Genomic DNA, 137,511 nt, shown 5'->3' with positions numbered 1-137,511 from the left:
AAGATGAAATGCACAAAATAAAGAAACGAGTTTCCTTTTCTTTGCACTGTTAGAACGGTGTTTAAAATATCACTGTTTAAAAGAATGTTGTTTAAAAAAGTAAACAACGTTGTTCAAAATCGAAAAATCAGTGCTCGATTGACTTAAACAACTATGTATTAAAAGACAAAAATATTTAATTAAACAGAGTTGTTTAAAAAGTCCCGGGGGCGTCGTTGATATTTTCTCAATACGCGATTGCTATTTGCTCACACACATGCGATATGCACAAAGTACGTACATAATACATGCATGCAAGCATGCAGTGCTAGTGTGTGCAGTGCAAGTGCTAGTGCAGTGCAGTGCAGACGAAAATGGCGGAACAAGGGCAAGGCGACGACTTGGTTCTTTTCGGCTTCGCCGATGGGGTTTAGGTGAAGTTATAGAGACAAATAATAATGTTGTCTGTCACTGCCATGAATATGATGAACAAATGTTGAAGTAAATTGGCAACAAGCTCTGCATGTTGCAGTGTATACATCGTTGTGATTATTGCAGGAGTGGTTCCAGTAGGTCATTTCACAAATTCAAACAACCAGATAATAACCATTAAACAGTTCTGTTTAAAATTTAAGCAACTCCTTTTAAACAACCCAGTTGTGCAGTAATACTGAATAAACAACAGTTGCTTAGTAATTTAAACATTATTGTTTAAAATTTAAACAACTTGCTTTAAACAACCGAGTTGTGCAATTTTATTACTAAACAACTGTTGTTTAAAAGGTTTCCTAATTTTTAAACAACTAAGTGTTCAAAATGTAAACAACCTTAATTTGTTTAATTTTTAAACAACGTTGAGCGATTCACCAGTTAACTCGGGGTTGTTTAAAATTTTAAACAACTTGTTTAATTTTTTTCTAACAGTGTGTGATGCAAAAAATAACTAACCCATTTATCATTTTCTCAGGGTACTGCCACACAATCGGAGCTGGATCAATTAATGTGAAATTCATGGTCGGAGACTGCTCCGGGTATGGAAACTACGATGCATGCACGGGATGGAATAGTGCTTCTCGTATCATCATTAAAGAGGTCCCTAAATCATCGTATGGTTACTAGGATGGCAAAACAAATGCTTAACTTTTACTTCGAAAGTTTAGTTCCAGGAAAGGTGAAAAATAACTTTGTCATTCTTTTTATGTTAGTGTGAAAGAAAATCATAATATTCAAAATGTTTCCTTGAAAAGGAGGGATATTCAAATATCCTTATATTTGAAGTATAACAAGAAAAAGCTCAAGTGTTTGGAATAAACTTTCATGCCACATCATATTGTCGTATAAATTAATTTGTATGTGCTGCATAATCAAAACCTTTTCCGACTGCTTCCAGACAGTTACTTTAACAATTCAATCGTGATGACCAGAACTCGACTTTTCTTCTAAAGAGGGATTGTCATAACATCAGATGGGTCTTTTAACGTTAATACTGCACGACTTACCTGTTCCTTCGGCAATCTTCCATATAAGAATGTTCGACGTATCACCCTTAGATCCGCAACAGGAAACAGCCTACGAGAGCAACAGCCCTCGAGGCCCTCGAGACCGACGAAACCGACGACCCACGAGACCACCAATTGGGATCTCGCAGGCATTCTGAAAACCGTTACCCGAGGGTTCACGCGTCGCGACGGCCCAAGCGACCGACATGTCGGTTTAGCGGGTCTTCTGACGCAATTACTCATAGAAGAAAATGTTCATTTGTTAGTCTAAATTTGTTAATGTTACAACATTATCAGTTATTAATCTGTCAAGCAATTCACATTACCCTCTCAGTTTTTAGGACCGTCTTATCAATTGACATAGCATTTTGTTCATCATTAATCGGATACATAAAAACTTTTCAAATTACTGTAACCGCAAACAAAGTTATGGTTCAGCATTGTATAAGAAAATAAGACGTTATAAAACTTTACAGTTATGAGACTAGTTTTTAGCAATATTACTTAGTACTTGTGATTACTAATACAAATATATTATTGGTATAGAGTATTATGTCAACAACTGCGATCAGGCATTTTCTACGTGTTTCACCTAAAATCGAATATGTATAAATGTGTCACAAATGGATGTTGGAAAAATTGTCGCTATAATTGACGAAGAGTTTCATTTCAAGAACTCTGATTATTTTGTTTAGATGATGTTCAAAATTATGTTGTAAATTTCTTTCCAAAAAATTATGAGACATGTATATATATGTGCACCATGTATTCTGTTATATTTACAAATAGACATAGTTACGCACGGTCAAACAACACACCCAATTGAATTGAATTGAATACCTAACTATTCAATCACGTGACCTTCTCCGCATCGATTTAAGGATTAACTATTTGACGTCTTTTTACCAGTAGACGTAGGATACTTGTTCTTCCAAGTTTTTAATCGATTGGTAGACAAAAATAAACGATGAGTAGCCTTCCAACTTCAACAATTGTTATTGCGCTTCGGACAGACATGCACTTATCTTGAATGTACGATGATAAAACTTACATTTCACCAAGTTCGTATGTACTGTCCATGTAAAGCAATGGACATGCTATTTTCAATGTACGAACTGCATAGCATTGAACAAACATGATTTATTGACGGAATTAACTAGAGAGATATTATTATTGGTGATGTAATCTTGTGGTTGACATTATTACATCATGAAATACTTTATTCAACTATGGCTTCAATATGCTAAATGAGATACTGAAACATATACATGAAGCGATGTTTATGAATATACATGAGGCGACGTTTAAGGTTAGTCTTTCATCAAAACAGACTTCTGTTTAAGTAATATGCATATTTCTGTATGGAATATTTTGTGAATAAAAAGATTCGAATTTTTATTTTGCGTGAAAGTGTCTACATGGTGCATGTCACTTGTAAAGTACAACATTGTGAGAGAAGTCGCACATTATGTAATAAGAAACGAGACAATAGAAAGATGAAAGGGAGAGATAGAGAATTGTGTTGATAGATGATAATTTTTCTGTTTAAATTGATTGTTTTTACTTTTAGATATTTTAATTCTCTTTCATGCATGATATACAAAAAAGACATTTTCTACGTTAACATAGTAAACATAATTATAGACAAAGATTTACCACGATTCTCTGTTTTCATGATTTACACATTTACCAAACACATTATTTTCTTGATCCAATCTTAACTTTAATTTTATTTTGATTGTAATATTTCAAGCACACTGCTTACAGAATTAAAGCGATTAGTATTTTCTGTAAATGAATAAGTCTAGCCTATACTCCCTACTTCTCACCCCACCCTCCCTCTCTACATGAAATTCAAGGTTGAACTCATTCGTTCTTGAACCCCCCCCCCCCCTTTTTTTTTCATTATACATCGGATATAGGGAATAAAGTGTGGGAAAGGTTTTTCTTTCGAAATGATTATAATATCGCCTAGGCTCTACCTTTTGCGATATATGTTTTAAAGTAGTAATGGATCATACGAGTCTGGAGTGTACATGGGCGATTCCGTGCAATGTGTTCGGTTCGACATACGTCTTTTCCCCAAATATTTCATTAACAAAATGAAGATTATTGTGATATAGCCATTGAACGATGATGCTTTCTGGTATCTCTACCATAATTCATGGTCATATAAAGATTTTTGTATTCATTGATGAAAAAGATGGATAAATTAAATAGGTCGTACGGGGCACATTGCACGGAATTTCCTAACATTTCTATTATTATCTTCTTTTGGTCCCCAAGACATTTCTCATCTTCTCAACAGTGGCGGATCCATGGGGGGGGGGGGGGTGAGGCCCTCCCCAGGGAAAAACAGGTAAAAACACGTTAATTTTACCTTTATTTGGAAACGGGCCCCCTCCCCTGGTGATCAAGAGGGGGGGGGTGCGATTTTCAGATTTTCGGGGGCAAAACAAATAAAGTGCTCACTACCTCCCCTCCCCCTCCCACTTAGCGAATAATTGACCAAGCTCTCTTTAAGAAGATCTGATTCTCGACCTTTTACTCCTCCTCTTCTAATGACTACGTGACTCCATGTCACACTGCACCATATCAACCTGTGTCGGTAAGACAGTTCTACAGATAGTGAAAATGCAGAAAATATAATAAAACAAAATATTTTTCTACGGGGCTTCTGGAGTTAGTAAAAAGGTGGTAGGTCCTATTCTCAAGAGATTCTGAGTCCCTAAAAAAGGGTTACCACATTTTCTTATCACCCGAAAATCTCTGACAATAATATCAATAATATATAGTACAAATAGTAATAATATTAATGATAATAATAATAACACTAATAATTTGTTTTAAGAAGGAGACCAAAGAAAGGCTAAGAGGCAAGAAGAAATAGTAAGATTCTTACGAAAAAATTAGCTACCACATCCACTCTAGTCACAACTGACTTTTCTAAGGCTTTTGATAAAGTTGATCATACAGTAGTTATCTCTAAGCTTATCCACCTTGTGTGTTGTCCCTCACTTGTACCTTGGATTTCTAACTTTCTGACTGGTCGCACCCATTGTGGTCGCTACCTCATGTCTACCTGGGCTCCAGTGAACGCGGGCGTCCCACAGGGGACACGCTTAGGCCCGATCTTGTTCCTAGTCCTAATCAACGACGCATTGGCATCCTCAAATTAGGAGCATTGGAAATACGTTGATGACATAACAATAGCGAAAGCGAGACCACGGGGTGCGGCTGCAGAAATCCACAATACCCTATCTGAACTCAACACATGGTGCAATAACAACGCCATGCAGCTTAATGCCAGTAAATGTCATGTAATGAGAGTAAACCCAACTCCCTCCAATTAATGTAAGTCTTGGGGACCAGATCCTTGATGAGGTGCAATCAATCAAAGCCCTGGGGGTACTTCTACAAACAGATCTGAAATGGAACAGCCATGTCGATAACATTATGGTGCGTAACGCAAATAGGCGCATGTATATGCTAATAACCCTGAAACCATTCCAATTACCATGGAAAGACTTACTATGTGTGTACATAGGCTATGTCAGGCCCCTTGTTGAATATGCTGCTCCAGTGTGGCATCCTTAACAAACCAACAAAATGCCCAGATTGAAAGGATTCAGAAACGTGCACTCAAAATTGTACTGGGATCATTGTACGTGACCTACGAAAATCTCCAAACCCTTGACAATAGAAGGCGAGAACTTTGCAAAAGATTTGCTAAATCACTAATAAATTCACCTCAGTTCAGGGACTGGTTGCCACTCCCACGCAAGAATAGATATTATCAGTCTCTGAGAAGGGTTGCTCCTTATCCCGCAATCAGATGCAGAACTAATAGATACAAAAGAAGCCCAATTCCATTCTTGGTCGACCTATTGAATGATATGTAACTATAATCATCAAACATAGCTTCACTTTTCGCTTTTCATCCCTTATTATATTTGAATTTTTTCCAGTTTGTTACATGATATTAATTTTAATGAATTCTATCCAGTTAATTGACAAATCATTGCTGTATCAATCGTAACTGCTAAACTTATTTTCCTCTTCCATTCTCTCCCCTGTTTCTAGCACTCTTTCTCTCCCCCCCCCCCCCTCCCCCTCTCTCCAGTTAATTGACAAATCATTACTGTATCAATCGTAACTGCTAAACTTATTTTCCTCTTCCATTCTCTCCCCTGTTTCTAGCACTCTTTCTCTCTCCCCCCCCCCCCCTCTCTCTCTCTCCCCCCTCTCTCTCTCTCTCTCTCTCCCCTGTCTCTCTCCCTCTCTCTCCTATTCTCTCTCTTTCTTCTCTCCTTTTCATTTCCCCCTTCTCTCCTATTGTATCCGTCACCCTGTATGTGTCTCTATTGTAACGAATTGGAATAGCTGGCCCCGTTTACAAACCGATCAGCACATGATACGCATTGAACCTATGAATATTAAAAGTATATCTATTTTTTGCCTTTGTAAATCTTAACTTATTTTCTGTCAAATGTAAATTTCCAAAGTATCAATGTATTTTACTGAGCTTTTTAATCTGTTAAAATCACGCAATTATTCACTTTTAAAATCTATTGCAACTATTGTATAAGCCTGTCTGGTAACAAACAAACACGACCCGTTTAAAATCAATGAATATCGGAGAGGAAATATTATTGCATGTTCACATTTCTATATATCTTTATATTTTATATTTTTACTATGAACTTGAACGAATTTTGAATTTATATCTTGTAATTTCTGATTTCACACGTATTTATTGTAATGTAATTTTTTTTAATCAATTTGTAAAAAGTCACACAATTCAGCCTTCGGGCTGCGAGATGATTTTCAATAAAACAAACCATTGATATATATATATATATATATATATAAACCATAAAAAGACCCCATGACCATCACCCCCACCTACTCACCCCCCCCCCCCCGATCCACCTTAGATTTCATAAACTTGTCCTGGTCACAATATTTCCACGAGAGAAAAAAAATAACATGATGTATATAAACGGGAATAGATAGCAAGGAATACTACGTGGGAGGGTATAATTCATGAATACAATACGATATGGTTATGGCATTGTTTTCGCCTGGATACATCACGAAGCAAAGTCATAATGTTTATGCTGTAACTATCCTGAATTTGTGAAACTTCCCGCAACATGCCCCCATCCCTTATTGTTCCGAATAGCGTAGTAAAGAATGCCTTTTTAACCCGTGTCAGGTGAATTTGAAAAGGAAACAAAATCAGCTTTCTGAATTATCGAATTATCATCTGACAGCTTTCCACACTACAGTGAGTGAGTCAGAATCAGTATATTATGCCTAGTATACTGTCATGTTAGATAAGATTATGATATGAAGTGTCATGCATTTCAACATGTACATGTACTTAGGAGTTGGTCTTTGGTCTTTAATTACTTAGTTCACTTTTCCTCCCAATAACTTGTTTAACCTTTTCTAAAATGCCATGTACTTTCTCCCTCTTTCCTTTCTCTCCTAAAGCTCTCTTATCTTCCCCTAATTCATTTTCTTCTCTCCCTCTCTCTCTCTCCTTTTCTTTATGTTACTTTCCCTTCTTTCTCCTTCTTCTTTCCATTTCTCTTCCTCTATTATTCTTCTCTATTTCTTCCTTTTTGTCTTCTTCCTTTTATCCTTATGTTCTTTGTAATTTGTATATGTATTATTTATTTAGTCATACTTTTTATGCATTTTATATTTTGATGTGATTGTATTATAGCAAGACATTAATCTACATTTGCCGCACTCGACCCAGGAGAAGTAAATGGGTATCCCCCCGAGGACAATTACCCCCCGGAAATTTCTCCCCTAGGACAATAACCTTTAATGAACAGGGGGGGGTATTTTTTCAATTTTTCGGGGTATGGGTAACTGTCCTCGGGGGGGGGGGGGGTGGTTGTAATTGAGGGTATTATTCAGGAGGGTAATTTTCCGTAGTGTATTGTCTTTGGGGTAGTTTTCCGGGGGGGGGGGGTGATTGTCCAGCGGATAATTGTCCTGATACGACCGTAACGGCTAAAGCCGGGATAATAATGGAACGCAATTTGCACAAATTTACGATGTCTCATTCGATGTTGCAAGACATCATTATTTTTAAGATTCATTCGTCAAATATAATTAAAACATGACATAATTACAGTTAAAAAAAGAGAAACACCTTCGCAGGATCAATCATGAAAGCTGAATAGTAATTCATTATGTGTACTGAAAAGATACTGACACAAAGGAACCTGACCTGTTCGACGCTTTAAGGTCAGTATTTACAAGATTATTATAGAAATGATTGTAGGTGCGAAACAGTTACTAAGTTAGCTATTTTTATCTAGTGAGGGACTTTCCCATTCGACCCCCTTATCCATGCATGATTGGTACATGCAGGCATATAATGTATAGGTTTGCTTCAAGTTGTTTCTGTGTCATTTTTTGTTAGCGATAAAGAGCCATGATAAAGAGTGTCGCAGAAACTGTATATCGGTTGAAATAAACAGAGCTTGGCCTTTAATGAGCTGCACAAAACAAGGCGAAAACAAGCGCTCGACCATAAACAATAAGCATGCACAATACCAACAAAATTAATAAAAGTAAGGAAATTATCGCCTCCATGTTTGGTCTCGTACAAACAGAGTTTAAAAACTTTTACTTTTTAAAAAATGAGATAAGTTTGACGGGTGTAATCGATGAACCATTTATTATTTTCTCTCTCGATTTGAACTACCTTTTCCCAATTAGTTTCGAACTGAGAGAATATGGCCAAAATTAGGAGGTAAAGAGGGTTGATTCACGGTTGAATCATTAATCAATATCATTTTAGAGAATTAAACTTCTTGCTAAGCCATGAACATACAATATCAGTGTCTGGAAACTGGACTATAAAGTTACCCCACGTGACGATAGGAACCGTTACTGTGACACCGTATTGCGTATAGAAACCTATAGCAACCGGCATCGCTGCCAAACAGAAGGCGGTAATAGTGAAAAATCATGAATGAGATCGTGTAAACTCTAACAATTTCTTCCAAATCGATTTCCAGATGATATTTGATTGATATAATTAAGTACAGATCTTCTACTACTCTACTTCTCGGTTCACTACACGACGCCGGTGCATGTGGTACAGGACGCAAATCTAGAGGTTGAAACAGCTCGTCCATAACTTCGAACACAAGCCTTGATTTTTCCTTGACGTTTTCTTCAGTGAGTATATTATATTTTCACTTGATTTTCCAAATGTATTTGTTTTTGTATTGTTCACGAAATTATATTGGCATGTTACAAACAAGAGAGGGGGAGGAGGAAGAAAAACAAAAGAGGAATGAAAGGTGAGGAGATCGAGAGAGGAAAAGCAATAGGACGAAACAAAAAGTAAGGAAAAAAGAAGAAATGGAAACAAAAGGAAAAAAGAAAAGAAGAAGCATGAGCTGATGATCCCATCCCCTTTTTGTTTTGGTTGTCGGAGAATTTTGAGACCAAAACGGCAAACTAAAACATTAGCTGCTTTCTTTTTGAAGGGGGGGGGGTATGGATTTTCGGACTTGTTGTGCACCCCCCCCCCCCCCTTTCCTGGATTCGCCACTGTGTAGCTCTGTTGAAATTTCAACACGTCATTAGTAGTCATAGTAATAATGGGTAACTACAGTGTGTACATAGCGATATTAATCAAGAAAATCTTGTCAATATCAAAGATCAATCTTTATAATGTTAGCATATATTTACATAAACTCCCAGTGAAACAAAGGAATGATTATTATCTCTACCTCCCGCTAAGTACGTTAAACTACAATAAACCGAAATGAATAACTCAGATCTGAAATTATTTCAGAATTTTTGAAACAAAAACTGTATTCCTAACCTGTTTCAAATAGCTTACAACAATGATTAATTTCTTTAGTGCACTACATAAATCTTTGTTAGAATTTCTGATGTATTTCTGTAATTTCCTGCCATGTCCTTCCGATAAATGGTATTTATTTAATCCTGCTCTCTGTTTAGACGTAAACGTTACTTCAACAAACATGTAGAACTTCTTATCTCTTATATTCCATACATAATAGTTGATCTGATCTACGTTTGTGCAATATTCTTATGTACTGTATATTACTTTTGCGTGTAAAGCGCTTCGAGTCATTCTGGGTTGAACTTCGCATATAACAAGCATACTATTATTACTTGTATTTACAGTATCTGATTTGATTTGATTTGATTTATTTTTCCACTCAAATATCCAGAAATTAAAATGACATACCAACCATACAGTTTTACAATATATAATAGAACAAATTTGATTCAATTCAATTCAAATTCAAGAACATTTATTTCTTCCATTGAATTATACAAGTAACGAAATACTGATGAGTATGTACGTAATGAAACAAGTTTACAGAGTACATTTAAGTTTGAGAATAAGACCAAAAAAAGTATTGCGCATTTCGATTAATTTGTAAGAATTCTATAATATAAGCAATATGTATATGTCAATGACTATAATATCGCAGTAAAAGTAACGAAATATCATGCTTCCTGTGTAAAATATCAGGACTTACTAGTGATAAAGGTTATGTGGGCCATTGGATAAGTCCCCGGACTGTGAACCACAAGTTACGGGGTTCGAATATCTGTCATTTGGCAAGACATTAATCTACATTAGCCTCAATCCATTCAGGTGAGGTAAATGGATGTCTGGCAGGAATTAATTCCTTAAAATGCTCGGACGCCATAATGGCACCCGTGCTAAAGTCGGGGCGCGTAATTTTTTCCCCACTTAAGCTCGGGACCCCCAGTATGAACTCATTTGCATACAGCCAATCAGAGCTCATTTTGTCATTAACAAGCTTTACGCGTGCTAAAGATGCGCGGCGAAATTCAAAGCTGTGCCTTTACCAAATTATCTACAAATATCAGCTTATCAAATTGCTGTGAAGAACTGTTATTTAGCACTAAGTTACAATTACTCTATCAATCAAGGATATTTCTTATCGTCACGGTCATCGAAGCCACTATATATAGGGACTAATTTCTAAAGATTTTATGGTTGAAACATTTATTATAGATCTACACCTCTAAAAGACTCTAATAATATCAGCTTAAGAAATTGCTGTGATGTTCTCAGGTAAGAATTCCTGCAATAAAAGAAGTAACAAAATAAAGCTGATATTATTAGAGCCTTTTAGAGGTGTTTTAGTCTAGATCTATAATAAACTCTCAACCGTAAAATCTTTAGAAATGAGTCCCTATAATATATATTGGCTTCGATGACGAGAAAGACCTATCCTTGAATGCTAAAGTAATTTAAATCTAGATCAAGCGCTAAGTAAAAACTTTAAACGGCAATTTCATAAGCTGATATTATATTAGAGCTTTTTAGAGGTGTTATGTCGCCAGACCTGTTCAATATGTATAGTGAAATCATTCTAAGAGAATTGGAAGATGAAAATGGGACACAAGTGGGTGGTCATTCAATCACAAATATTAGATATGCCGATGACACTGTTTTATTTTCTGAATCAGAGAAAGATCTCCAGAGACTCCTGAATGTAGTTGTAACAGAAAGTGAGAGAATGGGACTAGAGATCAACTATACCAAGACAAAGTGCCTGGTGGTATCCAACAAGAGCAGTCCAAAATGTAACTTGAAACTGAAAGAACAGACTATTAAACAAGTCTCCTCATTTAACTACCTCGGCAGCATGATTACCGAGGATGCCAGATGCGAGACAGAGATCAAGAGAAGGATAGCTCTCGCTAAATCTGCATTTTCAAAGTTAGGCAAAATTCTGACAAATCGAACAATGTGTATGAGGACCAGAATAAGGGTATTGAATTGTTACATCTACCCAGTACTTATGTATGGTAGTGAAACATGGACTTTAGCCTCTGATACTAAAAAGCGTTCGGAAAGTTGCGAAATGTGGTTTCTAAGAAGAATGATGAAAATCCCCTGGACTGACAAAGTTAGTAATGAGGAAGTTCTTACACGAGCTGGAGTGCAAAGGAAAATGATACGTGAGATGTTGATGAAGCAGTTGAAGTTCATGGGTCACATTACACGTAAAGAAGGCCTAGAGAATCTTGCTTTGACAGGGAAAATTGTGGGAAGAAGGAGTAGGGGAAGAAGGAGGATACTTTGGATGGACAGTCTGCAGAAATTGTTGGAAGAGAGAGGAGTGAAAGAACTGGGAGTGGTACTAATACAGAAGGCTAGGAGCCGAGGGTTGTGGAACAGCATGATCGCCAAAGTCAAACGATATGGCACTTAGAGAGAGAGAGAGATAGAGGTTTAAAGATCTATGATAAATTCTCAACCGTAAAATCTTTAGAAATGAGTCCTTATAATATATAGTGGCTTCGATGACGAGAAAGGCCTATCCTTGATTGATAGAGTAATTGTAACTTAGTGCTCAATAACAGTTTTTCACAGCAATTTGATAAGCTGATATTTGTAGATAAATTTGCTAAAGGTAGAGATGTTAGAGCTGAAATGAAACATTTGCAAGCCTATGCCTATGCACGCACACCATGCATGCTGATATAGGCAAGGCGTTGTGTGTACGTGTCTGAAGCCCAGAGCTTCGCACAGTTATGAATTTCGCCGCGCATCTTTAGCACGCGTATGGCTTGTTAATGACAAGATGAGCTCTGATTGGCTGTATTCAAATTAATTCGTACTGGGGGTCCCGAGTTCAAGTGGGGAAAAAATACGCACCGGGGCTCTAATGATAGAACTCCAAGAGTGGCAATGTGTTAGACATGAAAGTTACACAACATTCCTCTATCACTAGTAATATTATGATAAACCCATCATTGCATGTTCCTTGAAAATGAAAAGTAGCAGTGGGTTAATTATTGAACAATTAAACAATTAAAATAGTTAATTGCAGTTTCGTTTTTCCTAAGAAGAACAGATAAATGTGAAGACATATCAATTACAAAAAAGTTTCTATTCTTTTTATAAAACCAACTTTTGTTTGTTCACAGATGTTCTTTCAACCATTGCAACTCCTTTTTGATTGCACATTTATTATTTCGTCAAATCGAAACAAATTGCTTGTACAGGAAATGAATTTCCAAGGACAAATATTATAGATCTTTCTCTGTATTTCTTTAAATCAGGACACGATGCAGAGAGCGAAGTTCCTAGTGAAAGCGGCTGGGTACCGCCCGTTGGATTCACCATCATCTCAAATACAGAGTATACGCCAATGGAATGAAGTTATGCTAAAACCAATTAAGAAGGAGATACAGTATGCATTGAGGCGAGCAACAGTGGACCACGAGAAGGCAGTCAACACCGTCAAAGAAGTCAAAGAAAAGGCATTTGATACGATAAGGACATTGTTCAAACCAATAGAAGACGAAATCTCAGGTAACTATGAGAAGACTCGCGAGAGTCTGAACAAAAAGGAGCAAAAGATCGAGGAGCGGCAAAATCATTTGAAAACCTTTATCCAGCAAGAAAAAGAAAAATGCAAGAGACAGTCTTCTAGCTATGACAAAGAAGCTTTTGGGAAAGAAGTCGATAGGTTGAAGTTGGTGACCAGCACGCTAGCCATAAGAGAATCGGATATCTGTTTTAAAGGGCTTGAGATCAGCAAAGTGCAGACAGAGGTCGACAAGTTTCACGGGCAGATCCAAAAGGCCATACAGACATTCAAGCCAGATGATTTGTTTGGAAAAGCAGAGAGGAAGCACGAGTTCAAAGCTCGGATTACCACTCCTCCAGAGTCCTGCCCCTCTGCCTTTCAGTCACAACCAACTCAATCGACTAGCCAGTCGACACTTACGCCACATCCACCTCGTCCTGGAAGATCTAAGAGCGCATGTTTTAACAGTCGAAGAGCATCATCGCCACCGTCATCAAAAACATCTCATTCAATGGAGATCACGAAACAAACAAATCTCAAAAGATGTAATGTGCCCATGTCACAAATATATCGGCCTTCTGGAGCGGCAGTCGAAAAGGTTGGTAAAGGAAAAGCTAAACCCACCATTTCTGTTTCTCCTCGGAAATCAACGGTCGATGATCAGGAAACGGGAAAGGAACTGGACCAACCCTACAGTATAGGTGTACTCAGTAACGGTAACAAGGTCGTTGTCGAAACAAATGCATTGAAGATCATTGGCGGAGATACGGATGAGATTGTTCAGTGCATTAATCTGTACAACCGTGACGAGGCCAAAGCCACCGGATGTTGTGACCTAACCGTTTTAAGGAATGACCAGGTCATCGTGTGCGATTCTCAAAGAAGGAACCTGCTACTTATAACACCGGGCAAGGATCAGTTTGAGATTTTCATGACATTTGACAAAGGCACGGTTCCCAGAGCAATTGCAAATGATGGGAAGACCCTTTGCATTTGCTTGGGTAGAGAGTCAGGGGGTGGTGTCTTAGAGAAGGTCGACATTGAGACAAAGCGTATCGTTGGTCCAATTATATCTCTTCAGAGCCCAATGGATTCTTCCCGTCAAATGGGGGCGTCAGTGTGTACAAATTCTGCACCAAAGTACATGGCAGTCAATAGCCGTAATGAGCTTCTTGTCAGTGACGCACTCAACGGAATCGTGTGGTTTATCGACGGAGAAGAAAATGTTCACAGCCTTACCAAAGCGTCTATCCCTGGACTCTCTAGGCCCACTGGGATTTGCTGGTTGAGTTCATCTCGATTTGTTGTTGCCGTTCAGGAATCTAATCGTCATCAGCTCCTCGTCGTTGACATCACTGACATTAACAACATTAATGTCATCAATAGCCTTGAACGCAAAGGCGATCGGCCCGATGAATTCAGTTCTCCTGAAGGAATGACATTGTATCAAGGCCATCAACTCCTTATCTGTTACTTGATGAATTCTCGACTTAACCGGATTCCACTTTCTTTCTTGGAAGACTCATCAAGCGTTTGATTGCTAAAGAAATTCTCGGGATTGAGTTCCCATGTTGAGTGTGTCCCAGTTTGCTTACATCGGAATCAATAGAATAGGACACTTCGAGGATAGTACATGTATACACTGTCGCTCATATAGTTGGAATATTTTGTTTACATCCCAATTTATGGAATTATTTTGACAATGATTTATTCCTATTAGATCTAGATAATAGTATACACCCCTAGCCCCCGCTGCGTACAATCATGGTTCAGTGGCAAAGCAATGGCCTCGTAACTGTGAGGGCCCAGGATCAAAACCGTGTCGATGTGCTATATTAGTGCCCTTTTATGGGGCATTAATCCTCATTACTGTCATTTATGACTTAAGGGCGTAGGTCCCCTATTTGATAAGCATAGTAGCATACACATGCTTTAGCAGTCACGCAAACAAACACTGGCAAATTATTATTCAATACAAATCTGACAACGTATACTATTATCTAGATCTATTAGGAATAAATCATTGTCAAAATAATTCCATAAATTGGGGGTAAAAAAAAAATATTCCAACTATATGAGCGACAGTGTACAATGACCGTAAAATTTCCACAGATCTTTCAAAATGGCTGCCAATAGAAAAGTACTGGTTTAAGTGGTATTCGTCGTAAAACAAATCATATGTAATAGGTTATTCGGAAGCAATATGATAAATGTGATTAGAATGTTTATATACGCAGAAAATGTCATGAAAAGTGCATGGTTTAGGCCTACTTCAAGAAAACTGACATGTGGATTATTATATGTATGTATTTCGTGTCTGTTTATCCCCATTTCATGATGTATAACGCATTGAGCAATTTTGATTGGATTTTGCGCTGTATGAAAAACATATGTAAGTACATATATAATTTGTTTGGGCCTTTTTTATACAATGTTCGGTAAAGCATGTTTTAGTGAACACCTGTTTATTAAGAACACATTTTCTGTTTCCCAGGAATAGAGTTTCTCATTTGAAACATAAACTAAATGAACCTGTGTATATAGATCATCTGCCCGTGAAGATCGCTTTCTTTGTCTTCGGTTGAGTGGTTTTTATATACAGTGTATATATTTTACGTGTGTAAATTGTGTGACAAACTGATATGCATACAGAGAGAGAGAGAGAGAGAGAGAGTTATAACACAGACAATGGAATTAAAGATGAACATTTCTTGTAAATTACAAAATGAACAAAGCTATGCGAAGCTTATTCAAAGTTCGTAATTATCCTTAATAGAAAATTATATTTCACACTCTTTCTTAAATAATATGATTATTTCTTTAAAAATAGCACAAGAATGATAGTAAGTCTGATTGATCGGTGTTATTGGTGATAGTCTATTTGCTGTTCATTACAAGGGCATATCGTTGGTATGACACCATTTTGAAGCAATGCTCATAAGCGAAATATAACGTTTCATCATTTTTAACCCCATACACTTTTGCGGTAAATTTCATGCCATGCTTTATATCGATTTTCTATCAAAAAGAAGTCGAAATATGTATAGTCTTGCGATATATACTTTAGGTATCATGGGACTTGTTTGTACCTTCGAAATGTGTGCGTCTTTTGAAATGCTGTTTCGACTGGCCTATGTTATAGGGCCTATCTTTGTGTGACGTGGTCTATATATATAAAGCTGTGTTAGAAGATGATTTGATCCAAATATACAAAGAGATAAACAACATGATTACACAAATGTTTACAAAAAAAAATAATAATAATATCATTGATAATTATTTTAACAATTTGAACAATAAAGAAAGATTTGTAAAGATAATGAAACTAGAAGTTTATAAAGTTATTCGTGATATCATTGGATATAATTATAAGATGTGTAATATCTGTTTGTGGAGACATGTTAAAACTTTGTACATGTGAAGAAAAAACAAGATATGCTATGATTACTTTTTGTTTGTTAATTTTCTGTAACGAAATGTCATTATACCTTGTGACGATGTTGTTTCAATAAATTCAAAATCACACATTACAATGAGGTGTTCGTGTACGTGTGTGTGGGAGGGTGTGTGTGTTGGTGCGAATGTGTATGTGTGTTTGTGCAACAGACAGAGACAGACTGACATAGAGTGTGAGAGAGAGAGAGAGAGAGAGATAAGAAGACAGGGCGAACCAAAAAATAGAGAGAGAGAGAGAGAGGGCTGTGAAGATATATTCGAAAACTGGATAGATAGATATAGACAGATGGGAGAGAGAGAGGGAGAAAAGGGAGGGGAAAAGAAAGAGAAATAAAAAACAGAAAAAGAAAGACAAACAGATAGATAGATAGATAGAGACAAAAAGAGAGAGAAAAGAGAGAGAGAGAGAGAGAGAGAGAGAGAGAGAGAGAGGCGGTGGGCCCACATGCTTCTTATAAGCGAGATTTTTTTTCTCAAACGTGAAGTAAATGGTCTACTTAAATCAGTTAAGACTGTATGAAAACGAATGAAAACGGTTCCCAAATAACCAAGTGGATTTTTTTTCTATAAAGTCTTTGAAAGAGAGAGAAAGTTTTTTACAGGGGGGGGGGGGGGGGGGGGGGGCAGGGAATGGTCAGGGATGGCTCACGTGATAAATGGATGATACATACCCACTAGACAACACGCACCCGGCGAACTACGATGAGCCTTGGCCTATTATTCGCTAATGTGACTGAGCAATAAGATCATTGAAGTTAGCCCAAATTTTTTTCTAGAAAATATCATGTATTTCTTGTCATTACAGTTTAAACAAAACTGGTGATTTTATGATATTTCCAGCTTTATAGATAATTTACCCCTTCAGTGTTCTTTAAACAAAATGAAGGATATAAATATACCACGCACTACTTCCAATGCACCAGTAAAACTATAGATTCTCTTCGGTAACAAGCATTATAGTGCTATACTATTCAGCTCAGATTCAGAGAGTTCATAATTTCATTCTGAGCCTCTCAGTGCATGATATACTTGCTTGATATTTTCTTAAAGCACGAGGAACACAAAAACGCAAAAACTCAGGTACACCCTGCAACAATTATTACGAATATTTATTTATTTATTTGTTTCTTCCCTTTCTTTGCTTGTATGTTTCTCTGTCCTTTTCATTATTCTTTTTTCAACTTTTCCATTTTCTTTTCCCACTTTTTTGGAGGTGCGTATGTTGTTGTTGTTGTTGTTGTTGTTTTTTGTTGTTGGTTTTTTTTTTTTGGGGGGGGGGGGGTTGTCAAGGGACCCGTAAACCCTGCATTTATCATGCTGAACCATCCGTCTCCCAAGATGCTACCCAAACTTAATGACAGAGCATTCACAACTGCTGCTCTCAAAATGTGGCATAACCTACCCAGATTTATTGGCAACCAACAGTCTCTTAATACAACATTATCTTCAACAATTATCTAAAACTCACCTCTTTTGATAATAACACTATTGAAAACATTCGAACATGACTTGTATGGAGAATGCACTTTATAAATACATTATTATTATTATTATCATTGATATTATTATCATTATCATCATTATTATTATTATTATCATTATTGCTATTATTATTATCATTAATATCATTAGAAACTCAGCAATGTTCATTTATTTCATTTGGGTCCGAATTTTACTGTTATTTCATTAAAACCTACCTGTGTATATATATATTGTTACATAAGTAATTTGAATACTATTGCCTCCCAATATCAAGAAATCCCAAGTGACAACAAAATAAAATGATAATGATAAAAATGTACAAGTAAGCCAAGAACATAATTATACGACTTTAAGTACAATGGCTTTAATATGAATGAATATAAAAAAATATGTATTTATTTGTACTTATTGAAGACGTATATCTTGTGAGCCGCATATTTGTGTATATTTAACTTAATACCCAGCTTCGGCCAATAATACAACCAAGGTTCCATTAATTTCTAATATGTACCAAAATGGAATCATGTCAAGAACTGTTGCTATAGTTTCTTTGACTGACCTACATCGAAACCGTAAAAGATAATTCCTTTTTAAAACCCTACTTCCTCAACGATTAGAATATCCTACGTACATACATTAGAAGACCTCCTAGTTAACATGATATATTGGATATTGTATGCATGATAAGTCTGACCTCATGTCTTGGTCATCAACAATTGTCTCCAACTGAATTTGTTATTAAAGAACTGATTTTCAGTTCTGTGTTTGTTAAGGTGGATTGAGTTTGTACCTTGATTTGGTCGTAGATGGCAGTATACTAAATAATTTGCAAGGGATGAATCTTTTTGATTTGGGCATCGAATGGGGCTATTTATTCATTCAAATACTGACGTTTTACTTTTCGCATGCTTCAAGCGACAGCGAGAAATAACAAATTCAATCAATCAATCAACAAGACCATCAATTAAACATCGTCAGTCTTGTACGTGATCAGTACAACAATAATTAATATATTGGAGTAAAACATCATTCAGTCGATCTACGATCAGTCAGTCAATCAATCAATCAATCAATCGGTCAGTTCCATAAGAAGGCGGCAACTTATATTTTGTATAAGGGTCCCCAAATATCGAATGGCCATCCAAATATATTTAAAGATAATTTTTTTTCTTCTAAATTATTTAGGTTGTAAGTGGAAATAGAAATATACTCGGGGAATAGAATCGTTCTCATAAAAAAGATCATAAAATACACTCTAGAAATGTGGATGTCAATAAATCACAATCAAAACAATCACAAAGTATGCATATCTAGAACTTCTCGGGTTTTATCCACAAAAGTAATAAATGTTAATTTCAAAGCTGCATTTACAAATGATTTTTATATACAGACAATTATTGCGGTGCAAAAATATATATTTAAATATTTACAAGTGCATGTAGGTTATTTTATAAATCTAAAGGCCTATTTTTTGTAAGACACTAACATATATTCTCTTAACCTTCTACGCAATGATTGGTGAATACAAAAATCTTTAGTATTTCTTTAATTGTAAAATTGTACGTTTCTTCGAGGTATGCTTTCGGAGAGCTCCAAGATATATTGCCCCATACGTTACAGAACAATATTTATGTTGATCTGCCAGGGCACTGTTTCACGAAACCGTCATAAGTACAAGTTCGCCGACAATCCACTGAAATACGTGTACTGAATTTAACAAGTTTTTCGATGGGATGTCGGTAAACTTGTACGTACGACGGTTTCGTGAAACGATGCCCTGATCATTGCATCAGGTTGATATTCATACTAGAGCTCATATAAAATCCAATATGAAATGAAATGACACATTTGATGTCAAGTTGTCAACTTATATTAAAAAACTCCCCAACAGTTTAGAAAAGGGCGAGGCCAAAATGAATACTGCACACAGGAATGACAGTACGCTATGGGTACGAGCATAGTAAGATGATTTTTAGGTAGTCGCAGCAGATTGGTCAATCATTTCATGGAGCCACAATCATGTATTTCCCTCCAAAAGATTGTACGTGGAAAGGAATCATCATGGATCTCCTTGATGACCACACTCATGTACGCGTGTACGCGCTTGTCGCATATTGTGTATATATATATATATATATATATATATATATATATATATATATATATTTCTCAATACTATACATCTAGAACTGTGTGTTGAGCTATATTTTCATTCCAGAGTTGAATTTGCTTATAGACACTAATGTACACAGTCTATCATACAAATTGACTGAATTCAGAGACAAGAAGAAAATAATTTTGATATAAACATCGTGAGTATCTATGACGTAACAGTAGTGCGGCGCAGTGGCCGGCTACTCTACAACTATTTTAAAATGCTATGAATATGTTACATGTACACATAAAAAGTAATAGCAATTAACTTTAAAGTAATTAAGAAAAATGATGAGTGAATGGATCTTTGGATTATACCTATTTACAGAATGTTCAGTAATGTCCACGCAATTTTAGGAATGTTGTGATATAAATTTCCATAAAATAATGAATTATTTGATTCAAATTCAATATCGTTTGCTCCTATAATGCAGTGCTTACTTAAAGCCACGACAGTTTGTGCTAAACACAATCACTAAAATACAAGAAGATTTTATTAAAAACGAGTAACCTTATACGAAAAGTCTTAATATTGCAAATCTTAATTGCTCTACGGGACTGAATAGACATCCCCAAAGTTTAACAATGATATCAATTTGTATTATTTTGACAGTGTTTCATCAAATAGGTTTTTCATTATTAACATTGTATTAAAGTACTTTCTAATTCAAAATTCAAGAATATTGGTTAGTGATTGTCGATTCACATCATTATAACGCTAGTAAGTAAAGTATAGTGAATGTTTGAATTAAAAAAAAAAACTAACGAAACAAAAAAAGCCTAATGATTGTGTTCATTATGTTAAGTTGCGAAGCAAATGGAATATTGGAATAACTGCTATGAACAATGATATTATAATCTGAAAGTCTGGAGGAAAATACTGTGACGCGCTTTCAGCTTGTTGAAATCTTCTGTGATCTATTTTTTCTAACAAATTAACATCATTTTCGAAGTAATGTTGAGTACAATAGTTGCCGTGAAAATATGATAAATGATGTGGGTAACTTTCCAATCGCTTCCTCTTTCAAATTTGTAATTATAGATGCAGAGCTAAATGATAGCCTTAATTAACATGAATGATGAGACCGAATGTAAATTCCTTTTCAAGGCGGAAATAAATTATAGCCATTACACAAGATCACAAGATCACGATGACATATCAAATATAACACGATTGCAAAGACATTCGAGAAATCAACTATGGGCAATTTCAATAGCCTTATCCATCTTCTTTTGAAATGTGTCAACATTGCAATTACGTATTACATAATCTGAACATAATTTCTAAGGGATATACATTAGAGAACTGGAACTGCGATTGTGTTGGTTTTTTGAAAGTCTATGATATATCTGCGATCATGTTCTAAATTTAGATTAACTCACACTAATGTACCCTGAGCATGAAGAGTATCCTCTCTTGTCAGACTCCTTGAGCGCCGTGTGGGTTGTGCATGGTGTCCCGGCCCACGCGAAGAGACGTCTGACTTGGTAATCACGTGGATTCGGTTGTTCTCGATGTCCGTGATGAGGACTTGTCCTGACGAATCAAGTACCATACCCTGAAGAGAGATGAACTCCAGTCGTCGTATCACGCGGAGCAATTCCATAGATAGGACATTGACGAAGAGGACTTCCTGGCTGTTGTCTTCTACGATGAGCGCGTGGTGGTCGTCGAGCCAGCAGACGCCACGAGGGACGGCCTCGTTGGGGGACGTCGAGCAGCGAAGACCATTTCGTGTGGTGAACTTCATGGACAGCCTGCTGATCTCGCCGGTGCGCAGAACTAGGTACAGACATCGATTGATGATGTCACTCACCAGGATGTTTCCATTAGGACTGACTGTAATGGACTGAGGACACACCTCGGAGATGGCAGGTGACCGATCCGTTGTGAGATTGTCTAGTTCAATGCTGCTACAGTGCTTCCCTGTATGGGTGTACACTTGAATGCAGCCGTTGCCAGCATCACAGACATACATGCAAGCGTTGTCGCTGGTGATACCGCGAGGAACCATGTCGTGCGGCATCCAGATCTGTTGAGGTGCTCCGTAGTTGTTTAACTTCTGCAGGAAGATTATCTTTTTGAGGCTTGAGTCTGTGACAGCGACATCTCCATTAGGGAGCACGGTGAGGTCAAAGAGTGCGTGTGTTTTGGCTTCATCGATGTGACCTCTGAACGGTTTGACATTCCTTTGCGTCCGCAGACATCGAGGATGGGTGAGTCTGATTATACCCGTGAGGCGCTCTGCTATCATTAATTCATCATCGGCAGTGATAGCAATTCCGCATGGCGAATGCAATTTAGAATCAATGGCAGCTCTAGGTGGTTTCTGAGGCCCTTGCTGTCCTTGAATGGAGGGTGTTCCTGAACTATGGCTGTTACCCGAAGCTGTAGATTGAGTACTATTAGACCGTCTAGGTGCTGATTCAGTTGCTTGGGATCTAGGAACGACTAGCGGCTCCTCATCTGACTTCGATCTACGCAAATAGGGAGGCGGATCAAACAAGCTTCTCTTTGCTGGGGGCGTAGGAATAACAAGTGGTCTTTTCGGAGTGGCATTTCTGGTCGAGTTAGAGTCACTTTTCTTCTCGCCATATACACGATGGTTGTCTCTCCGTATCATCTGCAGGACAGAATCGACGACATTACGAACAGGGTCACTTAACTTCTTCCTATCTACCTTGGGCAGACAAGCTGCTTCTATTGCATCTGGGTGTGGTTCACTCTTACTTCTGTTCGATCGACGGGAAGGTCTACCGTTCTTGCCATTCTCCATGGTCCCGATCCGGGGACGGTGAGAACGTTTGTTTCCATGAACCCGAACGATGTCTCCAAGACTGGAATGAATCTGTCGCATCTGATCTTTATCCTCGGAGATATCAACATCACTCCACATGAGATGGGAGTGTTCCGTTGCTATTCTTCTACCACCTCGGTTGTGCTCTGCTGCATCTCGCAAGAAGTCCTTTAGATCCATCTCCTCCATGTCCGTGTACGATTTGCGCGAAGCTGTTGTGTAGAAGGATTCGATCTTCATTTTTTCCTTCAAAATCACACTCTGAGCGTCGTCGAAGTATTTCATGGCGACGCTGCTACTTTTCTCCACCCCGCTGATGTGCCTCTCCCGCTCCTTTTCGGCATGAGCGATGATGCTGTCGTACAACTCATTCACCAACTTGACCTTCTCCTTCTTTTGCTGGACGGCACCCCTTTTCAATGATGTGATGCTTTGCAGAAGCGGTGTGTGGACAACCTCAACCAAGTGCTTGAGATTCTTTCCTTCCCTTTTGACAATGTCCTGCACTTCTTCGACTTTATTCTTCCTGTTCATGACCTCCTTGAATTTCGGTGATTTGAGGTCCACCATGACGTCAGCCAGTGCGTAGTTGGTGCTAAATCCATCAACCCCATTGGTTGGGAGTTGATGAACTGTGCTGCAGATAGGGCAGGTTATGGTCATGTATCCATCAGCAATCTGCTGAAGACATCTACTGCAGAATGTGTGGAGACACGGAAGTGCCTTGGGGATACCATAGTGCTCGTAGCAAATCGGGCAGGAGAGGGTGTTGTCCAAGTCGTTGTCCATCTCTCTAGCAGGGAGACCATTTAATCTGAGGGGACAAAAAGGAGAAATGATTTTATGTCCTCATTGTGAAAATAAAGTGGGGTAATTCCACACCAATTTTTTAGACAGCTTATGCCCGATGTACACGAGAAATCATTTGCATGACGTACATATAGGACTATCTCAGTGACGAGAGCGGAATTGTACATGGGTACCTGGTAGGAATTTATTCCTTGTAACACAGCTGCACTGCTAAAGCCAGGGTAATTTGTAGAGCGCTTAGAGACTTCTGACAAAGTAAGTGTTAGGCGCTATATAAGTAAGGATAATTATTTATTATTAATGCAAACGTTTTGAATACTTGCCTTCATAGTTTGATTAGCGCAGGTAATTATGCAATCGAAATGACGCCACGTGTGCAACGGGGATTAAAACGCGAATCTTCAGGACAAGATTGTAGACCTTTGGCCCTTCTCACCGTTTCTAATTCTTCGTTTTAATTGTTGAACAAGAATACCTTACAGATAAACATGTTCATTAACATTTTAATTAAATAGCTGTTTGCTCCATTTTAGCAATGTTCTCAATTAGACCTTCAAATTATTGAGCCCATCCAAGCGTGAAAATTTAAAACTCGATATCAATTTATGTTTGTAGAGTATCAAAGGTAATACAAGTTTTGGTATGGGGTCATGAATTTGGTTCAAATGAACATATTGGAAGCATGTATGCGATTTTACAATATTCAATGATCGTTGTCGCATTTGAAATCGAGACTATAGCGATGAAATTGTAAATAATAAACTCTTTATATTGTATAGCTCCCTCTCAAGACTGATATTACTTTAGCTTTAAAACAGTGTTCCATGACTAAATCGACCGATTTGATATTCCCGTTTGGAAACTTTATATCAGAACTGCATATTCTGAGATTTCCATGGTCGCAGCTACCATGGAATGGCCTTAGGCGCTATTTGAAATATTTGAAATTTACCGGGAGCACCGGTAAATTTTTGATAATTCAATTTTCTAATGATTATAATACATCCGCAGGGGCATCCAAATATATCAACATTTTAAAGAATGACTATCCAATTTTCAAAATTTCCCCAAATTTTGCATTAACTTCCATTAATCTGATATTATATTGACGGTTTATAGTTATACATGAGCATTTAAGAATGTCCTATTTTTCCTTTTGTGCTGGGTGTAATTGAAATAATGATCTACCATTCTAATGATTGTCACTGTGATGAGTGAAATACAAAAAGCTTTATTATGTTATCGTTCAATGGTGTGCTTCGATTCATGGTGATATCGTTATTAATGATAATTATACAATGCTGATGTTATACAAGAAAACATACATAAGATTTAATACAGGAAAACATTATTCATTAAACAGCAGATGTGAGATGATACCAGTGTCCTAACCTAACATCTTTCTCTCCGACTGTTTTATCTGAAACTTCCCAAACGTACAAAATCGCTCTACCGTTTTCATTATTACTTCATAATCAGAAAACTTCTGGTGCACAATGATTTGGGAGAAGGTAAAAAATATATGAATTTTCCCCTTTAAAATGCGCTTCTTGCTTTACACACACAGCGATAAAAAATAAGAATTCTGGGCCCCATCTTATAAAAAGTCCTGAAATCAATCGCAAGTTTGCAGTCTCCTATCTCTTATGTACATACTTCCGATTGATATCAACTCTTTGTAATACGGATGTAAACAAAATGAATAGACTTCATTATATTACAGTTTCCATCTCAAAGAAAATGATTCAACACAATTACTGTTTACTATAAATCGCGGATAATGAAAGTGTTTTCAATAGATTCAGTCATGAATCAATGACTCATTGAGAGAAATATTATCCAAAACAAACAAAGAAACATAGTTACACCTCAGCGAACGACATTGTGACATTTATACCTCTGAACGCGGTTTAACGATCCAATCTTCCTCTCAAACAAATGTTCTGGACTATCAACAGATGCCTCCCCATTCAGGTGTGCAACACTGTGACTTGCACGTGAGACCATAGCAAATCTAGACTTCCAAATCCACTGGCGTGTAATAGGCATATAGTTACACAATATACCAAACGTTTTAATGACATTAATCATTAATCCATGACCCAAATAATGATATCGCAGCAGGAGACAAACAGATCTGAAGATTTATGAAGGAATCTGTATGATTTTGTTTATGATGGGGAGTCGGGGACGATCGATCAGGAGAAAACCCTGCAGCATCACGTACTGTATTATTATTGGTTAACGCCCACGCCCATAACCCATTGTCGATAGTAATAATGTTACAGTCGCGCGACGCTGCAGTATGGTTGATGACTCATTGGTGTGTGCCACGACGCTTACCGCCAATACAGACAAGAAACCTTTCAAGTGAAGTATCATAATACACAACTTTCCTCACGTAGCCTACGGTATAGAATAGAGGTGTTCTATAATCATATAACCCTTCTCCTGTTTTCAAATAATCGCATATCAAATGATATAAAAGAAGGGCGTTGCCCACATCGGAATATGTTGTCATTAGCATAATGTGCAAGGACGGCGTCAGGTTTTAACCTCGTTGTCCTTGCTCTTGGTTTCCTTGGATTATCGGCATGTTTTTCTTCTGGAAAGCTGAGTGTGTGGAATGGTATTAATATTTTGAATAAGAAAGCGGATTGTATAATGAAGCATGAAGGATGGAAGGGGACACGACCATCAACGCGAGATTGAGGAAGGGAAGGAAAAGGATGGAGGCACGGAGTTATAGAGAGAGACAGAGAGAGGGGGAAAGAGATATGGAGGCAAAGATCGAAAAGAGGGAGACTAGAATGAGAGATATATATATATATATATTATATATACTGAAAGGGAGAGAGGGGAGATGGGAAGATGAGGGTGAACATAGATGGTTAAAATGAGCAAATTATGATATAAATATTGTGGTCCAATGCACAACAGAGAAAAGGGCGTGTATTTTCTTCAGCACTTCCACACGTTTTCTCCACTTTTTTTTTACAATGTCAAAATATGAAAAATATTGACTGTAGACAATTCCACAAAATTGCAATTTAAAATATACAATTTCAACAGTTACCACGGCCTGTTGACTAATGCTTAGAACATGATTTCAAGCGGCAGCATCGTGTAGAGCAAATATTGAATTAATTTCCCCGGAGAAAGACTCTGTTTGCCATAATAGGATTCATTGTGAATAACCCACGGGAGGGGTCACGGTGCCCCCGACGTCCAAGTTTACATTTTGTCGATTCAATAGACTTCTCTCTGGCACGGAGCATAAAAATACGCAGGAAAACAGAGCCTGAATTACGCAAGTCATAATCGTTTCTGGAATACCAAGTGTGTCAGAACTTCACAATAACCAAACAAATTTTATAACAAGTTTACTGTTAAATTTCATCTGTTTCCCCATTCCGCTTTAAGAATAATAACCAGGTATAGAAAAATAAAGACCAATGTAGGAATTGTGATGATAACGATCAAAAATATTAATGTAAAGTGCCTTTGTATTCGAGCACTAAGTTTCCTTGATGACAACAAAATAATTTCAAAGAAGCTTTGAAAATATAAGTTCAAAGGGTCACCGGAAGCAAGATAGCGGTTAAGTTTCCTTTACTTTGACATCATTGTGATGAAATTTACAATTCTAGCGAAAAGAAAACCAGAATCATTCTCAATGAAAATAACATTGACTTGTTTTTGTCTCTTATCCAGGGAACGGATATATGGAGATCAATACAAAGACAAAACACCCTGTCGTTAAAAAAGGAAAGGAAAGCAAAGAAGAAAACGAAAGTAGATGACAAAATTTGAAACGAAATACATGAAGCGTCCACAAGAGTTTGAAGCATGATTAGGCAACATGATATAGGAAGAAAACAAACTGATTTCGAAAACTGTACACAGGGTAAAATATTTGAAAACTAAACGGAAAACAATCTTCTGACATTTTCATAACCCTTATTTCATTATCACCATTAACCTACCTATTGCGGTTTTGATTCAGCATCCGCAAACTGTTATCCACATTTAAAAACCTGGAGTCGTGGAGAATGAAATGTTTATCTTTAGCTTCTTCTATTCATGTAGGCATGGTTGAGCAACAAATAGAATTGAGAAAGATTGAGGGACGCTGGGTGAGTCATGATCCACACAAAAGATTGCGGTTTTCATAGAAAGGGGTCAATACTACCATAATAAGGACTATCGGTAATTATGATGTCTAAACATAATTTTGTCATGATAAATAAATTAAGTTAGAACTGCTACTGTGAACAGTTACAGAGCGATATGAAGGTAAAGGAGAATAAAATTTTAAAAAATAGTGGAATAAAGAGAGGAAGGAGAGAGAGAGAGAGAGAGAGAGAGAGAATGGGAGAGGGGAAAGACGAATGGGAGTGAGATAGAGAGAGAGGGAGGGAGGAGGGAGGGAAGGGGGGGGGGGTAGTATCAACCTAGTATAGTTGGAACTTCGCTTTGGTTGGTTTTGATAACTTGGCACGATTTATTGTTTGGTTTTACTTCCTTAAAAAGAATAAGGATCCAACTCTCCTTTTATTTGTTGAATTTATTGATTTCTTACTTTTCAACGCAGTATAATCCAATCCGGTCCCTAATTAGGCCTATGATAATGGTAATTAGACTATTTGGCCACCATGAAGCCAATCTCAAGATTTCCTAAATATGCTCATAATAAATCCCCGTCATAATCGTCATTTTTATATCGCAAAGTAATATACATGACAAACTCAATCATTATTTTGCGTCCCTGAACTGATTTACTCTAAACTATTAAAGTACAGTAGTATCAAACTGGTCACTCATCTCCTCCTCTTTTGTTTAAAATCATAACACCCGTTAAATGTAGTGGATTGTAAAACCACAGACTTATAAATAGACCTCTGATAAAACAGTCCATATAGCTACGTTTGGGCTTTCCTCTCTTTTGATTAAAAAAAATCAGTCTAAATGTTCTGAGAACCAAACTACATTGTTTAAGATCATAACACCCGTTAAATGTAGTGGACTGTAAAACCAGACTTATAAATCGACCTCTGATAATACCGTAAGTAATAGGTTTGAGCTTTCCTCTCTTTTGATTTAAAAATCAGTCTTAATATGTTTATGAAAACCAAGCTACATAAAGTACATATAAAATGACAACTCCAAGGTTGTTTTTTCTTCTTTGAAATTTGTATCTTTTAATACGTTTCTTGGTTCTTATGTAAGGAGTGTGTATACAATTCTCACTGAAATTAAACATTGTTTATATTTTTCCAGTACCATACGTTATCATCGCTATCCCAAATCGTTACTAAAAACTATATTACTTAGAGAACTGTAAAAAAAAATGTCAAAGACACCATCCATATTAGTCAAAGTCAAATTTGACTAATAGCCATTATAATACCAAACGAACAACAACAACAACCCCCCCCCCAAAAAAAAAGCAATACATTAATGAACGCGCGTGAAGAAAATTGGTACAAGACATAAATAGAATGCTTCAGTGTTATTTATGGCAACCAGTGGCGTACGCAGGATTTTTTCAAGGGGGGGGGGGGGGGTTTAAAATCGCGCCGGCCAAAAAGTCGCTCAGTGGGGGGGAGGGGGGGGGGGGGGGGGGTAAGCGGACACTTTTTTTTTTGGTAGTCCAAAAAAAATCGCAACGACTCAGCCAGCCGAAAAGTCGCTCAGTGGGGGGGGGGGGGGGGGGGGGGGGGGGGGGGGGGGGGGGGGGGTAAGAGGACACTTTTTTTTTTTTTGGTCTCGAAATTTGAAAATTTGACATTTTGTTCCTTTGGGGGGGGGGGTAAGGTCACCTTTCTTAGGTCAGTCGTGGGGGTAATTTTTTTTTTTTTTTTTAATAATTAAAAAAAAAAAAAAAAAAAAAAAAAAAAATCCAAAGGGGGGGGGGGGGGGGGTTTTAGGGATTTTTTAGGGGGGTTTATACACATAAAAATACCAAAGGGGGGGGGTTAACCCCCACAAACACCCCCCCCCTGCGTACGCGCCTGATGGCAACCATGCTCGGAGTTCTGGAGTGTTATATACAATTATGATATCTCATTTGTATGATTGAAACGATACTTTATTAGAGTATCCACTACTAGAATACATTGTAACCCTATAGGTTACGGTCAAGTTGCGGGTCAAGGGGGTTTAAGAGGGGGCACGTGCCCAAAAGCCAACCCAATCTGGCATTGAAACAGCCCTGAGTATTTATTTGTGCCCCTGACAACTTAATATAATCCCAATAATTAAGACACCTGCTAACATGAAACATACATTCTTTCTCTCTTCCTCTACCCTCTTTTCTCGTTTAATTTTGTTTGACAGAAATGTTTAGACTGCCTCCCCCCTCCCCACAGAATCGTGGATAGTGGATGACTAATCGACAGAGCTCATCGGCCCGAAGAATAGAGATTTAATAGTGACCACTGTCGGTGTCAGATCATGATGTTTACGTTTAGGGAGTGAGAGGGAAAATAATGGAATAATACTCCATATCATATTATATTCAAGAGAAACGTTAGTGATAAAATATTGACACACAATATGCATATAAGACGGGAGGACAAACATCATCTCGAATGGAAAGGGAAAGGGAATTCAAAAAGGGCAAGGCAGTATACGCTAACAAGGTCTAGAAATTACGAAGGGTGTCAATAATGATAGGATACGAGTATAGTATTACTCAACAGCGTCAAAGAGAAACGAGATTGACAACTTTGATAGAAATTGTATGACTAATTTACCAAGCTAATAACATGAACCATTGTAACACAATCACTCTGTCAAACTTGAACCCAGGCATCAAGTCAGCTGTCATGTATTGTCAAATACATGCCAAAATATGTGGAGAGCACTCACAACCACTAACACCAGAACGCTTGCATACCATCACCGCACCCACCTGTGGTAAATGGCTCTCGTTCCCCTGTATACCACTGCGCGTGCTGAAAAGCCAATGGATTTACACCAAAGCGTGTACCAATTACCTTCCCAGCGTATAATAATAGACTGGAATGTGTAAACGTACGACACGAACACGACGAAAGAATGCAATGTTACATTGTATAATGTACCTTACAAGATTGTTTACCTTGGTATGATAATTAGGGTTGAAACTTACCTGGTTTATATGATTGCTGGAATGTACTGGTAGGAAATACAGTGGCTGCTACTAGTGAGTACTACAACTTCAAGTACAAGAAGACAAATGCAATATAGCTCCGAAAGAAGGGGTTTATCTTGAAGGGTTGAAGCGTGTAGCGTTTCTTGTTTTCAGAGGTATTTACCTTCATAATAGCAGGGGATTGAAGAAAGAGCTGTGATTTTGTAATTCAATAACGCATCTCGCGCTTCGTTGAACATGAAAAGGTTCTCGCATACCGCAGACGAAAATGATAGTAGGCAAGGAATAGTAAATAGAATTCTGAGCCCAAACCAAAGTCTACGATACGCTGGCTTCGCTGTCAAAGGTCATAAATATCCCTGCAAGGCAAAGTCGAGCTGTGATTGGTTGAACATTAGCTCATTCCGTGGAATGCGATGACAGCATTGCCCGTTGACATGAACTTTGAAGCTAAAACACGTGGATGTTGATCAACCCTCATCGACTGGGGAACATAAATGTTCTATGATATGAGTCAAAGTGTTCGCTTCTCCATGGCTTTGTAATTCGAGCCATGATTGAAATGTTAAATGCTTTTAATGCATGGAATATTTGTACAAACTGTGGTCTTTCTTCAAAATCTAGTCGTCATTTTTCTGTTTTCAGTGGTTTTGTTCTTCACAACTATGTTTGGTTTGATGTTTGTAGGTTTGCATGGTGGTATGAGCAATCGCGGAAGAGGTTTACGGTACACCATGTGTAAAGTCCTAGAAGGACTAAGGAAAGTGGATAGAAATAGAAGTGAAATGGAAAGGCGAGAAAGTGGAGGTTGGAAGGAAGAGTATTTTTCGGAAGTGAGTATAGTCCTGAAAAGGACTGTAAACCAGAAAGTTGTAGACAGGATGAGAGGTTTGAGTAGAAGACTGGATTGAGTTGGAGAGTTGAGTAGATGAGAGAAGCTGGCTTGAGTCGGCGAGTAGCTAGTTGCAGAGCAGGAGCAGGAGAGTAGACTCGACGTTTCGGACAGGTTGACTGTCCGTCTTCGGGAGTGTTTGGTTTACAATAAAAACCATTAGGCGCATATCAAAATGATCGAGCGCAACCCAGTGGCGGATCCAGGGGGGGGGGGGCCGAAACGGCCGCGGCCCCCCCCTATTGGCGGCGCAAAAAAAAAGGAAGAAAAAAAAGAGGAAGAAAAGAAGAGAAAAAAAGAAAGGAGAAGAGGAGAAAAAAAAGGAGAAGAGAAAAGAAAGGAGAAGAGAAAGGAAAAAAGAAGAGAAAAGAAAATAGAAGAGAAAAGATAAATAAAAAGCCCCCCCCCCCCCCTCCCTCTAACTCCGGGGTAGGAGGGACCGAATTTGTGTTCCCTAAATTTCCGATAAAGAGTTACTTTTCACGAAACAAAGTCCGGCCCGCAATACACAAAAATCCGGCCCGTACTGACTTTACACACCGGAGACAGAGGGGTGCTTTCAAAGAGAGGGAACATACATGTGCGTACCCTAGATAACACTGAGAGGGTGAGGGGGGGGGGGGGGTGGGGAAAAGAAAAGTCGGTGAGAAAGGGGGAAAGGCAAGGAAATGGCGCTAAGTGACAGTAACGACAAATATGGGAAAACTGTAATCGGGAGATTAGGGGACATTCCAGAAGGTTCATTGGCAAACGTTATTGAATAGAGGGGGGCCGGGCCGGCCGCATAAAATCTCGAGCCGCGGATTCAAAGTTAAACGTTAAGAACAGCCCATGCGGTCATCACTCTTTAGTGAGAAATTTGAAAAGGGCACAACATTTTGGATGTCTTTTAAATAGAAGTTATATACTCAACAGTCAAATTTTAAATTAACGGTAGGGCCGCTTGACAACTCTTATTTTGCCCTTCATTTGGATTCAGCTCGTATCGACTCGCTTGTGATTGTATTAGAACTCATGTTGGTAGTAATCATGGACAGCTAGGGGCGGCGATCCTGGGCCCGATATGGGGACAAGTCTCCCAGGAAATTTAGAAATATAGCTAGAAATAAATATAGCGGAAAGAACGTACATATCGGGCTTAGGGATTTTTTTAGAATGCATAATTTCAGCATTCAACATTGCAAAATCTCGTTTGGTCGCTACGCCCCGGCCCCGGCCCTCGCCCGATAACACAAAATTATGACGCTCCCGGCCGTGATTTATCCATGGTAGCTGTAATATAGAACGGTACAACGAATCGTCTTCTTTCTCCAATAATTTAATGAAATGTCAAAGCTTCCGCGCATCGCTCGGGAGGGGGGGCAACTGAATTCAGACAAGGATTGGGAGTCGAGAATGGTAAAACGAATCATCTTCTTTCTCTAATAATTTAATGAAACGTCAACGTTTCCGCGCTTCGCTCGGGAGGGGGGGGGCGGGAACTCAATTCAGACAAGGATTAAGAGTCGAGAACGGTACAACGAATCGTCTTCTTTCTCTAATAATCTAATGAAACGTCAAAGCTTCCGCGCTTCGCGCGAGAATGGGGGGGGGGGGAGGGAACTCAATTCAGACAAGGATAAAGAGTCGATGACGGTACAACGAATCATCTTCTTTCTCTAATACTTTAATGAAACGTCAACGTTTCCGCGCTTCGCGCGGGAGGAGGGGGGGGGGGGGCGGGAACTCAATTCAGACAATGATTAAGAGTCGAGAATGGTACAAAGAATCGTCTCCTTTCCCTTATAATTTAATGTAACGTCAAAGCTTCCGCGCTTCGCGCAGGAGGGGGAGGGGGCGGGAACTCAATTCAGACAAGGATTAAGAGTCGAGAACGGTACAACGAATCGTCTTCTTTCTCTAATAATTTAATGAAACGTCAACGTTTTCACGCTTCGCGTGGGAGGGGGGGAAAACTGAATTCAAAGAAGGATTAAGAGACGAGAATGGTAAAACGATTCGTCTTCTTCCTCTAATAATTTAATGAACCGCCAAAGCTTACGCGCATCACACGGGCAAGGGAAAACTTCATTCAGACAAGGAAGAGTCGAGAATGGTACAAAGAATCGTCCCCTTTTCCTTATGATTTAATTAAACGTGAAAGCTTCCGCGCTACGCGCGGGAAGGGGGGGGGGGGCGGGAACTCAATTCAGACAAGGATTAAGAGTCGAGAACGGTACAACGAATCGTCTTCTCTCTAATAATTTAATGAAACGTCAAGGTTTTCGAGCTTCGCGTGGGAGGGGGAAAACTGAATTCAAAGAAGGATTAAGAGACGAGAATGGTAAAACGATTCGTCTTCTTCCTCTAATAATTTAATGAACCGTCAAAGCTTACGCGCATCACACGGGCAAGGGAAAACTTAATTCAGACAAGGAAGAGTCGAGAATGGTACAAAGAATCGTCCCCTTTTCCTTATGATTTAATTAAACGTGAAAGCTTCCGCGCTACGCGGGGAAGGGGGGGGGGCGGGAACTCAATTCAGACAAGGATTAAGAGTCGAGAACGGTACAACGAATCGTCTTCTTTCTCTAATAATTTAATGAAACGTCAACGTTTTCACGCTTCGCGTGGGAGGGGGAAAACTGAATTCAAAGAAGGATTAAGAGACGAGAATGGTAAAACGATTCGTCTTCTTCCTCTAATAATTTAATGAACCGCCAAAGCTTACGCGCATCACACGGGCAAGGGAAAACTTCATTCAGACAAGGAAGAGTCGAGAATGGTACAAAGAATCGTCCCCTTTTCCTTATGATTTAATTAAACGTGAAAGCTTCCGCGCTACGCGCGGGAAGGGGGGGGGGGGCGGGAACTCAATTCAGACAAGGATTAAGAGTCGAGAACGGTACAACGAATCGTCTTCTCTCTCTAATAATTTAATGAAACGTCAAGGTTTTCGAGCTTCGCGTGGGAGGGGGAAAACTGAATTCAAAGAAGGATTAAGAGACGAGAATGGTTAAAACGATTCGTCTTCTTCCTCTAATAATTTAATGAACCGTCAAAGCTTACGCGCATCACACGGGCAAGGGAAAACTTAATTCAGACAAGGAAGAGTCGAGAATGGTACAAAGAATCGTCCCCTTTTCCTTATGATTTAATTAAACGTGAAAGCTTCCGCGCTACGCGCGGGAAGGGGGGGGGGGGGGGGGGCGGGAACTTAATTCAGACAAGGATTAAGAGTCGAGAACGGTACAACGAATCGTCTTCTCTCTCTAATAATTTAATGAAACGTCAAGGTTTTCGCGCTTCGCGTGGGAGGGGGAAAAACTGAATTCAAAGAAGGATTAAGAGACGAGAATGGTAAAACGATTCGTCTTCTTCCTCTAATAATTTAATGAACCGTCAAAGCTTACGCGCATCACACGTGCAAGTGAAAACTTAATTCAGACAAGGAAGAGTCGAGAATGGTACAAAGAATCGTCCCCTTTTCCTTATAATTTAATTAAACGTGAAAGCTTCCGCGCTACGCGCGGGAAGGGGGGGGGGGGACGGGAACTCAATTCAGACAAGGATTAAGAGTCGAGAATGGTACAAAGAATCGTCCCCTTTCCTTATAATTTAATTAAACGTCAAAGCTTCCGCGCTACGCGCGGGAGGGGGGGGGGGGACGGGAACTCAATTCAGACAAGGATTAAGAGTCGAGAATGGTACAAAGAATCGTCTCCTTTTCCTTATAATTAATTGAACGTCAAAGCTTCAGCGCTACGCGTGGGAAGGGGGGGGAACGGGAACTTAATTCAGACAAGGATTAAGAGTCGATGACGGTACAACGAATCATCTTCTTTCTCTAATAATTTCATTAAACTATGAAAGGCTAAAGCTTCCGTGCTTCGCGCGGGAGGGGTGGGGGTGAATTCAGTCAAGTAATAAGAGTCGAGAATGGTGCAACAAATCTTCTTTCTATAATAATTAATGAAAGGGCAAAGCTTCCGCGCTTTGCGCGGGCAGGAGGAAACTGAATACACCCAAGGATTAAGAGTCGAGAATGGTACAACGAATCGTCTTCTTTCTCTAATAATTTAATGAAACGTCTAAGATTCCGCGCTTCGCGCGGGAGGGGGGGGGGGAGGGGAACTGAATTCAGACAAGGATTAAGAGTCGAGAATGGAACAACGAATCATCTCCTTTCTCTAATAAATTCATTAAACTATGAAAGGCCAAAGCTTATGTGCTTCGCGCGGGAGGGGGGGGGGGTGAATTCAGTCAAGTAATAAGAGTCGAGAATGGTACAACAAATCGTCTTCTTTCTCTAATAATTTAATGAAACGTTAAGCTTCTGCGCTTTGCGCGGGAGGGGGTAAACTGAATTCAGAGAAGGATTAAGAGTCGAGAATGGAACAACGAATCATATTTTTCTCTAATAATTTCATTAAACTATAACATGTCAAAGCTTCCGCGCTTTGCGCGGGAGGGGGAAAACTGAATTCAGAGAAGGATTAAGAGTCGAGAATGGTACAACAAATCGTCTTCTTTCTCTAATTATTAATGAAAGGTCAAAGCTTCCGCGCTTCGCGCGTCATTGGGGGGGGGGGGGAGGGGGGTTAGCGAGCTACCCGCATATGATTTTTTGACATCTTTTCTCGTTTATTTTGGTTATAAATAACACTTTCACAAAATACATATTTTGCTCAAATTGTTGCTCGCTCGCTTCGCTCACTAGCCGAATTGTGAAACCAGAAAGTTACTTTTTGGATAAGAGGCTATAGCCCCCCCCCCCCCGATGAAAATGTCAAAAATTGTAATGGTATGGTGCTTCTAATATGACCTTGAAAAAAAGGTCGGCGCAATTTTCAAACTTCCCCCCCCCCCCCCCCCCCCCCCCCCCCCCCCCCCCCCCCCCCCCCCCCCCCCCCCCCCCCCCCCCCCCCCCCCCCCCCCCCCCCCCCCCCCCCCCCCCCCCCCCACCCCCCCCCCCCCCCCCCCCCCCCCCCCCCCCCCCCCCCCCCCCCCCCCCCCCCCCCCCCCCCCCCCCCCCCCCCCCCCCCCCCCCCCCCCCCCTATAGGAAAATCCTGGATCCGCGCCTGCAACCTATATTGTATTTAGCCTAAGGCGCCAAGCGGCAGTGCTGTATCTTTATTATATATAATTTGACAAAATTTGACGATCACCTTGAGTAATTTTCTTCTTTGAAAAGTCACTCAGTAGCGAAGTGTATGGGTGTGCAGCCGGGGTGTGCAGACGGGGCACGTGTCCAGTGTGGCACTTGGGGCGTGAACAATGCAACAGAATTAAAGAAAGAGGAAGAGAAATTAATAAAGAATATAATACCGTGCTTCACAAAGGATCATTATACCCCGAGCCAGGGCTGTATGTCCATCTGAATGTTTTAGGATTTGTTTACTTTTTATATAAGCTCGATCGCTTATAGCTCCCTCAAATATTGATTATAAGCAGGCACGTAGCCATGCAGAGTTTGATGTTTGGGGGGCACATACATGACTTGTAATCGATCGAGGTAAAAAAAAAAAAGAGTCTAAAATATTTCAACCGATCTTGGAAAAAAAATGGGGGGTAGTGAGCACATTTTTTTTTTGGCCCTCAAAAATGTGAAAATTGCCACCCCCCCCCCCCCCCTTGAGCGCCAGGGGGGGGGGAGGGTGGGGGGAGGCCGGGCCCCCGCCCCCTGGATCCGCCACTGTTACAGAGAATGTTTGTACCACACCATCACTTGTAATAAACTATGGTTACTTTGGAACGGGGGGGGGGGAGGAGGAGACAATACCATGGGAACATAACATTCACTGGGGAACGCAGAGAAACGGGAAAGATCCAACTTTGCATTCTACAGACGCATTTTGAAAGAATACATTTCTTTTTGAAAGGGAGCGCAGCAACCGTCGAGCAAAAAAAAAAATCAAAATCCGTTGTTTGAACACTTTTGACCACACATCCTCTCAATTTTGTTAAACAGCTTTAAATTGTTTATTAAGATACTCTTTGGCTTTTTCTAACTGATTTCGGAGGGGATGAAGACGTCCCTTTTACAGATTTTACTGTGAGAGACATCCATCATTCCCTTGGAATCACAGACCGTCTAAGAGATACCATTGGAAAATGCATTCTCTTGAACATAATACGAAATAGTAATTATTATGATAATGATAAATTATAATAATCATGATTATGATAATGATAATCATATTAATTATGATAATAAAAAGAAGAGAAATAATGATAACAGTAATAACAAAATAATTTTCTACAATTAATAACAAGTTACGAACTACAAGTTGCCTTCTTTGATTCGGCATCTTAACACTAATATGATTGATTATAATGAATAGGCTTTTTTGTAGGTGTTGTTTGTTTTGTTTTTATTAATTTTAAAAGTCATCAATATTATCTAATAAGAAGCATTATCACGATATAAGAAATTCAACAATTAATGAATGCACTATTTATTTATTTGAAGTACCTTGATTCGATCTTTCTTTTAATTGTTTTCTAGAATGATCATAAAATGTTTATTCTTATCAATATGTTTGCAAATACAAATACCATATTTTTCTTTTCTCTATAATCAAAAAACATTCTCATTTTATATAATGACAATTAATGATTTAGTTTCATACTTTTAACTGAAATTACAAATCAGCCGAGATGTTTAAAACAGTATTTGAATATTTATGTGAAGGTAGTGTAATCTATTTTATCATGATAAATAATTGCATTCATTTTTTTGTGTTCCGCTACTCTTCTCCCCCTCTTTTTCCCTCTATGCCGTCCTCCTTTTCCCCTCTATACCATCCTCCTTTTTAAAAATTTCCTTTCATCATTATTTCTCTACCCTCTCTGTCCATGTATTCCTACATCCCAGTTGCAGTTTCCCCACCCCCCCCCCTCTCTCTCTCTCTCTCTCTCTCTCTCTCTCTCCCTCTCTCTCTCTCTCTTCTCTCTTTCTCTCTCTCTTTCTCTCTCTCTCTCTCTCTCTTCCTTTCTCTCTCTCTCTCTCTCTCTCTCTTTCTCTTTCCAATTTCTTTTCTGTTCCATCCATCCTGATTGTACTTTTTATCAATGAATAATAGTTTGGTTGTAATGTTACCATGTTCTACATTATGCATTATATCAATTGTCATTGAGTTATTGTAAATTTTCGCAATTCGGCTTTGCCGCGCAATGAAAGTATTTTAATAAACCATTTTGAATTGAATTGAAAAAAAGATTTTCAATTTTAAAATTCTGAAAATATGCATTCTACAGCACCCTACAACTAAATGTTCGTAGATGAATATGTGGTACACATATGTACTGAAAAAATTGGGGGCCTTCAAGTCATGAACACGATTTCTTTCGATATAGGTCTAATAGGGGTAAACCATTTCTGGTGGTATGCAGACCTTGGCCAGACGTAGTCTCAGAGGAACAGCCGTATGTTAGCTTCCGATATGTTATAATGGAATTCTGCCATAATGTCGACTTCTACAGGAACAATGCCTAGACCGAGGTAAATCATTGTTTTACATTTTTCCATCGAATTTAGTATATTAGTGATGGGCTGTGTTTCATGAAATATTGGACATGTCGTATAAACTGAAGATTATGTGTGAAAGTGATATCATTTGTAGTTTTTAGAGAGTGTTTTGCACTTCGCAGTCGACAGTCAGACATCGGAAAATTGAATTTGTTTAGTTCAGTCCCGCGTGCGTTCTTTCGTGTAACAATGAAAGCACATTAACGCATATATTTGTAAAGCCTGCTGCATGATACTTTCAAATGGGTTTAAAAACAATTTAATGAATCAATGATGATAAAAAAATAAGTATTGAATGGAAATTACAAGTTTCTTTGATGAAAATTTCCTTGGTTTTGCAGATATTTGAGCCTACTTTTAATCGATTCTTCCGCCATTTTATGACGTTTTTTCAAAATGAAGGGATCTAGACCTCAACGCCCGATTACATCGCATTTGTTTATTGTTGCGATTGGTTGTTAACACAGTTCAGCGGCAGGAGACATGAACGAACAAAGTGAATGAACAAACAACCGAGCGGCAGGCTATCTGTGCATCTGCGCATGCGAGATAGATAGACAGTCAACCGTCGGAAATATTGCGCAACTGCTTTTAAAATAGAGTGTCTTCAAAACACACTTTTTAATTTTTTTTATATCAAAGAGGAGGAAACTAAGCAAGCTGTTGTTTCTCAAAAAGGAGGGGAAGATAAAAGCTTTAAAAGTTAAATTACAAAATTTCTTTAGAATCATGTACCAATATAATACATGTATATGATTCAAATTTCAAGTAATGTAGATCTATAACATAGTATTTTACCGGTATAAAAGTTTAAAAAATGGATACTAAGGTTTGCACGTTAAAGCTAGAATAATAATAATAATATTTAATTTTTATATAGCGCTTAATACAAATGTCTCTAAGCGCTTTACAAATATATATACAGTATGAGGTCCATCCCGTTTAGACTTCCATCCCGTTAGATTTCATGCATTGCAGGAGTGCATGTTTTCTTTTGTTTAGGAACTACAGTTAGGACGACCTCTATTGATTCTCAATATTTTCAAACACCACTGTAGTCTGTACAAAAATCACCAGAATTCACTCAAAGCCTGCACTTTAGTGACAATTAATGACACCTAAAATGGCTAAAAAGTAGTAAAAAATTATCAATTCAACCTACATCATACATGTACTGATGTTGGAAAAAAGACTGAAAATTTAAATCGGAAGTCTATTGTCAATCCTGGCAAATAGCTGCTTTGTATTCATTATGTTCATTACTTGGTAGCCGTACACGCTGAATCGTAGGGACCAAGATTTTGGCGGTCGATTTAGTTTTGGTCTATCAATAGCTGAAAATTAGATACTAGCAAAACAGGACGTGGCGGAGGTGATTTCTTCAGTTTTTCTACATGATTTTGAGCTGTGAATCAGCTGGATATTAAAAAACTGATTTATTACGGTCATTTACAGCAACAGTATGAATTCGGAGCATTGTATTCGAAAGTAAGTTTGTACTTTTTAGCACCGATGAGTGTATGAGGTCGATACCATTCACGGTTAGACCTCATGCAGGAGTGAATTTTAAATACATGTATGACACTCCAAAATGTTATGTAACCTTAAATGACTGTTCACTTTTGTAATAAGGTCAATTCTGTAATTTCCAGGTGATTCAAAGCTCAAAATCATGTATGAAAACCTAAGAAATTACCGCTGATATTCCTCCTTCACATCCGGTTTCGCTAGCATTCGTGAATCTTCTAGTTTGCTCATAAAATCGACTGCAACTGCACCTTTGCACAGCAGTGTTCAGTTGGCATATTATAAACATGGAAACTACATGTATAATGTAGAATAATGAATCAAACAAAAGCTCTGAAATATTATTGTTTCTTCTTTAAGCTATCTGAATATGGATTCTGATACACCCATAATTTGCAGAACTTAAAAAAAAAAAAAATAACTTTGAAAGAACCCTTAAAAAATGTACTGGTAACTTGTGCAAACGTGCAAGGTTTACTATAAAATAAAATAAAAATCTGTTTTTTTCTTTCTATACTTAATCATCAATGGAATTATGGTGTAAAGAATGTAATATCCATGAATGGTGTTATAATTCTTGTATTTCAAGGATATAATGCATGAAATTATGATTAGATTTTCAATTGTAAAAAATTGTTTTAATCTTTTACAAGAAAATTGATGATGGATTCCTTACTTTATGCAATCCTGAGGTTTGAGCACGATTCAAAAAGAGGAGCTAAATATAGCTCAGTACAGTAAGTTAAATTGTATCAATGGGAATGCTGATATAAATAGCGACTAATATAAAGGGGTCCACTGGACCTTTTTCTGTATATATTTTGATTCTTTCAGAGAATGGAAATTAATAAATTAGGAGTCAATAAGGATAATGGAGATAGACAGAATTTCTTCTTATTTCTATTGGTTTTGTTTTGTTTTGTTTTGTTCTTGTATAGTATTAAGATTGGGGCAGGAGCAGTGGTGTGTGTGGAAGCAGAGCTGAGAGGAGATATTACCATTGGTGAGCATCAAACATCCTTCTTACAATAAGCTCTATAATTTCAACATGCAGTAGTAGTATAATTATTGTCAAGTACTATTATGCTACAGATCATTCAAAACATTGAAAATAATCAGTATTTTTTTAATTTACATTTGTATTTAGGCAAGTCCAAGCTATTTTGACCTATAGTTCACCAATAACAACATTTTAGTGGACATGTATGTGACAACTATATTAGATTTCAACTTTCAATTAGGCATTACTTCAGCCTGGATCATAGGCAGTAATGACAATTGGCAAGACATTAATCTACATTTGCCACTCTCCACCTAGTTGTTAAATGGGTACCCAGTAGGATGCAGTAGATCATGGATTCATACATTTAAATGCTCTCCATTGTCTCCTCATCCCACTGTTTATGTGCATTCTGCAAAGGATATCACTGTCCACTGTTTGATATCATCTGTCCATTTCCTTCTCTGCCTTCCTCTTGAGTCTTGAGTTTTGAGTCTTGACCTTATCCCAGAGATTTGACCCTCATGGATGTGGGTACAGAGATTTTGGGCCCTGATTACCTGTCCAAAATACTGCAGTTTATGCTGTCTTACCAACCCAAAACACTTATTTCGAGCTGAAATTTGCTGGAACCTTATCCACCTCATTCAGTAGCCTCTGAAGATTTACAGGAGATGTAGTAATCAGAAGTATGTCATCTGCATAGCGCAGGTTATTCATTTCTCTCCCTCCAATAGAAACTCCTACCGCATCACTTCCTCTGATTAGAAATTGAAGGACATGGGTGTCATGAGACATCCCTGATGTACTCCACTGTTGATGGAGAAACACTCTGATAGTTCGCTTTCCACTATTACAGCTGCTTGTTGTCCATCGTACAGGCTTTCAATTTACCTAAAAAATCCTATTATTTATGTAACAGTCAAGAGCATAGAGAATTGTAGTATTAGGAAAGTTGTTCCCTAACTTCATACTTTATTTTCCTTGTTTGTTAACAATCCAGGCCCAAGAACTGTAATCCACCCCAGAGCCAGGATCATAGCAGAAGCAGGACCTATTGTGATAGGAGAGAGCAACTTGGTGGAGGACCAAGTAGTTATCATTAACAGGTGATGTATCTTTCAGAAGAGAATAATAGATGTATCTTTCAGAAAGAAATGGTAGAAGTATCATCAGAAAGGAATGATAGAAGTATCTTTCAGAAAGGAATGATAAAAGTGTCTTTTAGAAAGGAATGATAAAAGTATTTTTCCAGAAAGGAATGATAGAATTATCTTTCAGAAAGGAATCATAGAAATATCTTTCAAAAGGCCTGATGAAAGTCATCTTGAGCCTGTTCAAGTTTCCATTTCATCTAGATCCATCCCTGGTATCCTAATCACACCAACAAGACCGACACCAGCTCGATATCAGATTTAGTAAAAAGAAATTACCTTACTTTCAATGGCCAAAAACCAATCGGTTTGGAGTCGATGTGGAGTCGGTTTAGTCTTGTGACTGAGGTAGAAAAATATGTTGTAGAAATAACAAGAACATAATAACAAGAGTAGACATTATCTATTGAAGCAGAAGCAATACAAGATACAAGATACAAGATATTTTATTTGGTCTTTGCAAACAAGTTACATAGAAAATTGTTTTCCACTGGCGTCACAGTCATATTCAACAAAATACATAATTACAAGAAATAAATACATCACGTTTATAGAATGAAATAGATGAAATAAGGAACAAATACATGCAAAAAGATAATGAAGTGACAAAAATGGTCATTGGTATATTTCAAATCATATAACTAATTTCTGACGCAGAAGTTTAATGTTTAACCTGTGAGTTGAATTTATGAACAGAGTCGGGTACAAATGAATATCTGAATCGTGAAAGGCGGGTCGGGGTGGGGCGAAGTCAGATACCAGAACGATTAAATGAATAAAATAAATGAAATGGATGGGTGTTGTCTTTCATGATTGCACAGACCTTATCAACAATATGCTCAGTACAATGAGACTTGACAGAAGCTAATTCTACCCCAGTTATGCATTGTGCTATTTTACGTGGCCATTCTAATTTCTTCTTGTCCTGTTTTGAGAGATTGACAAATGAACATATAATATTGAAAAGCAGGACACTCTTTATTATTGAATTGTAGAACAGGGTCAGGATTGTTGCATCTAATATGGAAACTTTTTAACTTACACAGAAAAAACAACCTCTTGTTAGCCTTCTTATACACCGATTGTGTGTTATCCCTCCATGATAATTTGTCATTTAAGACAGTTCCAACATGCTTATAGTTTCCAACCTGTTCAATCGCCTCATTATGAATGATCACATTCTCGTGGTCTGTATCTTTTCGACGGAAGTTGATTACAATTTCTTTGGTTTTGGTTGTGTTTAATGTTAAGTAATGATTGTTGCATCAGCGAATGAATTCGTCTAACTGTGAGAAATAATCATTCGCCTGATCAGACAAAAGAGCAACAATTACGGTGTCATTAGCATATTTGAGTATGCTACAGCAGCAAGTTGAGCTTACACAATCACTTGTATACAGTGAAAACAAAACCGGGGATAGGACACACCCCTGAGGGGCACCTAGTGTAGTCACCGTAGATGACTGATGACCACCCACCTTTACGTACTGTGTTCGACCTATCAAGAAGTTGTGAATGCAGCTAATCAATCTAAGGTCTACATTCATTCTTATCAGCTTACGAGCCAGACAGTGAGGTGCTAGTATTAAAAGCACTACTAAAGTCCAAGAAAAGCGACCGAGCATAGTTCTTTGGTTTATCCAAATGCTCATATATTTTATGCAAATACACAAGAACGGCATCCTCCACACTCCTGTTCGGTCTGTACGCAAATTGAAAAGGATCCATAAATTCTTTAGTTTGTTTCAACAAATATGTCAACATCAATCTCTCAAAACACTTCATAATATTTGATGTCAAAGCTACAGGGCGAAAAATCATTAAGTTCGTTTGCCTTCGTAATTTTTGGAACTGGAACGATTGAAGACTTTTTCCAAGTATTGGGTACCAAACCAGCATAAAAAATTATCAAAAACACTTGCCGTAGAACTGGAGCCAATTGCTGGCTACACACCTTTAATGTCCTTTTTGATACACCATCGGACCCTGTAGCTTTGTTGATTTTCACTCAATTAAGTACTTCCCTGACATTTAATCCAGAGAAGTATACTGTACCATCAACAACATTTGACAAAGTATCTTGTGATAATTGTTGTTCAAAGAATTGACTCAGGGAACTATTGTCATCACTAAAGTCCATTGTCTCATATCTAGCATAAAAACGATTTAGTTCATCAGCAAAGTCCACGGATAGTTTATTACCCCTACTTTTGTTCTTGTAACCGGTAATCATTTCCATTGCACGCCAGGATGCTTGGAAGTTATCTTGTGCAAAGTTTTGCTCAAGTTTTCTTTTGTAGGATTTTTTGCTACGTTTAACTTCCTCGTCAATCTTCTTCTGCACAGTCTTTCCAAGCGCATTGTCGCCCTTCGCGAATGCATCTCTCTTTTCCAATAGCAACGCTTTAATTTTTCGCGAAGTCCAAGGCTTGTCGTTCGGATAGAATTCCACCTCCTTCGTAAGAATAGTAGAATCCTCACAGAATCTTACGTAATCCGTTATTGTTTCCGCTAACTCGTCCGGTGAGTTCGCTGCTTCAAAGAAAAGGTCCCAATCTGTTCCTTCCAGGCGTGTGCGAAGCATCTCAATGGAGTCGCTGGACAAAATCTTGCGAATGCTTTTCATTGGTTTACTGCGCTTGAGCAACTGCCGATAGGTCGGAATGAGCAAACTGTTGTTATGGTCTGATCTCCCTAGTTGCGGGCAGGCCTTTGACTTGTACGCCTCTGAAATGTTCCCATAGCAACGATCAAGCGTCGCGTCCCCTCGAGTATGATTGTTAACATACTGCTCATACGTAGGTAAAACATCATCTAAAGTACATTGGTTAAAATTACCTATGACAAATTTAGGACTGTCCGGTGATTTAGATTCCAGGCGATTGATCCTATCTGCTATCGCTCTACTGGCAACAGCCACATCAGCCCCTGGGTGGATGTAAACCACCATCACAAACAACTGATTAAACTCTCGCGGAAGATAAAATGGGCGTAATCCAACAATCACAAGTTCAATATCAGGAGTACACAATTCTTCCTTTATTGACCAATTAGTGCTCCACTGTTCATTGATGTGCATACAGAGCCCTTCCCCTCTTGATTTACCGGATTCTTGTGTACGATCTGAGCTTAACAAATGAAAATTCCTTAGTCCAAGTTCGTTATCGGGAATGTTGTCATGCAACCAGGTCTCTGAAAAACACATAACGCATGACTCTCTGTATTCAAACATGTAACGAACACTAGAACAAAGTTCATCCATCTTATTTGAGTTAAGAAGTCCAAAAAAACACAAAAGCGAAATATAGAAAGAAAAATCAATCAAAACTGGAGAGGAAAATACCAGTGGTGGTCGCAGCTGAGCCGCGCCCTCTAATATGCATGATACAGGTCAATACTATTTTCCTTATCAATATTGTTGTTATCAATCATTATTATTTACAATACTGTACTGTTACTAATGCTAGTGTTGTTTTTATTGGTGTTATTGTAATATTTGTTACTATTACTCTTTCATCATTTTTTCTCTCCAGAAAGCAGCTCGGACAAGAGGGGCCAATCACCATGACGATAGGAGCAAACAATGTCTTTGAAGTTGGTTCACGTATCCTTATCAGTTCCCAAGAATCTCTAGATCTCTGCTCTTGAATCTCATCTAAATTGAAACTTTCAACTGCGTACAGTGGAACGTCATTATAACAAATTCCTCGGGATAGGCTTCTTGGGACCAATCAAATTTTGTCCATATATAGAAACCTTGTTATATCAGGTCTGAAAACAGTCAAATACATAGTAGTCAGATTGGCAAAATTGCCTTGTTATGATGAGAGTTTGTTGTTAATATAACAGTGCTTTTTAGAAAGATTTTCCTCTGTATATGTATCTGCAACTATCAAGGCAGTTACTAAGGCAATATGTTATTTAAAAACACCATTTTGAATTTTGAATTCCTATTTTATTATTCTTTGGAATGGAATACCCCTGTGTACAATTAAGCTGAATCAAGGTAAACTTCAGCAGGGTTACCAATTCACAAAGGTGAAGATGTATGTTTGCGTCTATAAGAAAATCTTCAGTTCTTTACCCTTACAAATTATTCTTAAGCCACACTGTACTACCTGTAGCTACTTGCTCCCTCCTTATAGAAAACAAAGCCTAATCGGTGACCATTGGTCCCTCGTGATCCTCTTTTTCTTATGTTAATTGAAAGCTGAGTTGATGAGATAACCACCTGTCCAGTGACCTTGCAGGGTGGTATAATCCCTCCTATAAACTAGTACAGATAAGCTTTAAAGTAGAGGTGCATTGATTTTAAATATTGACTTTTGTATCATTGCATAAGGGAAGGTTAGATCAAAGTTTATCAAAATTGCTGTGTGGAAACATTCAAAGAAACAATTATTATCAATTTTATAACGGTAAAATAGTGTCCCACTTTGGCACTTGAAGAGCTCTCTGAACACTGCCGAGATTTGTGACGTCACTCAAGCAGACGATGTCCCATAATAATGCTCATTTTCAGTGCTTGTTTCGTCCTCTCCTGTTAACTTCTTTCTCTTACTTCACTAGTGTTGTAATGGTTTGATCTGTTACTATCACTCTTAATTCCGGACATGGTTTTATTTGATGAAAAAAATACAGCATTATACAAAAATTATGAAATCAGCTGTAGCTTCACTATGGCTTGTAAGAAAGACACTGTTGTAGATTCACCTATATACACCAACGCATGTGCAGCGTTTTGTTTGGAAACTAACACTGTCCATTCTATTGTTTGGTAGGCTTTCCAATTTGAAAGTGGGCTGATATTTCAGTAGTTGTTTACCGGTAATTGATCATGTATCCTTGCACTGAATCCTTGCACTGTATGAAATACCAATCAAAATCTTATAATTGAGAAATAATTATGCAGGATTAGTCCCGATGTGGTTTCATCAAAATATTGCTTGGTTTTCTGGCAAAGCACTAGAATATCCCCAATTCTAAGAAGTGCTTTAATGTGTGTTACTGTTAGTTTTGATATTGTCCGATATGCAGTTGACCTTAAACTTATACGATTGTTATCTGCAAGCTTCCAGATTTGTAGTAATCAATTTTTGGCCATAATTTGTCAATGAATGTCTACTTAAAATCCTATTTTCCCCCCTCATTTTGGACATTTGTGAAAATGCAATAATACTAATACACTTGAATTCGACCAAAACAATGTGTTACAAATGGGGTGCACTATGTACAGTATGTAGCTATAAAGATAGAATTGAGTCCAAATTTTGAAAGGGGTACAAGGAGCTTTGTATTTTCTAAGTTATGTTACATATTGCATTTTTCCGAGATATATTTCTTGACTCTAGCTTTTAATCCTATCAGGATGTGAGGCAGTACGTGTTGGTAACAATAATGTTGTGGAATCAAAAGGTAAGTTTGTTCATATTAAACCTTTTTTTGTATTTGAAGGATATAAAACAGGAGGACTTATAGGAGCTGCTGTTTAGATTAAAGTACGGTAGTGTAGACAATTACAAAAGTTGTAGAGCAGAAACCTGCAGTTGAAATGAAGAAAAAATGTACCGAGATTGGAGGGGTATTCTCTTTTTCAATAACGTGTAGATGATGTATGAATTATTGAATGCTTTAGTTTTATGTTACAGTTATATTATGCAGCTTTAATTTGGCAACCCCTGCTGCGCTGTTTAGTGGCGAGAATATCATGACAGACCCATGTCTCCTGTTACACTTTACAGCTTTTATTGGCCTCTCACACTAATTTCGAGATAAACTACATAAAAATTGTGCTGCAGCAACAAAAAAAAGATATTTGGTAACTGATTACAACAGAGGGGGGGGGGGGGGGAGGAGGGGAAGGGGGAGGAGGAGGGGAAGGGGGAGTAAACAGCTGTTTGCACCAAAGGCCCCTACATTGTACTCTTATTTTTGTGTAATTAATATACACATTTTGATACGCACAACACCTTTCCATTTTAATTTGCCATGGTGGGTTTTCCAGGCGGTGTATCCTGTCAAGTATGAATGAGGCTAAACCATTAATTCTTGGAACTGTTCATGCAGCTTGTAGTTTTTGTTGTCGTTGGTTGTTTACTTTGTCAAGTATGAATAAGGCTGAGCCTATACTTTGTGTCCTGTACTAATAGATTTTGGTGTTTCTAGGCTGTTTACCTTGAATGAGACCAAGCCTATACTTCATTTCCTATACATTCAGTTTTTGTCATTTTTTCAGGCAGTTTACCTTGTCAAGTATGAAAGAGGCTCAGGCTATACTTAATGTCCTGTATCTGTAACTTTTATGAGAAACCACACCACCGCTCTTGTTGTCTTTTATAGCTTTCATCGGGAGAGACACAGAAATGAGTAATGGCTGCGTGATTGGAGCCTTCTGCAATATCACCAGCCATGAAAGGCTTCCAGAGCACACCGTTATCTTTGGGGATGAGTGCAGAAGGAGATTACAAGCCGATAAACCCCAGGTATGATGAGTTAGTATGGTGGATGGATGGAAAGTGGGTTGATATATTTAATCAGTTTAAAAGGAATGGGATTTGGGAAGGCTGGAGGAAATGAGAGCTCTAAAAAAGCAAACTGCAAATCCTTTTCTCCAGCCTAGAAATTGGGTCTCATGCATATTTCCATCAAATGTATTTATTTTTCAAAAACAGAATACGTCTATGAACACACATTGATTATATTTCTATCATACAATATTTCTTTTGTCTCTAGGTGTATAAACATTTCGAAACCTATTCAATTACCCAAGCCCACTTTCTGGATATTGATTCATGTAATACTTTTACGGGATTACTTCAAAAACATGTTTTTGTTTTCTTTTATGGATCACCGTTATGGAAAGACGAAGGACAAACTGCGTTATTGGTCCTATAGTTATATTAATATGAGATGTGTAGTTTCACAGGATAGAAGGACAGCATTTAGGATCTAATGACCATACTAACATTATTGATGAAAAAGTCCTTTTGGCCATTAGATGTGTCAGAAAGAACTGGTAATCAGTGGTCATATCGAGTGATAGTTACCTGTATTTCATTTAGATTAAGTTTCTCGCTAGATCTGGAAGGCCTGTTTTAGAACAGCAATGGTATCTGGCTAAGAAACATGTAATGTGAATACAGTAGAAGAAGGCATCTTGAGAAGAATCGAAAGACCCATGGTACAGAAGATGTGTGGTGTGAAACTATCTGATAGATAGAACGCAAGTGAGCTCATGGAAAGGTTGGGTGTGGTAAAGAGAAGTAGATTGAGATGGATGGGTCAGAAGGGACGATGATGAAACTGTAAAAAGAGTGAGAGATCTGGGAGGGGATGGCATTGAGGGAAAGGAAGACGGAAGATTTCATGGAAAGATATGGTGAAGAAAGAAAGCAGTTACGTTGGTGTAAATGAGCTGATACTTGAGACAAGAAGAGGTGGAGGAATGGAGTGTGATCAAGGTGCAGAGCCGGTAATCCCTCATGAGAGGGAAAATACTGCATATAATAATGATGATAATGTATGTATGGGACGTCTGTAATGGCATCGCCGATCTTTATTTTAGTATTTATGCTCGATATTAGTAACAATCATAAAAATGAAGTTTGTAGATATTTATTGATATTTCCGCCTGGCATGAATATAGAATCTTGGCTGCTTATTCTTGAATGAACATAATGTTCTTTGAGGTTTGAGACTTAGAAATACCCCAGTGCTAAATATCTATATATATATATATATATATATATTTTTTTTTTTTTTTGGGGGGGGGGGGGGTCCCTCGTACTGCGAAAATGGCCCTCAAGAGAGCCCCAGTACTTTTCATTTAGGACATCTTACTTTTAATGCATTTATATTTTTAAACATTGGTATCGTATGTCATATCAAATAGAGCCCGAGAGAGAGAGAAAGAAAGGGAAAATGAGGACTGGAAGAAATATAATTTAAAGGAATGTATTGGGTTAATAAAGGTTTGGGCCTATGAGTGAGTGTGAAAGTCATCATGATTTACGTAGAATAGTACAATTTTGTAACACAAGTCAGAAAATATGCAATCATTTAATTTCATTTCATAATCGAGATTCTTATGTCGTAGCACATCTATGTATAGACTTGAAGTCAAGTTTTCTAGAGGATCATGGTCATTGGTAACGGATAGGTCTGTATTCTACTAATACAAATAGACCCAACCTGGGGTCTAAGGTCACATTTAACAAAGGAAAACTTAGACATAAGACTAGCTTCATTTGTTAAACTTGAGTTTGAACAAAATTCTAAACCCGCCATCTGGGTCAAATTTAAGTAGAATACAGGCCATAGTGACTGTCTACTGTTCTGATTCTTGTTCATTTTCTTACTCTCTTCATCCTTCCCCTGGGCCCGTATTCAATTCCATACTTATCAGTAAGTTTTTTACTTACATTTTGTCTTAAGTATGGAAAAGTCTAAAATGCAATTTGCATATGAGATAAGTAAAGTTTTTAGCTTAGCAATTTACTTAGTAATTGTTTTACTTATTCTAAGTATTGAATTAAATACAGACCATGTAGCTTTAGTCTGTTCAAAATTGTCTTTGGTCTTCTTTATTCCTGTAATTGTACAGGCATCAAAAGGACTAATTCCTAAAATGTTTCCTTGTCTCTAATTTTGATTGGATTTTCATGAAAAGTAAGTCTCAATTAATGGGGCTTTACATGTACTTGATGAGGTACCCTTCAGATTTCCCGGACACTATTTACATTAAAATTCCTAAGCAATGATAATGATATTAAAGGGGATCAGTTTTCCAAATTTGTGCAATTACTTGAGGCTTAGTATGAATACCCAAACCCAGTTATACTTTAAAAGACTGGATATGTTCTAATAGTTTCGATGGTTACAAATTGTTTTAAAACATTGGCTACTTATGAATATAGCATTTATCGAAATTGGCAATTTATACCAAAACCCAGTTATACTTTGAAAGACTGGATATGTTCTAATAGTTTAGGTTGTTACAAATTGTTTTAAAACATCTTCTATTTATTAATATGGCATTTATTGAATTTGGCAATTTATATATAGTCACTGATATTTACATAAACTTGTATACCGCAATGATTATGTACCTTTGATGTTTTGCTAACAGTAACAGTACACAATATAAATCCTCCTTTCACTGAACATGTATAATCTATCCATTAAAAAAGCTATTTCCCCTAAAAAGTAGGATTTAGAACAACTCTTGAGAATTATTCAGACAATGATGAATAAGTGAATTTCTCTTTTTAAGAAGTAGAAAAGGTTTTGCTGACATTTAGGCACTGGAAAATAAAACATCATTTTTTTGTATATAGAAATGACTAGATTTTAGATATTGGTAGAATCACCTGTAAAACTAGGTAGAGTTTTAGAGACAATTTGACAATTTTAAGCTTGTCAGCCTGAGGAATCTACTTTTGATTAATCACTTCTCAAACCCTGGGATCAGATTTTAAAATAAACATCAAACTCTTTCTACCCAACCTTCTACAAGCACCTTGAATGTAATATTTGAAAAAGAAAATTTAATGTCATCTGAATTATTTACATCTTGAGTCAGGCACTTGATACCGGCACCAGGGCTAAACATATTGTTTGTTTCTCTAGATTCCTAGCATAGTGAATGTTCAGTCCTGAAATAAATGTAGATGCTGGCCAGGTGCAAACTTTTTTGTTTGTGATTAGGCATTCATTCACTAATATATTGTTAACTTTTTTATTAATTTGTATGATGAAATTGCAGAGCATGCTCTTCCCAATTTAAAAACAAGACATTTAAACATATATATTTAATTTGTATAAATATTTTGGGAGATCTTAGACAAGCTCCTTGGAAGTTAGAATTTACTGTACAATGTTATGTACTGCCCTCTTGTGGCATTGTTATGCACATTACATTTGAAGCACGGGTAAAGGACTTGACTATGGAATATGGTTGGATTTACCTTGCGTAGCACAGAAGACATTATTTTGTGAGAGCTGTCTCTTGCCCCTGTAGCATAAAATCTGATAATTTATTGAGTCATCAGAAGGAGTCTAGTTCCTTTTTATGTTCAAACATATACAAATTATGTGTAAGAGTCCCAAAATTATTTCTTGTTTCTTGGATTTCAGAAGATGATATCAGTAGCCACATTTTTCGATGATTTCATGATGAAAACAGATTATAGCCACTAATGAAACCTGATTATTCAGTCCATGTTATTATGAAATCCACTTAATTATTATGAAGTGCATCAGAATTATTAAAAGGAAACATCAAGTGAAAAATTTCTTTCAAAAAAACAGACTTGTAGCATAATTATTGCATTACAGTTACCGGTAGTTCGCCTATAATGTATACAAACTGTCAATTCATGTTTTAAAAGAAACTCATTATTAGCATGCTTTAGAAACCAAAAACCAAATATTTCTTGAACACTTTCAAAATAATTTGAATTTTGTATACATCATTCAATTACTTAAAAAAACTATAAAGAAATCTTACATACAGTGTAATTTAATTCTTTAGTTCTTCTATATTAAGCCAATTTCTTTTCAATTCATTAGCATACTAGCCCCAAACTGAAAGTAGATGTGAAGGATTTATTTGCTCATCACAAATTAATTATAAATCCATTTTGTTATAATTTAGTTTCATAAATAATGATTTGCTTATCACAGATTAATTGTAAAGCCAATTTATTTATAATGTGGTTGTGTCAACGTTTCATAATGTTTGGTATTTTCTGTACATGTTTATTAAGCTGTATCTGATATGATTTTATGTTACAGAGGGTAAAAAATCACATACCATTGGAAAAAAGCTCCAAGAAGTTATGAAAAGAAGATTGGATAAACATACATGAAGAATTTGTAAAATTCATAATACCAGCATTACCATAGAGAGCTTTGCAAACTGGTTTAAAATGCTTTCAGATGTTTATCTTATATTTCAGAACTTCTTCCTATACCTTAGTATAGCATTTTATCAGAAACCAGTAGACAAATGTCTAGAGAAATAGCAATACTATTTATATGTATGGTTTGGAATGGCGAGTCTCTCATTTGATTCCTATTATGCAGTGGAATGGAAAGTGAAGTTGTGAAATTCAACTATGCATCAATAATTTGAGTTGATTGTGGTGTAGCAACCTGATGTTATGAAAGATTTTCTTTTAAAGTGCGCCCAATGTAAATGAACGTCAAAGCAATCAAAATGGTTGGATTTAAAATACACTTGACTGCAGTGACAAAATCTCTATTTCTTCCCCCAGAATGTGCATGAGTGATCAAGCATAATAGAGAGTTAGGTGTACGTGTTTTTCAGCATTTTATCCTGTGGTCATGTGCATTGTGGGTTTGCAGGAAATGTTTTCTTCCTTTTAGATTATTTGCTTGAAAAATGTGGGTTTATTTTCTTTTGCGATTTTTATTATGGTTCCTTTGATTACAGCAGTTGATGTTTCTGCTAAGAGCTCACATGGGAGGATTAAAACACCATTACTTAATGACTTACACATCCATTAATAATTGTTCAAAGGCAGTTTTGCATGAGAAATCTTGTTTATTTTTTATGCTTTTTACAAGTTCCGGTATGTAAGATGTGAATATCAGCATTTCATTTCATTTCCATTCATTTCAACAACAACAATTTTCCTTTGTCTTTGTTACATACGTGAGATTACAAGCAAAAAGCACAACAGATACGTTTGAAGGAGGCATGGCTCATGGAAAAACATTTGCAAAGGAATTTGTCTTAATAAAAGCACGAGAACACAAAACACTGGTTTTGATATATGAAATTATTCTTTGGCATGAATTATTTCCAGTCCTTCAAGCTCACTTCTATATGTTGCTAAAATGACAACACATTTTTAATTACACTCTCTTCAAACTCAAACTCTTTTCTTGTTTTTCACATAGACATGGTGACAGCATATAGTAATCACTGACCACAAAACAAATTGTGTTTATTGTACATTTGAATGATTCTTACATCCAAGTGGTAATTCTTATATACGGTATATATATTTTTTTTTAATGACGTAAAAAGTGAAAATGTACTGTTATATTTGTTTAGCTTGATTTAGTGATGATGGAAGTAAACAAATCTTTGGAAAGCTTTTGATCTGACATGATTTCAGGTTTCGGCAGTTGAAGAATAGGATGTTTCTTTATGAATCTCTTTATGGATGATCTGTTACCAATTTGCGTTTTCTTCCTTTTATTAGACTTTTATTAAGGGCTTGAATCAACCTGAATGTAAAATTAAATTCCTAAATGCTTATTCGTTTATTTTAATGTATTTCTCCTTTTTTGTTGTTTTGTTGTTGATTTAATAGACCTACATCTTTCTGTAGTCAACAATTATATTTGGGTTTGACTTCTTATTTTTAACTTTATGTTTTTTTAAAGATGCAACTACCCGTAATAAATTTCTGCCAGATGTATTTTACTTGAATGAAGGATTATGTCTTCAACTGCGCTAATCTCACCACATGAAATTTATAATATAATGCATTATAGTAATGCCATGTTTTCCATATTATAATTTCATATACCATACTGTTAGAAAAACTTGTTAACCAAAATCTTATACAAATATCACCGGAATAGCACAGCAATACGTGTTTAACATGAAATATTTATATGCAAAAATAAGAAGAATTAGTTACTCTCTTGACAATTCACTGCAATATGAGGCTAATTTTTCGCTTTCTGCAAGATGGAGAATTGCAGTGCCAGTCAAGTGTCTAATTGATGTCTTTTTGGCTGTATAATGAAGCCATTTGAGGTAGTTAGTACCAGCGTGGGCATCTATACTTGAGAGAGATTTCAAGCAACCCATTAACATCTCCACAGCTAATGAGAGGCTTTAAAATTCTCCCCTCAAATGTGAAGTGGGAAATGCAAATTGCATGTTATACATATTGAGTACCATGTCTCCGTGCTGATATATGGCTACCATGCTTACTGAAGGTGTGCATGGTGTTTTGGTATTAAGTTTTGTTCTAAGTTCAGGTGTTGATACAAGGAATGTGCAGTCTTCTTAACTCTTTTACTATGTCAAGGAATTTTGCTAGTGCCAATATTTTATTACAATTTGAATAATGCCTTCTTTTTAAATGCTCGCATCAATGCATCTCTTTCTCCAATTTATTTTTTCAGGTCAATCGTTAAAACATAAAGAAAAGAAAAAGGGAAATTAAAACTGTTTGTTAAAGATATATAGGAAAATTTATAGCTTTTTAAATATTGAATAAATATTTGTATAATTCTTTCAGTTTCATAAGAAATCTATGTGAAATGAAAATCAGTAGACCTTTACTAATTTATAATCTTTTCTTCATTTGTTTACCACTGTTTAAACTTACAAAATGTTATCCCCCAAATACTGTATTCATGCAACCCTTTAGCCTATCTTTGATTCATATCCATGTTCAAATGATTGAATCACACTCTTAAAGGTGAAATTCAAAGAAAATCACAAATATGTCAACTAATGTATCACTAGAAACTGATAAGCTAACAGATGGCCATCGTACAAGTTTGAGGTCAGCTACATATCGGGTGGTTTATAAAAATAAAAATACAACCACCTCCATAGCAGCTGGGATATACGAGAGATTCGCCAGAAAAATAACGATGTTTTAATGACGTCATAACAGGGACCAATACTGCCCAAGCAGACGACATCCCATAAAGAATGAACATAATTGCAAAGCTATTATTTCTCAAATTATAATGAGTTTAGTGTATATAAATGTAATGGCATGTCAAACCGATCAAAAGGGGACATGACCCGATTCTGATAACTAAAATCTTTTGCTTGAAAATACTCAGGATAGGGGTTAATTAACAATCAAATAAACCAGACTTTCAAATTGAAAAGCCCCCGGATTGATATTAAGGACGGCATGTGTTCCCTCTTGAAACGCCGAACATACCCCGGTGTGTGCAGCTGAATATACAATGGCGTCTTATTTTGTTTACAAGCGACAGATTCCTTTATTTTTGTATCGCTGCATTTGTCATCAAAATAAAACCATGCGCGGGGTTTAGAGTGAGGCAATAGATTATACATTTAGCCTGACGGTAGTGAAGTAAGAGAAACAACTCAAGAGAAGATGAAAACACAGGCACTGAAAATGTGTGAGATGTCATGGGACATCGTCTGCTTGTGCAAATCATGTCCCTGCTGTGATCTCACACATCCCAGCAGCGTTCGGAGAGCTATTCAGGTGCTATGCCGGAGCTGTATTTAAGCGTTTTGTAATTTATAATAATCATTACTTCGAATGTTTCCGAGCATTGAATTTTGATAACCTTGTCGAATCAAAGTTTCAACTTTGCAATAATGAAAATAAAGCTAGATTTAAAATCAATGAATATCTACTTTAACATCTGTATGAATTTCAAACAACATACAGATTTCGTTGTGATACAATGTCTTGTCAAAGAAAATCTCATCCGTTTGTCACACTGGGTACATCAAGATTTCACTTGTGATGCCAAACTTGCAGTTTGAACAAAAATAAGATGGATGTTTGTTCTCTCTTTTACATGGTTATTTCCTGGTGTTCAAGTTATTGTTCTCTATTGGAGCTTTTTACTGGACTGAAAGTACTTTATGTAATCTTTAATGAGTGGCTCACATATTCATTGTCAGTTTGACAAATTATGTAATTTACTTCCTCATTTGCAGAATCTTGAAGAACAAATAGTGAAGATCTTTAAAATGTCATACTGTTTGGGTTTGTTTTTTTGTACGAATCTTGCCATATCTGGCTGTTTTTCAATTTAGTGTTGTGCTTCAGAATTGTGCCATGCAGCACTTCAGAATTTTCTGAAACTCTAAATTAATCAGATGCCCCCTTTCCCCCTCCCTTAAATTGGCACCAATTATTCCAACATGTATATTGCTCTCTTACATAGTTTGAGAAAAGTTGAAATGTACATTACAGGGGCGGATCTAGGGGGGTTTTGGCGGTAAAGTGGCAAAAATAATAGATTGTTTTTCGTAATGTCAGTGAATGAATCTTGGGAATAGGCGATGCCTTTTTATATATATTTGTTTCCATCAAGGCTAAGAGTGATCTTCTTATTTACGATACCAAGACAAAATATATTCTGTACCACCGTCTACAAACAAACATTTTAGTTATTTACATGTAAATGAAAGTACATAGTGCTGAAAAAGCTAGCTATTTATTGGTATTATTGGCTTAACATAAGAACTCTTTCTTTGTAGTGATAGGAAACCACGAACTTGACCAAAATATGGCTTCATTAAAATACTCCAGTCACACTCCTGAGACTAACATCAAACTGACATCAGCAAAGAACCTTTCAGAATATAGCATTAACTTGCTTAGACTCACATCTGCCAGAAAATGTTTTACAGTTGCTCCCTCAAGAACAGGGAACTATATCCTAATTTACATTAGAGAATTAGTCTGTCTTGCCTCTTTCAAAAGATCCCTTTACATACTTCTACCCTCAGAAATAGAATATGATTTACCTACATGTATTTCATGAGGTAATATATTTGATATTTCACTTCATTTTCTGTTATTTTGTAAGCGCAACTGTACATTTGTTTTTAGTACTCCTAAATAGAAGTTAGCGGCATGCGGAATAACTTCAATACCGCCCTGCTGACTCCAAATTCAGAAAGTTCAGAAGGATAGTATTATTATAATAGCAACATTTTAGTCTTTGATATTTGAGTAGAAGAGCATTGAGTCTGGACTGAGTCCAGACTCAGTTAGGAGTCTTAGGACCGAGTCTAGACTTAGTCTGGACCCAAAGTTAATATGAATGGCATTAGCATTAGTTTGAGTCTGGACTTGGTCTAGACCCAAAATTAATATGAATGGTATCAGCATCAGTTTGAGCCTGGACTTAGTCAGGACCAAATCTGAACCCAAAGCTATTGTATCAACACTCAACATAAGTTTGATTCTAGACTTAGTCTGGACCTAATATGAATGGTATCAGCATCAGTTTGATCCACACTTGATGTGGACTTCTTGACCTACATGAAGGAATGAGTCTGGATTTAGTCTGGACAAGAAACAAAATGTGCACATAGCAGATGTGATGCACTCTAACTGCTTTAAAGATGAATGATGGCTTGATTGCAGGTGTGGATCAAGTCCATAGCTTTTTTCTGGACTAGGTCCTCTTTGACTGTGAAATGGAAGAAACATGATAAGTTGATCATTGGTTGGTTGATACTGCAGTCCAATTACTTGTTTCCAGCTTATTTGTTGCAGCTGCTCATCCATAAGCTTCCCTTCTATGGCTTCACAATCATTTCCAATAGGGAACCCTTTTGATTTGTATGGTATCTGTTAAACTTGTAAACATCTAAATATGAACATTTGATATTAATGGAAACATGAAGATTATTTTTGATGTGAGAGTATTGTTTTTTGCCATTACTAAAAAAGAACAATTGCAGGAAGATGTTTTCCCTTCCCTTTGCTGATTGAACAGTCTGTCTTCTATTTTCCATCTTCATGCATTCCCTTACTCATTCAGTCCATTTTTATAAGTGTGTTCTTTACTAATTTTTCTACTAAAAACTACATATAGTACCTTTAACTCCAACAGTGTTGGGTGCAACAACCAAAAACAATATTTTCAACTTATTCAATGAAAACTCCAAAAGCTGATGTGATAAAGTCTTGAAATTGTTTTCAAGGTTTTTCTTCTTTTAATCCCATACCTGGTTTTCGCTCCCCTGTGTAATTTAAATCTCTAATATTCCTTTGATTCTCTATCATATTCTGTAGTAGTAATCTATGTATGACTAGCTCAGAGCCAGAAGGATGTTAACTCATACCGTTTTGCATAGAGTTATTGCCTTTTGGCTCTTATCAGCTGATAAGTCATTCTCTCTTTCATGATACTTGTTTTTGTATCAATAATAATAATAATAATAGTTCGTTCTTTTATAGAGCATTTCAGGACTGAAGGCCTGTTTCCCTGTCAATCCCTGTTTCATGAATAATTATTTGGTTCCCACTTTCCAGTACCATTGCAGTTTCTCTTCTTGTTTCTTTCTTCCTCTTTCCACTCCTAAACTCAAGCTCTGTTTTCTCCCCTTTTGCTAATACAGTAATACTGTTTATCTCTATCTCTCTTTATGTCTATTTCTCCAATATTCATGATACAGATTTCCAATCCTGTTTATGATATTTTTGTTTCGTCTGATTTCCATATAAAATACTTTTTTCATCTTCTTCTGCCTATCTTTTTATTTTTGTTTTTTTACTTTTTGAAACATTGTAAATTGCACACGCTGTTCCACTGGAATATAACTCTGTAAGTATCCAAAGGCAAGTCCAATCTCTCTTAATCCTATCGCAGGCTTACCATTGAATATTTCATTTCTCTGTGCATCAACCTCTCAAAAATATAATCTATTTATTCATGAGAATGCCATGCTAGGGCTCCTATTTTTGCTGTACATGGTTTTCTTCCTCCCACACCCAGAAACCTGTTTTGTTTTGCCTTGCACTAAGAGCAATGGAATAGCTGTGCAGTTTACAAGTCTGTTTCAAGCGTTCATTGGGTTGCGAATCTGTTTTGTTTTGTTCATTCTTGTTTTGTATTTGATTGTTGTTATATTTTTGTTGTTGTTTTTTTAATTTCATAGTGGAAACACTTTTTTTTTAATGCACTTTTTGTCGCAGTATTTATGGCTTATTATTTGCCACGATTTACATAAGTTTTACAGTCAACAAATTATGATCATATAACATTTTCACATTAAAAAACCTGAAAATAAATATCATTCAATCCATGATAAATTGTGTATTCTTTTAAGCAGCTTGCAATACTTCAATGAAAAGTCAAGAATATGTTGATGTTTTCAGTTGAACACTTGTACTTCACCTCTATGTTTGAATGATTAGTCGGCCTCTTTTGTGTCAATAGGTCCTGCTTTGAGTTTTATGTCTTTAAAAAAAAAGATATTTTGTAAATGGTTATCTTCACATCTATTTTCAACAAAATCAGAGTATTCTTAGTTTATATGTATTTGGTTTCACAAACACAAATATTGTAAATAGTGTCGTTTACATCTATTTTCACCAAAATTGAAGCATTCTCACTTTGTTGGCCTCTTTGTTTTGGTAGAACTTTTTTATTTTGAGTTTTATGTACAATGTATTATGTTTCACAAATCGAAATGTTGTACATGGTATCGGTATACATATTTTCACCCAAATTGGAGTATTCCTGGTGCCATAGTGAGGAACTCACAAGAGAAATTGTAAGCAAATGTCAGCATCAGTTTTATTATTTTTTCAAATCAAGTATGACAATAAGAATGTCGTAATAAGTGTTTTGCCATGCACCTCCTTGTATTTGTCATTCATTCATGTACAATGATTCACACTTTCAAATTACTTTCAAGTTAAAATACATGTTGATATTGTGCAAAATTGTATTACTTTTTTTATTAAATTCTTTTGAATAAGTGAAATTTGAAAATTGTGTGTATTTAAAAATTGTGCAAAGCATATTAAGAATTTTTTAAATAAATTCTTTTCTTTAAATTTCAGGTAAAATTTTGTATTTTGTATTAAAAAACAAACATGTTCTTGTTATTTTGTTTTCTCTTTTATCATTTGTTTTAGACAAACAAACATTGACATAACTATTTGTAAGTTTCATTTACAGAAATGTTTCTTGAGAAAACATGTTTTTTTTTTTTTTTTTGCTGTCAATAACTCTCTAAAGTGGTTCTCTTTATAGCTGCCCCTTTCCCCCTAAAAAGTAAAATATTACCTTTGAGAAGCCAATTTTAATACAATGAATAAAGAATTAATGTCAAGCAAGGAACGATAGCTTTCGCTGCAAGAAAGTTCTTATAACCATACAGTTAGTAAATTAAGAAAACATTTTAAAAAGCTGTGTGTGTAGTATTTACTTTTTATGTTTTATTGTTGCTAAAACAATTTAAATGCTACTGTTAATTGTATTGTAAATGATAGCTTTAGTTATAATGTTTTTAAATGATCCAAAATATAGAATGACACTTTTTAGTCCCTTCTACTGGTACATAATATGACATTGAGGCTGCATTTAGTCATTTCAAATATTGAAAATAAGTTTAAATTATTTCACAAGTGTTTACCAGTTTTATGATACATTTTAGAAAACGGTAGTTGCAAGAAAGAAAATGGTATTTTATTGCAGATAAAATAGCCTTATCTTTGAAAATATCTTACATTTGACACACACACACGGTATTGTTTTTGTTCGTCAGTGAATGACTGTAAATGAGTACCTGGCAAAGTGGTTATTCAAATTACAGGGCCCTTCTGGGAGAACAGCATTGATGCTGATGAGGCTACCTTGGGTAATAAATATAAGGATAAATATATTTATGGTAGATGCAGCAGGTTTATACATTTTTATGAACACTGTACATTTAGTTCTTCAAGTGTTTTGAAGCTAAGTGGCAATCATAACTAAAATTAAATATGGCCTTACATCTTATGTCTGATAGCCTGATGATTTTTTTTCAGTTTCTGTCCTCAAGTTTCATCCATGATAAGACCAAGGCCTCTGATTAATTACAGTTTTCAATTTTACAGAAATCCTCTACCTCTTGAGATAGAAAGGCTGTAACACAAAAATATGTAGATTTAAAGTGACCCAATCACTAAAACATGTTTTGCTTTGGATGTAAGGGGTTCCATGTTGCTATACTGTAGTAAAACTATAAGCTTCAAATGTTACTTAGGCACGGACGGAACCCAAGTCAAACTTGAGTTGAAATTAGTTTTATTTTAAGGTGATTGGTACACTTTAATTCCCTTACGGCTCTTAAAGGTACTATGTCCCATTTGCAGGCCAAAAAAATGAAAAGGTTAAATTCCAACGGCATTTGAAAGATAATACTAATTTAGAACTTCCCTAAAAAAAGGGGGGCTTGAAAATGTCTTTAAGTGGGAAAATAACGACTATTAGTTGTCGAATCGACTTAAGAGCTATAGAGCCAGTAAGTAATATTCTGATTTTCAGACCATTGCACCGAATGGCCGTAGTTTTATGCTGTGCAAAGATTCAATCAGTTTAATTTTGGCCATTACAAGAAGTGGGTTATTGACGTAGACAAATGCCCATGTACCCTTTACAGCTCATCTTATGTATGTAATAAAGAAGAAAAAAGCCAGTCAGTCACTCAATAGTGTCTGACAGTGAAGTCTAGCAAGTATACAGGTTTCCTTGCATAATTTAAATATTAGGACACTGCTAATGTTTAAATTTCACAGATAGGACATGCATGACATATTCATAACTCCTGCAAAGTTCTACAGAATTCGAAGTTGGCTGCAAAAGGGACATAGTATCTTTAACAGACTATATTTTCGTGATGATTTTCGTCATGGTCTTAAAAAAATTGAATAAAAACATGAGATATAGCTCTTGAGAAGAAATCCTATTAAATATAAGGATCCATTCAGTCTATGAAGTACTCTTTCACTTTCTCTTCAAGAGAGATACGAACTTCAAGATTCAAGATTATGTTATTTAACCATAATCATAAAAACATACAAATAAAATACAAAATACACAGTATGGAATATGTGAAGGACCAAAAGAAAAGCAATTGCTTGTGAGGAATGGCCCTGAATTTCAATCCTATTTCAGTTTTCAATGAAAATTCATCATAATATTTGTCTCCATGTTCTTGCTCCTTCGTTTGTCTCATTGTTTCTGTTATTTAATATGACATAAAATGATTTTCCAGTGTGAAAAGAAAAGTGATTAAAAAATAAACACTAAACAAAATTTGTTTATATACAGTGTATGGAATACATAAAGTTCCTTCTGTGACTTAATCCCCCTTTTCTCTCTCTCTCTCTCTCTCTCTCTCTCTCTGTCTCTGTCTCTGTCTCTGTCCGTCTCTCTCTCTTTCTCTCTCGATCTCTCTCTCTGTCTCTCTGTCTCTCTCTCCCTCTGTCTATCGCTCTCTCTCTCTGTCTCTCTGTCTCTGTATCTCTCTCCCTCTAGGAAGAAATGTTTGTATCATAATAGAAAGGCTAACTGTCTTCAGTGGCCAATTTTTCCTCTTTTTAACCTGGTTGGGCTTTATAGAGAGGTTTGACTTTTTTTTTTTTATTTGATTTTTTAAAAGTCAACAACACAAACATCTTGCATTCATTCTAAATGCATTTGTGTATATATCTTTCAGTCTGTTTGTACATGTATTATATTAAGCTTTTTTATAACACTAACTCTACTGGATGTTTGCATAGGCTGTAATTGTTGTTTCTTAGTACATTTGAAGCCTGGTGTGAGTACAAATTCGTCCCTATTTTCACAAAGTGACGGTAGTGAGGAAAATCGTAACGCAAAGTGAATGCAATCTTTTTTCACTACCGTCACTTCGTGAAAACAGCGACAAATTCTATTAGCAGGTGGTAATTGCTAGCCGCCCAGCAATTATGTAGCATTATATCTTCTATTTGGAGCCAGAAGGATGTTAACTGTGACGTGTTAAAGTATAGGAGTTAATGCCCTTCTGGCTCCTAACAGACCCATATTAAAGCAAACTGGGAAAACACATTTCACTCATTCCACTTGTCTTATTCTATGACAAACTGACCATTTTTATCACTTGGTTTTGGAGAAGTGAATTGGATTTATTGTGTTGTGCTGGAAAACAAGAGCCATGCATATAATCCTATACTTGCTGATATTGTGCCCATGCCACTGCACCAGACTTCCACTTACTACACACAAATGTTGCAAAGATATGCAAATAATTGAAATGTATACCTCTTTTGTGTATTTTGAAAAATAAATTTGCCCTTTTGGCATATAACTCAATGTTGGGAATTTCTGTGTGTTGTACTGGTCAGTAAGTCTAAAGTCTTTTTTTTTAAAGTGTCACAAACATGTACATGTATGTTCATTGACTACAGGTGTGTGTACTGTATATATATATATATATATATATATATATATTTTTTTTTTTTTTTTTTTTTTTTTTTTGGGGGGGGGGGATCATTTTGAAAAAAGTGCATGTACATTTGTGTTGCATCAGTCCAAGCTTGTGTTAAATCTAGTCCTATTCAACTTCAGCTCCCTTCATCTTGTTATGTACAGTGTAAGTATTGTAGCTTTCAAAACATTTCCTAGCCATGGTGACAACAAAACAAGCTCTTAAACTATGCTATATATTATTTGCTCTTTGATATATATATCTAGATCTACTAAGATGGTCTTAGTAGAGACAAAGGGTGATGAATTATGATGCTTATTAATAGGAGTTTTACTCTCGTATGTGCCATTTCACTTTCTAGTATAATCACTCTCCACTGTCTCATTGTACCATCTTCCAACGTTTCCTCGTAAGCGTAATTTCCCCAATTTTGTTTTTGTTCACTTCCTCATATGTCACAAAGGGTATATAGAGTGGAATGGCCGTTGTATTTAAGGGGATTGGGTGACTTTGTCTTCAATATCCTTCTCAAAAGGTAGTGAATTTGAGTAATTATATGTGTAGGAATGATGGCATCCACGGGTGAGAGAGGAGAAAATGGGTGTAAATTGTTGTGTTGGGGGTAATTCTTGAACCTGAACTGCCTAATCCACAGGGAGACATACTGTGTTATAAATGCAAAATGTTGCCAAATATTTCGGATGAAATGCACTTATAATGTTAATATTCATACTTTAAAAGAGGCCATACAAAGCAGTTATAATAATTGTGCAGTAATAGTAGATTCCATTGCATGATAGATGAAATGAGAGAGATAAGTAACATTCAATGTCTGGTGTACCCTTTTCCACTTTCATGATGAAGAAAGATGAAGAAAAAAGACATTTGTTATATTTAGTGTTAGATGAACATAAATGGAAAAGCAAAAACTGGGTTAAAATTGATGGAATGTTGCCTGCAGAAAATTATATGATAAGAAAATGGACTTTAGCCCCCTTGTTTTGTATATTTTAAAAATATAATTAAGATGTATCCGGTCAGTTAGCCTTTTCTCATTCCATGTATGAAAGAAAAATATTACGTTAATAAAAATGAGATTTACAGTAACAATAATAATACAACCAATAATTACAACAATATATTCAAGTACACAGTGGTAGCAAAACAATGAAAGTATAAACAATAACTTGGTTTGCAAACAGGAGTAGGCAGAACTGTATATAGTTTCTCTTAATTCTGTTTGCAAACAGATTAGATGTGAGTTATGTTAAGTTGATTCTTGAGCTTCTAAAACTGTTCTGCTCTCATCTAATTTTGCATGTGAGAAATTATTGTTTTGTAAATTCTGTTTATTGTTGTCTACACATGAGAGGTGATATATATTTCAATGAGTCCTTAGTGATTTCATGCCTCCATCTATGTCTATCTAGAGTATGTATATTTTCTTGGGTCTATGTCACTTGCAGTTGCAGGTAATCTATCCCCTCATTTTCTTTCCCCTTTTACTCTGTCTTTGCATGTTTGTCCGAGCCCATCCTCTCTCTCTCTCTCTCTCTCTCGTAATGCACACACATACACACACACTTCCTTTCTCTTAGAATCTCTTTGTTATTCATGTTCACTATATTTATAGTCTCCATTGTCAGATCATATCATCACACATCACCAATCGCATCATCTCTCTGCCTCTCTCCCCTTTCTTTTCCCTTTCTTTTCCACCCCTCCCCCTCTTTTTCCCTTTTGAACATGATTTCTTTCCCTTTCACTAATTCTACATCTCTCTCTCACTATCTTTTTGTCTGGTTCACTTTCTCTATCGCTCTCTATATCCATCCATCTCCCCTTCTCTCTACATCTGCACATAGTTATATGTGTATCATCCAGCCTGTCTCTCCGTATAAGATGACAACGTCTCGTGTATCACTCTCTCACTGTCTCTCTTCTATTCCTGCAGGCTCAGACGCTTCAGCTAGACTTCCTGATGAAGATTCTGCCCAACTACCATCATCTCAAGAAGTCCACCAAGACCAAATCAGTAGAGAAGTCTTGAGACTAGGACAGGGAAGAGCTAAGACCAACATGTACATGTAGACAGTGTAGTCCTGAGACCATAGACCTACGCAGTGTGGGTGTGAGACCATGTCAAAGACCTGTGCAGTGTAGGCTGTGGACAACGACCTATGCAGTGCAGGCCTTAGACCAATATCTACATGTATGCGATGTAAGTACCAGTCCATGTACCTATGTAGTGCAGGCCTGAGACTGTAGACCTATACCATGTACATCTAGACCAGACCCATGCAGTGTAGGTCTTGGGCTAAAGACCTATGCTGTGAAGGCCTGAGACTAAAAAAAAACTTATGTCATGTATAAGCTTGCCAGTTCCACACTTTGTTACAGGCTTATGTGAGGAAATTTCCTTGCTATGTACATAAAATATGGTTTGCTGCTCAAGAGACTGGTATTCATTTTAAATTCCATAGGTATGAATATTTTTTCTTTCCTTTCTATTTTGCTGAAATGAAAGAAGATTCTGTAACTTTCCTTCTATTGTGATTATAATAACTTTTTATTCTCTTTTAATTCTTGATTTTGCTCCTGAAATCTAATGATACCCTATATTTTATTGGGTGTGTTGATAAGATAATTTACCAAGTTTAGTACAATGAATAAATCTTGTACACTGTATGTTTGTTTTTATAAAGTATATAAAGGAGCATAATGGGGGGGGGGGCAACTTTTCATTTGAAATACCAACAATTTGCACTCTGTACACAATGTTATAGGTCTAAATATTTGTCAGATATTTTTATTTGTCATCATTATTGCTCTCACTATAAATGTTGTGCAATATTATCTAACTCCTGTAGAGTATATGGAAAGTAAAATAGAATGGAAAAGATAAAGTTTATTGAAGCAAGAATACTATTCCAATATCTGTTTTAGCTCTGTATTTAAATAGAAGTGAATATGTGTTTTATTTTAGGGTGAAAGCCGAAAGGGCATTAACTTTGTGCTAATGTGAACACCCTAACGGCTATGACCAGACAGACTATGTTCCCTCAAAAGGAAATGATAGTTGATCATAAAACTTATATGTGTAGAGCAGTACATCTACATTAAGAGTCAAAAAATATTTTTCAGTCGACTTAGGTGTAAAAAGTATTGAAAACTCAATTATTGTGTAGTTAGTGAGTTTAGGAAGGCTATGTTATGACAAGAAAATTCAGATTTCAATGTAGTTCATTGTATCGAGAGTACATTGCTCTTGCTTATTTTGTGTACAAAACTTGTAGAGCAGTAAGAATAGAAAACACAAATGGATGTATCATATAATAAAGTAATCTATTAACCTGACTATATTATTTGTATGCATTTTTTCCTTGGAAGCATTTTAAGAGTGAAGTTATTGGGTTTCATACCATTTCCATATCCACTTTTGCCCCCCCCCCCCCTCTTTTTTTCCCTTCTAATTCTCCAATATTGTTCTCTGCCTCTTCATTGTTTTTATCATAATATCCATCTTTCAGTTGGAAACGAAAGAGTAATTTAAATGAAAGGTATGTGTGTTCCCTTGGACGGAGTGATAGAGTAACAGAGATAGGGGAGGGAGAATAAAGAGAGACAGAGAAAGATAGAGGAGGGGGAAAAGGAAATGAAGAAGCACACAATGGGTAAGAGAAGAGAGAGAGAGAGAGAGAGAGAGAGAGAGTCAGAGACCGAGATTCAAAGAGGGGAGAGAGTCAGAATCAGAAAGAATTGTGAGAGGGAGATAGAGAAAGAGCGAGAGAGAGAAGGAGAAGGGGAAACACATAATGAGAAAGAGGTGTTTGTGTTAGAGAGAAAGAGAGTCAGAGACACATACTCGGAAAGATGTTAGAGAGAGGGGGAGAGAGAGAGAAGTGCGTGATAGAGAAAATAGAGGGTGAAGTGAAGGAGGAAAATGAAGGTGAATCTAAATATAACCAACGACATGGAAGAAGGGAGAGACAGACAGACAGACAAAATAAGCCTTGAAAGTATAGTGTGAACATAGGAATATGAAGATTTTTAATAAAAAAATGTTTTCATCATAAATTCTGTTGCAAATGGCCGCCGCTCGTCATCGGTAAACATAGAAAGGTCATCGGTTGCTAGGCAACACCGGACATAAATGTCGGAAATTTAGAAGGGATTTATTTTAGCTTTACGAAAAATGACCCCCTGTCTTGACTATCTTTAATAACCATCTCGATAATGATGATAATAGTTGATTTATCTGGCCTCGCAGGCTGGCTCGCAATGTCTGAATGCAGCCATGGGTCAGTCACTATGTTCTACTTGCAAGCCACGCCACACACCCAGTGTCAAATCAAGAAATATTAACTGCCTTTTCATAATTATGTGACAACGATGGTTTTATCAACCACAATACTTCTTGGCCAAGTAAAACTAACGCCTAGTTTCTCGTCCCCCGTCTCCTTCCATTTTTCCGACAAGGAATCAATCATACGTGGTCTTATAATCTTGATGTTGAGAATATTATGGAGGCTATCTTAGCCGTAGAGTAGACCTACTAATATCGAGAAAGATCTTTCCTATATTGCATGGACCGAAATGTTGACTTGGATAGTAATATTTCATATTCTCTCCTAATCGCAAATATATTATCATAATACAACTAAAAACTTTGAAAAAAGAGAACAAATAAACCAACAAAAATAGCGAGTTTTTATAATGTTACATAGCTTCACTTTGGTAAAAGTTTCTGTAATATTTTCGGGTTATGATATTGAAACGGCCTTTAAAAGGAGAGAGAGGGAGAGAGAGAGAGAGAGAGAGAGAGAGAGAGAGAGAGAGAGAGAGAGAGCGAGCGCGCAGAATTATAACAAGTAAACATTTCTCTTATGTGTGAAAAAATAACTATATTTTCCAACAAATGATGATGATTTTATGCAAGGATTAAGACAAATTTAAAATGGTATAGGTATACTGAGATATTTGTTAATGACGGATGAATGGAAATGCAAACTACATGTTTAATTGAATTTTTATAAATCAAAGATAACTTTTTTGAAAAATGGTAAGGAGAGATGTTGTAGAAATGGAGAAAACTACCACCCCCCCTTCCCCTCCCACACAAACCTCAACCCACAACATGATGGGAAAAGAAGTATAATAGGTTATTAAAGGTATAATAGAAAAGGAGATGGAAGAGAGGGTCGAAAAATAAACAAAACAAAACCTGATGCAAATAGCGCATAAAAGAGTTGAAAAAAGATTGATTTGAAAAGATATAGAAGGGAAAACAGGATCATGTAAATAGATGAGTATACAAGTAAATTCATGGAAATGGGTGAAACTGAAGAAGAAAAAAATGGTCAATGTCACTTCAAAAGCATTGAGTTCATTAATTAATTAGCCATTGTGATACTTGATATTAGAGTCCTCTAAAACCAGGGTATTAGACTTTTGATATACTGAATATATGTTTATGAAAAAGAATTAATATTTTCTTTTTGAATAGCACATCATGTGCTCGAGGTACTTCACCAAGACTCTGGTGTCAGTTTTATGACTGCGGTAAAATTGGCTTCAATATGCCTTTGGGAGCTACTAATTAGCGATTTGTTCGCCCAATTTGCCTTTTCTTTCTCTTTATTGTTACAATTTTTCTCATTAGCAATCCGACAAGGCCTTTTGGGGTTGCTAGGCAACGCATCACATTAAAAAGCAGACAAGTGGTTAGTACTCCCATTTCTTGGATCTTCAAGAGTTCTACTGCCAATCTTCTTCATATTGCTTCATTGATACATATAACTATTTCCTCGCCTTCCTTTATCTTTTTGATCAGTTTTTGTAGATCCAATATTTTATGCTTCATCCAACATGAATTAATTTGGAAATCTATTGTCTTGATTAGTCTCTGGTCTCATCCACCGTCATGATTGATATCTGCAGGCATGATTTAAAGATTATACTTTTGTCATTCCAGGTATCACACACCATCATTGCAAACGCATGTTGGGGATAGAAATATTACGAGAGACTTTTATGATTTTATAATGATATAATGCTTTGAAAACGTCATCTTTAATATAAACAAAATTGTGAGACAAACAGTGAAATTTTCAATTCTTTATACTTTCGTATTTAAAAAAGGATATGCATGTATAATCATGTGTATTATGGTCGCGTGTATAAGTCATGAGATGTAATGAGGTGTAACAACATCATTAACAAGAAACGTTTTGGAAAACTAGAAATTATTAAAAAAATAACACACAACTAAGAGGGACAAAATAATATGAGCATGGAGATGGAAGGAGAAGAGAGGGGTAGACATATATTGTCTGCAGAATGAGATACCGATAGCTATAATAATAATAATAATACACAACGTTTTATTAGGCGCTTAATACTGGTGTTTCTAAGCGCACCATTGTCTGATTAAAAATTACCAACCAAAACTTATATTAAACACACAAATTACAAATCTGTTCTTTATTCAATAAATCTTGCATATAATTATAATAATACAAATAAAAATGAGATTAAACACAAGGTCAAACAAAGAAGTCGAGAGATAGGGAGGGGAAGAGAAGGCGAGGGGAGGAGGAAGAGAGAGAGAGAAAGAGAGGTGAGAGGGTGAGAGAGAGAGAGAGAGAGAGAGAGAGTGTGTGTGTGTGTGTGTGTGTGTGTGTGAGAGAGAGAGAGAGAGAGAGAGAGAGAGAGAGAGAGACAGAGACAGAGAGAGATAGAGAAACGGAGACAGATGGACAGAGAGAGAGGGAGAGAGAGGTTGCTAGAGGTAGATATCGTGAAAGGTGACAGGACATGATGGTAATACGGCACTGGGAAGAAGGATCATGAATCTATCAAGATAAGTATGATTATTTTTATAACTATATGCGGATTGTTACATGAAGAAACAACAATTTGCCATTATGGGAATTTTACAGGTTGATTACGCGAGAGATTGTAATAAAGAAACGGTATGAACCGTTTCAAAAGCTTTACTTTCATTCAACTGCTGTCAAAAAGCAACAAAGAAGACGATTTGGAATATCTTTCTAATACTTATCTGGAATAGATCTTCTATTTCTCATTCATATTCCCCCTAAGGATTCTAATCAGATTGGTGAGGAGATGACCAGAAAATGCTACTTGGTGAGAAGGCGTTACGTAACTTGTCTCTATTGTCTGTGTAAGATATAGATTATAATTTGATATTCACATAACCTTGTGGCATTTGAGAAGTTTTTTTCTCCTTATCTTTGTAGAAGACGAGAAGACCCTGGGGTGGATCTGAGAGGACAACACGCTACTTTACCCAATATGATCGTGGGAGAATTTTTTGGAGTAAGGCGAGTAATCATACCACTTAAAGATGGCCTGCTCTAACTCAACAACATATGCTAATTGATACTGCAATTATATATTTTTTATCATTTTTTATGTATATTTCTTTTCCTGCCCCTTGATACTCCTTACCTTCCATGATGCCCTTTTAAGGCATGAAATATCATCAATTTAATGTAGGAACGGAGTGCAGGGTAATGGTGGAAAATGCAGTATATACCTTTACATGAAGTCATCTATATTCAGTATATATCCCTTCATCACTCTTCAGAGTTAGGGAAGAGCAGTGGAATATGTTTCATAAGCTGTTGAATTAGCATATAGATGACGTGCTTAATAATCATTATTATTGCCCAGATGGAGATTATTCCGGGCGAAAACCAAGACAGAGTGCACTGCATGTAGGGCGAAGAATGTCTAACGAGTCGGGATCCTTTGCCCCAGTTATATTGGTCATGTCCATTCATTTTGTAGAGAGAAGGGTAAGTCAAAAATGGAGAGTAAGAAACATTCTATTTGAAAAAGAAAAAAAACAACATTTCTAATCATATTTTTTTAAAACAAAACGAGCAACAGAGAGAGAGAGAGGGGGGAAGGAGAGAGAGAGAGAGAGAGAGAGAGAGAGAATGGTAGAAGTATCGTTGTAGTGTTGTAGCATGCCAGAGAGTTTTCCCAAGTGGTGTAGCAACTGGATCGGCAAATGTCCACCCCACTCCTCCACCACCACTGGCTCCCTCGAATGGCCAAGAACAAGACAGGAAAGCACAAAAGAAAAAGAAAACAAAGAAATAAAGAAAGGGAGAGGGGAAATGCAATATGAAAAGAAGACGATATGATCCCTTCCGAATTATCCCATCTAAATATCGCCTTGGTACGTGCGACATTAATTTTCATCACTCCAATACTTCCTTTGGACAATTCAGTACTCAGTTTATATGTTGTGGCTGGGCTGAAAAGGATGTCCTTAAGCTGGACAGGTACGCAATTACTAAACCTTGATTGACAGTGACGAGTAGAAATGTATGTCTTTCAAAAGAAATTTATCGCCGGGCTGAGATTCTATAACAACATAAAAAGTCCAGTGAATAAACCGATATGCCACGATTTGCACTCTAAAAAGATTGTCCCAACAACAATATCCGACAAAATGTTTGAAGTTTTTTTTTGTCTAAATGGGGTAATATTTGGCACAATCAATGGTCGAACACGACTATTGGGCAGTTTTTAGGTAATTAGGTAATTATTGTCCTACGGGCACTTTCGTTACTTGAGGAGTACAGTTTTCGTATGATGGTACTAGTCCTACTGTGGGATTGCCGGGGCAGGTAGCTGTAGTTGTCCGGCAGGTAGTTGTCCAGAATAGTTTTGTCGTCCTGGGCCCCGTTGATATCAATCGCAACTATGTACTGAAGAGATAGGAGAATGCAAACTTGCGATTGACTGGAGGACTTGCGATTGATTTGGATCAATCGCAACTCTTTATAAGACGGGGCCCTGGAGACGAACTGTTGTGCATGTGGTAGTAATGATTTAGTGGTGAAAGTTGTAAGCAAGAAAAGGACACAAAGTCATGCTGTCGGGTAATGCCACCTATAGAGTGCTTTGATGTCAATGAATGATGAAGTTCGAGGCAAATAATTATGCTAAGCTTTTCGCATCGGTAAAATCCAAAGAGATATGATAAAGGAACCGAAAAAGGCTTCATGTTTACAAGAGTTACTTTGGTTAATAAATAAACATATTTTGTTTGAGTTGTTTACAACCGATACAGATCTTAAAATGCGCATCACATGCATATTTCATTACATTCTATAATCTACGTAATGCACTGTGAATGAATATCATCAATTTTGCAAGTTAGACGGTAATACAAATCGACGGAAATTTTTGTTTAAGATTTCCGTTATTTTTCTTGAACTCCTTTTGGCTTCCGTCTCCTGCGCCATGCCATATTTTCTTCCTCAAAGGAGATGATATTTTGTAGCCTTTTAGGAATCGATTTATGCAGTTTCCTCACGCTACCTGCGGATTAAGAGGGATAAAACCTGATGCATTTTATTCTCCTTGCAAGATACAATGGCGGCAGAAACTGACAAGTAATTTCTAGATTTGCATTTTACCTGGGAAAATTAAATTTGGCCATCTCCACTTTGTTAGTCTGCTTGCCTGCTTGTTTGTCCCATTCTTTTTTGTCCCGAGTTTTATTATCTCTCTATTTTCCTCTCTCTGTGTCTATCTGTGTCTCTATCCTTCTCTCTCTCTCTCTCTCTCTATACCCCTCTCTCCATCTCACTCTCTCTCTCTCTCTCCCTCTCTATCTCTATCTCTCTATCTCTTTCTCTCTCTCTCTCCCTCCCTCTCTTTCTCTCTCTCTCTTTCATCCTCTGTCTCTGTATGTCTCTTTATTTTCCTACATTTCCGTCCGTGCTGCTTTTTCCCCCTCTCTCCTCTTTAACTCTATATCCTTCCTCCTATATTTCTTCATCTATCTATCTATCTATATTTATATTTGTCTATCTATTTCTTTATCTATTTATCTATCTATCATTTTATATTCTTATCTATTCATCTATCATTCTAAATAACTAATTTTTCTTCTTTTGTAAAAACCGTTCTTCTTCTAACAATCTTCTAATCTTAATCATGATCTCTCCTCCTCCCACTGTAACTGTCGATAAAGGACACGAACTCCACCTCCATCTATCTCTGTCTTTCTGGTCCTTATTTCTCTTTATATCGTGTATTTCTCTGTTTATCTCCCTTATTTCTCTGACTTTCTCTTTCTTTCTATTTCTCTGCCTATCTCTCTCTCTCTCTCTCTCTCTCTCTCTCTCTCTCTCTATCTGCTTCTCTCTTTCTGCCCTCTGTCTGTCTGTCTCTCTCACTCTCCCTCTGTCTCTATGTATCTCTCTCTATCTCTCTCACTCTCTGTGTGTGTGTGTCTCTCTCTCTCTGCTTTACTTGACTATACCCTCCCTCTCATTTCCTTCTCGCGATTTCTCCATCTCTTTCTTTCTCTCGACTTTCTCTCTTTCTTTCTGTCTTTCCCTCTCTCCCTTCCCTTTTCTCGTTTTCTTTCTATCCTTTTCTCCCTGTCCCTATCTTTCTGTCTCCTCCCTTTCCCCTCTCTTTAGTTCATTTCCTTGTTTTCGCCTAAGGGGTGTGGATTGTAGGCTTTTCCCTGTCTATCTCGTTACACAATATTCTATTATTTTGATGGCGCATCGGGGAAGATTAGGACTCCTCATCACCGTTCTTTCTTCTCTCTCCAAAAGATGAGTTAAAAAGTGACATTTAAGGGTGGGAGATAGATGCGAGAGTCTTAACGCGGCGGATCTACCTGGCTCAGTCTGCGAAGACTCTAAAAGGAAAAATATTGCTGCCATCTTCCTTTCTACTTCATTGTTTAATTTCATGCGCGTGAGATTTGTTGTCAGTTAAAATATGGATATTAGTTCCGCTCCGAAGCAAATCTGGTTCGATATGATTTATGGATAAAGAGATAAAGAAAAAGAAAAATGGGTACAGAGAGGGAAGAGATAGATGTAATGAATAAGGGGGAAAAGAACAAATAAAGATAATTAGACAAGAGATGTATTTTATTCCATATCTTTCTTTTTTTGTGGAAAGAAATGGAAACTTCAAAGTGAGCAGTAAAGTAAAGGATAATATACAATCAATGTCAATTTTATTTTACTTATTTGCTTATTATCCTTATCGTTATCGTTATTTCTGTTATCATGACTACTACTACTACTACTAGTAGTAGTAGTAGTAGTAGTAGTAGTATAGTAATAGTAGTGATGGTGGTGGTGTCGATGGAAATAGAAGGGGAAGGTTATGCAATATAATTAATTTTTCAGCTGTTGAAGGTATTCGATACCACTAATCAAACTTCTATTTATGTCTAAGCTACTGATTTTCTATAAAAAGCACTAACGTGTATAACAAAACGAGTCGTCAGTGTTACAATCTAAAACATTTGATGTGGTGTTCCCCAGGGATCCCTTTTTGCTCCATTGTTTTTTAAATATTTATAAAAGTTGTTCACGATTCGGTATTTTTACCTGAACTCTTTATGATTTATATGAATATTGTACAAGACTGTGTTCCCTCTATATGCTATGAAGCAGAAGTAGGTGAATTGCATTCAGACAATCGAATATAACATGTTTGAATTTATTCAAATCAGCGAATAGATGACATTATTATGCAAAATTAAAATACTGTTCAGCAATGGAGAAATCATTGCCAGAGCAAAAGGGTATTCGTGAAGAAGAAAATAGAATATATCTAAGATTGTAGCTACTATTTATAAATTGCATTTCCTGTTTCCTATCAAAATATTATCTCCAAACATATTCTCCCTTACTTATTGTACTTGCACTCTTACAATCCAGAGTTGATTTATATACGAACCGTCATAAATACTGTCATGTCATCTAAATCTCGCCCTAATTTTATATGATCTTGAAAAACCTCGGGTACTGTTCGTAAGTTTGTTTTATATGAAAAAGTTAGAATCATTCTCATCCTACATGATAAGTGACAGATATATTTGCAGTCTTAAGTACCTGGTTATTCATTTAAAAAAAAAAAAAAAAAAAAAAAAAATCGTTTGGCTGGCCTCGAATTCTGTCTCGATCAGTTCATACCAGAAAAGACCTTGCTAGTAAAATATTTCCACAAGAGATTTATTTCGAATGTGTTTAGCCTTTTTATATCTTAAGTAGCATATATATATATATATATATATGTTATGACAGAGATAATATACACTGGAGGACTTGGAAAGGGGTAGCGGGAGGGGTTGGCAGTATCGAGAGGGTGGCGGGGGTGGTGAGGTTAGGGAGAACGATAAGGGGGGGGGGGTAGTGTATTGGTAAATTACTTTGATTTTTATAAAAATTGATATTGTATGTAAATTAATATGATTTTTGCTTTTGGACCCCATGGAAGAACAGGACCATTTTGAAAATGGTTCTGAAATGGGCTATCCAACCGTTTGTCTATACTTTACACATTTACTTACTTTCTTATCGTTTTTTTAAAACTTGTATGTATATATGGATTTCGGGAATAAAAACAAACAAACAAACAAACAAACAAATAGTTTATGGGAATTTCTTGGATTGTTATCCCATTTAGTCTGAGACATTTGCATGCATTTAGTATGAAAAAGAAGGAAAACATATGTTTTAGTATGCAGTGTGGGTTTCCTTACTTTTGTGTGGATTCTGTGATTCTTAACTACAACTTAAAGGTATCATGTCCCGTTTGCAGGCCAAACAAATGAAAAAGTTGAATTCTAACGGCATTTGAGAGATAATACTCGTTTAGAACTTCCATCAAAACAAAAGGGTTTGAAAATGTCTCTTTGTGGGAAAAAACCGACCGTTGGTAATTGAATCGAATTTAGCGATCGCGGTCGTTTAATTAAATAGTCTGATTTCCAGACCCTCGTAACGAATGGTCGTACGTTTTGTGCTGCGCAAAGATTCAATCAATTTAGTTTTGGCCATTATAAGAAGTGGGTTATTGATGTAGACAAATGCTCGTGTACCCTTTACAGCTCATTTTATGAATGTTATTGCCAAAGAAAAAGAGAAGTCAGTCAGTCACTCAATAGTGTCTGACAGTGAAGTATAGAAAGTAAACACATTTTCTTGCATAATATGAATACTAGGACAGATTCATAATTCGTGCAAATTTCTACAGAATTTTATGTTGGCTGTAAAAGGGATACACTACGTTGAATGCAGTTTACCACCGGTTTTTATATCAATACCGGTATCAGCAAAATGTAAGCTCATCATTCCTTCATAGCAGTCATGAGTCTTTAAAACAAAACTGAAAGAGAAGGAAAAAGTTACCTCTAGTTGCTTGGGATGATGGATTTAATATCATCTGAACTTAATCGGAATTTCTTCCTAGTACTGTTTTTTTCTTCATTCTTAAATTGTCTAATACAGTCTAAATGATGAAAGAAACTGACAATATCTACCGAAATGGTTGTCAGCTTTTGAGTTCACTGAATCGGGAAATTCCGTATAAATATGACGATGGTTATAATCGGATTTTTTTCCAAATATAGCGTTTAGAGTCTTCAACAAATAATGTAATCTTCTTATGACTACCGTAATTATTGCAACCAACCTCCCTTCCCCACTCTCTCTCTCTCTCTCTCTATCTCTCTCTCTCTCTCTCTCTCTCTCTCTCTCTATCTCTTTCTTATTTTACACACTTTCTCTTTTTTCTTCTTCTTCTTTTTGTTTTACCTCGTAATACATATTTCGCTAACACTGAGTTTATCTATAGCTTTATCCCTTTTGCTCTCTTATGTTACACACCGTCTTAACCTCACAATTCATGAATCACCAAACGCATTGTGGTAAATCTGAAAGTAAGATTTTTTATTCTTATTCATCAGAATGTTATGAGGCTTTTTATTTCAGTTTACCTCTTAAAATATTCTCTCTTTATCTGTCTCTCTATTAGTATTAATTTTTTTTTTACACACTTCCTTCATCTTGCATTACCTGTTGTAACAAACACAAACACTTTAAGTTTGAAATCTGTCTTGTTAATCAACATGTTCTCGGGTCTTTATGATATCTTTCTAATTTACTACTCTCGTTCTCTCTTTCACCATCTCTCTCTCTCTCTCTCTCTTTCTCTCTCTCTCTCTCTCTCTCTCTCTCTCTCTTTCTCTCTCTCACTCTCTCTTTCTCTCATTCCCACTCTCTCACTCTCTTTCTCCATTGTTTTACACACCTCATTTCATCTCGCATTCCACTATTACCGGTGCATTACTGCCTGCAAGTTAAAAGTATGTCTTGTTGATCAGAACATCAGGTCCGTTTTAATTTCAATCTTTTTAATTTAATATGATCTCTCTTTGCAGCGCCTCCCCTCCCCCCACCCCCCCCCCCCCCAACCGCTCTCTCTCTCTCTCTCTTTCTCTCTCTCTCTCTCTCTCTCTCTCTCTCTTCTCATCTCTCTCCCTTTTCTTTCTCAAGACAAGAAGCCATTTTCATGCATTCTTCCACGAGAAAACAATACACTACGTAACTAGCATGCGCAGTAGGCACCACTTAGGGCTTCTCTTTCGACTTCACGTCTTTCTCTCTACCAAGGAGGCGCCACCAGCAAGCCCAGTGCACGCCCACCAACGTACCGTAACTCCCACCGATCACGACTCTATCAGGCAAAGAGAGAGCTATCAACAAACGAGCATCGAGCTAGCGAAGGCAATCACTCTCCGCACGACTTACAACCACCAACCACCGTCTCTTGGAGCCGTCACGTCTTCAGTACTTTCACCGCGGACACACCACCTAGCACTTGTGCAAAGAAACCCTCTTAGACACAACAAAAGAAATCCGAAGACAAAAAAAATCATCACTCTCTCGTTTACAATCCAATACCACATCAAGGTTTATTGTCACACATCATCGTCGTCGCTGCCATTGTCCTAGTCGTCGAAGACATCATTCTGAAGGCTAGTTCATCGTTTTAATCGACTGAGAAACATCCAGCGTTCACTTAGTTCTCCGTACTCAGTACAACGCTTGTTTTACAGGTGAGAAATCGCTACTTCATTAACAATTCTTGTGGTAATTTGAAAATGCAAGTTGAATGTGTAATTTCTGAATAGAGAGAAGGAGATGAAACGTAGAAATTACTTTACCCCAATAATAAAACGAATATGACTGCATGTGTCTTGCTTCTTTATAACAAAAATGAATTCAATGATGAGAGGCTATTGCTTGACGTGGTCCTTTATTAAATCATTATTTTCATTGTATGAACGAACACTGCAGTTAGATAATTCAATCATGAACATGGACAACAATGACTGCTTGCTTTCTCGCATTCTGTGCATTCCTACTTATATATCGATTCTTTTATTTTCATACATGCTATATCTATGAATCTTATCCCTGTATTTTTCAATGTTGTTTTTGGTTCAATGGTTCATCAGTCGAAAAATATTCAAAATTTTGAAATTACTCTTGACGCGATAGCTATATAAATGTACTTGAACAGTATAGGACGTGTTAGAGTGAAGTTGCTTTTGTCAGTTGCATGTCGTCATTAACTTGTTTGGTTTCTTTGAGTTTTTCCTGTCAACAAATTCTATATCGTCCAGATCAATCTTTATTTCATAGTATTTTGATTTGTTACAATTTCGTAAAGTATTTACTGTGAAAAGGTTTGGCAATGTTTTTCCCAACACTTTGCCCAACGTTGTGCCAGTAGTCAACCCAACCATTTATTGGGCAATATTTCGCCCAATGGTATTGGTAAACGTAAGTACCCTATACATGACACGTGCATTATTGTTTCGTATTGTGCCCAACAGCTGGTCAAGATTTTCCCAACAAGTGGGCTACCGTAGTCGGGCAGTTAAAGGGTCATATCTTTGCTCAAATTTTGGTAAAATAGTGCCCAACAAAAGAATTACGTAAATCTACCCATTTTTCACAGTGTTCATTGTTTATCGTGATTTTAACATCATACTGTAATAGTCTCATCCTACTTCAGTTTTACATAAATAGTCACATATACACCCTAAAAGAATTTGGGTCAATATCAATAGGCCGATTTCTAAAGAGGGAACATTCCTTGTTTAAATCTTTAAATAGTCAAATATTGGGTTAATTTTACCCATCTTTTCTTATAAGTGTACACTTTTAAAATTCTCCCTTCACCGAATGCCTATTTGTGTTCTGCACCCTGTAAATGCACTTTGTTACATGTTACAAGTTTGTTTTGGTATAGAAGCTTCCTTCTCACTTGAATTCAATTAACTTCACTTTCTAACCGTACATTTTTCATGACGTTTCATTATTGCCGCCTAGTATGTCACTGTTCATAATAAGGATTCTACTAATACGTACTGGTAAACAACAGGAAAAGATTGAGTTTTGATACTTACGTGGTAAGTATATGCACACTTTTGTTTCATTCGATTCATTTGATAAACCGGTCATCATTTTCGGTCACGTGTATTCAGTGTCTTTTTGTTCAATGTAATTTTCAAAAAACGTATTCGGAAATTGGCAATAGTTATATGGGAATCTATGAAGCCATTTCAATAATAGAATGAACTGTTGTTTTGAGAAACTTGTGACGGTAACCATGATCCAAGCACCGGCACGCACTAACAACTTAAAGCTTTCAATAATTCACGCCATTTCAATTTCCCCAAGCCGTTTCATAGGAACGGAACGATCGTCTCACATCCCTGCAAGTTCAATTCCCACTCATCTTTATCCATTAAAACCTGGATGAGCCTGGTAAAACACAAACACACACGCACACGACATTCCAAATATCTTTCTTAGCCGTGTCTACTTATCATTTCATTTAGATTTAGATATTTTAGTTGGTTTACTCTGGAGAATTTTAATTAAATTATTTTTTAAGCGGCTCGAGCATCTTTGGAGATAATAATAATAAAGATATTTCGTTCTTATATAGCGCATTTCAGGACCGCAGGCCCTCTCATTCCTCACTCCCTGGGGAGCATTCCAACCAGGCGTCATTTTTTTTTACAAGCGCACACTAATCTTGCTCATCTAACTACATTAACTTTTGCATCCTATACTGGGTACCCATTAACACCTGGGTGGAGAGTGGCAAATGTAGATCAATGTCTCGCCAAAGGACATTAGAGCCGCAGCGGGACTTGGACTGCGGACCTTGTGATCCACAGTCTTGTGACATATCCACTCGACCACGGCACCTCTACATGAGATAATTTTGTGCGCTTTGAATATTGTCATTGTCATTCTTATTATTCAATGTAGGCCTCATTATAAAGTTTGTTGTTACATCTAATATGCAAATGTCAGTAAAGATGTTTTGATTTGACGATTTGAAATAAACTTTCGGGTTATCATATCTTTAAACAGTAAACTTGACTAAAGGTACACCCTACAATGGTGTAGGTGGGCTGGGTCTTTGGTGGGACATCTAGTTGTCGTTGTAGGTCGGGTCCATAGAGATATATACTGTTAGTAGTATATATCTCTATGGTCGGGTCTGACCAGCCCTTAAACTTGTTTTCTAATTATTACAATGCAATTTGTATTGTTAATGCCTCTATCTGTAACACTGGTATCAATGCATGCAAATTTACATGTTCCTACAATACCTTACGATATGAAAATCTCAGCTGCCATGAACTTTATCAATCAATCAATCAAAGGATATATAATTGGTCTACTCTTAATTAAGTAAAGTCTACATGCTTAGTAACATTTGCTACGAAATGCCAACGTATTGTGTTAAAATTAACATAATGCCCAAGATTAATGAGATGATTTAGAAGGTCATTATGTTACGTAATGTCATTTTCATAATGATACGAATTAGACCACGTGAAAGAAACAAAAGAAGAAAAATAAATGCTTGAGGATTATTGTTGAAGAAATTTTACCTTATAGTCCTAAAATTCAAATTGTCCTTTTTGTCTTTAAAAGTGTATAGCATGTGATACGTGGTAAAAGTGATTGAATTACACATTTTTTTGTCATAGAGAGTAAACAAAATATTCACTCAAATTTTGAAGATTAGTTATTGATGTTAGAGATTCATACTATTTGATATTCAAAATGGTCGTAAAATTAATTACATTATAATAGTTATTTGGAGGATTAGTTTCCTGAGGTTTTGAACAAGAACGATTAGCAAGAGGAAAATAATGCTCATAATTTCAAACGAAAATTCGTTCCGCGAGATGATAGCTCTAATAGTATTATGTTATCATAACTAGATGGGTATAATTTCGAAGAATTTCCATAATTTTGTTAACTTCTATATCAACTTGCTTCCCATAAACATTTGATCACATTAAAACATGTATTTTCAAAATGTAATGATACATTTTACATGTAAGTACAAATAAATCCCACAATCTATTTAGAAATATAGTTCAGAAAATTCCACGCATCTTTTGGTTTATCAATCAACTTTGAAAAAAATTTGTAACCTATGTTTTATTTCTAGGATTCATGGTTGTAATAAGGTAGACTGTTGTTTTATCAGAACAGTCAAAGGTAACCAAACCAAATAACTATGCACACGGTAGAACACGTAAACAAACCACAGAATAATTCAAGTGTATGTATAGGTAGCCACTGATTTTTTCTTCTTCAGAAGTCGAAAATATACCCGAGTAACATACATAAATATGAATGCATCTTATAGCGCGAAATCCACCATGTCCAGCAAAATTATTGTTCAATGCAAAAGACGTTGGAAACATAAACTTAAATAATTATGTCAAAGTTCAAAACTCTGAGTGAAAAAGAATCAATAACATACTCATTAACTTGTATCAGATATTTGTATCATGTTTGGAAATAGGCTATAGGCTTCAATTAAATGAATTATCTTAGCTGCCAGGAAATAATCTCTACCTCTAACAATGCTATTTTCCCCATTTTTTAGAAACATTAAATACATTGATTCGTAGTAGATATCAATTCAATAGTATTTTGGGAAATGAGTGTATTGGCAAGTCTACACTAGTATATCCCACACGTTTATGCCCACACCTAAGATTTTAATGTATATCTGGTAATTGTATTATGTTTATAACCATTTTAGAGCTTCGATCAGACCAACTATAAACATGATGAAATGAAACGACACTTTGGATTTCAATGTATGTCACACCTCCTCAATATTTGGTAATGCATTGGACATCAAATGATTAAATACCATATAGACTTGCTCATATAGAACAGTAAAGGTTATGTTTATTTGAAAAGGTCGCATTTGAATTTCCTGTAGCAAACATGTTCATTTTTTTACAAGCTAATCTCTCAGATCTCTATAGCATGCCATCGCAAATTAATGAATTGGAATGTATTTCACCGTGCCAAATTAGAAAAGAATACAGTCTCTGTCATCTCATTAATCATGCAGATGTGGTTTGAATCTTCTCCCTAAAGATGTTAAGTACTTATGATTGGTTCACAAAGAAACATTTCTTCACTAGCAGGAAACGAAATTCCCAATGAAAAGCTTTAAATGTCAAGTAGGATTATCAAAATGTTAGATATTCATAATTAAGAGTCAAATTAGAATTTATCATGCAGTCTATTTAAATGTATGTTTCAAACGGGGGGGGGGGGGGGCTGCAGTACTTTTCTTAGAAGTACAGTTCCGGAATTCCGGAATTCCGACGGCCTTCTTTGGGCTCTTCCAATGGAAGGGGGTTGGGGTGGGGACGGATAGGAGAGAAAATATCAGACATATGGAATCTCGCCCCCCCCCCCCCAAGACTTCGAAAGGAGGGTTTTGACCTCTTAAATGTTTGGGTTTTTTTTCATTGGGGGATAGGTGCCATGGCATTCTTCCCCCTGTGTCTACCTATGTTATACAACTCTCATTATTAATCAATATCTAGCTGTCTCCGATTTGATTTTTGAACGCCTCTTGTTTAGATTAGAAGTGTATGTAAATAACAGGTCGCCGTTGAAACACGTGACAAACAAAGCCCTTTATCATACAATGTCGTCCTTTTCTAATTGGACATTTCATATGGCTTCATGTTTCCTGATATATAATGAAACCCATATAAATGTAGAAACACACATACTATTCATACGTATAAACAAATAAACGTACAAAATAACATTCAACACACAAACAAACAAACAAAAACACATACCAAAGAGTTTGTCGTAACACCTGACATAATTGAAGAGTCAAGTCTGGCGAGCGAAGAAGTGGAAGTGCCTAAAAAGAAAATATATTATATTACATTAACTTTTTTTTCAGTACCAATATTCAAACTCTTACATAAAATGTTACATTTGGAGACAAAACATCGGGTTGTATATCGTGATACAGTATGTTTATTCCTAATCTGTTGTTTAAGCCTATTCATGATAGTTCTAATTTTACACGGTGCAAATCTCTGTCATGACACAGCATTAATCTGAACTTGCCACCCAGGATAGCCGGTAGGAAGAAATTCACAAATGTGCGTGCGCCTTATCAGGGTAGCATGTAGCTGGGGTGATAATATTATTGATAGCTGTAATGTACTTTTTATAAAGCACAGTATACGTGTGTATAATACAACAGCGGCGCGTTATTAACAAATGAATATGTATTTTCTTTTGTTATTACAATTACTTCAAAGCATTACAGTGGACATGGGTCGCGTCTACTTACCACACACATAATGAATAGCCACTTATTATTATTCGATGATGACTAGGGTTATAGGTCTACTTTCACAACGGAGATGCATTTCCTCATTGAGTTAGCTCTGGTTTTGTTTCTCCTTTGTCTCCGTCAGATCGTGTTGAGTAGAAGATGATGAAAAGACTGGTTTCGCAAACACTTTGAATTTACTCCTAACTAACAAGGAAGCATAGGGCAGAGCTGAATAAAGTACTCCTAATTCCATCAAAAGACAACCCATTCACTAATCTTCTAAATCTGTTAAATTAAGAAAGTGCCCAGCTTGTCCCCCTCTCCCATTTTTTTTCCTTTTTAGAACCGCCACTGTAAAGAATTTTCTTTTCCGTTCAAGGAAGTTACTCTGTGCAATTCAAATTAACCCTTTCTTTGCCCGAACGTTCAAATTCCATTAGCTCCAGACATGCGTTCATACTAGTGGCATTGACAGGATCAGTGGAGGGTGATTTTCCTTGTCGTTCATTAGATTATCGGGTAATGTTTTCACCCTTGAATGCCTTCGACATGTTTCGACCTTTAATAATTGTACTTTTCTGGTTTTTACAATATGGCCTGTAATGTAATTTGGTTATATTATTAACACTAGAAGTGAATATTTAATGATTCTTTTAAGAATGAAAAGGGGTAGTATGACATGGAACGTAAACATGTTCAAGATTATGTGTGTTTAAAGCATTTTGAGAAAATGGAATATAGAGATTAATTTCTTTTTCTTCTCCTTTTCCGTCTTCTTCTATTATTTCTTCTTTTCCTTTTCCTTCTTCTTCTTCTACTTCTTCTTTTATTCTCGTCTTGTTTCGTATGAGGCGGTAAAAGTGAAGCAGTCCCATTTATCATTGATATAACCAAACCTTTATTGCTTATTGAGGTTGATTTATAACTTATTATTAAGTTTGTTAAACGATGATTTGACATCCAATAACACTTTAGAGTCTACAACCAACAAGCTTTGATTTGACCTTAGGCTCTTTCATATCCTTATTTCCAATCCAACGTATAGTAGTCCTTATTATGCAAATCAAAGTGATTTAATATAGTTTAATGAATGTACTTATGTTTATCAAATTTCCGCAGTATTTATTTTCTTGTAAGCAAAACTGACGTGAAATTTGAAATATGAGAATAAACGAACTGAAACTCAAACTGAACAATTATTTACCACAAAAAAAACCCAAAAAAGTAAATAATACCATATCATCAATAAGATTTTTTAAATGATATCATGAGATAAAAGAATAATGATAAAAATGAAACCCTAATTCTTATATAGCAAAGGTCAATAGTTATAATGGGCACATCACACGCACTCCCTTAAGTTACATAGATATAAGTAGATCTCGTCTTATATTTTTGTCCTCGTAACACAATTAATAAATGTTATCTTCACACGCATAATTTATATGCATCTTTCAGTACAAATTCTACTTTCATTGGACGAATGTCTTTCCCCTTTTAGAAACTGAAACAGAATGAGATGGGGCTCATAAAATAATTATTCATTTGACGATTAGGAGGAAATACACTTCATCATTATCCGATTTGAAAGTAAGTTCGAACAGGAAATTAGGGAGCACAAAAGAAGCTCTAAGGACCTGAAACTGGTGTAGAATTTAGGGGCTAACATTAGAGTATATAAAGTGTCACAACTTAAGAAGTAATTGTAATCTTCAACAAATTGACAAGCCTTCTGAAGGAAAGCTGGTGTTGGAAATGTTACATTGCGAGAGCCTGTATCATCACACGGATCTTGGTTTAGCTTTTACATGAACATAGCATCGTCTTCAATCTCTTTCTTGAATCTTTTTTAATTCTGATGGCCATAGGCTGATACTGATGCTCTCCTTAACCTTTGTAAGTACTTAAATGATTGCTTCATATTATATTTCCATCTCACTATATTTTGAAATAGACGACAGGTACAAAGCCTTGTGACCTTGACTTTCATACTGCTCTACTATGTCGTTTTTAATCGCGCGAGGTTATAATAGGTTCATCGCAGTGAATAACGAAAGGAATGTGTGTTTTATTTGTCGTCAATACCCTCTTTGATATCTCCACTAGAGTAATTTTTCAAATGAGCACGGAAATAACGTTTTCCGCTGTGGCGGAATCGACAGCGATATTAGTATTTTTACCCCGCCGAAAGTTCGCTGACATGTTCCTCGCTGGCACTGTGAGCTGGGGAGCTAGAGAAAATGCGCAACGGAACAATACTCGCAGAAATCAATTCAATAATAGCAGAAGCCACGTCCATTTTTATGCCTTCTCAATTCTCTCGCTTCGATAATCTTGAATTCGCAAATCAAATACGGAAATTTCGAGCCGCGAATATTTCTCCTTCCATTCCTATCAGTTATGATTCTATTGTTATTTATATCAAGTAGCATATCAGTTAATTACACATGAATTTTTTTTACTTCCAATTTTTCGAGATGCTCGACGGGTGGTTTCCGGCGCCTGCTTGTGGTGTAGAGGAGAGCAAGACTCCCTCATGATATTTCGTTCATTTTTTTTTCGTTTGTGATGCTTCTTGACGAAAGTGTAGCTCATTAAATAAATTTGAGCTTAGGCGTATATTCGATTAAATCCATGTTTCGTTCTTTCTTTTTCTTCAAAAAGATTCTACTTAGATTTTTGTTTTGGGTTAAATATGTCATCATGGAAAAATGTACATGTAGATTCAGTTGACTTGTAGTTGAGCGTTCAAATAATTTTTTGGTATGCATCTCTCTATAGAAAAGACAGTTTACCTACAACTATTGTCTTTTCATATTCAGACTTAGGTGTACTGTCTTTAGGACGGCGACAAGAGCTAAAATCATATTAATGATTATTATTATAAATATGATAACTATATCCAAAAGCGCGTATATTTTGTTGTTCAATGTATTCGAGCTAAAACAACACCGCGTATAAAACAAAATGAAATTAAACAAACCCCTCAAAAGAAGAAAGAATCGATCTCCTTACCCATGAAAATACTCATGATCTTTTTTAGATTGTCTCCTATTTTCGGTGACTTTATCGGTCTTGATGCTTGTTTTAGAATATGAGTTTCATGAGCAAACTCTTCACACTATATTCTAACGTACTTCATAGACCGATAGACTACTGAAATGCAAACATTCAGATGTATTCCTAAAACTTTGGCAGTGTTCTAAATTGTTTACATTTCAAATGTAAATGAATAAAATCACATTTTCGTGTTGTTGTTTTTAGTTACAAATGTGATTCAGCAAACTGCACTGACATCTCTATACCGAATATATATACGTGTAACACTGTATCAAATACAGTGAAAAAGTTGTTTCGTCGTTAACAAAATACTGGATAGGATGTATGAGGAATTGCATATTGCTGCCCGCATAATACTGTAGAGTGACAGTCGCCCAAAGTGGTATTCGGGGTGGGGCTATAAAAACTCATCCCCGCCACTTACGCTTGTGATATTCAATTCATGCTTGTACTTTTGTCCCGCTTCCACTTGCACTCTCTACTTATTATTAGGACTAAAAGTGCTTTTCAGCTTTTTAAAATGAATGTTCAGATCATTCAGTGAAGTGAACAGTAAGCATCAAGAATACATCTGAAAGAAAAGGTTTGAAGCAAAAGCGTTTATTGTTACGCTGAAGTTCTAAGAAGTATTGTGAAATATGGAGAGAGAGAGAGAGAGAGAGCGAGAGGGAGAGAGAGAGGGAGGGAGAGGGAGAGAGAGAGAGAGAGAGAGAGGAGAGGGAGAGAGAGAAAAATGAGAGAGAGAGAAGATATGGGCGTAGAGGTGGATAAAGTGAAATAAATGGGAAAAAAAGAGAGAAGAGGAGAGTGACAGGATACATCTATAATAGGAATAGAGAAAGAAAAAGAGACAAGAGAGACAAAGCGACAGAGAGAGAAGCTGAGATAGAAGAAAAAAGAATAGGGGAATGATAAGAGAGACAATGAGAAAGAAAGAGAGAGAGAGAGGGAGAGTGAGAGAGACTGAGAGAGAGATAAAGAGAGAGAGAGAGAGAGAGAGAGAGAGGGAGAGAGAGAGATAAAGAGAGAGAGAGAGAGAGAGGAGGGGGGGGGGGGTATGTGACGGAGAAAGAATTGGAAATGATCAAAGCTGAAGATGCTGACGAACAATTACAGTACTGAGCGTCCACAATTATAAAGTGTCTACCGTTGATGGGGTTATTGCAAACAGCGATGCGGCTTCGTCAATGATTACCGCTCTAAAGAGCTTAATAACTTTCCACTTTTTAGATTTAATATTGTTATGATATTTATTGTTATCATCATCATCATCGTCGTCATCGTCTTCATGATGATGATGATGATGATGATGATGATGATGATCATCATCATCATCATCAACGTTATCATCATAATAGTTGTTGTTAGATCAACCAAATTTTGTCTTACTCTTTAGTTTCTTTCATCTAGACTCTTATCCTCTCCTTTATTTTTTTGTCTAGGTTCCTTTAAAATAAAAAAATTGCCATTCTCTACTTCACTTTACACTTCTGCTTTTCCATGTCCGAATTTCTTTCAAATCTTTCTTTATGAGCATATCTTTCCTGTGTCAACCCTGACATCTCTGCTCAATGTTTTCTAATTATCATCTCATTTTCTCTACAAGTCTTTTTTTCCACAATTTATGTTTCTTAATCAATATTCATTAGTTTGTGATATCAACATAACAGCAAAATAGTTGTTGTTTGATTTTGTTATGAGTTTTATAAAATCATAGACAGTGCAGTATTATTCTAAAGAAATAGATGTTGATGTAACATCCCTGTACTGTTTTGGTATTTCCGTTTGCTTATGCTTGAACATCTTCTTAAATATCCTGCTCCAATCTAATTCATCATCTTTTTTCGAATTTCCTCGGTTTCTTTCCTTTTAATCTTGATTTTAATTCGTTATCATTTACACTTCTTTTGATTACTAATATTCTTTTCTATGTATAGATTATAGACTGCTAGTGTCCTCTAAATCATATCTTCTTTCTGAATGATCATAACGTTTGATTCAACTTGCGCATTATCATACTCCGAAACATTAGCGCTGAAAAAAGAAAAAAATATGATTGTCTTTAAATCGCATTCAAACATTACTCTACAATACACTACAATAGTATTGACATTAGGAGGCCTAACTGCGGATGAATGAGCTGAAATTGAATAAAGGAGTATACAATCCTCACCGTTGATATACACATATCATGATACTTGATTGACCTTGCGTCGGGTTTCATGTGGTCTCAAGAGTTCGCTGACTCACGAGCATCATCTCTACCTTTGTCTTTCAACTATCCTGTTACCTAGCAACGTGTCGTCTGCGCACCTCTTATTGCTTTATGATCGGATTTTCACGTATCGTAATCGTGTCATTTGTGGTTTATGCCGGGTCTGTTTATGGGTTGTGTGTATATGGCGATGGGAATATATATACCATGTGTGGTTCTGTCTTAAACATCATATGTATGGAACTAAAACTACCAAATAAAGATGATGATGATGATGATGATGATGATGATGATGATGATGATGATGATGATGATGATGATGATGATGATGATGATGATGATAATAATAATAATAATAATAATAATAATAATAATAATAATAATAAGTATAGATATAATCATAACAATGATAATAATAATAATAATAATGATAAGAAGAAGAAGAAGAAGAAGAAGAAGAAGAAGAAGAAGAAGAAGATGATGAATAAGAAGGAGAAAAAGAAGAAGGAGAAAAAGATGAAGAAGTTGGAGAATAAGAAAATGAAGTAAAAGAAAAAAAAAGAGTGAGGGAGAGAGAAAGGGAAATGAGTGGTTTATATACATTCATATATTCTGAATTGGATATTTAAAAAAAAAATTGTCATTATTACTCTCTTAATCTTAGAGATGTGACTCTTCAACACTACTTAAAATCAAAACAATAATAAATACGATATAATAATTGCGACTTATTCACCAGTGCAGGGTAGCCACTTTTTCCAGCGGGTCCTGCAATTAGTATTACTCTAACGGTGTAAGGTGTTGGCGAAACATTTGTCCAAGGATGTAAGCAGTGAGCAAGAATCGAACCCGACACCGTCCTCTTGTATGAGAGTTAAGAGCCTCCTCACCAATACACCACACCACAGTGCTCCCTCAGGCTCTAACCAACCATTTATGAAGACAGACAGAGAGAGAGAGAGAGAGAGAGAGAGAGAGAGAGAGAGGGAGAGAGAGAAAAAAAAGAAAGAAAGCAAGAACCTAAGTCTTAAAATGAAGAAGAAGAAAAAAAGACTTTACCTCACACGACGAAGCAGGCATGAAGTGTATACCACTTTCAAGTTGAACAAAATATTACTATCACACGTTCTGCATTGAATATTCAACAAAATGGGAAAATGAGTGACAACCCTTTTTAGTATGTAAAACGTGTTTCTCGCGCTATCAAACACTCCTTCACTTTATTTGATAAGATAGCATTTTCCTCCTCTTTTTGGTAAAAAAGTCCAAGGAGTTGAAGTAATGTCATTTCAATAGCATATGGATGCATAATGCTTTAGTATGCTTCCAAAATTAAATTATACTGCTTTAGAAATACACTATGACATTAATTAATTTCATGGGGGAATATTTGCTGTATAATACCGAGATTAAAATGATTTCTCTCAATATGTGTTCAATGAAACGATTTTAAAAAAAAAAGACTATTTTTTACTAGGATCGTGGCATGGAATAGTTTACATTTGCCTATCTAAATAAATCGTTCTTGTGCAGCACATATCATAATTAGGAGAATGTGTATACGTTTAAAGGGGTTCGATAGGGCCTATTACTACATTCCAAGGAATGATTCCTGCGAGGTGCCTTTAAAAAAAAAACTGGGTTGGGAGAGAGAGAGAGAGAGAGAGAGCCGTATCTAAGGATTCGTGCACCGGGCTGGGATTCGAACCTTTCATCCTTTTGTTGAGAATCAATTGAATGAACCACTTTATCACGATGCTACCGTTTAATATGGAAAGGTCTTATTATTATTATCTGTACCAAAAATCACTATTAAACAAAGCAAGAGCATGTTTATTCGTATTCTTTCACAGATAAACCTAAATGGAATGAACTTACTTAAACTTGTGTACCATGCACTGTATCCTAGAATGTAGCCTTTGAAATCAGGTCATAAAACTCATTTGTATTTATGAAGTTTCGCCTGACAAAACATCCTCTGTCGTCTCTCTTATTACTGTCTGAAGGTGTAACTGATCTTAATACTTGCGTCTATTTTGTCTGAATTCGTGAAGTGGAATAAATGTGTTTTGTCTTGCTTTCACCTTGGCGGGTCATCTTGCAAGATTCCCCCTTATCTTTCTTTCTTTCCTTTCCTTTTTTCCTTCTTCTTCTTTTTCTACTACTACTACTTCTTCTCTTTCTCCTCTTCCTTCATCCTCTCCTCTTTTCTTCTTTTTCTCCTCCTCCTTCTCTTCCTCCTTCTCCTTCTTCTAGAAGAACAGATCCCCTAAAGCGACTACCAAAAAATATTGCTATTGTTAGATAGGCCTACATCTTAAAGTGATTATGATGACGGTCATTCTTGTGAATGAGGAAGATAAGTGTTTCCATTACACAGTAATCTATTCTCATTTGGTGTTTATAAGGAAATCTTTTCAAATGACAAATGGGTGCCAAAAACCTTTATTCTCATGCATACATAATGTATACACGGTACATCCTACGTTCATTTCCGCCAGGGAATTGACGCCTTCGTTTTCTGTCCACTGATCTTTACATAAATGTGTATGGCGTCCTCTACGTTACGGTCGTGATTATCTTGGAGCTTGTGAAGCCTATAAGCTTTGTTGGACGAATAGGTCCATATTCATTGCTCATTGTAAATACAGAGATAATATTATATTCTTTATACAGTTTTCTATTGATCCTTGCAGCAAAAATATTACATATTTCTTTTACGGGAATGCTGTACTCGCCAATAATAATGAAAGAGCAATCAAATCTTTGTAACAAATTTCATGTGTATGAAAGCGGCAAAAATATAATTGAATGGCGTAGGTTTGTAATCATTTGGAGGAATAATAAGAAAGTTATGAAGAAAGTGTTTGAATTGTGAGATCACTTAACCTATGCGTATCGCAAATTGGCAATTTGGTCACAGGCTTGTGACGTATTCGTGAATAACTCTCCCATTTATCGTGTACAAAAATATCACAGGTTACTGTATTTCTCCTAAACGCCTTCTCCCATGAGGCACTCTTAATATATATCGTGGAATGCATACTATTACTGAAGGTTTTTGAAAAGAAAAATAACCTCCTGAGCCGTCCAAGTTGAAGACAAAAAAAGAAAATATTATTTTAGTCATTTTGTGGGTTGAAACAAATTAAATAGTTGTCCGGCAGTTCGTCACAGTGACACTGTCATTTAAGGCCGTTTAGAGTATAGTAATTACAATTTTTGGAAATTTTCATTTTTTGGGTCCAATTTCGGTCAACCTTTTGTCAATTTGTTTTTCTGATTTTTCTGCTTTCTTTTAGAGTAGTTTAATATTAAAAATGGATTTCCCTTTCATTCTGGTAAGGGGAAGAGCAATGATTTTGCATAATAGGGTATTGGGGATCAGTCTTTCATTATGTCTATAAATTATGTCTGTCTGTATTTGTCCGTCTTTCGGATTATCGGAGTTGAAAAAATTTGATTTTTACATACCGCAATAGAAAGTGTCACATGCACTTAAAAAAATGTAATGTAAAATGGTAATGATTTTAAATTGAAATAATTATGTATAACTATCAAATTCTTACACTTTGTTATTTTTTTCCAGAAGCTTAGACTTGTTGAGTGTCTGTTCACTTTTCAGCTAAAACCAAAGAAATTTGACGAATTTTTGTTTTAGGGCTGATCAAAATCAAAAATTGAACAGGAATAAGAACCCACAACATAAATGCCTTTATCATAGCATTTCCCTCTTTCCTCATAATGCAGTTCACAGTTATTCATCTCCTTCACCACATGTGTATGTCAACATGTGTAACAAATTTGATGATAATTTGAATCACCTACACATAATCTGCGTCCGCCCCTCGAATGATCATCGTTATTTTACATACCAATACAATAGGATTGGATTATTATCAGATTTTCAAACAGTTTAAACCGTGATGGACCCGAAGCACGTGAGAAATGGCAAGTATGTCATTAGCGGTCATTCTGAAACGCCTTGGCGAGTAAGGGTTTTGTCAGAAAGCACATATTCAGCAACAAACATAAACAAAATAATAAAGGAACAAGAACAGGCTAAAAAACAACCTTCCCACTGTATAGTATTAACAAATTGTGAACATAAAGTTTCTTTTGTCGACAAAAACAAAACAATTTTTTTTAATGTTAACCTTTCGAATACAAACAACATTTTTAACGTGAACGTCACGGAATATGAGGTTAAACAGAAGGCCTATTTATAAATTTGCTGTGCCCAGGCGCGTACGCAGGGGGGGGGGGGGGGGGTGTTTGGGGGGTTAAACCCCCCCTTTGGTATTTTTATGTGTATGAACCCCCCTAAAAAAAACCAAAACCCCCCCAACGGAGCAAAATGTCAAATTTTCAAATTTCGAGACACCCCCCCCCCCAAAAAAAAAAGTGTCCTCTTACCCCCCCCCCCCCCCCCTCCCCGCTTATTCAGCGGCCGGCTGAGTACGCGCCTGGCTGTGCCTATATTACAGATTTGTAGGACTATTTCCAGACTTTAGAAACAGAATATGTACAATACCGCTCTCCTATTTCTATTACTAATTTACTAAAATATGGCAATTTACTGACGTATTCTATAAGTGAATATCTTTAATAACATTATGAACGATTTGCGTACTAGAGTTTACATGGTTTTACGTACTCTACTTCCTTTTAAGGCATTCTTCAATTAAATGTATAAACATAAAGTGTTGTCTATCAGCTCCGAATATATCATTCCTGAAAAGAGTTCATGCTAATTCGGGCTACAACATCGAATTAGGAGAAATAAACAGATCGAAATCCGGGATCGAAATATACAGGAAACGGAGCAACACTTGAATGTCAGAGTTTAGGCCTATTCTCAAAATACATACTTCATGAAATCATCCTATTCTGCATATAGGTTATATTTAGGCCTATACCATTTATGTGACTGAAAAATACAAAAAATTGTCTTGAAAATTAATCATAATATTCCAAATAAAAACTTTTATAATCAAATCTGAGATTATAATTAAAACTGGGGAAAGAAAGAACAGTAAGACAATATTTATTGAACTAAGAAATAAAACAATACCTGTAAGGCTTGTTTTTATTATTATTATCTTTATTATCATTATTATTATTATTATCATGAATGTAAAAAAAAACAGAACGGCCTAAAAAAGAGCTCCATTCGGCAGGCGGAGCTGAGGGCGATGAGTTGTCCAAAAAAAGAAAAAAGATACTACTACTTATCATTATCATTATTATTATAATATCATCATTATAATTATTGTTTTTATTTATTTATTTATTTGGCAAATAAAAAATAAATAAATAAAAAAACAGAAAGTTCGAAGTGACTTTTGTGTATATGATTAGAGATTTAAAAGGTATGCAATCACTTGCAATATGTGATATTTAATCAGTAATACACGAAAAAATGTGTGTAATCATGTAGCGTATCTGGCAATATTCCGCATTTTGTTGTGTTTGTTTTGTATGATTTGTTTCATTTTTTGGAGTGTTGTTTTGTTAGTTTTTTGTGCTTAGCCTTTTCGGCATTGTCGAATTCACGATGGCTATTAATGTTGGTTGCGGTATGAATTATAACTGGCGCCTCAATTCGAAATCAATTAAAATGGTAGTAGTAAAAAAAACATTGGAAAAAGGGAAAAAGCTAGCTAAACATGTCGGTAACCATTTTGATAGGCGAATAGATCCTCGAGAACAGGTGACGTCACACATCTAATGAATATTTCGGTTCAGCTCGCTCGATACAATGCTCACTCCGATCGGTGCACGGTGCTAGCTGTGCAAGATTTGTTCATGCATGCACTCAACAGGCGAAAGTGAGCGAGATCCGCCAAAAAAGCTTGGATGCTTGGCAGAGCTGAGAGAGAACGAGAGAGTTGAGGAGACGACGGCGACGCGACCCATGCAGATCGTAAATCATCATTCAAGCAACGCACGCGCACACTTCACACCATCACAAAACGTCTCAACATCGCAACTGATTTATTGTCACCAGTGTGTTGTGTGCTCCGCACCGCATTTATAGCCGTAGACATGAGCACATAGCTAAGCACGGCAATTTCTTTTTTTGTTTGTTTTTATTTTTTGACTGCATTTCACTGAAATGATGCCAAAAGAAATGATGCACGCATGCTTGTTTACACACCTTGGCGCTTGTAAGAGCTCATAGTCACCATCGATATCCTCAGCTGTCACCGACGGGAAACTCTCCCGGCAGTGTGACGCGAGTCCCACCTCTCGCAATTGAAGCGAAGAAGGTGTACACAAATCGCTATTTAGCACAGCACTCCATGACACATGCTCTCCTTCAAAGAAATTTAATATTTGGGATAATTTATGTCATCATTATTTTTCCTGATGTGTTGATAGCTACTGAAAGACAACAATCGATGATATTTTCTCCTTGCATTCCTTCGCAGAAGAACTGCTTGTAGCTCGCCGTATATCTCGGTTGAACAAACTCCGGGTTCTTCGGCGTATCATCTCGGCAGTCTTAATCCTCTTACTGCAATCTTGAGGCCATCAGCTGTCTCTTGAAAACGCACAAGTACAGTTCTTTCACCGTCGAAGATTGACGTAAATTTGCTGTCGACTACTGCTTAGTAGAAGACAGCGTGTGGGAGCATTTTCAACCATTCCGCCGACTGCAGCAGTAAAACTGAAGCGGGAGCAGAGAGACGTCAGCGGGACCGAGCTCCTGTTGTCTCCCCCTTCGCATCACCTGGAAGTGGCCACCGTGGGAAGCTACGCTGAGCTAGAGGCAGGGGACCCTCAGGCTTTGGACGAGCCCAGTAGGAAGCGACTTAAAATGTCCACCGTTAGCATGGATTCGGGCAGCACCACCGGAGAAGAAGAGGTAAGAAATCATTATTTTCTTATTTTATAACTCACATAAAATTATATATATATATATATATATATATATATATATATATAATTATGTATACATTATATTTTACTCTTTTTTTTTTAGAGAATAAAGGCTTTCCCTTAATTTGTTATGAATAAACACCATATTAGTATAATGTAATGAAATGCGATATTCGCAACTATAAATTTGCTGCTTAACTCATAAAGAGAACAATGTTGACTAGATCCCTCTCAAGCCGCTCATTTGGAAAGATATGAATTTGTACTTTTTTGTAATTTTCATTCATCGGTTTGTTGATGAGGCCTAATTAAGGTTTCTATCTGCCCTCAGCCCATCTTGATATTATATTAATGCATACATCAAATTTGATATCCAGACATACATTCATAATTATGATCATTATTTAGACGCATAAACAGTACAAACAAATATGAAGTCCACCTGTTTTATTATAGTCATGCGTGCGCGATTTTTAACACATCTCTAAAATACATGTAGCCTTGCCAATGTCGGCTGAAGTTATTTTCAAATATGATAATGAGATGAATTTTCACGGTATTGCATTTCATGAATAATTCTGTAAATTATGCATCCCTTGTGTCGATTACAATAATTTCTGTATTGTGTGGCGGACCTGCGGCACGTGGATCGTAGATTGCTATCAGCTAATGCACCTGTTGTACCTTCGTATCTTATTCATATCACTCGGCAAATATTTGGATATCAAAATGAAGATACGATCGGTTTCACTTTCTATCGCGGGGTTTTAGCAGGAAGCTGTAATGAATGGAGATCCCGTCCAAGAGGCCCCTTTGAAGTCATCCGTGGCACCGCGCGTCTTTTGTTTCCCCTACCGTAATCCCCTTAATCCCCCTCCAAAACCTTACAGCTCCCTAGTAGCACTAAGTCCTCCCTTTCCACACACAGCCCAGCCCAGCGAGCACGGCGGCTTTTGCTTTGCCGGCCCGTACTTTGGGTGAATAGTGGTGCTAACTTGACAACTTCTAGCCCTAAATCAATAAATGCGCAAACATACAACACAATTTCATTTAGTTCTTTAGGAAGATAAACCTTTGGACTACCTTCCTAGCTATGTACAAATTTCGGAAATTTTCGGAAAATGTCAATAATTAGATGAGAAAATCATGATTATGAAAATCTTTCATTCGCTCTAACTCATGATTTCCTTGGTCGATTTCGCTGGTTAAAATGGCCATGTCTTCAGTAGAGCTATCCGAGAACGGAAGACGCATTTGATGACTAATAGAAAGTTGCATTGGTCATAATGTTGTGAATTCTGCATTTTATATGTTATAGCTAAATACATCTTCCATGAACATGACTTAATTTGTCGGTGCCACGCATGGCTTCAAAGCCCGATGCTTGCATATTTTTGCAAACGAGTGAATAGAGAACTTAGGGAAACAGATGGCGTTGCGTAACATTTCGTACTATTTGGAATGCCAGAGAGGGACTGTGCATTGATATGGACAGCTGTTGATGGAAATGATGGCTGGAGAGGGTTACATTTCTTTTTGTTAAGCCAGGTTAATCTTGAATAATTTTCCCTCAGAAAATTCTTTCGAGACGGTATCTCCATTCATTACAGCTTCCTGGTTTTAGCATCCCGAACCCCCCAAAAAGGACATAATTTGGAGAATAACGAAAAGCAGTGATAACAATGTAGTTAGATGATTGTTTCATGCCGCTGATTTTTGCAAATTTTTTAAAGGAGAGATATTCATACAGGGTAATTCAATCTAACCTGTATTTATAGTCGTATTAGGGTTGTTCTACAGAGTTGTTTTTTATCTGTATAAACACCGTTTTTATGTTATTTACTTCCTATCCAAAATAGTAAGGGAAATCATTTTAGTGTTAGTGCCAAAATCCGAGAGTTCTCAATGAGCGATTCCACTAAAGCGATATATTTATATATTTGACCATTTTCTTCACAAAAAAATATTTTAAGGCACCTCGTGCTTTTTGTAGAAGTATCATACTAAAGTGAATCCCACTTAAATGTCCTTCAGATCGCACATGTTACTATCTTGTGAAGCTCCGGGGACGCTCTTTAGAGAACACGGAACTATTTAGATATCATGCTCTTGACTCAAGTTCTGAACGCATACAAGGAAGTTTACAAGTAAATTGTATTATGAAACTGGACAGTTTCGGATGACATGCCTGTGAATCATCACAAGTTGTCTTTGTAACAATCATTAGGACCGCCGTTAATCGTCCTTCTCGTACGTATGGGACTTTTCTTAGACACTAGTTTGTTAAAGGGAAACGCAAACCCATGCCCGAGGGGTAGTGAAGCCACTAAGCTGCGATCTTTTGTTGTATAGTCATTGAAGCGACGGGGTCTTACCCGATTAGTGACGAGGTTTAGTGAAAGTAAGAAGAAGATTCGCGCGGCTGAATACATCAATGGATGTACGGTACATGTAACTAAAGAATACAGCATTTAATGGCCGATCCCATGCTAGTGTTATACGGCGGTATTTTATTTTAAGCCGATGTCCACGTGAAAAGAAAAATGAGTGATTGCGGCGTCCGCTAATTAATGATGGACATATTAGTTTTTGGTACCTCCAAATTATCGCGAACAAAACCTTATCCACGTGGCCGCATTGTGCCGTTCAACTGTGTTCCTATATTGCATGGGAAAATGTATCCACTCAATTCGTATTTGAAAGATAATCAACTAATGAGTCTTTTTCATTAGTTCTGTAAGGGCATAACGCTGGCAGTACGGTGCGTGTTACTGACTTTGCCACAGGCAGGCTCAGGTCGCTGTTGCAACCACATTATTGAGTCGGTGTATGAGAAAAAGCGCGGGCACGTTTTTATTTACTTCGTGTAGCTTATGGTTTGTGTAGTCATACAATTACAGTCGTGAAAGACAAAGGACATAGATGATGTTCAGTCGTCCATGGATAATCATGCCCATTGTATCATTAACTCGTAATCAAACGTTAGTTTCGTATCGTAACATGATGAATAAGAACTATTGTGAATTGTGTAGCCAAATTTCACCACGTGTTTATAACAACAACAAAATCGACAGTGCCTTAACCCTGGTGTAAATGAAGATGAATTCATTGGGATTCGACAGCTTACGTACGGTCGGAAAATTGCAAAGGATCGATCCTGTATAAGAGTATACCTCGTTGAAATTTTAACTAAGCGTCTTGTGTCGTGCCATAATCTCTCAATTTAACACCGCCATTACCTCACCTTCTCGCCATTTTCTTGATGGACTTTTTACCAGATGCATTTTCGAATCGCGTGCTTAAGAGGAAGAAGCATCGTATAGCAGGCACTTACCAATGGCTCTTAGACGTAAATGGCAGCTACATTAGACACGATTTTTCATATAATATCCTACTTTAAAAGCGCGCTCCGGTGCTGCCAAATATCACCATCGGCATTCCCCCTTTTTTGATTGGCATTCAGACCCTCGAAAGAGTGCATAAGCCTCCAGAGTTTTTCAGGAAATTGCCTGTGTCTTCACACATTACTTCATGTCACCGTTAGGCGTTTATGGGATCGAAGTCGAATCAATTCTTCACGCTGGAATTTTCTTCGCGGTTTAAAAAGCGGTGCATTTCTTTGGAAAACACGATTCTGGTTTGCATACCAAACAGGTTGTTTTGGCGCCACATAGCTCCGCACGCGATCCTGTCTTGTTGATTTCATGGTTAGCGCGTTGAACGAATCAAGCTTGCGCTCTTGCATGTATTCAATACCCGGCGACTTCCGCGTTAGATAACTGATGTAAAATTCGGCGCCCCTTTCCTCGTGAAGTCGGGACTTGCTTGTCTGTTTTCAGGTCAGCGAGGAAGAATCCGCCAGAGGGCACGAAAATGGGGCTCTATTTTTGGAAGTGACAGGTGAACTTCGAAACCTTTCTTTCCATGAGAAAATACTGAAAAGAGTTATATCGGGCGTGTGACATTATTTTCTCGAAGAAATTGGTCAAACATTAGGATCTTCTCGTGAACTATACACTCTTTAAACTGAACATCTGGATTGATATAGTCCGTTTTTAATTAACGTTTATAGAACATAGAGGACATGTAAAGACTTGATGCTTTGCATTTCATGAGGGTGGGTGGGGGGGGGGGGGTATGTTATACCATCTTGGGCATGGAACATGTGAGAGGGCAAATTGAATTGATAACTTGCTTTAATAAGTTGTAGGTGATAAACTGATTATAATTGCCTTTATCTTGATGAAGGCCTAGATTTCAAATATAATTTATTTTTCATATCAAATCAACACATCACAAAATACATAGCAAGAAAGCTACATGAAAATGGTAATTTCTTTATTCACTAATGAGCAGAGTTATAACTGAGATTTTAGATGTGTCGTGACTTAAACAAATATAGTTTCTTTATCAACAAGGTGAGTCAAGTTTTGATGTTCATATCTGTTTTAAGGCCCTTGTTTTCAACAGTCAAAAGATTAATGACAACTCTTTTACTGTCGTCTCCTATCAAAATGTGTGGTGCAGACACAGCACTTGAAGAGCAATGTACTCTGTACCTGAAAGAGACAGGCAGGCAACCATAAACTTGTCCATCTTCATTTACCAGCTCCCTGTTTACGCTTCTCCCTGCCTGCACATTTCTCCAGGTATCCGTTAAAGGAGACAGAATATATTTGAAAATCTAATGTGCCTGTTTTGTCAGCAATATCACACGCTTGGACACCCAGATTTGCATGTTAGCGGCAAGAGTGTTGCGTTGTCGTCGTTGTCGTTTGCTCCGCCGGTTCCTCGTCGACTTTCTGGTGTGAATAATTCACCAGTGACGAGGGTCTGGAGAATAGAAACAAGGTGAAGAGAAATCTGGAGGCTGACTCTGATCACATCTTCTTCTTCAAATCTTGACAAGACAACAACCAATCTGTCATTCAGCTATCCCTGCAGGTCCTTTAAAGAAAAGAAAAGAAAAGAATAAAAACCTGAGCTTATATGTTTAGAGATATTGTAGATCACAGGAGGTATTGGTCCACAAACCTTTCTTGACATGCTTTGAATTAAATGTCTTTGCTCTGATATGTTCATAATCAATGTCAATTTTAATATTGTTCTAATCAATTTGATACCCTTAAAATCTAAAATCATATAGCTTAAAGATGACTCACACAAAATGAGATGAAAATAGTATTAAAAAACATTTTCTCTTTAGGAAACAATTCAAATACAAAATTCATTCATAATGCTTGAAGACTAATTCGGAAAGAACTGTTCATGTGATTTCTCCACCCATCCCCCCTCTCTCCCTCCCTGCAAAAAAGTGGGCAAGAATAAAGGAAAGGCAATATTTCTTAGATCGATCGCAGCATGCAATGATCTAAATGCTTTACATCTTCATTGCTCGTCCTTCACCTTGAGAACGAAACACAATGTACCCCAGCTTAGAATTCTGTTCATTCTTTCGCTATTGTTCAACTTGATTGAATATATTTAGGGAGTACAAAAAACTGTAGCATAAGCTTTTCCATATTTAAAAAAAATATATTTGTAAGGAAATATATTTCATATCAAATTGATACTTTGAAGTTTTATGTTACAAGGGTAATAATACTGCAAGTTGATCAGTGCATCTATATTGTATAGTTTCAAAAGAAGGGATAAGCATGCATCTTTAAACTTAAATCTATATAGGAATAGAAAGACTGCCAGTATAGTCCAGGTAAGAGGATCATAGAATAATGGAAGGAGAGGCTGTGAAGAAGCTGATACAAGATTAAAATGGTTTTAAGGTACAGGGAGTAGGTGGAGAAGAGAGATTAGAGAGCATGCAGGAAAGAGAATACAACATGTGCACTTGCTCACAGTAACTACTCTACTGTTTCTTCCTTATTAAATTCAAGGCAGAACAATCAGTCTTTGAAAAAAGCTAAGTAGCTTAAGATGTTGCTTCTTTCTTCCATCCAGAACAAAATGGTGTGGTAAACATTGAGATGGATAATCAGAAAAGCAGAGGGAATGATAGAGGAGGGAGAAGAAAAGAGTAATGACATAAATAGAAAGATAACTAGAATTTTTTTAAAATAAGGATGGGAAATGGAATAAAGCTATGGATTTTTTTATTATTGTCAATATATGTCAGTGTGTAATTATTATTGATGAAGCATTCATTTCAGTCATTTTGTTAGTTTTGCCTATTTCTTTTTCTCTCTTCTTAGCTTTTTTCAACAATGATTAAAATAACAGAATAAAAACAGCAAAATAATGTTAACTTTTATCCATATTTATCCATAGAAGTGAATTTGCTTCTTTTCCTGTCTTTGATCAGTTATAATGAATCTACTTGCATTAATGACATCAATTCTTCCATCAGAAATCCATTCCCAGAGATTTATGGCTTGGCTGCTAATGCTTGGTTTATAATCACTACTTCCATGAAAGGAATAACAAATATAATATCCAGCATATATGCATATGAGGAGTAAGCAGGATTTAAGCATCATGTATGCAAATCTTTTGAAGGAAGTGCAGACCTGATGCGGCGGTGTTCCATCTTGCATCTGCCGCTTGCTGTCATGGAGCTTATCTTCCATTGCCTTCCGCCTTTTCCCCAGTGCTTTTCCTATGAATCTTAATGTCCTTCCAAGGCAAGCAAATGGGGGAGGGGATTATGAGGACACCATATTCATCTTTGTGCTGGATTTCCTCTTCTTTCCTCCTTCCATGTTATCATGAGCTAAGATCTTGATGAAAACATAAAAATTAAGATTTGATGCCTTCTTCGGAGGGGAAGAAACTTACTAATGAGCACACGCAGGAAGGAAAAATATTTATATTACCCAAGTACCGGTATTGTATTTTTTTCTTCAGATAAAGGCAATGACCAATACTCTATGCAGCCTATAAAAGGCTAATATTTTTACCCCTTATTTTTTTAAAACAAAATATTTGCATGGACTTGGTTGATGGGTGGACAGATTTGCTTATTCATTGAAGCACTCAGTATGGGGGTATTCCAATGAGTAGGCTTACTTGTTCTGTTTTCAATTTTATTATACCATCTATTCATGGTCAAGATTGTTCTTGTAGGCATGCAGTGCTGAAAATAGATTTTTATGGTTGGAAAAAAGAATTCTGAGGCATATGAAAACCTTCTGAGAATGTCGAATTATTAGCAACCAAGAGTACGCTTGATTTGCCTCTTCTTCAGCTTGGCTGGTTACAGCAGGGATGCCTCTTCCAGGGGTGGGACAAGATATAGCGAATAACTTTGACAGAACATGCTCTACCCACTACCCAAATATATGTTAGTGATGGTGAATCAAACATGTAATACTCCATATAAAGCTTTTGCTCTATAACTATATCATACATGTATTAACTCCTATTTGTGGATATGCTTGTAATTTAAGTTATCATATTCATGATTAAATCATAGTGGTAATATAGTGGTAAGCATATATGTATATAGTTTGCAAATTTATGTAGTGTCTCCTATTTCATATCTATACGTTAACTGATGATCAGTTTGAAACATTTAGAGAACAGGATATTATTATACCAAAACTATATAGGTTTGGTAACAGCAAAAACTACACATTCAAAAAAATTCAAATGTTATCAGACTCTAAAAAAAGAAGAAATGTAATCCTTGCTCCCCTTGCTAAAATGCAAGATAAAAATGTTAACAAATATTTCAGTGTGCATTTCCTTAATGAAAATTGGAAGTTTTTATTAGAAGAACTTCAATTGAATCCTATTCACTATGTCCTCATAGAGGGCAGGGTATCAATTTCTCTCAAATGGGATTAGTCTATACAATAGGAAGGTGTGTTTACACTCTCAGCCTCTACAAGGTGCACAATGTCCAAGTGCTTCAACAATATAAAACCCTGTGTGAGCTGTGAACAATAGAGTAGCTGTGTTTACACCTGTCAGTACTGTCCTCTATCAGTGCTTATAGGGTGTTAACAATATGGTAACAGTATTTACACTGTCAACTATCAGCTCTAATAGAGTGTTAATGATCTAGTGTAAACAGTTAGGTTGTTCACTCATCTTATTTTACAGATACCCTCTTTCCATGGACCTACTACACTGAGTAGGATAGGTGATCCTATTGACAAGATAGTATATTGTGTTCTTCATTGTGGTTTGATGTACAGTCAGTTCTGTATATAAAAAACCCCTCAAAGGAGACAAGAAAAATAGTGTTTATAGACAGGTTTCTGTCCTATAGAGTTTGTCACTGAAGCAGGTTTACTTGCAAAAACCTCAAAGTCAAATAGTATCAGGTTATCATCTTGATTAAAAACGCAAATGATGATGAATCTAATTATTTATTGCCGTGAGATCTGCAGACAGGATGCATATCAGTATAAAATCTTAAAGCAACACTGATCTGTCTGCAAGAGTGATCTTGAATGTTTTGACTCTGCTGAATGTACCTTTATAATAACATGAGCATACATTTGTTTTATCTTCACTTCACTTAAAAATCTGTATGGATTTAACAGGTGGTGAAAATATACATTTATGACCAATGAAATTTGATTGTAAAGAATAGTATCAAAAACATGCATAACGAAGGACCTATTTCCCGTTCTGAGTAGAAACAGGAATTATGACCAAACAAGCACAACTTATTGATACAAGGAAGTTATCTTTGGCTAGATTTCATTCAATTCACATTTGATCTTTAATAAGAAATCATTTTCCTTGTGCTGAGTAGCTAATTATGTACACATAAAGAATATTGTGATATGCCTCCATATTGCAGCCTATAATGTTTGCATGCAGTATAATTGAACAACGTGTGATTAATCGAAAGTCAATCTATTTTTGTTTTAAACTGTGGTAAAATTATCCATATTTCCATTCATGGTTTGATATGACCTTATTTGAAAATAATGATTGCAGTTTATGGATATGAATTCATTCATTTGTTTAGATATAGGAATATGTGTCATACAAGTAGCATAATAATGGAAATGATAAATACTTCTGACTAAGTTACTTAGTCCGCTCGCCAATATTTCCTTTGAATGTCTATAAGAATAGCCTGCAGCAATAAAGGAATTCACCTCTCAGATTTTGACATCAAATTAAATAGCACTCCAGTGAAAGCAATGCAATGAAAAAAAAGTATAAAGTAAAATATGAAGAAAGAAGAAAAAGAAGATTACATTAAAATAAAAGAAAAAGAAGATGAAGTCATGAAAATCACAGATTGATTTAAACTTGATCATCTTGTCATTTCTAACCTGTGTTTTGTTTTAAGATGTGCACACGTAGTCAAATGAAAAGATTCAATATTCCACGGCTTCATGCAGCAACAGTATTTCATGGCACTTTCATTTACTTGTTTCTTTTTTACTGAGCTTATAATAGAATCCCACACCTATACAGTTTCCATTCACACATAGAAAACCTGAACAAAAGAAGCAGTATACATTACACATTATACACACTGGTATCAGGTGTCCAGCACAGCTAGTGGTTGTTGTCTTCAGGCTTACACTTATCCATGAAAAAGACCCCCTTCTCTCTTCATAAAAAGAAAGTAGGCCCTTTTGGTTGTTTGTGTGAATGTGTGTATGTACACATGACTGTGGTTTGAGTAAATGTTTGCTTAATAGCAAGTGCAGTTTTGGTGTGAAGGAGAAGCCCGTTTAAGGTTGAAGGGTCGCATTAATATTCATGCGGGTGCTAGAGTTGTACCCCCTCGTGGGGAAGGAACTCGAGTCGGAGTAGAATCCCCTTGAATAAGTGGTGGCCCTCGAGGGCGCTCCAGGCCTAGGGTCATCAGTTCACCAGCAGACAAGGGATGGCAGCTAGCCTCAATCGTAGAGGATGGATGGATAGCCATTGATACAAAACATGCTATAAAAGTGATTGCTAATTATGGTGATTTTAATTGTAAGTTAATGTCAACACGCATGTTTCAGACAGGAAGATATCCAGAGAGAAAAGAAGTAGAACTCATATACGGTAAAAGGATTTGACATTTCAGAAGGATGGCTGACGATTTTTATAGAGGCATTACCCTGTATAAATTGGGGATATTTGAAATCATACTTTTAAATGGCTTCATCAGTAGACATTGAACAGAATTTTCCCCAAATAGAACTTAACGTTTGATAAATCTTTGATGCCAGCAGAACATAAAAAAACTGAACAACTCTTTTTAACTTTGGAGTAAATAATTGTACTGATTTGATATCTAATTTTGTTTAGAATTAACAATTACAGCTTCTCTTGTGTTTTTGTTTACTACCCCTTTTTTAACTGATGATTTCCCCTAAAACAGATATTTTCTGCATGAGATGGATGAAACCTGCTTATTTCTACACATTGAATCTAGAATATGGCTTTCTCATGACCTTTTTGACATTTTGAAAATTCAAAACTTGAAAGAGAATGAGTTCCATTTTGTTATTCAATTTCAACAATTTATAAATGAGGTGTCAAGCTATGTCTTGTTTAGATTTGAAGGAACAAACCCTTCTCCTAAAGAACATTGCCCCTTTATTATACTGCTCCTTCTTTGATTCCCAATATAAAGCATGGAGGGATAAGGAATCAGATTGTTCCCTTGAGACCTACACCACCCTCTGAGCAAGTAACCAGCAGAAATAGGTCTAATATCATTATTAGAACACCCGACCTAGTGCAAATTACAAAATATGCATGCAACGTTTCTACAGGCAAGAAATATTCACCCCCTTTATACATTGGTATGCACATTCTAATAGTTTCCCTATGGTGGGCAAATTCATTTGATTAAGTTTACCGTTTTACCACACCATCGGCAATATGGTATATCTTTGGACCTACTGCCATCGTAATTCAAGCTAATTTTCTATCCTCACAATCCAGAATGGGGGCGGCAAAATTGCAGACAACTTCTACCGGTAGTTGCGAACAAAGCAACTGCATGCTATAAAATATATTACTAGGGGAGGTGCTTCATTTAGAAATAAAATCAATTTGATAAATGATGAAAAAGATATTCTTAGGAAGTATTGCCTCTGAAATGTATTTGTTTGAATTCTTTATCAATATCTTTAGGATGTAAATATCTGGATTTAGTTGCCATGGTGATTTTAGATTGTAAGATGATAATCATTCATGCATGTGATAAGTGATATAAATTTCAATGTATTGTTGGGGGTAACTGTTTCTCATGAACTCGCACTTGAATTTATTCCCTCTCGAAACTCTAAAGGCAAAATTTGTCTTCTCACATTTTAATGAAAAAATGAGATAATTCAAATTATTTTAAAAACTAGTTATGGAGAAATAGAATGACCTACGTGTATATGTGTAATTGCCTTGAATCAAAATATATTTCTGCTTCTTTGAAGGATTGATGTTATCACCATACATCTCACCTTGTGTTGGAAAAAACAAAAAACAAACATGTTTACCCACAAAAGACATTTTTATACTTCTAACTTAATATGACATCGTTGACTACTCTTCCGCTTTCCAATATGTAGTTTAAGTTTGACAAGTGTGAACCTAACATGTCTCTATTGTTGAAGCAATGCAAATTGAGCCATTTGTCAAACCTATTTTGTTCTTAATCCCAAAACGTGAAAAGAGGTCCCCCTTGGCCCAGTTCTCATTTTCTTCATGGGTTTGGGTTACACAATTTCTGGGGAGCTTTGCTTTCTGGAGCCTGAAAAATAGGAATTTTAAAGGGTCAAATCTGGATTTCTGTCTTTCAGGTTTTAACTAGAAGTAATGCACAACATAATGTCTGTTCGTTAGGGCAGTTTTACAATGGGAGACTAATTAGATATTGTAGAGAGAGGCTGAGAGCATGGACCTACTGCCATGATGAGAGGCACAGAATATTATAGCTGGATATTGATTGTTGAGGCTGTCAGACTTTAAAGTCATCCAAAACATTTTGGCTATTGTTTTATTTATATTGATGGTCAAAATTGGAAATGATTTTAACCCCCGCAATGTGATTTGAATCTTAGAGGTAATATGGCAGCGATATTAAGAGCTACTAGAGGTTCTCAGTGGGCAGGGTAATGAAGACAGTAATTGTGGGAAGGCGGTGGGAGGTTGTCGAAAGACACAACTCCCATCGTTAAGGGGCTAGGTAAATGGTCATTTGGGTGTCGACTCCAGCTGAGCCCTGGACAACCATGCTTAGACTGAAGGTTCTACATGCACGATCTTACATTTCAAATGGCATACATTCATGCCACAGTTTGGTCATGATGCACCAAAACCATTTACAAAACACAGCATGTAATTTCTTAACTAAAAATCTTCTAAATTCTCATGGTATCTGACATTTATATTTCTAAGCAGTAAAATCCTCCTTTTTTCCAAGTAGATCAATATAATTTAAGCTTTACTGTTTTTGTTTTAAACATAAAAAGAGACATATTTTCTTTATTGTAAGAAGACATGGATATACATGTAGATATCCTGAATTTTTTTATCAGAAAATGTTAATTGAAGAGAAATTTTAGAGCAAACTTTGCGTGTGCATTTATATTTACCAATTACCGGTATAGGAAAAAGACAAACGACATACAATATTCAGCCCAGATGCAGCTGTAATGCATATTTGATAATGTTGATGGCTAGAAGCTGGTAAAGACATAACTGTGTGATGTGATACCCTCTCTCGGGATCAAGTCCGGACTATATAGAAACCTGTCTGAAAATCAATTGGATGGAAATTCAGGACTGGGCTATGGTGATTTGTGGCTGAAAAAACACAGACACAAATCAATACAAAGAACACTATCCTTACTGAGTTACCTTTTTAATGATCTTTTACTTTTAAAGATGTCTTCTTTCCAGGAATTTTGTATTCTGCAATCTGCAAAAAGGGAAGAATTTATGGATTTATTTAATTTGATTGTCTGTCTAATACAAGAAAGGTAAAAAGAAATAAATGGCTTGCTTCAGGCATTTTTAGTTGACTTTTTCCTTTTTGGAAAATACATCAGATATATATATATATATACATAAACATATATATACATGTATATATATATATATATATATATATACATGATCAAATCAATTGAAATAAAACTTCTTGAGAGTTCTCTTTTTCCCTATTACCGGTTTCAATTTCAATTTTGTTTCTTATCATCTTACATCTTGATATATATATATATATATATATATATATATATCAAGAAAAAATTGCTATTGAAATGTTTTTAATATAGAATCCCTTTATAAGCTATCAGATTTTACTTTTCATTTTCTAAAATATTTTCCTTTAACCTAAATTATTTGACTGACTAAATAGAAATAGGCCTATGTATACACAGTCAACATGTTTATTGTTCTACTGGCAGTTTGTTTTGTGAATATATAATGTAATCTGAGCTAGTCTATATATTTTCTGAGGTTTGGTTCTCACCAAATTGCTGATTTTCATATCTGCAGGGTTCAGTGCCAGTATTAACCACAATCTGCCACCCTCTGTGATAATATGTAAGGTAGAAGTGATAGGCAAGGTATGGCATGTTGTGAAATTAATGCATTTAAATGCACACTGTGATGCATACAGTGGAATCCTACAAGGTAATGATATCTGCCAAGTTATCTGAGTTGATGTTTTGTAATGGTCAAGTAATAAGCATAGAAAGATAAAGAAATCGTGCTGTTCTTGCCAATTATATACATACATGTGTCAAGCAAAGCCACACATGCTTTCAGTGACATGGGCATATATGAAGCCTCCCAAACAATTGATCTGTTGCATGATAAACAATAATCCAAAGAACTTTACTGGTACTTTAACCCATTGAATACTGGATCATTTCTGTCCACTAGTTATAATACATGAACCATCAAAGTCCAGCAGGCGTTGGGTTAAGTCATTCTCTGTCAACATGTAGCTACATTTAAGATGAACTTCCAAGAGGGGAGATCTTTTCTCTCCCTGGCATTATGCTGGAAAGAAACGGATGCCTTGAAAACAATCATGTACAATGACCAGGCTGTGACGCGATACAGGAGTCCGTCCGTCCGTTCGTTCGTCTGGGGTCGTCGAATGGTGGCTGATAGATTGATCAATTAGCAGCTGATTCCTTGCGACTAACTGGAGATGATCTATCCAGATGGTTTTACAGACATACACCTACATCATCCAGTATCTCCCCTCTAAACACACTGCACACAAACCCATGTCTGTTTACTTCCATCTCCTCGTGTTTAAAGAGAGGGTTAATATCTGGTTAGTCGTGAAATGTAATGTTTGAGCTTTCTCAATCTCTGTGTTTTAATATCCCTGTATGAGAGAACATGATGGTAGCAACGTCACATGCAAAGGATTACTCTCAAATTCCATCCTATTCTATATTTAACTAAATACACATTTTAAATTCTGGCCACATTTGATATACCACATCTATCTCAAGTCTCATACATGTATGTCTACATCTATATCTGTATGCAGTGCTTGTTAATGTGCTTTCAGCAAGAATGAAATACTATGTCATCATTTTGATGATTATAAACCCTCTCAATACATGTAGGCCTGCAGCATAATAATCCTATCCCAAATAACGAATTGGCAGGTTTTCACAATGCAATTTTAACAACCATGTAGTTCTCAACTTCATCTTCAATAGATCACAATAAACAGACTTCTTGACTTGCGGTGGAACATTTCACAACTTTCTATGCATCATCTATCCCCCATAATTTCCATCCCTGCTTTTTATATGTTAAATTCAAAGATCTATGGTGACAGAAAGGCCTGCAGCATCACACTATTTATCCCAAACGAGGTTGATATGTACACCTTCCTTTGATGTATTGATTTGCAATTCGCTGGGAGAGATCCCATCCATTTTGGGCCGTACTGTCTGTGACAGCACACCTTTGTTCAATGCTAGCCTGCCTGCTAGGTAAAAGTTTCACTATTATTACGCCTATTTATGTTAATTTTGAAGTTAGTCATGCTAAGTAATTAAATAAAGGAGAAGTGTTTGACATTACTCAAGCTGCATTTAATGTTATGTTTTAAAACTAACTTTGAGGAAGAAAATACAATTTGACATTTGCTAAGGACATGATTATATTTATCCCATAGTTTGCTACCAAAAGGGATTAATTCAGTTAACCTTTACTGTATAAGTGGTATTACTGTAGATGTAGAATCATTGATATGGAGATTAATAAGGCCGTTATCTAATGTTAGTTTGAAGACCAAGATAGAGTGGACAGTGAGACGAATGCATCCATCCGTGTATTATTTTAATTCTGTTTTATATTGACATATGTATTTATAGTACATGTGTAAACTTATCAGTTGGATAGCAAGAATCAAGTTACTAATGTAAATAATGATTGATTTATATATATATAAATATGTTGCCAAAGATATTAATATGAATGATGAGGAACTAGAGATATTATAATAAAGAAATAACAGCAATACAGAGCCTACAGTGTGTGCCTAATACATCACGGAAGGGGCTTAGGAGGACCTCTGGGGAATTCACAGCATGCAAAAATCATCTTTCCAGGCATACTCATGTTTCAGCCAGCTATGACTGAAATCGCATGTTGCTGGGCTTTCAACAATTGCAAGTATGCCCTCTGATGATGGTGTGCATTAGGAACATGGCGGATGGACGGAGGAAGATGGAGAGAGAATAGCCATGTTTTTGTTATGATGGAGTGGAGTTAAGCAGCCAGTGATTTGGATGATGATGGTTATTAATGGCTGGTATCTCCTGATGTGTCAGAAACAAGGTTATCTAGTCTCCTTCTGATTGAACTTTGTGCTCAAGGTACAAGTCCAGGTTCATCCTATGAAACCAGCTCCTGATGCTGAATTAGTACTTGGTCTAAGAGTGGACCTATGGAGGTCAATGCTCTTATTCCAATTAACCAAGTTGATGACTTAGACCTAGGTATACATTGCTCTGTAATTTTATTACAAACTTTAAATCTTTACTAGAGTATAGGTTATGAGGAAAGACTGCAGGATGCTGGGATGCTGAGAAAGGAAGGCTCTTTTGATAGAGTAATGCCCTCATCCTTCAAATTATTATTAGTGTTGCTCCTGAATGATATATATAAAAAAAATGCTTTTTCAGAATTGAGAGCAGTTCTTGACCTCATATCTTTATTGTACCATTGAATATTAACCTCTGCTGATATGTATTTAATCATAATGGGTGAACCTTGTTAACTTGATACAGCTTCTCCTTTGCTTCATCAAGAAATCTAAAGGGATACAAACTCTTATACAAACTCTTAATATGCCTACTCCTACACCTGTTATTAAATCTTCACAAATGAACCCATTCAGTATCCCAGGAAGTAGATCTCAATAAGGCAGTCACTAATGATGTGAACAGACAATAGAACAGATTATGTCCTGCTAATGAGTGGGAGAGGGGCACTAATTATCCCCTTGGTACTCACTTAAGGACTTGCCATTGTTATTAAGCCATCTATTGTCACGCTAGAGCTTATTAGTTTAATACGACCATTATATGTAGAGATGGGACATAAAACAGCTGCTTATATATAAAGGGGGTATTCCCTGCTAAGAGGAAGGGCTTCCCTACACATCTGCTCCTTAAGTTGTCTAATTGGTATTTTTCAATCCCGGGGGTTGCACCCCCGAGCCCCTAAGCGTATCCCCCACCATTTTGCAGCTGTTCTACGCTTCCTCTGACTATCATCTTGCGCACCATGTCTGCAAGCAGTATTATTTGTTCTATGTATGCATTGCCTTTCAATCTAATATTTGACTCTGTGGTATGAAGCTTAGGCTTTACAATTTTTCACCTCTTCACCTCATATCATTTAGGAGCTATATGTAAGAAAGCATTCCATCTGTTGAGAGCCAGAAGGGCATTAATTCAGTGTTCATAGGGGTCAATGTCCTACTGGCTCTTAATAGACAATATTTCAACTGTAGCACAAACATATTTACATATAAAATGTTAGCGTTAAAAAATATTATGTGATCATTTGATCTCACAAAATTTGTACCTAGAAGGAAAAAAATCTGCACCACAAGAAAATGGACACATCTGTATTCAAATGGATGTTATACATTGACTAAAATCATTTTCTCATGACACAATTACCTACAATGTACTCTACAAGGTACTGGATGATATCTAGTTTTCTTACCATATTTTCACAAAACTTGCTAAGAAACTTCTCCTATATTCTTTATTTGATTGAAGGAAGGTTCATAGGATTCCAGGACTGTCTGCTGTTTTTGTCTTGTTTTGACGTTTGTTTCTCCGCAGCCAGACTCTCATTACTTGTTAATGAAGGGCCGACTTGCAGATGTGCACACCTACACATGCTGCTCAAATCTGTAGGGATGGTGGATCGCACTAGAGGCAAAAACACATATCTGCATCAACAGATTGTGTAATCCATTAGGGTTTGTCCCCATTCCTTAAGACGGTTCACCAAGGTGTAGAGAATCACTATCAGGCAGTGTGAATAGATGATGATTATGATGATGATGATGATGACAAAGTATATCAAAGGATATCCATTTCTTAGATTCAATATGATGTGTATTTTGGAAAGTTAAAATTATTATAATTCACAGCAATCATTTTTGTCAAGTACAAATTTATGATTTCTTAGGTATTTCCCATATGCCACGTGCCTAATTTCCCCTAATTTCACATTGAAATGGTGAATTACTCCAAATGACTACTGATTATTAAAAAGCACTTTGATAGTATTTTATATTAAACAAATCTTAATTGATTATTTGTTTGATTAGTAAGCTTCAAAATAATGTAAATGTTTCCTGTTTTTTAACACACAATCCTCTTTTTGGTGCTGCTTATATCGATGGGTAGAAGAAGAGAAGTATGAGTGTCTCTTGTACAGTACCGGTAAGTCTTTGTCATGATGACCCACAGGTTTTAACCTACATGTTTTTATGCTGAACAGTCATACAAATCAACATTTGCCATCTTCTTGATATCCGTGGATTTCATTCACTTCCATGCTAATCATCCAGTCTTGATGCCACATGGGTTCTGTAAGCACAATACTCATTCTATGTGTATGTTCCCCCTACTTGTTGAGTTGATCTTGTGCTAACGTAAGCATACCCAGATGGAAAGGTCAAGACATCTTTGCTCAGCCCAGAATCATTTCCTTGCCTTGTCCTCCTGATTTCATCCCAATGTTTGATGATTACTTTCCTCAGTCTTTTAAATTAGATTGTCTGTCTCAGACGTTGGACATCATTGGGAGTCATGCCGAAAACATTGGGTTCATTTCTAGGAGGCTATATGATGCGTTTTCCCCGTTTGACGTAACTCCTCACTAATTTTCTTGATTTTCTTGAATAAGCGACATTTTTGTAAATCAAGACTGTTGAAGTGTTCAAGGAATATCTGTCTTGAAAATTTGTCCTTTATTTGCAAAAATGTTTTGATGTAACAGGATCTATGCTTGTTGCTCAAAATTCATGGAAAATGCTGCCACTAATCTTTGTATGTCTCAGTTTTTGGAATGTTTTTTACAGGGAATTTTCTTTCAATAAACAAAATTAAAGTCTGAATTGAATATAAATTGTGAAAGCAGCTGTAATAGATATATAAAAATTGGAAGTTTATAATACAACAGAGATACTCAGATATGCATGCACAGTACTGCTACATGTATTATCATGAATATCCAACTTAGTGAAAATTTGCGTTGAACTATTCTCATTTGTAAAAGGAATAAACCCTTGTGTGATACATTACGTTATACTCAGATAATTACAATCATGACAGGTAATCAATTGCCTACTGTACACAAATAAACACTCAAATGAATAGGTACGATGGCTTTTAACACCAAACAGACTAAAGAATGAATTATGTTCATAGAAGCCCATGCATGCGTGCCATTCTACTAACACTCAAATTCAACTCCAAGCACACGCATATTTATCAATGACAGAATTCATTAAGACAAAGCACTGGTGATAAATGCCATCTTATCCGCATTTGAACTTGGGTACAAAATACCCCAAACTACGTATTTGCAGTGGACAGCCTGCGCTTTGGAACAGTACCCAAGCAGATAGAATGTTGATGTAGATTCAGTGAATGGTGGAATTCATCATTCAAAGCCTGACTGCTCTGTGCAGACATATAACTGTCAAGATCTATTACTTGAGATCTACTGAAGATCTCTTGCGGGTTATGAGCTACCCCCATGGTGCTGGTTCTCTCTTTCTCATGTGACTAGTTTGTTTTCTCTCTCTCTCTCTCTCTCTCTCTCTCTCTCTGGATTGCAAGGGAGTGAGGTCACACATGTGCCTTACATGTTTGAGTATAACCGGCCAATAAAGTAGCCTTGGGGACATCCCACCCCATGGTCAAAGTCATGGGTTGAGGATGCATTATAGTCTTGGAGCAAGTGAAATGAAATTCCCCATTCAAGAGTAATAATGCATAGTGTAATTATACTGATGAGTTTCAAGTGAAAAGTTTCACCTTCAGGTGACAAGTAGATTTATATCACATAGTTGGCAAACCCTAAACCATCTCCAGTGTACATGTAATCAGCCATTTCAGAAATGTCTGGCGTATAAGTCCCTCAATTTGTTTTTCTTCCATACATCCATCAAATCACATACTTGTGCTAGTGTACCGAGCTCATCGAAATGTAATATTGTGAAATTACTAAATGCCACATCAAGGTGATAGCATTTGAAATCTCTTTCTGTATCAAGGACCGGCATGAACGCAAAGAATATGTTTTTGAAAAATGAGAGATGAGTAATGCTAAACCCATGGTGGAAGTGCGGAATTGGGAGTGCTTATAGGAAGACTATCAGCTGACAGCTGTTTGACAAAGTAAATGAATTATGCGGACTTGATCCTAGGGAGTTATACCCACATAAATAAGAAGGATGCCTGCCCGCCTAGCTGGACTATAACATAGGGAAGCTATTAGAGAACATAGACTGTTGCGCGTTAAGGCTGTATATCCAGCTATGTTATGTAAAGAATTGCTGTAATCCGATGATGGATTGGTGTAAATCACTTCCATTTGTGAGTTGGAAGTGAAAATGACAGAAAGAATGCTGTATAGGCCTTGGCGGGGTGGGGAATTGATATATGGGAGGGGGTAAATGTATCACTAGAAGAACACATTTATCACTATTCAACACATTTTAACTGATTTATGCTTTAATACGGCTTACAAACCGTATTATTGAAGTATTGGGTAAACATGGAAATCTATCAGCACTGATGTATCAAAATATAAAAACATTAACATTCATAAAATAAGAATTATTGGCACATTAATGCAGCAAAGTTTTGTGCTTTCTTGTTTTAAGTGTCACAGCTTTTGATTTGATTTTAATCTGTTGAAAACTAAACCTAAGATAACAACTTTGGTTTATGAAAATTATGTGTCAAACCATAATAAAAGGATATCTAACATCTTTAGGAATCCCATTTATCACAATCCTTTTAAAATCATTTTTTATTCTGATTTAGGGAATGGTAACATTCAATTTATTTCCTTCAACCTGATTGTGATGAAAGTCAGAAACTTAGCTCTGGAAAGATCTGTATAAGCTCATGAAAACTGAAATAAAAAGACTGTTACTTATTTTTAGAGAAATGGCATATAAGTTGTCATGCCAAAATCTGAAAAAACAGCTCCTGTGAACAAAGACATATTCTTACCCCGCCTGATTTGTTTTCAATACACAAAATGGCTACCATTTTCTAAATAGTACCTTCTCCGCAACAAGTCCATATTTTTGACACAGACAGAATGTATATATCCTAGATCTTGATGACTCTGTTACATGGCATCCTCGATTCTCCTTCACCTAACCTCTCCAGCTATTTAGCCTCCCCTCAATGAGTCTAATTATCTCTCTATAGGTGGGACTACAATCTGTCATGTCTGCTATGCTGATCGTATTATATGCCGACTACAGTCTAGAGGAGATAGACGTACGTCAGACTATGACCCACATTTCTTTTCCAAATTTACTTTTTATTAATACACAGTGAACATCTGTAAATATAATTAACGGTACTATGACCAGTTACATCCAGTTTTCACATTGACAATTTACACATTTCTTATTTACATGAGTCACATTTAACTAATAATATAAAACTTTAATTTTCAATGCAAATATTTACCTTTAATAGGCAGATAATATCTGTACATTTGCTTTCTGAGTGTTATTTACACTTAAAACATCCTAAGATTCTATACTTTTCTTTTCTAACTGTTTACATACAAATTTTACTGTTAATGCACAGTAAAACAAAAAAATTCTGGTCTTTACTGAGATATTAAACAAATAATACACTGTGAGTATATACATTTCTTTTACCTACACATGTAATTTGATATTTGTAAGATAGTAAGATTGCTCCTGAAGAAGATGTGGTTATTGAATCTTGAGATATGTCGATTTTTAATAAATTAATCAATCAATGGTCTAGAATGAATACATGTATCTTACCAAGTCTTATTTTCTTTCCTTTTAGCGATACAGGCTTGATATATGACGTATGGCAACAATCTGCATGTTTTCAAGAAAAGGGACATATAAGATGAATTTGTATGAACAGGAAAGATCTAAACATATGGTTTAAGTGAAGGGATGGGATAATATTATTAATAAAATCATCGTCTATCTGTCTTTAGAACGAACGACTTCCGTACATGTCTGTTGTCTGTACATGCATAGCGTCTTATCATATGCGGGAGAGGTTGACCCATGATATCGTACATTTAATCTCATCGTTAATCAGCTCAGACTAATGGAAAAGGCACTACGGCATGTGAAACTGTATCCATCTACTGATAATACATTAGTGCAATCATCATGTACGATGTGGAGGTAGCATGTAAAAGATCCCTAGCCTGTATCTGAGGATAGTTGAACTTAGCCACTAACTCCTTGCTTGAACCCTTGAGGTGAATAATTTCATGAAGTGTTTTCATCTGCCTATGATATGGAAAAGAGGAAAAACAAAATAAGTGAGCTATTTAGTAAAAGGTATAAACAATTAGGAAAATACTATTCATATAACTGTTTCTTTTATTAAGAGAAAGTAGGCCTATGGCTGCACCTTTGTTTTGAAGGATATTTTTATAATGATGATGATGGTGGTGGTGGTGGTGGTAGTAGTGATGATGATTGTGCCAGTGATGATGATAGATGATAAATATTGCTTCAGTCTTTCTGATTAATACATTCCTAAACATATCTTATTTAGTTGGTATATATATTTAATTTATTCTAAATTCCTGTGTTTTAAGAAACTTATAATGTAAATTTGGAAAAAAGTAAATATCTTTAGCTCATAATGATTAAGTGCTCATCAGATGTGTGTACTATCTTTACTGTATCTGCCATTAATCCTTTCATCATCCATCCCCCTGTTTGACTAAACATCAAATGGAATGTTCTAATTATCGGGAACCATTGATGGGTCACATGCCAAAATTTCACACATTGCGTCGCTGTTTTCACGAAGTGACGGTAGTGAAAAAATTGCATTCTCTTTGCGTTACGATTTTCCTCACTACCGTCACTTCGTGAAAATAAGGACGATTGTACTCATGCTCGGAGTAGATATGCCGGCCACAAGCACATTCACAATGTTTGACTACACCAACATGTTCTATCCATCAATGTGGTCTTTATTGCATTAAAGGCATGATAGTGGGGGCGTAATTTGGTCAAAGGGGAATTGTACTCTATTCTACGTAGCCTTTAAGCTAGCCATTGAAGCGTGAAATAAGCCAAATTCAATCTTGTTAATTGCATCCTGCATAGTATCATTCAAATAGCAATCAAGGCCACTTCATCTCTGGTTTGGTAGCCAACATCATTCGTAAGGGATGGGACTAAGTAAACAGTGATAGTGTCAAATCCGACCCGACCAATTATAGATCTCGCCACCCTTGCTGTAACTCGGCTTAAATTCGCTGTTTGCTGAGGAAGCATTCAGTATGATAATGTGACAGAATTTGATATTGATGGTTTAAGGCACTGCATGGATTGTTTATTTTGCCTGTTGAATGTACATTAGGCATATCATTTATGGCTAGCGTTGCAGACTTGCTTCAGGATTGTATCAACAGGAGTAAATTGATAATTTGCTTTTGGAGAATTCACGTCGTATAGAGCACCAGAACATTTGTAATACAAGGTTTAATGCATAGCATAACGTAAATGTGTCTATCATATGTTAAATGTATAGAAAATGATGAGTATTTTATCATGATAATCAACAAATTTGCAGATATGATGCTGATTAATTTTGCTTGATTTGCGAATTGGGAGCAAGATGGGCGTAAACTGTTTCTTGTCTTTCTATATGTTATTTGAATGTTTGTTAGAGTTTGATCCATGTTTTCCATTGCCACGATTTGCAGTGAAATGTTTCACCTGCCTCCAACACATGCATCAATCATGCCCTAGAAAATGGAATTATCGGTCATGGATTTCAAAGTGTGAATCAGTCTCCCGCTGCAGAAATTTGTCAGAAAGTGATGAGGGATTGTCCTGAATTGCTTCAACCCATTGTTGGGAATGACTTGAACTCTCTTGGAAGTTGGTCCAATCATACATCAACCGGTTTCTGAAGCATTGCTTACCCAGACGTATATCCTTATGTGACATTTTTATCCCATGTGCACGCCCTTTTTGCTTTTTGCTATGCAACAATTCTTTATTTGACTTTTATTTTCGTTTATTCCAATGTTGCGTAAATTCCATTTTTGTGTGAATGTCCTGTAATTCCAGTCATGTTCGACCGTCGTGTGAGCAGGAGGATTCTCCATCTGATTATCGTAAGATCAGAGACAATAAGAATAAAGCTATCCACCCTGATGCAAAATTCTTTATATGACAATTAAGTAAGATATTCTTTCTTATTTGTATATGCCTCTTTATGACGATTCTCTATTTTACGTTTCCTTTCTTTTACTCCCATGTCGCGTAAACTCTCTTTTGTCTGAATGTCTCGTTTTCTTTCGTTTATTCCCATGTTGCATAAATTCTCTTTTGTGTGAAAGTCTTATTATTTGGGGTCATGTGAGACCTTGGTGTGGGCATAGGAGATATCTCCAGCTGATTATGGTATACCAAGTGCCTGCTTATATCTCATTAGTATTCCTGAGGCACACCCGTGCTTTGCTTGCTTTCTTACGTGTACCTTAGATCGGAGGCATTTGGGATGCAACGTGTTGCCTCCAAGTGCTGGTGTCTGGGGACTTAAATCCATAAATCAGACCAAATGAGTGATACAGTGGCTTTAGCGTGCAATCTTGTTGGTGATTTGGAATCAAAATTGAAGGAAGTTTGGTTTGTCCCAACAAATTGCGAATCAGTGAAAGAAATAGAAGATTGGAAACGGATACATCATGGAAAGTACCAAAAAGAGCTTTCAGAATTTAATGAAAAAGAAATGTGGTTTAAAAAAATCTATGAAATGAATTAAAACTGTTATGAGAAACCACACTTTTATAAGAAGCAAATACTAAAAGGGTTTCCATGAATTAAAACAAGAAATCTTTACTTTGGTGTGAGTAAAATCTATATGCTACATGTGTGTGTATACAAATGTTTTTGGATAACATATATTGACAAAATACATTATTTACAATGTATGAGTTTTTATGATGAAAGATAATAGTCATTTATATTTTCAATTTGGGGCATTCTAACTTTTTCTTGTTTATTCTTTCTCCCTCTTTCTTTTTCTATTATTCTTCTCTGATGTGGCTTCATTCATGGTTGGATTCTTAATAGGTGAGTAAACTTTGTTTTTAAAGTGAGAATTAAAGTATAATTCCTCTAAAATCATCTGATGTTCATAGCTTGTTTTGGGGAAACAAGTCTTTTGGCAAGATGAAAGATAATCACAGCAAGTTTCTGGAAAATTGTGTTATTGGTAATGGTAATGCCTTATAAAGAGAAATGAATGTAGACAATCAAGCATAATCTAATCCCTCTCTCCAAATAATGAGAAGTAATGTGTACACTTGTACATATATATCATATAGTGAGAATCAGAAGGTCATAGGTAGTATGTCTTCTGAGTGAATGCACTTCTGGCTCTCAATGGATCATATAGATGTAGAACATTATTTTGACCCAAATGCCAGTGTTGCACCATTCCTACTCTTTTGAAGAAGCACATGCATTTCATATTTGAAAATATGCAAACAATATTAATAGTCCTGTAGAATAACACTACAGGAATAAACCTGCTCCACTGATGAAGCAGGCGGATGCACTAGACCTACTAATGAAATTCTGAATTTCCATTATTACATTCATAATCAATCATCTGCCAGTATAAATACTTAGTCATTTATTTCCAACTCCAATGGCCTTCACCGATGCTGGTGTTTCAAATAATGATGATGATGTATGCTTAGGTTTCTCTACATAACAATGATTATGACTATATTAAACATGCAGGTATACACGTAATATAGTAATTATCAGAGTCGGACAAGTAGTTCTGGCTGATTGAGCTTGCATATCTTTTAACCCATGGCCGGGCCACAGAATTCTCAAGTTTCTATTAAACAGTAACCTCCCGATTCCCTCCAATGGGCAACAAGTTAACAGGGTATATCAAACCATGTTTTGTATTAACCATATTACATATTTGCTACTTTAAGATATATTCTTATTTTGAAGGTTAAAACAAAACAAAACATAAATTACAACAAAATGCAAATGAGATGCGGAAAGAAAAGATACCTGCATTTTTAGAGGCATATTGTTCATATGATTGTAAATGTATTCTAGCCAACCAGGCAAACATCTGTAACAAAGGAAGAAATCAGATTAAAATGTGAATGAGATTTGCCAAAAGATGGCCATATGTCTGCAGTAATTAAAAATGGCTTCTCCATTGTAGAGTAGGATTATTTTAGTTTTACCAATCTGCAGTATCATACATGTTGACTTATAGAAAAGAAATAGATGTGTTAGACATTGGCTTATTGCTTAGATACATGTTTAAGAATGTATAAGTATGAACAATAACTGGGGAAATCTTAAATTTAGAGTTGCATATGCTCTTCATGTTTTTTCTGCTTAGAGCCAGAGGAGCATTTAATAGCTCATCATTTAACACAGAATTAACACCTTTTTGGCTCATAAAAGGCATTATGTATTATATGTGCTCTCCTTTCCCTGATCAGTAAACTATAGCCTTCATATGGACAGCTTTATGATTGAGTCATATCATACAACACATACCGGGGTCCCTTTGGGCTCTCAACATACCATATTATCTTCACTTTCATCTCTCAATCAGTAAACAGGGTCTTTTATGTGGACTGGTTTCTAATGAGTTTTAGACCAAACTTCTCCCCTGCCCTAGAATCCATCCCTAGCTTCCACCTGTCTCCGTGTGAATATCACAGCTCGGATGAAAGAACCCCTGCATGCGGGGGCTTTTCAAGAAGATGTTGTTAAAAGTCAATACAGTCCTGATCGAGACGATTTGTGAAGGCTCGCCAGGATATTGGGTCGCTGCTAAGAATAGCTGTGAAGAATGGTTGATAGGCCGTATTATCCCATAGTTTAGTAGCGTGCGATATCATCATATTGCTTTATATATCTTTAAAATATCCCTCCCGGAGTGCTTACCCAAAGATAGAAATTATTTTAGGCAAGGCTGTGGTGTTTACGTTTTGCTATTATTAACTTATGATATGTCTAGAACATTAATTTATCTCTGTTGTGACTTGATCTGTATTGCTTATCGCAGGTATTGGACTTTCCCTTCTTGACACAACATGTTTATAATGCCTTAATTAGCAGTCTATATGAAAATTCACTTGAATGCCACAGATGTGTTTATATTTGTTTGCTTTGATTGAATATCCTTGCGAGCCTTCACAAATCGTCTCGATCAGGAAAAAGAAAAAGAAGCTGATTAAAATAATAAGGCAAACATAACTTGGGTAACCTGTAGCTGTGTGATTTTGTATACCCAGTTAAAGAAGAAAAGGTAATCTCGTTATGTTATAACTCCTTATGAGTCCACATAACCACACAAGGCAAATGATCTGTAATATGCTTTCCACCACCACAATCAGTGTGAAATGCAAAGGGTAAAGATTTGTACCTCCTGCTAAAATGAGACACTGATGCCTGACTCAGACGGAGGCGTTCTTCATCTCTAGCTGCCCGCCTGATGGAGGTTTCAATAGCCCTAATTTCTCATAGAAGGGATAACACAACCGAGTGTCTTTATTGCTTAAAGTCAATCCACGGCTTAGAAACCGTCCGTCTTTATGAAGTGCACAAATGCAGCTCGGTTGAAAGGCAAGGGCAAAAATCAATAGGCTATTATCCTCCTTGTGCGCTTTCCCTCGTGCTTTCTCTTTTCCTGCCACACTGTGCGTCCAGCATGAGAGCCTTGAAAGGGGGAGCCATGATTTCTTTGAATGAACGTTGGTTGTGCGCGACATGTGGTCAGATCTCGACACAATATGCTGTGTCTGATCAAAGTGGTGAGATAACGTTGTAGGAAGAGATTGCTGGGCCCCGGGGCATTTCTTATTGCTTTAAATTGCCACAGAAGAGCTGACAAAATTGCTGGCACTCTGCATATCATTATTAATGGCTAACATAGAAGACATACAATAGATGGTAGCCCTAGTAATCGCTATCTTTTATGGTTACAAAGTGCTTGCAATAGTTTTCATCAGCCAGAGGCAAAGGTTTTGGGTTTGTTTGTCAGTCTGTAGATAAATCATCATGATATTGCACAACATTCTAAATGACATACTGTAAAGTAGATTGTGATCATGAATATAATTTGTTTCAATTGACTTTTTATTACCCATTCAAGCATTAAATGACAGGATTGTAACACAATTCATACAGATTATCTCAATATGTCACAGTAGCTGGATATTAGATGAATGATTGTATTCTAGATTAGTTAACCTTCTTAGTTTCCAGTAAGGTTAGAGAATTCATTCTACCTAAAAAAAAAGGTGCCCTATACATAGATGCAGTAGACATATGTTGTATGTACATTAATAAAATAATAATAATAATATGTCTTGTTTACCCAGGGTAGCCTCATCAGTATTACCTGAAGGCCCTGCAATCATATCATTACCCGGGCATTATTGATGCATAGATATGATATTGAATTATTAAATAAAAGATGCTTTCCTGGAATTTACAAATTAAAATTTGACATGCTTGGTTGATATATTTAATTGATTTTGCCTGCAGATTCTAAAATGCTGTCAATTTCTTCAATTCTTAATGCACAAATACAATTTATATACAGCATTAATATTATGTGAAGTATTCCTAATGTAATGGTATGCAGTTAGTGTACATTGTAACTATCACATATTAGTTAAACCAGCAAATGATTGGGTAAAAATGTATCGGATATAAAAAATAAATTCCAGTACATAAAATTCATAATCCATAAACAAATAAATAGAAATGGACACATGGACATATCCATTAATACATGTAGGTGGCTACACTACCTGTATAGAGATAAGGCGGTGTCCATGGGGTGGGGGTGCGGCAGTTCCCCAAATAGCTGTGGATCTAACTGTATGTCCAGTGAAGCAAAAGCACCTCCTTAGGTCTCTAGCCCCCCTTTCTCCTGATGCCTCTGGCGGATCAATGCTCTTGCTTGATAAACTTCAACAAAATTCAAAAGTTCTTAAATTTTTACAGTAATGTTCATAATTGAATTACTACAGACATTGTATATAAGAGATCACAGAACTTTCTAAAATCAAAAGGTACTTAACTTACCGTACGCTCTCAGAGAAAACTCAGTGGATGTGCTTATTTGGCTTTTGTAATTTTATTAAAGTGATTCACCTAATTTAATTTGACGTTTAATTTGAGAGACCACAGAATTTCTAAAAATGTTGTTTTATCCAATGAAATTTGTTGCTCAATGTCTGACGCATAAAATAAAAGCATCCTTACCTCCCCTCTACTTCCTCCTTAGAGCGTGCCTCCCAGCATTCCTAGCTATCCATCTCTATAGAGATGCCCATCCAATAATATGAAATGGTAATCTGATGCGTTTTGTTTGTATCCCCCCAAACCCTTGCTCACCGCAAGATTCTATTTCCTTTACATTTTTGATGATGCGATCAGATTTCTTCGATTGCATAGCATGTTGCCATGGACACGGCCACACTTTGAGTCGGGAATGCATACAGCCAGCATGCCCCACATCCCCCTCCTACACCTTACGTACATACATGAATGCTACACCATGGCCATTGGCGATGTTATGTGAGCTTCGGCAACAACGACATGTTCTTGTCATGTATAATGCAAAAACCTGGCTGAAAAAAAAAAAACAGGTTTACTTCTATGCCTGTAAGTTTACAGCCAAGGAACCAAAACAAATCTGACATTATATCATCTGGAGGCACCTTGCTTTCTAGATGTCACTCAAATGATACATCAAGTGTTACCAACACCCAATGTCATCACAACTTTAGACAAATACTTGTTAGGTAGGGCACAACTATTCATTTTGAAAAAAACTATTATCTGTTCAGAGGCAGAAGGGTGTTATCTCTGTGGTACAGTTTATGAGTCTTCTGGCTCCAAATAGATGCATTTTTAATATTTTTTATTTGATTCATCATAGATTTCTAATCATGAGAAATGATGACCTATGAAAACTTTACAATTGGCTTTTATCAACATATTTCCAGTTTTTACATTTTGTGAGATAATCTTTATTTGGCATATGTGGTAGACTTTTTTCCAGTCTAGAAAACGGTGAAGTAATGACAACCGATAATGTGTCTTCGTTGTTCATTGCCAAAGGAAGATTGATTAGATTACACTAGATTTTAGCACCGATTGGTGATATAACCCAGGGTAGAAGGGAATAGGGAATTACCTAGGAAAGTATAGAAACATCTCCATGTTGTAGAAGAAATCATCTTTAATGATTCCTATTGCTTGCTGAGAGCCAGAAGGGGATACCCTAACATAGACTTAACACCCTTCTGACTCTCAGCATATGATACTGTACACTGTACTTAGAAAATAAGATCATTTTGACAACATTTTAAACATTATGCATCCATCTCTCTGCACGTACAATGTAAAGGTGCTCTACAAATCAAGATAATTGTATGATTATCTCTCTTATGACCTGGTTCTGTGCAAAAGGCACAGGTTTCGTAACCTGTTTCGATGACGCCCCCTCATTTGTTTGTATGATGTTTCACATCAACAACCAATCAAACAAACAAGAGAAGCATAACTGAGGAACAGGGGAGATGTTTGGATATTGGAATCATCTAGTTTTGGGGACCTATATCATTCTGGCTAGGAACATTGCTCCAAGGCAGATGAGAATCTAAATATCAAATCAAATTAAATTGGTATTTCCTTTCAGTCTGGCAATTGTAATGCTGGCTTAGATGCAAAGAAACATCTTCTAGTCCCCTCAGCACCAGACAATCAAGTCTCTTTCTATTTTTGCTGGTTCGGTAAAAAGTTTTACTATCGTCATGACTTGTTTTGAATCAGAAGTCACACGTCCTTTTTTACACCGGTAGCTGTGCTGTTTCAACAGTGATTATTACATACCGGTAGTCATTCATGCAAAAGCAATTCTGCTAAATAGGTGAACTCAGTAGGATGATTTTCTGCACATTTTTGTGTGTGTGCAGTGTTATATTGTTTGAATGGTGAAAGTAAACGCATTATATCCCATATCTTTCAAAAATGTTGCTTTCAATTTTGTTGAAATGTTCAAAAGTGAGTTTGTGATTAAAGACTCCCAGTTAAATTATGACTGCATCCTGCAAGATATGTTTGCTGTAGATTATGACCAAATGGTAAATACTATCTTCTTAACAATATAATCATGTAATATGGTAGGTTATATACACAAGAATATATCAATAGTGTTTTATGTCCAGTTGTTTAAACATTAGGCAGATAATTACAAGTAGCAATGCACTTCATTTCCTTTATGTTCCCCAACATAGTGAAAAGACGTTCCTGGTTGAGAAGATTGATTGATAAGTATGCAAACAGTGGAGCATTGATACTGTGGATGTTTCCACCAGTACAGTGTTTACTGATTCAATTAATGAACAAATAGGGCACACTAATGGTTGGTTTAACCTTGATTCATTACCACGGCCATCATCTAATTTACTCACATTACGCCCAGTCAGATAGTGCAAAGTGAATTAAAATCCTTGTATCGATGGAGAAAGATATACGGATGTGGGAGGAAAAGTATTCTAATGAAATGACTACAGTAATATCAGTGAACCTCTGTGCTTTCATTCGTTTTCCTGATATACCTATACAAAAATGCTTATATCTTCTGTTCAGCGTAAGGAGGCATTAACTTTTCTTAATTCAAAATAATCTGATTTAACATCTTTGTGGTTCCCAGCAGAAGATATGCCAAACATGAGATGCATAAAATCTACCTACATGTATATGCATCATGTTCTGAAGCCATTTACATGTATATCTCATGTTTTGGAGAGCAATCAGTGACATCTATACATAAATTCATATTTCTACCCCAAGAATCCAAGCTTCTTCCATGCATACGTGTCACTTTAATAATTCAATCCATTATTGATGTTCCTGTTGAAGATTGAATTATTAATCGCAGTAATGGGACTTTTTCTCTCTGTAAAGTTTTTCACATGTATTTCACATATATTTCACATTCCTATGAAAAAGGACATTCACACTCTGACCTTCAACACTATGACCTTCAACGACAAAACAATTTCCCATCACACGTGTCACACGATGTCTTCAATGGAATTCATCATCCAGAATATCCCATATTGGTCATTTTCCTGGATGGGGATGATGGGGGATGATTGTCTCACGTGCATTGTACATCCTGTCTGGTCTACAGCGACCATCTTAAAGAGAAGGTTGAGCTCTCCTGAAGTTGAATGATAATATGTGAGCTTTCTCATTCCTGCTATTCTGTTATGGAAGAATAACATGATTGGAATGTTTCTTTAAATCTCTTTAAGTTAAAAAATACCTTCTTATCTCATACGTGACTAGAAATGATGTCAAACTGTGGACCAAATTCCAATAGCATGTGTATGTGTATTCCATATCTGTGAGTTGAGTTTTTCACTGTTTTATGTCATTTTTAACAAGATTGAGTCCATTTCCTATAATTGTGACGATCCCAAAAATCCCCGCACTATACATCTACCGGTACTCACATGTGCTACACAATCAACCTTTTCAACTGCTAGACAGTTTCTTTTAAAATGTAATTGCATAATAGTACCCAACTTGTATGCGTACTATAGCTACCCCATTCAATCGAGTATTGATGCTCTCATTGAAAACTGAATGTCCAACAGTAATGTGACGTTCATTTGTCTACGAATTGATTTGATTCTCAGTGACAGGTTTCCTCGCATTTTTCATCAACATATAACAAGAGGATCTTTAAGACAATAAACCAAATCCTGCAATATTTCCAGTGTTGGTATGAAGAAGCCCCTTCCCACTCCACGGCAAACATGGTGAACGAAAATCAATGAAAAGGTAATGAAACCTATTGGAGTGAGGAGGAAGGCTCTGTGGATCAATGAATTCTGTTTTACCACTGGCACAAAGACAATGTAAGGCACAGCACCAGCCGGAAAATTGATTTTTCGTTCAGCGTCGAGGAGAGAGAGAGAGAGTGAAGAATTTAGATCCTCGTAGAAATCGTTTGAAAAATGCAACAAGTTGCATACATTGACATGGTGGTTGTGTGATGAGTCAATTTCTAAGAGGCGGCAATAATGTGTTAATGGTGCCAAATACGGCTCCTCCTTGTAGAGCAAGTGATAGCGTGTTTGTAGCCTTGGTGCACTGATTGTGTTGATAAGTCAATACAAGAGCTGTATATAAATGCAATTATTTATGATTAAGGAAACTAACAAGATTCTTCTTGTCATTTCCTTTATTTGGTCAACATTGTTCCTGAGATATGGCATGCTATTAAGCAAGGATATTTTAGAGGTTTGAATTAGAGAGAATTCCCTCTTCAAACTATTATTTAAACTGTAAAATTACTTTTGCTTTATTTACAAAGAGTATAACAAAATGATACATACAATAAATTTGATCATATTTCTTATGAATTTTCAAACATGACCGAACGATTTTATTCTAAAGCAAGTCAGTATAAATCCTGCACTGAATTTACTGTATATGTTGCATATATTGCAAAGTATAATTTTTTTCTAATTACCAATAAGTGACACCTACTCTCTAATAGGTCATTTGATAGGTTAATAGTACAGTACCTATATATATATATAATATACAGATAATTGGGACATACATATATAGTAATTTCAAAATATGTCATGAAAATCAATCTGTTGATACATTATGAAGCACCGTTTGCTACATATGTACATGTATCTTGTCTTCACATGTTTAGCATATCCTTGGCCATTCCATTTCCTTCGATACATGGCTTATCTCAATCCGAATGTGTTGTTCTTGTAGACCTGCGTGTATGTCCACATACAGTTTCTTTGTGTACCTACACACGCGCGCCTTGGCAGAAATTAACCAGTAATAGAGTCATCAATTCCAAATGCCAGATCATGTTGGGATGATGAGAATGTGATGAATTAATGGGAAATTGAACACAGAGATTCTCTTTGAGAATGTACAAGGGACTAGGCAAGCCAAATTGATTAGTGTCTGCATTCCTTAATTCTGGTTCATTACTTTTCAAAATGTAGCATTTTGTACATGAAGAAGAAATACATTGCACATATATGAGTAGAAAGACTGTAAGAGAGAGAGAGAGAGAGGGGGAGAGAGAGAGAGAGTTGGACAAGTGAGTACAGTGAGTACAGTTGTATACCATAATACATGTACATGGCTAAGAGATGTTTTGTAAAATATAAGTTATTCAATACCCATCTTTGTTATGATGCATTTCTGCGGTAATCCGTTATTTACTCCAGGCTTTATTTTATTTAATTCATGGATATAGGGTAAGGATTGGGGTCGTGATTGAGTTTAAGAATAGGTTTAGGTTTAGATTTAGGGTAAAGTATATTTGCGGGGTCTAGGGATAAAGTTAGTGATCGTGTGTGATCGTTAGTGTTTTCACATCAAAAGAAGATGAAGGTAGATCCTAGAAATGTGTGTTAAAAGGATTCTATATTCAAACTTTACTGTCCATATCAAATACAATAGTATGACTGTCTTTGGCATTACATGCAATGAGGACTCAAAGAAAACATGCTATGGTGTGATGAGCGCAAGAAGGGAATTAAAACTGTGCTAAGGTATGAAACATCCTCTCAGCAGACAGTATATAACAAGGCATTATGAATATGATTATTAAGTGCAATATCAGTACTTAGTAATGTTATGTATTGTCTTTAATCTCTGATTTTTTTTTTGTAGAATGCAAGTGAGATATAACATGCTGAGAGCTAAAAGGTTATTCACTCTATATGTAAAAGTTGAGATAACACCCTTCTGGCTTTCTGTAGAACTAAAAACCAACTGAAAATGAGAAAAATAAAACAACCCGTCAACAAAAAGCAAAACAGAGTCGATACCTTTCCATTTTCTTCACACCTTTGCCCTAGTTTCCTTTTCTGTCGTGACCCTCTCCAGCAGCTTAAGGATATTTTCTGGGTTGAATATTCCTGCAACTGACAGCTTAGCCTTTAAATGTTCTCATATCTCTCCAAGATGGCCACTACCATCCATTAACATAATACGTAGTTTGGTGAGAAGAGGAGTGCTGACCACATCTTCCATCTATTTTAAAGTGAGATGCTTAATTTGAAGCAGTTGTTTTACTAACCAAATATAAAACAAAAAGAGGAAGTTTTTAAAGGTACTCCACAACCTGGAGCAAATATAGTGTAGAAATGATCATTATTTGTACCAAGAGTCAGATAGGTGTTGTTAAACTGTATGGAACGAGACATAGATAAATGAAAATGAAATATAATATAGCTTCCGTGAAATCCACAGCATAAAGATTCTATAATGAATTCAAAAACTAAGGGAAACTAATTTGAGTTTTCACACCCCATAAAGAGAATCAATGAAATTTGGTTTATCCAAACTGCAGATTTACCATGGGTTCATGTACCTGTACTATTCCTCTGAAAGACTCTGGCACCACTCTCCAAATTGTACTTGAAAGTTGAAGCAAACAAAAACATCAGGATTGAATATTTAGCAACCTAGAGCAAAGCCTTGAGAGTGTTCTCACATCTTCACAAGATCACACTAACCTCCATTAACACATACAGAGTGTGATACTTAATAGCATGCACACCACACATCCATGTTTGCTATAGTGAGATACTCTGGTACGAAACAGTTGATTTAGCTTGTTCTCATGGGAGTTCTAAAACAAACAAACCCTTTCAAACAACCGGAGGCTGTACACAGCAGAGCTGTAATTGAATTATCTGTTAATGCAATTCAAGGGATTGTTTATTCATTTGTTGGGGGTGTAAATATAATGACATGAGTGGGGGTCAATAGATGTATTGATTAGACCTCTGTCAGTTGGTGAACTGTCGACTTGATGAGTTGGTGAGCACATGGTGAACAATAACTTAATTAGTAGGATACACTGTAGGTGTTAGAGAGAAAGAAGTTTCGTACTTTTACGGGGACTCATTCGGGATCGCTTCATTTGGAGTGAATTCCATAATCAAAATAGTGGAATCCACTCTTGAGAAACATATTCAGTCACTAGTTTGGAGTGGATTTCACTATAATTAGGAGTGGATTCAACTCCAAAGAAAATGATTCATGGTTGACTCTTAAATTTTTGGATTTCCACTTGTCTCCATTATGAGTAGGATATCATCCATATTATTATCAGTAAGAGGTTTTTACTTAACTGAGAAGAACCTGATAAATTACTCTTAATTTTGCTGTTCTTGTCATTAGAAGCATTGACTTATGTAAACATGGTTTTGAAGGACATATTCAACCTTTGGTAAATGAGCCATATGCTGATTTTGTGCGCTGTGGCTGTATAGACTAGATTGAAAATAACTTTCAAAATGTATTCAAAATTGTACAAGTTTACTTAGCATCGATCTATTACATTCACCTGTTATATACCATTGCATTTTAATAGTCAGAATGCAAATTGCATACATTAGTTGTTACTAGGTCAGACAAACATGCTTTGCCTTACCTAACGATAAACATTGTATGCAATTTGCATTCTGACTATTGAATACAATCATTTGTAGCATGCTGTTGCAATATTTCTAAACTAGGCACTTCACAAAGACATATTCATTAAATTGTATCACGTTACGAAAAATGGCTTACTGAAGTGAGCATGATTGAATGAATTTAAGTATGACACACATTCTAAAATTGAATGTAGTGATATCATTGCCTTTTTAGAAGAAATACAGTTTCATGAAAAAATAGTCCTGAAGTAATTGCCTTCAGTGTATTTTCAATCCACCTTAAGCCTTTGCCCACTGTCAGCGGGTGATTCCTTTACCAAGCCTTGATTCAGGAATGACAGAACTGAGGAATCAATAAGATGATATGATTTCCAAGAAATGCTTGAAGCAGTGAGGAAAATCAACCTAAGATATTTAGACATTTAAAAAAAATGTTTTGTGATGTGAGGTTCATTTATATGAGGGTAACAAATGAGGTACAAAAGTCTTAATCAATCATGATACAAGAGCATATGATGGAAGCGTGCCTTCCTCTGCCTGCCCCTGCTTATAATTTTATTTCTTACCTCCCATACCTTTCAAATGTGCCATTTCAATTGAGAGCATTCAAATTGAGTTAGCTCTGCCAAGATACAATGCCAGTTTTGATAGTTTTCCCTGTTCCTGTGCTGCATTTGACTACCGTCTCTTTTTCTTCCATCCCTCCCTTTCTCCCTCCTGCCCCATCTTTCCATGGCATGTCTGTATAATTGGGGCTGCTAATGTAAGAAGCTGAATGCTCAGTCAAGCAAACTGAGAAATGCACCACGCTCTCTCTCTCTCCTCTCTCCCACAAACCATTCAAAAGGGGAATCGGCTTCTAACGTGGGCAAACTATTCAATATCGTTTCTTTTCATGAGAGAAAAGGAGCAAACCCTCGGTGTTTGGTGCAATCATGTCTTAAGATGAAGGCCAGGGAATAAGACTCTTTGAATGCAGATATCATAATATAGCATCGCAACCTCGTTGTCTCCTGCTTCTGAGTGTCAGGGATATTGTTCTGCTAATGGAAGGATTTTGACATATTTTGATGAAGAGGGGAAAACGGAGTAGACGCAACATCTTTGAAGAATATTGGAAAATAGAAATGCTTGATAGATAAGAAAAATATATAATTCCAGAAGAGCTGCATTGTTGCCATTGCTCATTATAGAAGTGCATGATAGATCAATGGCCTCATGCTTAATTCCAGTAGAAAGTCCCAAATATGTTTTTATTTCATATTTGGGAATATATGACCTGAAAATGATAAGACCCTCACAATCTGTAATTTCAGAGAAATATATATTTTGCTATTCAGTAGAAGATAAACTTCTTTCTCTATGCATATGACAGTTATATATTTCACTACTACACATCACTCTAATATGGAATGATTTGTGTGGAGTGAACATTTTCAATGCAAAATATTTCATTGGATGGGCTCAATAAGAGTCATTGCAATTATTTTCAACATTATTAAACAACATATGACATTGAAAACTCAAAAAATCACTTTAATATTAAATGATTTGAGCGGAGTGAACATTTTCAATGCAAAATTTCATAAGATTGCACATGACAAAAACATCATCCTTTGTTGACTGGTAAATCAGAACCATTTTATTGAAAGTAATAAATACTGATCATGATCCTTCATTTGTATCAATCAATTAAGGTTTTAATCTAACTAATCTAACCAATCAACTCTGAATGGAATAGATGAAATAAGTGGACAACACTCTGGGTAGGGCCATCTGGATTAGAGGGCTCTAAATGACTAAAACATACAAATGGAGCAGCTTTAGAAAAGCGCTTAATCGTAAACACATTATCCGCATTTACAATGGCATTCATGGAAATTGAATCTGCGCTGATGGTTTCAACTGGAGCACTAACCCACATAATCCCTGGAAATAACCCTGACCTTCTCCCGACGACATCAAAGACTACAGTCTCTGCTGGCATTCCCCAGGAAATTTGCCAATTGGATAAGTGGGTTGGTTTCGGATGATGGGTTTACGGCGTTGAGGGATAAACTTTGATAAATCTCATAAACCTGTTTGGATGCTACTTGCATAACATGGTTTTAAGAGAGGGCCAACGCGGACAGGCACTAAGTTAATCTATGGTCTCGTTAGATGACATTAAAACAAATTATGATGATTAATGTAAAGGATAATCTCTCAAGGCTTTGCATGTTGAGTTACAGCCAGTAGTACAGGATCATGTTGGGTTTGTTGACATGTTGTTGAATGATTTAAGAGATCATTTTAATGTTCATTCCTAACTGTAAATCATCTCATGTCTTTAAGCTGACTCTGATCACTACTAACAGATGTCAGATGCATCAGTGATTTATGCATATTTGCATGTGCAAAAGTGAATACAGTTACAGATGAAGTGCTTCAAATCATGTAAGGTACACCTTTAAATATAAAACAGAAATTAAAGAAATAATGCAAGAATTCAAAGAGTAAACAAGAAAGGATACAAGAAGTGTTCTTTACAATTGTACCTATTTGTCCATGATGAATCTTACTGGAATTGAAGCTAGAAGAGGAGCCTAATTCATCCCAGTTTGATTGTCATTTAAATTCAGGGAGCTTGTAGGCATTGAGCAAATGAATGAAATGTCAATTTTCCGCTGAAGTTTACATGCTTGAGGCAACTGGAGAAGGAGGTAAAAAGAAGTTTCCTTCAACCATTTGCATCACATTAGTCCTCATCCATTCTATCACACGTGCAAAGAATCTATAAAAAAAAGAAAAGAGAATCTACAAAAAAGATGAGGCAAGATGTTCTATCTGTGCACGCCACTGATTGCTTCTGAAATGACCCCAAATAGCGCAGTGTTAATTAAAAGATAGCAAGCGGCCTGTGAATGGCTATCCCATGTGTGGGTTTTAAGGCTAACCCATTTCGTGCAAGCCTCCAGATACAATCTTTATTGGCTTTCCAGATCTTGCCATTAAACAGCTCACTTTTATACCCTCTCTCTTTGTCATTATTAGCATTTAGACAGAGCTGTCAAGTTGAGGTTAGTGGGAATCAGGATCTGATTCAGAAGAAAATTGCCTTCAACTTAAAGCTATTCCTAATAACGCTATTTTGAAAGGTATCAAGGTGAGAAATAAATGAAGCAATTCTCATAGCAACAGCAGGAGTTTATATAGGAATCTTTATCTCTTAATTTCTTAACTAAAGTATAAACCCTTGGTTTGATAACCTTCATATGCATGATCCTACAAAAAATAAATTTACTTTCCCAATCAGCAGAGTGGATAAAATCCTTTCCTGACATGTAATTAACTTGACCAAATTTCCACAAGACCGTAATATTGATGATAAATGCGGCTATAGAAAATATACAAATTGTGTCATTGATGGTGATGTAAAGTTAATTTGAAATGGTTTAAATATCAAAAGCTAGCTTTCATTTCGAAGGAACAATTAAGAATTTCAAAGAAATCATCATCACGCCCTCTTCTTGATTAAAGAGCCATTTTACTGTGTGTTGTCTTCACACTCCCTGGCATGACCCTGTACATAGGAGAATGCTTTGAGAATGCCTGCATTAGACATTCATCATCTTCTAGCTTGAGTATATTTCCATTCCTTTAGAAATAGATGGCAACAACAGGAAATCTACCAAATTGGTGAAAATGCATCGATAATGATGATATAGGGATAGAATGTCAGGCGTGCAGCTCGAGTCAAACACAGTCCTTGCGCCGACTAAACACCCCGCACTGCAAAAATGTTATCTGAGCCGTGGCGACTTCGCATTTTCCCCGATGCGTATCTCCCGCAATTCGATCCTGTCGGGTTTGTTTGCTTCT

General features: G+C 36.5%; 3 protein-coding genes across 5 annotated transcripts in view; 2 read left to right on the top strand and 1 right to left on the bottom strand.

Annotated features, from left to right (window-relative positions):
• LOC586840 (collagen triple helix repeat-containing protein 1) overlaps positions 1-2,874 on the top strand; it is an 11,840-nt gene extending 8,966 nt beyond the window's left edge. For both annotated transcript variants that reach the window (XR_004061816.1, XM_030972953.1), the window contains one exon: positions 947-2,874. Coding sequence is in view for 1 of the 2 variants with exons in the window: in XM_030972953.1 (XP_030828813.1) it covers positions 947-1,098 (152 nt within the window). In the remaining variant the exon portion in view is untranslated. The remainder of the gene's footprint in view (positions 1-946) is intronic.
• Positions 2,875-20,062: 17,188 nt separating this feature from the next.
• Positions 20,063-30,739, bottom strand: LOC100890308. Of its 2 annotated transcripts, XM_011674948.2 has the most exons (3): positions 30,686-30,739; positions 21,311-23,554; positions 20,063-21,277 (listed from the first exon to the last, which is right to left on the bottom strand). In XM_011674948.2, the coding sequence occupies exon 2, from the start codon at positions 23,527-23,529 to the stop codon at positions 21,322-21,324; it is 2,208 nt and encodes a 735-aa protein (XP_011673250.2). In that variant the 5' UTR covers positions 23,530-23,554; positions 30,686-30,739; the 3' UTR covers positions 20,063-21,277; positions 21,311-21,321. The 2 variants fall into 2 exon arrangements, with proteins under 2 accessions (XP_011673250.2, XP_003731134.2); XM_003731086.3 differs by lacking the exon at positions 20,063-21,277 and having other exon boundaries at positions 21,310-23,554.
• Positions 30,740-38,956: 8,217 nt separating this feature from the next.
• On the top strand, positions 38,957-68,102 carry LOC581558 (dynactin subunit 6). Its single transcript, XM_781547.5, has 7 exons — positions 38,957-39,064; positions 41,557-41,621; positions 42,622-42,727; positions 46,306-46,376; positions 48,140-48,187; positions 49,112-49,254; positions 66,700-68,102. Exons 1-7 carry the CDS (start codon positions 39,030-39,032, stop codon positions 66,793-66,795), a joined length of 564 nt encoding a protein of 187 aa, XP_786640.2. The 5' UTR covers positions 38,957-39,029; the 3' UTR covers positions 66,796-68,102.
• The last annotated feature ends 69,409 nt before the right edge of the window (positions 68,103-137,511 follow it).

This window comes from Strongylocentrotus purpuratus, unplaced genomic scaffold (genome assembly GCF_000002235.5).
Source record: "Strongylocentrotus purpuratus isolate Spur 01 unplaced genomic scaffold, Spur_5.0 spur5_scaffold_6, whole genome shotgun sequence".
Lineage (NCBI taxonomy): Eukaryota > Metazoa > Echinodermata > Echinoidea > Camarodonta > Strongylocentrotidae > Strongylocentrotus > Strongylocentrotus purpuratus.
Note: the sequence above shows the minus strand (reverse complement) of the source record. Positions and strands in the feature narration are given on the sequence as shown.

Bases quoted from the DNA above. Each gene is read 5' to 3' on its own strand.
- LOC100890308 (XM_011674948.2), bottom strand. From the start codon at position 23,529: ATGGACAACGACTTGGACAACACCCTCTCCTGCCCGATTTGCTACGAG.
- LOC581558 (XM_781547.5), top strand. From the start codon at position 39,030: ATGTCGACTTCTACAGGAACAATGCCTAGACCGAG. The intron at 48,188-49,111 runs GTAAGTTTGTTC...TGTCTTTTATAG, and splicing joins TAATGTTGTGGAATCAAAAG to CTTTCATCGGGAGAGACACA. The intron at 49,255-66,699 runs GTATGATGAGTT...CTATTCCTGCAG, and splicing joins TACAAGCCGATAAACCCCAG to GCTCAGACGCTTCAGCTAGA.